This window comes from Vidua chalybeata, chromosome 9 (genome assembly GCF_026979565.1).
Source record: "Vidua chalybeata isolate OUT-0048 chromosome 9, bVidCha1 merged haplotype, whole genome shotgun sequence".
Lineage (NCBI taxonomy): Eukaryota > Metazoa > Chordata > Aves > Passeriformes > Viduidae > Vidua > Vidua chalybeata.
The window spans coordinates 4,626,458-4,763,540 of record NC_071538.1 but is presented as its reverse complement, the minus strand read 5'-3'; the positions used below and the strand labels follow the sequence as shown (position 1 = coordinate 4,763,540).

General features: G+C 41.4%; 2 protein-coding genes across 5 annotated transcripts; one reads left to right on the top strand and one right to left on the bottom strand.

Moving 5' to 3' along the window:
- Window positions 1-46,777: 46,777 nt before the first annotated feature.
- Window positions 46,778-57,693, top strand: LHX8 (LIM homeobox 8). The gene is made up of 8 exons (XM_053950517.1): window positions 46,778-46,858; window positions 47,087-47,239; window positions 49,994-50,115; window positions 51,540-51,760; window positions 52,379-52,482; window positions 55,017-55,112; window positions 56,196-56,379; window positions 57,110-57,693. The coding sequence occupies exons 1-8, from the start codon at window positions 46,778-46,780 to the stop codon at window positions 57,184-57,186; spliced, it is 1,038 nt and encodes a 345-aa protein (XP_053806492.1). The 3' UTR covers window positions 57,187-57,693.
- A 10,380-nt stretch (window positions 57,694-68,073) lies between these two features.
- SLC44A5 (solute carrier family 44 member 5) lies at window positions 68,074-130,244 on the bottom strand. 4 transcript variants are annotated; one of them, XM_053950371.1, is made up of 23 exons: window positions 130,124-130,244; window positions 129,826-129,903; window positions 102,238-102,286; window positions 100,747-100,820; window positions 98,788-98,872; window positions 94,749-94,833; window positions 91,522-91,650; window positions 90,681-90,741; window positions 88,928-89,051; window positions 87,962-88,045; window positions 85,335-85,447; window positions 84,777-84,908; window positions 81,927-82,026; window positions 79,024-79,116; window positions 78,003-78,090; window positions 76,097-76,359; window positions 74,935-75,029; window positions 74,455-74,558; window positions 73,147-73,220; window positions 71,723-71,793; window positions 70,549-70,637; window positions 69,847-69,931; window positions 68,074-68,270 (listed from the first exon to the last, which is right to left on the bottom strand). In XM_053950371.1, the coding sequence occupies exons 2-23, from the start codon at window positions 129,842-129,844 to the stop codon at window positions 68,158-68,160; spliced, it is 2,130 nt and encodes a 709-aa protein (XP_053806346.1). In that variant the 5' UTR covers window positions 129,845-129,903; window positions 130,124-130,244; the 3' UTR covers window positions 68,074-68,157. The 4 variants fall into 4 exon arrangements, with proteins under 4 accessions (XP_053806346.1, XP_053806345.1, XP_053806344.1 ...); XM_053950370.1 differs by having other exon boundaries at window positions 130,132-130,234; XM_053950369.1 differs by lacking the exon at window positions 130,124-130,244 and having other exon boundaries at window positions 129,826-130,113.
- Window positions 130,245-137,083: the final 6,839 nt, after the last annotated feature.

Genomic DNA, 137,083 nt, shown 5'->3' with positions numbered 1-137,083 from the left:
CTTGAATCATTGAAATAAGAGGTATTTTGATCACAAATGTCTGCTATTATCAAAACACCATCATGATTTCCACAGGATTAGAATGGATAACCCAGGTGAAGCTGTGCATAGGTATTCCCCAGCACAGGTCCCACCTGATTCTTTTTTTCTGCATCAAGTTTTATCTGTTTTTAAACACTTTGTTATTGAGAACAGCAGCACCAGGCAAAGTCCTTAGTCCTGTACAGGGCACCCTCACAGATGATGGCCAGAAGGAACATTGTCCAAGTCCTCTGTTTTGATATTTTCTCCCTAGAAAACCCTAGAATCACAGAATTGCTGTGGTTGGAATAACCTCTAAGATCAACTCTGTTGTGCTTGTGAAAATCACAATAGACTTGCAGAAGATGGAAAAAAAATATTCACAAAAATACTGAAATATTTACAGATGCAGTTCTCCCTGCTTGAACCAGGAAATAAATGGAGCTCAGGGTTCCATCAGGTACTTCCCATCAGGATAAACTATGGGTCCAATGGTTAATGTTTCTCTGCCTACTCCAGACAGTCCAGGCAGGATTGGGACAGCAAAGCACCAGCTCCATCCAACTGGGTGGCCCCTGGCCAGGAGAGAACGGCCAGGGTGGCTGCATTGAGGTGTCAGCTGGGCAGCAGGCTCTTGCTGCACCAGCACCCCAGCATCACCCATCCACCTGCATGGGTGGCCCTCATCCTTTCCTTTGGGAAGTTCCTAATGCAGAAGTTTCCCACTCTAGGGAGCTCATGCAGGAGCCCCTGGGCTGGGAACAATGCTCAGTGCACCACCGATTCCTGCATGAATCTCTGGGCAAAGGGAAGAGCCATTTCACCTTTCTGTGCTGCATGGCAACTTGTACACGTCAGAGTCCCATGGACAGAGGATCCCTCCAGACTTTTCTTTCTTACATATTTCCACTGTAAATTACTTCCCTTCCAGTATGAGATCAAGGAGAAAAGGGGTGGTGGAAGTAGGAGAGCAGTAGCAGGAAAAAAATATCTGACAAACAGCAACAGCTCCCCAACACCCCTTTAAAGTAATGACAATTTACCAAATGGTTGGGAAGTTGTTATAATTCCTTTTCCAAATTATTACTCACCCTTTAGATTAGAAATGAGGCCAGGGTTAGCAATCAGCCATAAATGGTAGGATTTCTGAAGTAGAAGCACTTGTCTGATTGTGAAGTGGAGGCCATTATTGCCTTGATTGAGTCTTTTTTTTCTAGTTTTTTTTTTTTTTTTTTAAGCTTGCTTGATTTGTGGCTGAGAGCACACATTCACCACAGTACTGGGTGCAATCAGAGTCTTCCCTGCTCTTTTTTGCTCAGCGATTTAGGGTCCACTACTTTGGCACAGCTGCCACCTTTTAGCCTCCATCAAGGAGAGATATTTTTAAGTGAACTGCATTTTGTGTTTGTCTTTTATTCTCCCATTGCCTTCCTCATGCTTTTTTTTTTTTTTTTTTTGCTTTTTTTTTTTTTTTTTTTTTTTTTTTGCTTTTTTTTTTTTTTTTTTAAGGGGGGATGGATATCTCTGAAAATATTGTGTGAACTTTAGTTCCAAGTATGAAGTTGAAAGAAGGTAGGTGAAGCTGGCTGGTTGTCATCTGGCTCTATGTACACATCAGATCTGCAGTTACATGAAAAATAGGGTTGAAATAATTTGCTCAAGGACTGAAGTAAGCCAGAAGCACTGATGGGTGATTGGGTGCTGGAGTTGAGTTTAGTTTGCCTGAAACTCTGAGTTTAGCCAAGAATTTGTATTTATACCATTTATTTCCAGAAGTTACCTGTTCTGCTAGCATACTGTATTTTAGAGCTCCTCCCAAGCTGTCTCTGGAGGTGTGAAGCACAGCTGAGGGGGCTTGTGCCCTGCAGACCCCAGGGTTCACCCTGGCCCCCCAGCCTGGTGGCAGCCAATGAAGCCTGTGCAGAAAAGGCAGCAAAGCAGCACCAGGGCCACCCTGCTCCAGTCCAACAGGGCCTGCCAGCACTTTGGACTCAGGAACACATCAGCACATCTGCAGGAAGCCACACACATAGACCTCTTTCCTTTAATTGCTACTGCTCTGAAATAGCTGAGTTTTGCCACGTAGTCCATTTGCAGGCAGGAACTATGTCAGCTAACTCAGTAACACACACTTCTATGGGCCACTGGCACATCCCTGCAACCATGGTGAATGGAAATGCACCAAACCCCAACTACAGTGGTGTGATAGGCCCTGGGAGCACAGGGGCCAGGCTGTGCCATGTAATGCCATGTAAATTGATGTAACATTTACCATGTAATGTGATGAGATGTGATGAGATGTGATGTGATGCTGCATTAGAAGGCTAGTCCTGCTGACTGTGTGCAAAAACAGGCAGTGGAAAAGTAACAGAACTAATATCTCTTTATGCTGGAAACTGCAAATGCAGCAGAACAGGTATTTAGTGCATGTCTGTAACTCACCTATTCCTCAGACATGTTTTTCAAAATGTCAGTTTGGAGGGTCTAGTGCATCACTAACATCAGCCATCAGCCACCAGCTCCTCTGGGTGGGACACAGAAGAAACTGCTCCAATAGGTTGTGTCCCTTTCTAAGAACAGCCCATTTGGAGCCAGAGAGGGGATGGGTGCCAAAATCATCCCCGAGGGGAAACTGGGGGCAGAGAGCAGCAGTGGTCACAGGGCCAGCTTGTCTCTGTCTTTGCAACATTCCCCCAGGATGTATCTGCTCATCTGACAAGAACCTTCCATCAACTGAAAAAATGTTATATTTCCAGGATGCAACACATTAGTTAAAGTTTCAGTCCAGTTGAAATCTTCAGGTAGATGCTGTGGTTATTTGTGTGGAACATCTAGTATTTTTCCAGGGATTTTTTTTTTTTCTAAATTTACATTTCAGGAGAGGTTCTGTTAAAAACATACATTGAAGAAGGTTGGCCAGTTGCTGTTACCCGTCAGCCCACTCAGAGATCTCTCCAGTTGTATTTTGTCAGCTTGGAGGAGTTTGCCAGTGGGGTGACTTGTCAGATCCACACGTCTTGTGTGTTGGCCAGTTTTATGAATTGAAGGGTGTTGCTCTGCAAGGACTATGGGAGCAAAAGGAAACAGTCCATTTTTCACATGTACCCCTTTTCCAAGATTATACCCCTCCTTTTCCTTACATCCAGCTGCTGTGGTTCCAGTCACCACAGTGGGCTGGCCAGCGCAGGACAGGCAAAATTCTCTTGGTCAGCCACGAGGTCCAGCACCAGGAAGGAATGTGTGTCTCACTTCCTCCCTGCAGCCTGACACTGAGCACGTTCGGGGTGCAGTGGTTCAGAGCTGTCACTAACCATTATCAGCTACATCTCCTGTGCTCCCCGGCAGCCCGCAGCGCAGAGACTCTGCTGCAGGGTGGTAGCCTGTCACCAGGGCTTGGAGGGAAAGGGATAACCATCTTGGTACAAACTTGACATCTATAAATTGATTACATAAGTGGGCAGTGGTGGTCCTTTCAAGTATGCTCCTTTTGTTTCAGCTTTACAGTAAAATTACCAGCAGCAGTTTACAATTAAGGGAAATAATAATAACTGCATATGCTTTCATCTGCACATACAATTACAATAAACTGCTTGCTTTAATAGGATTGTGAAAAATCTATGTTTGACCCCTACAAAAAAGTAAACATTCTTGTTCTGGATACTATATCATTATCACAACAAAGGGAAACTCCTGAAATCTGATGATTTAAACATCTGGAGAATGTTAATCACTTCAAAATGACGGATGTTTTTTATTTCAGCTTTTGACAGACACACTCCTTTCATAGATAGATGATTATTTACATAAATTACATCACCAATGTGAAAAAAAGGTCCAAAATAACTTCAAAGGATAAAGAGCTTAATTAAAAGGAGGCTTTTGCATTTCTTTTTTGTAGAACGCAGGAGAAATAGAAGAATTTGCAAAGGGAAAATGTAACGCCACCATTTAAAATGTTTTGCAGTTTGGCTGTTGGCTTTTCCCCTCTGTGCCTGGGCTATGGAAGTGCACTTTGGAGGGCTGAGGTGCAGTAACAGCGCTGCAAGAGTAGCTCACACTGCCCCTGCCCCAGGGAACAGGGCAGGTTGTGAGATGGGCAGGGGGCCGAGGGGCAGCTCAACTTCTCAAGCACTTTGCAAAGGCTCTGCAAAGGTTTTGGTTCCTCTCTGGCCAATACCTGCAGCTTCCACTGCTCTTTTACCACCAATTCCATACAATATAAGGCCACTGACTTCAGCAGAACTGTTCCTCACCAACTCAGATTTGTTTGGCTTCATGTTTATAAGTAAAATAAATAATATTAAATATATAACATATACATAATACGTTCTGTATAACATAACGTGTTCTATTTAACATAATGTGGTCTATTATAACATACAGATCTACAAAGAGCAGCACCGAGGTACTCATCAAGAGTGGGATTATGGGATCTGCATCCAATCCTTCAGTCCTGTGCCTCAATGTCACTCATCAGGAAGCAAATTCAGCATCCTCCCCCCTGCCGTTGCGGATGATGAGAACAGGCTCAGCTGCAAGCTTTTAGCTCCCAGCTACTTGTAAGACAACAATTTCGAAGAAGGTTGCAGGAATGAGTGAGAGGAGCATGCAGGCAAATCTCACAGTGTGACATCTGCAGAGACCCACGAGCACTTTGGTACAGCCAGGTAACGCTGTGTTTAACACAAGCACTCGGAAAGGCCACTGCACACTCAGTGTGGATCCAAAAGGATCCCTGTGCTGATCTACTTCACAGTCACTGCTCCAGCTGAATTCTGTCAGCTCCAGAAAGGCTGGAATTGGCCACACTGCAGCCCGACCCTGCTGGAGAGCCCTGGGCTGTGGGGGCTGAGCCACGCTGCCACCAGCCAGACCCATTGCAATTTGTCTGATCTGCTACAATTTCCTCCTACGCGCTGAGCTGATCCGCAAGCTGACCTTAGCCAATTTGTCTTCTTTCTGGCAGAAATGTCATCCAAAAGGAAGTTATTAAGTCAAGGAGGTAATTCTGCAAGAGCAGTCCACTGTATAAACAGAACTTGACCCAGGGTAATTTATTTCTGGTCCTGCACAAAGGTATGACCGATACGTTTCAGGATCTGAATATGCCAGTGAAGGCCAAAACGTAAGAATTTTAAACAATATCCGTGAGGAGTTTTCTCTAGTACTAGAAACTGAGAAACAAGTGTAAAACAGCTTTTAGAATCTGAAGAGATTTGGTATCTGTATTTAGGAGAATAAACATCTGCAGACAGTAGAGCTTGGCCTAGAGTTTTGCTAACCAACTTTTATTTCATTCCCTCCCTAATGTGTTAACCTGCATTGATGTCCCCCCACATTTAACAACATTACAAAGGGACCATTCACTGTCTTTTTTCTTTACTAACTTGATAGACTGCTTAAAAATCATTTTTAAAAGGAGGCAAAGAGTGGAAAAAAATACTAGTTAGTGCTCTCCAATGTTGAAAAAAAATATTTAGAATGCAGTTGGAGGCTGTCTTCCTTACTAATATTAAATTAATATTTTGCTTAGCCTATAGCAATTTCCTTACGAAAGTTCAGTTCTCAACACATCCATGAAAATCATCAGGCTTTCCTTACACTGGGTGCACACACAGACACCCAATGGCTGGTGGGAATCAGCTGCTCCCAGCCCCTGCAGTGGCCAGTCCTGCCCAGGCACAACCCCCTGGGTCCCTGCCAGGATTCCTCCATCCTGGGCAGGATGGCAGCCACAGCTCCACTCTGACATGCCATGGTCAGGACACCCTTCTAGGCTGGTTCTAGGAAAGAGCCCAGGGGTGTGAAGAGAAGAAAATCACCAAGCTGAGTCTGCAAAGAGCAGCTGGGAGCAGCCTCCAATTTGGGGCAGGAGGGCTGTTTTGCAGGCAGAAGACAGCTCACATCTTGTTTTTGGCAAAACTGCAGGCTATGCTGTCACAGTTTCAAGTATCAACAGAGTACTGGGGGCTAATGTCACAGTTCCTACATCATCAAACTTTTTCCTGGTGTGCAAAGGTATGAAATAGTTAATTGTATTTATGTTGAGAGAATGCACATGACTTCCCAAGCTATGAAAAGCAGTTCCCTTTCTTGCCTGGTATTTACACTTACATTAAATAGCTCACTTTCTAGAAATACCAGCATTTGAATTTTAAGGAACTTCACAGTATCAAATGTTTCCTTGATGGCTGCACCTGGACCCAGATGAGCTCATTGTATACAACTACAGCCCCACTCAAATGCACTGCCTGCTCTGTTTGTTTTCACCAGTGAAATATGATGTATGTCTCCAACAAACACCGAATCTGCTTTTTGTTCTTGCTCTTGTCACCCAAAAGGGATTTCACAAAATATTTTATTTGGTTATCACATAAAGTCATGTTATTTTCAGTGAGTTTCGTATCAGACATGCCTCAGATTCTTCCTACAGCTCATAGTACCTATCAGTTCTTCATACTATTATCATAATAATTGTTTGGAATTATCATAACTGTTATGTATGCAAAGAATAGAAAATTAAAGCAGCGCACAAATCAAATGGAAAAAATGCATTTTAAAAGACCAGATTTCAAATCTAAAATGACAGGCACAACAACACTACCTCTCTGTGGAAAAGATGTGGATTTTCACAGCTATGGATGAGGCACTCCAGAAGATTGTTCCTCCGTTTGCATTTTAATACAACCTTAAAATATTAAAATTAGAGGTGGATGAAATGTGCTCAGACAAATAATTTCAGTTCTATCTGTTTCAGAACACAAGCCCCTCTGTTCCCTTCCTGCTACCTCACTGTCAGCCGCAGACAAGGTGACAATGGTGTCACCCAGCCAGGGCCCAGGGTGTCCCAGGGAGTTTTACATCCTTCTCCAGCTGCAACACAGCCAGAGAACCCACTACTGCAGCACAGCTGGTGAGGAGGCCTGGGGGCCTAGGTTCTCCTGGCACCAGCTGGTACCAACTCTGGGCCTAGGTCAGAAAAACGATTAAGGGCAAAACCAAAGGAGGAAATTTCACAAACAAATATTTCTTTCTGTTCCAAACCTTAGTGATCTTTTGTCTGACAGTAACAAGGACGGTTCTGAATTCTTCTGCTGCATTAACAGCTTAAATACATGTGCCACAAACAAACAACACACAAACATGACACACCTGTCCAAGTTACCGAGTTACAGTCTTAAATCTGGAGCAAGACATGCTTCCAATGAATCAGTCTGGCATTGAAGTCAAAACACTCCTGCTTAGGTCAGTCTTTGAGCAAATTGAGGATAGAGGATGGTTTCCAGTGGGATACCAAGGTTTAGTAATTTGATGGAGAATGTACAATTAGACCAAGCAAAAGTAAACTGCAAGAAGAGTTTCCTGGGTGTATAAATAAACATACATACTAACACGAGCAGTTTTATCATGGCAAGTGCTGCAGGCAATGAACCATTGCACTGCCTCATTCCTGCCATAGGGAACACTGAGACCTCTAGGAATTTAACAAAACAAGCTCCTGATGAAAGTGCAAGTACAATAGAGTAAAACAGGTTTGTAATTGTATTTGAGGCCCCCAGCTTGAGAGAATTGATCTCTGTCTTTTGCTTTCCGGTAGATTCTCTGTGAGACTTAAATATATGCCCCATTTTACCTGTCTTTCCACAAGCAAATAACAGTTTCCCTTTTAACCTGAGCTTTAGCCTCAGACTGTGGCTGTAGCATGCCCAAAGCAGCGGGTAAAGCACCTGCTGATAACTCACAGTACCAAACACCTTTGCCTCACTCATTTCTCTTGCACTGCCCAATGGTTTGTGGAGGCACATCCAAAGCCAAGCCTCAGGCAGTTCTCTGCACCCATCAGCCACTGAAATTTGTCAAGGGGGTCTTCGAGGCAGTCTGAGCTGTTACAAAGCCTGCCCAAATAACAGCCTTGTTTGAGGGGGCTCAGCCTGTGCTGTGGGTCCCTGGTGCCAGCGCTGTGATGGAGCCCTGTGGCTGCCAGCTGTGCCCCTGGACACAGACCTGAGCATTTGTGTGCAGAACCAGCCCCAGAGAAACCTCCAGACAGATGCACAAATGCTGGGTTTGAGCTGCAAAGGCAGCTGATACTCAAACCAAACACTGCAATCCATTATTACTCACTGCAATCCATTATTACTCACTACAGATGGAAACAGTGTAAGCCTACACTTTTCACACCACATTTTGACTCAATACCAGCCAAAGACCAGAGCCAAAATTCTGTCAAGGCTCTGTTCTTTTCAGTTTTCATTCCTTGAGAAGGAATCTGAGGGAACAACATGGCTAGGACACCTCTAACCTAATTCGAAACTTATGCCCTCTTAGAAATGAATACAAGAGATACAGACAGTGAAAGGAAATGTCATCAAAATCCCAGGATTCCAACAGTCACAGAGATGTGAGCAATCCTCTGGTAACCCTATAGCTGCATCAAAAGCAGCCAGTGAGCCCCGGGCAGTATCGCCAAGATGATTACTCAGTTCCTCTTGAAAGTTTGCATCCAGCTTCATGTCTTACGTGCCCTGTGCTCCACATTCTGCAACGGGTAAAAGGAAACTAAGCCATGTGTTCCTGTTTTAATTACAAATCCAAACCTTTCAACTCATTCCTGGATGACTTAATCATGCTGGGAGACTGAGCAAAGCTGACAGGTGAATGTGAGTATAAGGAATACACAGTTGTTAATCTAAACCTTTCCTCTGCACTGGAGGACCACAGATTCCCACCACAACTGGCAGAAGTGAAACACTCAAGGACCCCAGGGAGGACTGGTGTGGTTGCAAGGCTTAGGTAGAAACTGCACAGCTCCCCATCTCTGGTATATTTTCCTTTGTAAAACCCCTAAGAAATGCAGTTGAGAGTAATTTTTCAGAAAATGAGTGGAAGCATGCCAAGGGACTGAGCAATTTACCCAAGGGCACACAGATGTCATGCCACAGCAGGGGACTGAAATTTAATGTCCAGAGTCTTTGGCTCCTTTGGCAAACACAAGTGTGCTCTCCACACCCAATCCGTGCCCACGGCCATGTGCCATACAGCAAGAACCAAGAGAATAGCAGAGGCAGGGGGTGTTAAATGTCACCTTCTAGCTGTAACCACACATGGTTCAGCATGGACTGCCCTCATGCCCAGCAGGGTATCATGATTAGTGAACAGAACTCCCTCTGAAACAGGACTATGGCAAGAAAAGCAAAAGGAGGTTTGACCTTGTTAGGGATTTTCCTTCCAACATCCATCACCACATACACCATAACACTCAGTATCCAATTGAGATCTCCTAGCAGACTGATGATGGAACATTCCAGGCCCTTCTCGGCCCTCAGGATGATAGCAGATGGCTCTGTACTTCACCACTTAGATGAAAGCCCATGGGTTCAGAAATATTTCATCTCTCTGCAGCATGTCTCAGCTTTTTCGTTACCAATGATGATTATTCAATAAAAGTTGTAACTGCAACTCCATATCCACAATATAAATCAGTTTTAACTGCACAGTCTAAATATGTGAGTGTTCTGGAAACCAATTGAAAACAGATAGGTTCCTGCTCACAGCTCCATGGCAGTGAAAACCATGACAAGCTGAGGAAGGTATGCTCAGAAAGGAAAATCTCACACCAGTGCTCATATGGAAATGATTTTTTCAAAACACTGTGGTATTACAAAACCAGCCCAATAAACAGCAAGGTCACAGTAGCATTGTTCATCATGGCATCTCCTGTAAAATTCAACTTATTCAGCATTTTTGATGGCCAAGACCCTATTTGCTCTTCAGTGTTAAAAGTTAACAGCTGAACAAAAGAATAGTCTTCATCACTACTAATAATTTCTAAAGGTTCTCAACTCAGGGATTAGGCAATACACTCTTGAGCGCTGGAACCTTACCTGTAATATAGTTGCCTACCTACCAACATGAGACATTGCACACTTGCTACTTATAGTAACAAAAAATAACAACTTTATTAGTTAACCGCAAGCCTGCCCGTGCTTAAGAGATCTTTGGAGAAAGCTCTCTGATACATGGTTTAAGTTTCCAGTTGCTCCGTGTGGAGTCAGGAGTTCGACTCAAGGGTTCTCATGGGTCCGTTTCAGCTCAGGATATTCCATAATTCTATGCACGTTGTTGGGCCAAGACCAAAGTACTCATGATAATATGTTCAAAAGTCATGTAAATGTGTCAATTTACAGATGTCTTCTTGAGAGCCTGTGTGGGCTGCACTGGATATGTCTGTGGCTGGAGAAAAAGCCATGATCAAACACACAGATTTAACTTAAGAGGCAGGAACAATTACACAAAAAAATCCTGAGTAAAGGCTAAATTTGGTCCACTTGGAGATTTCATAAATACAATGTAGTGATGAGCAAAGTTGCCAAAAAATAAGATGTCTCTACCCTGTCACCCAGCTCTGAGCAAGGGCTGACCACCTTTGAGTGGCTGGGAGGATCCAGGTGCTGGCTGGGCTTCCTGGCAGTCATCAGATGGACAGACAAGGGGGGACCAGCATTCTTCTGCTCAGGGTACTCTAGTTTCTTGCACCAGGGAAATCTTTCAGCTATTGCCATGCCAACCATTCTTTTGGCTTGCATACCCTTATACAAGACACTTTATCTGTTTTCAATGGTTCCTAATCCAGGAGAGGAATCAAACATGCACTTAAACACATACTGAAGTCCAATGGAAGCAACGAGAGAAGCTTAGGAATCAGTGCCAAAGCAAGGAGAATTATTTCAGTGGTTTGGGAAACAAAGTTGTGGTTTTGCTCTTCCTTCCCTTGCTCCGAGCTGTCTGCTCTCATCCCATCACCTGGCCACCCCCTGGGCTAGTGAGGTTATGTGCCACTGGCAGAAGAACGTGGCACCAAAACCCACCTCACGGTCCTTCACCAGCAGCACCACAGGTGTCACTCCAGTGCTTCACTGCGCTTTTCTCACAAAGCACATCAGCCCAGGAAGCCTTGAATGGTGCTCAAAAGTGCTCAGGGGCAAGGACCACATACTGCTTGAAGATTGGGGCCATATTATTCCCAGTGAATCTAACTTGCAAGAACCATTAACAGGATGAGAGGAGGTGACCTCAACTTGCACCACGGGAGATTTAGATTTGATATTAGGGAAAAAAATCTTCATGGAAAGGGTTGTAAAGCCCTGGCACAGCTGCCCAGGGCAATGGTGGCGTCACCATTCCTGTAAAAGTTCAAAAAGCATGTGGCTGTATTACTCAAGGACATGGTTTGATGGTGAACATGAGGTTGATGCTGGGTTGATAGCTGGACTTGATGATCTTAGAGGGTTTTTTCCAGCCCTAACAATTGTATAATTCTGTACTTGGAGTTTCTTCTCTGTTATTTGGAAAAAACATATTTTTACTATATTTTTCACTCGGACTGTCATGATGGTATCACACAGAGAGGGGTAAAAGGCAGTTCCAGGAGCAAGAGGGCTGGCTGTGTCTTGTGAGAAGGAGACAATCAGCTTCGTCTGTAGAAGAAGGAGGTAAAGTATTGCTGCTACCAAAAAAATCACAGGTGTGACTGAGCAGCAGGTTCTCGGAGAGGTCTGAGCAGCCATAGAACTGGCTACAGTAACAGTCTTTCACAGAGGTACTTGCACATCACAGACACAACCAGCAGAATTCAGCTCCTTACAGCCCTGCTGGTTCTGGATATGCATTTTTTCCTGAAATGTACCTCTCCCATCTAATTGCTTATCAAATAATTAGCCTAAATTTGGTATTTGAGTGGTTGCAGCTTTTTGGGGTGAATGAGAGTTTCTAACAGCTCATTCCTGTCCTCTCACTGACATGCATAATGAAACATGGGCGAAGAAAGGGAATAAGCCAAGGGCCTATAGCACTGGGGTGGGCCAGAGCTGAGCACCTCCAGAGACAAACCCCCACACTGCTGTGGACACTCAGGGATCAATCAGTTCTTCCCCATATGTTGTGGCAAACACTTACATGTCCCACAAAGGGGCTGTGTTCACTGATAAATACCAGATTGCCTCAACATGGCTGTTCTGGGACTTAAGTTTCTTGAAAAATGCAGCTTTTATTAAAGATATTTAAGCATTGTTTTCTTTGGTGTGAGTCATTGAACTGTATCATGTTCTGCCTTTGCATTTTGGATGATCAGTATGATGATACTGGGAAAAATATAATAATTTTGATTACCACAGGAAGAGCAAGGGCAACAAGTTCTGATCTTAAATTTCACAATACACATCTATTACTACTCCCATATTAACAAAGCAGAGCCCTGAACATGTTCATTTTTTACCCATGTTCCTTGGGAATGCTGGAATAGTTATTGTTCCATTCCAGATCTTAGATACTACAGCTCTGCAGTTTACCAGCTCAAGCCAAATTCATACTGACTTCAGGAAACTATTAGAATATATCAGCCAATTTTCCTCTAGCAAGAAGTAATCACTTGGGAACAGAAAGGATTAAACTCCATCTTCAATGGGGTCTAAGCAGTTTTTTAGGCACTTTCTCAAGAACACCACTCTGGAGAAGCCAAGATTCATAGTCAGTCTTGTAAAAGATTTTGCATCACCAGTAAAAGCCTTTGGAAGTGAACCAAGACTTTGCTGTCATTTAGTCAATGGAGCCAAGTCTTCGTCACCTGTGCAGCAGTGGGGGCAGCATTTGCCTCCAGCCACTCAGGGGAATCAGACACTGTGATTTTAGGGCACATCTACATCATACACAAAGGCAGTGCTCCAGGGTTCTAGTTCACATCAGAAATTATTCTGCCACAGTAATGTAGAGGCTTTATGCCAAAGATGCTGCAAAAATTACTTGGCTTTCTTTTCTGTTATGACTGCTGGCTAATTCCCAGGCAAAAGTAGGCACTGGACTGTAGACACACTACAGTCCACCTCCCTCCCCTCAAGAGCTGCCCAGAAGTCAGTTTTTACTTGGTGAAATTTCTATGAATTTCAAGGTCTTGTGCCTATGGCAAAGGTAAAAATCAGCCTATTAAGAATAAAAAAAGTGTTAGGTGTCAGAAATTATCAAGCAGACTTTCAGAGCCTCAGGTTGTGCTGAAGCATTTTCTTGTGATCTGTTAACAAATGTTGCATTCCCTGAGAACAAAGACTCTCCCTTTGGTTGCTAAATATAACTCAGACCTACAAAACCCATACAAAATACACTAAACCCAAAATAATAAAGCAGTAGGTTTGATTCCATTTCCATCCAGATTTTCAGAAATTTCTGTGGTCTGATGTCCAGCTGATAAGAGAGGACCATGACCATCTGTGTGAGAAGAATCTACTCCATGATGGGAAAACCAGGTGTAGCTAAGACAAGAACGAACCTCAGGACCATTATTCTGTTTTGCAGCACAGGTAACAACTTGCAGCTTACAGCAATACAAGACTTGTGTGCATCTCTGTCCCCAGCTGAGGCAGCTGTCAGAGGATTGCTGTGGGAACCTTCAGTCTTAGTTCCTTTATCTTGCATGTTTAGGTTTCAGAAGGTTTCAGGGCTTAAAAAGTCCTTGAAAAACTTGGCCATTGGTTTGTTTTTTGGCGGGTTTTTTATTTGGTTGTTGTTGTTGTTGTTGTTTTTGTTTTGGTTTGGTTTGTTTTTTTTTTTTTTTTTTCAGTTAGAAAATGGAGACTGAAATGGGGAAGAATCTGCCTGAAAAAAACCACAGTTATAGTTGTTCTTAATTATTATAAAAATATGAAGATATATAGAAGAGTTAGATTTCATATGGAAAATTACTAATTCTCTCTAGAATTTGATTACCTACAAAATACATCTCTGTGACAAAGCTTTACAAAGGAGTCCAATTAATTTCTACAGGATAAAATCACAAGAAATTCTCAATGGTTGGTTTCTAAACCATTTTTATTCTAAACTAATTTTTATTCCTAATACCTGCAATAAATTATTTTTACCACATTGTGAGTTACACAGACTGACCACAAAATGACCAAGCCACACTACTGGAATAAAACACTTTAAAGCTTACCATTCTTATGAAGTATTTTGATTATGTTATTCAATTGAACTTAAAGATAAAAAAAAAAAAAAAATCACAAGGGAAATTCTTGTGTGGTTCAAAGCCATATTCACCTTGTTTGAGCTTTTGTTTTTGTCTTGAGTTAAAGCTGTACTCATTAACTTGAAACAATACACTCAAATTTTCAACATATGTGAGTTGAATTTGACTCAATGTCCTGGCAGGATTCCTGGGAAGGTGTTACACAGTACCTTATTTTGCTTTCACAGATGTACAACTTAGAGCTCCAGAGATGATGCTGGTGCCTCTGAAATAGTCCAGATAAATTTAAATTTACATTAAAACACAAATACTAGGCTGCCACAGCCTTACAAAGGGTGTCCATACTGCCAGCATTTACACTGAAACCCCAGAGTAAACACTGGGATGTTCTTCTGTGATGAAGGAAGGTGCAAAAAGAAAGGACAAATGGGTCATCAATTACTAAATAAGATGTTGGATTTTCTTGAAGGTGCATGACTGTGCAAAGGCCATTTGTCAACAGGAGGGACTTTGCAAAAGCACCTTTCTTACCACCATGTAGTTTGAGTATCAACTTTGAAAGTCAACAGGGCATGGTGCACAGCCTCCGCCAGGGGGGAAAATTAATCCTCACAGTGTAACCTGATGTTCTGGACACCCCTCTGCCTCTCCAATTCCCAAACCACAAGACAGGATTACATTCCTGGCTCAGTGTTACCTTGGTCTCACACAGGTCACTGTCACAGAAGTGCTCACTAACAGCAGTGTCCAAAACAATCCCACAGTCCCCTGAATTTAAAGCAGATGATGATTTTTGAAGTGTTGTGACATCTCACAAAAGCAATTAATTGTTGTCAGCATTGGATATTCTATTGTATTCTCCAAACCTGGAAAAGAGCTCCAATAGTTTCGGTGAAAATTCACTGAAGTACACATCTGATGGCAGAGAAATGTAGTTTAAACACTGTTAACTGATCACACATCATTTGTGAGGATTTTAAGTGATAAGTCACACCTTGCTAAATGAAAGCCAACTTCTGCCAATAGCCATAAAGTATGATTGTGAAATTGTTTAGCAGATCCCAGTAGCTAAAAGGAGAAAAGCCAGCAAGGGCCAGAATCCCCCACAGACTCCCCTTGCAGGGCAGCAGCGGCTCAGGCTCCTCTGGCTCTGCTCTCCAGCCAGCGTTCCACCTCCACACTGTGCAACTCCACAGCAGCTGGCAGCACACACAGCACTGCTGTGCCAGCCTTGGGCCGGGGCACAGCACCCAGCAGCTGGAGCTGCACACACAAAGCCTCACTCCAAAACGCTCCTTTCAGATTTTGCTGACATGGTGAAAAACCACAATACAATGCAACACACTAAGGAAGCCAAAGGATGCATCTACAGAAAAGAGTCGCAAGATAATTTTCACTCATGGCAAAACTGAAGAAAATCCCAACTCCCACAATGCACATATCAGGTCCAGAAATAAATTTCTATCTCTGCGCACATGCTGTCTATACCTACATTGCCTGCCAAGTGGTTTTAGAGAAACGTTTATATAAAAAAAATGTGCTGATTCATCAACAGTAATTTTGTATGTAGGGGAAAAGGTCAGTTATGAGAAACTGACAGTTTCAACATCCAATCCAAAGTCCAATTTTAGAAGTTGATATTAACAGTTGCAACTTTTTATTCAAAATCACTCTTTTACTATGAAAAACTAATCATTTTTTCACAAATTAAAAAAATATAATATGAAACAAAAAAAAAAGAAATTCAGAACATAATATTTTAAAATATTCTAAGCAAGCAGTTGCAACTGACTCCTTTAATTTTTGTATTTTCAGATTTTCCTCACATCTTAATGGTACATGCAGTAATATGGACAGTGGTCTTAGGTCTTTTCTCATTATTTTTTTTCCTTCAGCATCCCTCTAAGTACTATCCATAGATGCCAGAGCTTCCTCTCAGTATGATTCACACCGATGCAGAAGGCTCACTTTGCAGGGAGTCAAGTCCAACACACTGAGGCAGCCGCAGCCCCATGAGTAACAAGTCTGAGGACCTGCTCTGATGAACATTTCTCATTACAGTGTTCCTTACTCACCCTCTGCTAATGCTTCATCACAGCGTGGCATGCCAGGGCAGCCTTCTGAAACCACCTTTGGCTCTAAAATTCATTTCGGAGCCTCTTTTACTCACCCCAAGTACTCACTTTGTTCATTTAGTTACAGCCACATGCCCACGATGATTAATGAATGCTGTCTCCTTTCTTGCTTTCCTCTACCATTTCTCTCCTCTCTGCAGGGAGCGTGGAGGGCCAGCCAGGCTCCCAGGAAGCCTCTCTGCCCTGGGGTGGCCCCTGCAGTGGCCGTGACCGCTGAGAGCTGGCAGCAGGGCTGAAAGGGGCTCCTTGCCACCGCGGTGGTCCCCGGGATGAGGGCGGGGGGCAGCCAGCCCCTGTGAGCCTCCCCATCAGCACAGCCTTTTGCTGCCCTTCGGGGCTCGCTAGGAGGGACACAGGCACCTCTGGGACCTTCAGAGCTGATTGCACAAAGTAATTTATAGCTCTGTAAAATTACACCGAGTTATTAAACGCTGTGTTGTGGGCGCTGTCCTGAGCCACCAGCAGCAGCAGCAACCCAAGGACAGAAGCCTAGACTAGACAACAATTTGCTGCTACATTTTAATAAAGAACTAACTCCTAATCAGCCTTTCCTGTAACTCCCAATTAAAACAACACCATGGAGGGTCCAACAGCATTCTCCAAAGTTTCTTTCTAAAATTTTATTTAAAACAAAACAAAAAAAGAAAGCTGCATGGGATATGTGTTGCAGGTCTCAGTTTTCAAGGCAATTAAATCCTTCTGTTTTAAAATCCCCAGTTTTTTTACTCAGCAGAGCAGAGAAAATCTCTTTGTTCATGGGGAAAGTGATGACTGGGATTTACTTATTTGTTCTCATTGTGACGCACCCCACTGCCAAAGCACTCCTCCCACCCTGACCACGCACCTGGAAAGGGCTCTCCCATGCTCCACACAGGGAAACATGCCCTTGGCTTCCCACAACCATCAGTACCAAATGTCAGAAAAAAACACGTGAAGGAATTAAACAAAGGCAGTACCATAGAAAGGGTCCCTAATACACAAGATAAGCTTTCACACTTTAACAAACATTTTACTTTCAAAGGACAGCAATCTGGGTAGCCCAGAACATTATGTAAGGGACATCGACAACAGAAGAATCATAAAGTTTAAAAGTCTCTCTTAATCAATGACAAATTTAGTACTTGTTGCTACAATTACAAAGATAATAGTTCCTTTATGTCAGTGCCTTTGGTTTTGCAGCTGTAAAATAGCTTTGAATTCAGCATTTCAAGTAACAGAAATTAATAGGAGGTCATTCCTACCAGAGAAATTTTAGGGGCCCATCCTCTCTAATCATCATTAAAAACTAAATCCACAGGAGAAGAGGCACTTTACTGATTGTCAAGTGGAAGCTATTATTCATTTGATGAAGCTCTTGGCACTGTGCCATTTATTCTGCTGTAGAGCCTGCTGGTTGCTCTACTTCATCTCATGCAATCAAGGTTGTTTCTGCCTGCCAAGAGTTATTTATAGAGTGGGGGAAAAAAATAGCAATATGTTCGCTTGCTCCAAAAACAAGTTTCAAACTTTCTAAGTGAACAACTGCCTCCCTTCTCCCTAGTGACATTCTTCTTTTTGACCTGCACTTGCACAAAAACAAAAGCACTTTCCTAGATTTCGTCTTTCTTGAAACATGAAAATAATTCCAATGCCATGGACATTTTCATTGAGAAATCATCTGATTTTCTCCAGTTAAGATTCTGCATAGCCACAGAGCTATGGCAGCAGGCAGCCAGCTGCCTCATGTGCCACCCCTTTCAGCCCGCCAGTGCCAAAGGGGACGTGCAGAAAGGAGCTTCTTTGAGGGTCACCTTCACTGGTGCAGCTCACCTGTGCCGACAGAGTAGGGAAATTTTGTTGGTGCTGGGGACACTTTTCCTGTCTTCACTATGCTGCCAGGTTGAGGAGCTAGCCAAGGCATTTCAGATGAGGGATGATGAATTTCTATCCCAAAGCTTGATTCTCCAGGTCCAGAGCATGTATAATCCTTAGACCCAGGCAGAGTGGGCTGCAGTGTTGTGGGAGGATTTTATATCCAGTTTGATGTGCAAATGACTGTAAATTCCTAAACAAAAGCTTACAGTCTGTTTTTTACCTCAAGGCCAGTTTAAATTAGGAATCTTGACATTCTGAAACTGAAATGTATAAAATCAGAAACAGTCTTTAAAGTGAATGTAGTAAACCACCGTTAGTGTTGAGTTTGTGCATAAAACTAGAACCAACCCTTTATGGGTTTTGTAGTTCTTAAGAGCAGCCCCAAGTAAAGCTCAGACTAAACATCTGAAAAGGGGAAAAAGTTGATTTCCTGCACAGTAAGACTAGAAGTCTCACAAATGTTTGGGAAGAAAAACTACCAAAGTGCAATTGGGTACTATTCAATTCTGATTTATTCATCTCAAAACAAACCATGGTCATCTCCACTCCAGAAAATATTGCTAACCCTCAATTTCCAGAGCTATTAACCAGTTTAATTTAAACAGACATGGTTATTTCAAGTTTACTCATTGCAATTCTGATGCCTTTGCTCACACAAAGTAGCACCCCATTCCATGGGTGTTTTCCCTGATATCACACAACCATTTCCTGAACTATCACTGGTATTCTATTCCACCTTAGGACTTCAAACATAATACACAAAGCAGAATGTCTGCACCTCTCCTTCCCCGCTAGACCCAACTGATAAAGTCCATACTAAAGTCTCTCTGGGACTATCATACTAAAGTCTGATTCAGGGATGTCTGGGTAACAGCAAAGGCAGGGCCAGGCGTGTGCAAACATCAAGGAATGCATGCAGCAGCTCTGCAGGTAATCACAGAATCATCTGGGTTGGAAAAGCTCTCCAAGACCACTGAGTCCAAGCGTTCCCCAGCACTACCAAGGCTGGTAACCCATGTCCCCAAATGCCACATCCACATGGCTTTTAAATTCCTCTGAGAATGCGGACTCCAAAACTGCCCATGGCTGACAAATTACTTGTTTGGTTTGCAAATTTTGTCTGGAGACTAACAAAGATGATTAAATTAGCCCTATTTCTAAGCTTTTATTATTGTTATCATGTTTTTATTAATCTCATAGACAAAAAAGCAGAAGTTCTATTTCAGATCATAATTTCCTAAATAAAGTACCAACCAAATACAAAAATTATATTTTCTGATGGGTTCTATTCCCTTCTTTCTGACCAAAATAAAATTTCTATAGTTTCGTGGATCATTAGTCAAACAGAATTCATAAGACATACAAAGAGCTACTTATATACAACTGCTATGGAGAGACTACCAGGAACTCCCTTCAGTAAAGAAAATGTTGAGCATTTGTTGGCCAGTTTCCTAGGGATTTTATACATAATAAGCAAAGTACATTAGGAGCTCTTGATTTAACAAAAAACCGTGAATTATGCATTAGTGTAAGGACAAGTATTGTAGGCAAAATTTCACAAGTATGCAAATTTTATGTAAAATATGGTTTACATATGGTGTAATACCCATCCCCCAAATAAAACATGGCATAATTTCAAGGAAGAATTTTCAGCACAGTAAGCTTGATCAAGAAAACACAGTTTTCTGAAACAACCAGCAAAGCTATTGTTAAAACTGAGATGTGAAAAAAAAAAAAAAAAAAAAAAAGATGCATAAATCACTGGAAAGTCATGTGTGCTTTGAGGATTATGCCTTAGAGCTGGTTTTCCCATTGGATGACATGCCAAACCCCAGACACCAAAATGGGTTATGCTGAAGAGCAAATACCAGTCATTAACTTTCCTGTGGTTTAATAATTACACCTCTTCCTGGGGATGTGATTAAACCACACACAGCATTAGAAAACAGAGGGAATTAAGTCAATATGCCTCAGAGCTGATGAGTAAGTGAATGTGTGGAGTCAAGAAAAAGCTGGATCAGATGGCTGGCTGTATGTATCCAAGGTCCATACAGCAGTGCAACACACGAATGCAATAAGAATAACATCATTACCAGATGTAGTTGTATTTCTCCCTCCGGAAGGAAAATGCAGCATTGCAATACAGATCAGCATGAGGAGCACCATGGTCAGCACAGACCTGACCCTCCACCATGAACCTTGGCTCTCCCAAAGGAAGGATGACTCCTTGACAAAACATTTTGGTCCACCATTTATTTCATCACTGATGCTGCGGGTTTATATCCCTTCCTGTAATACAGGGAAAAGCACCTGAAATGCCTGTCAGGGAACTGAAGCCCCTTAAATCATAAATACAATCAAACTGAAGCCTGTGGAAAGAAGCATTCAGCTCAAAGACAAACATTCCCATTCCATACATGCCTGGCCAAAGACAAACTGAGAGTCCAGACATTTGTGTTCTCTTCCCCTTCACCATGACTAGCACTGCAGTGTTGGAAACATTCCCAACCAACACAGTCCTACAGCATTGTGCCATGATCCATGTGGCACTGTGAGATGACAGCTACAGGAAACATCATTTCTGAAGAACTATGTTAAGCAAACACTCCCCCATTTCTCCATTTTTTAACTGGAGTAACTCCAGGAAATTCACTCTAGTTACATCTGGGTGGGAAGCAAGAAAGGGGGGAAAAACAGTTTCTGTGTTCCTGCCTCTGCCTGTAAGACAACACTGCACATCACACGGACTATGGGAAACTGGCACATACCAAAGCATCTACAAGGAAATAATAAACTCAAATTGCGACACTGGGAGGGAGAGTTTCCAGCCCTACCTTGATATGTCTCGCCCTCCCTGTATTTTTCCCAGCCCACTTGCTTTCCAACCCACCTCACCTTTGTGGCCGAAGACCAGTGTAGCAGCAGGGGAGGCTGGAGGAGGAAGGGCTATTCATTCTCCAGCAGCCCTTGGCTTACACTGGGCAGCTCCATCACATCCCCCAGGGAGAGCAGCTGGAGGTTATCAACCTGGTCTGGATCTGAACGAGTGACCAGGAAAGAAGACTTTGTCAAGACTTTGTTGAGCCAACCCAGTGCTTCTTAAGCTGAGCAGCAGCTCAGCTGCCAAGTGTTTGTGGACTCCAGTGAGTGAGATTATTAGTTTTTACCTTGTATTACTTTACATTCTCTGGAGAAGAGAGCATTTATAACAGCTGGCAGAATTTGATGCAAGCAATAAGAAATTCTAAAAACCTTCCTGCTTTATTAGACCCACAGTTAATAGATCATACATAATCTCTTCGGGTCAAGTGCAAATCTGTAAGCAGGGACAGCTCTTTTCCTGGTAACATGCCTTTGCCCACTGACCATGTTCTCTGACTGTGGAGTGGGAAGAGAACTTGTTCTAAAACCATCTGCAAGCAACAGGAACAAGCCAAAAAGGTTTGGCAAAGTTCAGAAGGATGCTGGCTGAGGAGGCTAAAGTAATTGGCTTTGATGGAGCAACATCAGGGACGAATTTAGGACTAAAGCATTTCAGTTGTGAGCAATTTTGGCTCCAATGTCACCATCTGGTTTTGGACAATTCTGTAACTGTACTGCTCAAGGCTATGCTCCTGGGAAGACCTGGCAGTTTTGTGCCAGAGCAGGGACCCATAGCTACCCAGATGCTGTTTGCAATCCCGGGTAGGGGGAAATAACAAAAGTGACAATGTTTTTATTTTTTGGAGTATTTTTCTTCAATAGTTTTGTGGTTCTCTGTGAAATATGCAAGAAGAAGGCATTGCATCTTTCAATTATTTGAGAAATCATTTTACACTCAGTGGTAACATCCCCAGAATTTAAGTGACTGTCCCCATGCAAACTTGCATTTCAACAGAGAAAAAAATGGAAGAAAGAAATTTCCCTCCCAAAATAACTTTGATCTCTCTTCACTTCCAAATCCATCCCTGAGTGACTACAGTAGATACTTGCCACTACCCCAATAAAGCCCCTTGTACCATCCTTTCTCAGAATTATTTCAGCTCAGACTGGCCCTGTACACATGAGCCATTGTGGCCAGGCCACTTGTGTGCAGCCTGTCCCCTTTAGCACCAGCACACGCACTCCTGGGGGAAGGAACTGCTGCACATCATCCCACGGCCCCTGCCTGCTGCTCCCAGCTTCTGCTGGGAGTCATCTTCTGCTCTCCCGACCACTGGAAACTACTGACTTCAAGACCACACTCCAGGAGAGGATATAAGGAGTGGATGAACGGGAGGTAACCCCTGTCCAAGATGATACTTCCCACCAGCTGGCACTGAAACACCAGAGCTGGCCAAATCACACCCGTGCAAAACACTCAAGGTCCCTGTTTATGGGACCTGTGAACAGGCTTGGGATCTCTTCAGTGTCTAGCAGAGGTTTTCTGCCTGTCTTATCTCTACTTACAAAGTTCCCCTATTATGAAAATATTCTGGTTTGTTGCAGATAGGAGCCCTGAAATCATAATATGGAAATGGAAGAAGATGCTGCCGGTGAAAGTGCTGGAGATATGCATTGTTTCATTGGCAGTAAGCTGAAATATTTTGGACCAGATGTATCTGATGCATAATTTATTTTAATTGTAGGGATTGCAGGAGTGAAATATCTCACATCCTCAGAGTCAGTGATGTGATATTTTATACTGCAAGAAGACCCAAAAGCACACTAGTTTATTTGATAGACTGGTCTATTATAAAAAAAGTTATAGAGATAATAAAAGTAAACACAAATTATAAATAGAAATTGAAAATAAATATCTCTTTGATAGAAAGGTGCTAAATACATAATTTTTAATGAAGATGCATGCCTCTGAAATTCCTCTGACCATTGAAGCAGAAATGCAATTTATCCCATCTTGATAGTCTAATCAGGAACCTTTAAAAAAACAACTATTTCACTGAATACAAGAGCCATTTCATAGTCCTTATTATCTAAATCATATGGATTTACAGCATAAGCAAGGGACCCAGGAAGGGTATGGAGCTCAAACACTTTGACTATAATGAGTGAGCTGATTCTGTATTTTCTTAATGTGAAAGAGAATGAAGAATTAAATTAAAGGTACATTTCATGTTCTGAGCTTCTTGCAAGAATCGGACTCTTTTAAAATTCAGTAGCTCTTTCCCTTGTCAGTGTCTCCTCTACCTGAACTTCCTCACTATTTGCTTTAATGTATTAAATCTATTCTCTAATCACAGGAAAGGAGACCACTCAAGTAACTGCAGTTTATTAGAGGATGTCACTTTAGCCAGCTATCACGCCACACTTCCACAGTCACACTTAAGCACATATATTGCACATACTCATTTTCTCCTGAGCTTTAAGGAAGTACACAGCATGTGTATGTGGGTACTCTCACTTTGAGCAAAACCACGTTATTCATACAGACCCACAAATGCTAAGCTTAAATGTTGACATTCACAAAGTTCTACTGTGAACCCTATTTTAAAAAACAGATTTATAATGTAATCTTTACAAGAAAGGATTTTTCTAGCAAATTCTGGGATTAGCCTAAAGGAAGTGTGAGACAATAAATTTTACCACTTTAATAAACATGTGATTCCCTGGGGAAATAAAAAAAAAAAAAAAAAGAGAGAGTTGTCATTGTGGTCTGCATGCCAGATTTTTTCTGTGCTTGTGCCCTGTTACTCCATCTCGCTGTTCCCGCTGTGTTTACTGGAATAAATGGGCAGCTTTTCTGCACCTCTCTGCAGCTGAATGCCGTGACTCCCGCTGGTTTCAGCAGCTCCCACAGGGGCAGCAGCCACAGGATCACCTGGGGAGAATACCAGGTGCTGCTTGGCAGGGACAGCTGAGCCCGAGGGGCTGTCCATAGGGTACCCCACACCCAGCCAGCACAGCCCAGGGCACACAGAGGAGCAAGCCCCCCAGCCCTCCCACTGGCACTGCCCAGTGCCAGGGCCAGATTGGGCAGCTGCCCCTGCCATGTGCTGTGGCTCAGCAGGTGCTGGGCCAGGGCTGAAAGCCAGGGTGGGCTCTGCCCCAGCAGCCCCTGCACACCAGACAGGGCTTGACAACAGCACAGGAACAGCTGCCACAGGCAGAGCCCCCAAGCACTGCACACTCCTGGTTCTCCTCACCTGCTTCCCTTTGATACAAGTGCACACAGGCTGGTTCCCTTGGAGTCAGGCAGAAGCTCAAGGATTCTTTTTTCCCCTCTGTAATTTCACCCACAGTTACCCAGGGAATCAGGTTGTATAAATATTGACAAAGAAATATATGTAACAAAAATATTTGTCATTTCTTCTTCACTCAGCACTGAAATTTTGCTTCAGGACATGAGGTGCCTGTTTCAGTGAATCTGCTCATTAGTAGACAAAACAAACAAGATTAGAAGATCTGTTTTTTAAACAGGATCAGTGATGCACGTCCTGATTTAGAAACCACTGACACCGAGGCCCAAGGAGTCCTTTAGCAGAACACAGTCCCTGCCCTGGGGGAGCAGGCAGTGCCCGGCTCCCTGCTCTGGGCAGCACTGCACTGGAGGAACTGACAGCTCTGCTGATTGAATGAAGCTTGGTGGGAGCTTATTGCAGCAGATGCTGGGCAATAAATGCATTCCTAAGTATCTTATTCTGACTATATTTAAGCAAAAAAAGCCATTTTTCCTGGCCTGTCCTTCCTAGGAGATTTCACACAGACTGGAGTACGAGTAAATATTGAAATGCACAACGGGATTCTCAGCATAGCACCAGAGTAGCACCATTCCCAATCCAGCCAGAAGAATTCCACTGCTAACAGTACAACATATCGAAGAAGCACAGTGCCCAAGTCAGAGTAACTGGAGCCCTAAGCAATATGTCAGCCTCAGCCCACAGCTGGCTGCAGCCAAAACGAGAACAGGTACAGCAGGAGAGCTGTGATCCCCAGCGCCTGCCGCTCCTTTCCCGTCAATGCCATTCCACGTTCACCAGGAACCTGGTGAACAGAGCTGGGAGCAGGCTGAGGCTCCTGTTCTTGACAGCCTCAAACAGCAGTTGGGTTTACTGAGTCAGTTTTGTACCATAAAGAAAATAAGGGGAACCATGCTGTATTTGTATGAGTGGCTCAATTCCTATGCCATCCAGGCAAAACAGGAGCCCATGTTATTTCTGTCATTAGTTATAATTAGAGAACTCTAATCAACCCCCTGCCTGCCTCAGTACTCAAGTATTTGAATCTGCAATTTTACTTGTGTTCTTCATTAAGCAGAGGGGAAAAAGGAAAAGAAATTCATTCATGAAATTTCCATCCATATCAAAGTCTTTTATTTTAGGATTTACTTCCAACTTACGTATCTTTAGACCTTTTAAACAGGAATACAGTCTCTTCCTCTACCATTCTCTTACACGTTATATCTTTGTAATGTCTATTAAAGAGCAGAGAATTTTCTTTCCTCTGTAGAAGTAAATATAGGAGTTCGATGCAGAGATGAAGAAGAAATATTAAGAGAACATAAAGATCTTTAAGACAACCAGAGGTATTTATTGCACATACTCTCTGGTGCAGAAGGGCAAAATTACTTAAAAATCTTCAGCATCTTAAGTCTCAGCTATTTCTAATAGACGGAGCTGATGACATAATTACTAGTGATTAAATTTTAACATTTATTAGTAAAGGATTTTAAAAGGCACAGGTTAGCAGCATCAAGCCCAGAGTGACATCTTCGCCAGGACTGCCCAGATGCCATGACATCAAATTTCACTTCCACCTACTCCACTGTTTTGACACTGGGTGTCATAGATTTCACAGGTTGATGGATTTCAGAGGTTCCTAAAGACCAGAGTGATAAATAATCATCCTTTTACTCCATCATAATCTTGCCAAAAAAGTACCATCTATGTGAGCTACATCAATCAAGGTTTCGTTTAAGCCACGTGTTTCTCTTTTTTCACAAACAGAACCACATGCTACTAAGAGACCAAGCCACCTGAGCCTGACACATCAACATTTGCAGGACATTGAGACAAGAGACTCACACAGCAGATTTCAGACATCAAGCTGATCAAGGGATGTAAAAGTAGATGAAAAACTACACAAAAAGTTCTGCTTTAGAAAAGACCACTCAACTGCTGACCGTGAGAGTCACCAGTCTGTAGCAAGACCTGCTAGCCAAATATGTGAGGGGAATACCTTTTTTTTTCCCCAGAAACCCAGGACAGTTTACTCAGAATTTGGCCTCAGACACAGCTAATTGCCTATATACTTTAAAGAACTAGTAGAATTTAATTAAAATTTCATGCTGCCTTGTGGAAAAGAAAATTCCTCTGAACCTAGAGTAGGCAGAAGCTCAGAGTAGAGCATATCCTAATAAATACCCATGTATAAAATACGTGGCCAAACTGCCAGCCCTGAAATCCCCCCAGCATGCTATGAACTCCAGCAGTGATCGGGCCAAGATTTACTGGGCACTTGGATTCAAGGAGCTCAGTGTTACCAAGGATGCCTCTGAGAACCTTTCCATACAGGCTTTCCAGACTGGAATCAGAAAGGGTGACACCACACATCATCAACAGCCTCACCCTCTTTCTGGAAAAAAATCTGCTGTGTTCACATCTAACCTGGGTCTGCACTTCCTTTACCTGAAGTTGCATGGCTTTGCTTAGCTATAGCCAGAGCCCAGATTCTTCCTCAAGATTCCCAAAAGCCTGTTCCATTTTGTAGGAAAGTGTCTCAGGTATCAAGCAGGTACAAATGTATGTGACCAAATGTATGTTTTTCAAAAGGCACCTGGTAGAACCTGAAATAGCAGGCAAAGAAAAATGTTTTCAGCATTGGCCATCTCCTGAATTTCACCCACACAGGAAATGGAAAATGTTCTCTCTGCAAAGTTAGTTGGGAGAAAATGAACCCAGATTTCAGCTCTGTTTTTTAACAAATCAGGCTAAACATCTGGGAAATCCACATCCCCTATAAGGACAAGGACAGTTTTAAACAGTACTTACATTTGTCAGAAATACTGAAAGCCTTAAGTTTACCCTTAAGGATAGACATTTCATTTTATTCACCCTGAAACAAAGGGATGATAAGAAGTACCACCCAAGTCAGGAATAAACACAAGTACACAAAGTCAGGATCATCTGAGAATCTTTAAAATGCGGATGGAGCTTGGAGACAGCCCACTTCAGAGACTAAATTTTAAACTTCTACTAAGTAAAAAAAAATGTTGTATGTTAGTGTTCAAATTTAAAGTGAATGGGTGCATACTGGTGTTTATGAGGATGCAATAAAGAAATGGTAGATTAGAGAAAAGGTTAATAAGGAATTATCTGATTACAAATGTAACTAATATAAAGAGTACATCAAAAGAAAATAGGAAACAATTCCAGTCTGTGACACATTTTGATTTAAAAACAACTGATTCCAGCAGGCAAACTCAACCTGATTCAGTTAATTACCAGAGGGGGGGAAAAAAAAGTTGTCTTTTCAGGAAATCCTTAGCATTACTGATTTACTGAAATTTGACAAAGGACTGATAATGAAACATTTGAAGAAGATGTTGTGGGGGGAGATTCAGCAGAGTTCAGGCCTCAGTAGTCTGGAACTAAGATCAAAAGTCTGCCTCCAAATACTGCTACTATCCTCAGTTTCCTAAAACTTGTGGAATTTATTGTGGCCTTAGATGCAGCAATGGAAAGAATATTTTCCTGTGTAAACATATTTGGACAGAGTTCAGAAAACTGCTGAACACAGGTTTTTCTGGGACTGGGCTTAAGGTTAAAGCCAAAGTCAAAAAATGTATTAAAAAACTTCCTTGTTTAATTCAAAACAGCCATGACACATGAGAGCAGAAAACAGTAATCCAAACAACATTATTAATGAAATAAAGTTGTATATTTGAAGACAGTGAAAATATACACTAGAGGGGAAAATACGCGTCACAACAGGGAGCTGTTCCGTAAAACAGTCCTTCAGAGAATTTCCCCTTGCTTTTCAGGTACTCTGTGTCTTTCATGCAAGAAAGAGACAAGCTCACCAAGTGTCAGAGCAGGCAGTGCTGTTCTGGACATACAGCATGGCCTGGGTAATCCATCGCAGGAAGGGAGTGTGGGAGTGCATGGAACTTCAGGCTGGAAATGCTGGACGGCAGAGTGGGGGCTGATGGCACATGCTTTCAAGCTCCTCCTAGCTTGCTAGTTCCAACAGCTTCCCTGAGAAACCATTTTCTGTAGCAAGGGAACGCTACTGACCAAGTAGAAACGCCACTTACCCATTCAAAACAATCTGCCTTTTTGTTGGGAACCATAAAAATAAGTGCAATGAGAAAAAAAGAAGGCAGTCACACATCACATCTGACACAAAGCCCTAATCCATCACCAGCAGTTGAGGTTTGGCTGCCTCCAACCTACAGCCACTTCTCACCATGGCATCTCAGGCTCCCACAGGCAGCACGGGGAGCTAGTGCCTTTCTGCACGGTGTACAGGTGCCAGGAGGTGCTCTGAGAATACCACCCGTGCCAGGAGGTGCTCAGAGCTGAAGCTGGGCCCTGCAGCCTGTTGGTGGCCCTGGCACTGCAGGGCGCGACTCCTCCCGGGGCCACACGGGGACAGGAGCAGCTGCATCTCCCCATGGACGACAGCACGGGAATCCACCCAGCTGGTATCGCACCGTGACCGCGCCTGCTGCAGAGAGGAGGGATGTGGCTACCAGACAGGGAAGGGATGAGGTTTTAGCTTTGGATCAGAGGAACCCTTTGCCACCTCCAGTTAGCCCCATGCTGCCAACTGCTCCTGCGTTCCTCAGCACTCGGACTGCCCGGATGATTGTGTCATGCGAGCAGCAGGCTGCACAGATGTCAGATGTCACGCTCTATCTGATGAAGAGGTCTCTGCCTCGGGCTGTTTATATATAACCTACCAGAATTTCCTGCTGCATGATGAAATAATTAGGGGGCCCTCATGCAGGGAACAATGTTGTGAGTAGGTTGCAAAGGCATTACACATACAAAAAGAAAATTCTAAGCATTTTCTTTATCTGTGATACAATCTTCTAGGACTCCTTATATACCAACTTGTATAATTCAACTTGTTTGTATTGTTTCTTTTAATGTTCTTCATACAGATGCTAAATGAAGGCTTCAAAAAGTTCAGCAGCGGTCTTTCCTTTATGCTCAGATTACACAGTGGGAATAACAGCATGAGAAAAACAGAAAAATGGAGATTTGTTTGTTTGTTTAAAATCAAGACTGCTTTTTGCATCTTAAATCGGTGAATTCTAAACTGCAGATAGCTTAATAGAAGCTGATCCTGTCATCAGACTCTCATTTTGTGGCTCTCTATTTTTTCTAATCTCTCTATTTTTTCTAATCAGTTTTAATTCACAACTGGTTTTATCCATAAAGAGATCACCTATATGCCCACAGATGCTCCATGTGCTGATTCATCTCAGCTCACTCGCCTCCCAGCTCACTAGACTGCAAAACCAGCTGGACCATATCCTCAGCTGCAGTCTGGATCAGCTTCCCTCTGATTGTCAAACTTTCAAGTAAAACTTAGGAATCTGAGGTTTTAAACCTCCTGTGTCCTAAACACGTCCAAGACAGTTGAGCTGGGCAATTCTGCTGTCTGGCAGCAGAGGAGAAACCAGCCCAGGAGGGAGGCTGGCATGGAGGTCTGTCCAGAAACACCCCCAAAGTGGAGACCCCTGCAGCACTCAGCCCTGCCAGGGCTGTGCCAGATCCCTCACCCTCTGCTCTGTGGACCAGAGCTCAGGTTGCCAGGAGCTGCTGGCAGTGAATGTGGCCAGCTGGACACACTGGGCCCTCTAAAACCTCCTGGGATCTCACAAACACAGTTTTAATGAGGTCGGCACATTAAGTTGGAAGTCATCTTAGGGGAGAAAGTTTGTTGAATATTTGGTGTTGGGGTAGGCTGCCCAGAGAGACTGTGAAGATACTCATTGTCATTTGTTTTGAGAGGACAAAAATATTAGGTAGATCTCATGGTTCGGATTAAGAAAATGAATTAATATCCATTTTTAGATTGGGTGTGTAACGCATAGTCAGCCACCTAGCCTGGATTTTGACTCTCTCGTCTGGGGGAAGCATGAATAAGTAATAAACGTCTCATTAAATGATCAAAAATATGTCCAGAGAGTTAATCAAAATGGGGTATTCTCAGAGAAGTGCAGTAGGAAACAAGGATATGCTGAAGAAATACCTAGACATGATAAACGAGTAAGTCAGATTTTTTTGTATATTCCTCACATCACAAATTAAATAATTTTGATTGGAAGGAACCTTAGAAGATGATCTCAGGACCTTGGTGCAGGGACACTTTGAAAGCAGATCAGGTTTGAATGTCTCCAAAGATGGCAGCAGCCACCGCATTGTTTTCCTGCACTGCTCAGTCTTTCCAACAGAGCATCTGGGTCAACCTCTGTGACCCACAGTTACACAAAATGTCAGCAATAAACAAAACAAGAGGTAAACACACATACTCATTAACAACTGGCATGAGCTGTTGACCAGCCAGCCCCTGTGTGAGGGAACCAGTGGGGCACACTGAGAGCACTTCAGCCTCTCAGCAAGTGGCTCTGGGGGGCTTGGCTGCTACCAAGATCAAACCACAGCAATCATGCTGGACCCCAGTGTAGAACAAACCAGGATGAGCCATGTCACCTTTTTACTTCTTACACACCCTCAAACAATGCATCAAGACATACCAAAAATCTTTTCAGAGTTTAGAATCAACCTATCTTCCAAATTGCTCAAACAGTTGCCATAAGTCTATCACATTTACTTTGCTTAAGTCAAATGACCCCAAATAATTGGAAATAGGATAACAGGTGACCAAAACATGTAGAAGAAGAGTTTTCAGTGTGGTGACCATCTATATTTTCATGGTTTGGAAAACTAGATCCATGCTTTTATTAGAACATGGCATGGAAAAGAAAATGACATTTCCCAAATAGCAAAAAGTATATATGTCACTGTTCCACAGATACATAATATAAATCAATTTCTAAATTATCATTGTCTTGCTATGTCTACTTAGCACCTCAGCTGTCTTCCTTTACCCATCTTCTTCTCTAAATGGATTCTGTCTTTCACTAAGCAATGGTTCAGGCACAATAAACAGATATTTGTCTGAGTGTGCTATCCCTACAGGTATCAGTTCACATTAACACTTCTAAGTTAGATTTGTATATAGCACAGCTTACAGCACTACCAAGGTAATCAATCTTAAAGGTTGAAATAAAACAACATTTCTTTGATCTTAGTTCCCCATTCAGCTCACTAATTAATAGCTTCATTAACTATATCAAGCAGATAGACACTCATTTTTTCACCACCATTAAAATTATACAAGTCCTGAACATCAGTGGAGGCTTGGGTGAGGGCACATGGGAGGTAGGAGTGCATCTCATCCCAAGAGCAGCAGCATTCTGCCTCCTCTGAACCAGACAGCAATGTATTCCACTGTGCTGCTATTCAGCCACTGCCAGCTCATTTTAAGTTCCTTATTCTCAGTGCACATTCAAGAAAGAATAAAAAGACCATAAGAGAAGGAAATTTTTGCTGCTCATGTATTTGAAGACTACAACCATAACAGACATCAAGCCACCTATCATCAAGGCCAGGACACCCTCGACAGCAGTCATTCCTCTCTGTAAGGGAAAATCAGCAATGATATGCGATGATGGAAGGCATTGCCTTCCTCAAGGGCCAATTTAGCACAGCAGGAGAAAAGTAGTTCAGGCAATATGCATCTCAAAGCAGAAAAAAAAATTAAGGCAGGAAGAGGAAGACTGGCTTTGGAAATGAGAGTAAGGGATGAAAGCAGTAGCACTAACTGTGGGAAGGATAACCATGACAAGGGCAGTGGATAAAGTGGAGAAAGTTTAGTCCTTGCAGTTTTATAGTGTATAGGATACCTGGACTGAGAAAAACGGGGCATCGCAAGCAGGGTTGGAGCCTAGACAAGTGCAAGTTTACAAGAACAGTTGTTTCTTTGTTCAGCTGCTTTTTACCAAAACGTAAAAAACCTTTAAGAAGCCAATACCTGCATGTCAGGTATCTTGCAGCAGACATGTCAGGTATCTTGCTGTGTCTCTCCCTGAGCACTGACTTCATCATTCAACTGTGAATGCCTTGCTAGGGTGAATAAAGAGGAACTGCTTCTGGCCCAGCACGTTTGTCCCCAAACCCAGCCCAGATGAGGCTGTCTCTCTGGTTGTCCATCCACCCTTCTGACCCATGTTTGGCACAACCTCTTCCACACAGGGCCACCTCTTTCTTGCCTAGGCAGAGCTCTGCATGGTGGTGCCCAGCTAACGAGAGCATGCTCACACCACACCACCCATGTATATCCACAGCACCACGTGCTGCTGGGGTGACACCGTGCTAGCAGACCCCAAATCTCTAGGACCCCAGGCAAGTCATTAATCTCCATATACCTCTGTTTCTGCCTCTATTAAATTTTACTGACTTACCTTACACAGCTGAGAAGAAAAATTATTAAATTCGCCTATTAAAAGTTCTGGAGAATTCCCTTCACTGCTGTCTGCTGCCAGAGCCATGGAAATGTATCCTAAACAATTTACAAGCCCTGTTAGTGCCTGTTATTTAAATAAAGTATTTGTTGAATGACCATTATCTTTTGACCTCTAATTTGTAACATCAAGTTACAACTTCTGCCTAAATGTGCATCGTAAACAAAAACTCAGTAGTGGTAGGGTAAAGGAACAACAAAGCCTTATACAAATTAAATATGATCATTTGAAGTTGATGTATGTAACACAAAATTTTTCACCTGTTGTGCTCTGTCCTTCAACCAAAAGATTTCATAAACTGAAAGTTTTTCCAAGTTTCTGTTGATTTAGGCAGTCCATTTGAAAATGGACTTCCACCTATCCTGTAGACAAAGGACACAAAACAGAGACAAGTCCATTTTTCCAGGCTCACAGGAAATTTTGTCTTGGTGGTCCCATATATTGAGGGGCAATACTGAAATGTTTTCAGTGTGAAGAGGACTCTAGGGCAAACATGAACTCCCTTGCTGTCTGTCCCCATGGGTTTTGTGATTGATTATATATATCTTCATCTTAATTTTAAGCTATTCTTAGTTTATTTCATTTGCAACATTTCTAAGCTTTTTCTGATAATCACTTTATTCCCCTGTCTTCATTTTGTTTGGCAACAGCTGAGCTGGCAGCAAGCCCAAAGCCTGGTAAATGACAAATCACTACCAGATGAAGCTGTTAGTTTTACACAGAGCATGTCCTCTAGCCATAGAATACTTTTGAGGCCTAATAAAAATTACCAAACTGACTGAGAAGCCAAGTTCAAGCTTTACATGAAGACCTGCCATTAATAAAAAAAACAGAATAATTCTCCAAGCAGTGAAACTAGTGATTGGGCTAATGAAGCCCCTGAAAAGCTGAAGAACCAGAAGCAGAGATAGAAATGCAAATCCTTAGCAGGGTCCCCAGGCAGGGTTTAGCACTTGCTGCCTCATAGGAACAGGAAAGACCCTCTGTTCCCCGGGAAAGTAGGCAGTCATAAACCAAAATGATCCACAAACTCGAATCCCCCTTCCATCCTCCATGTCCAAGTTGCAGCTTTGTGCCAGGTTACCTCCCTGCAGAGAGGCTCAGCGCTGAGCCAACACGGCCATAGAGAGCTCCCCAGCAATCCAGCACTTGGGCCAGAGGGGAAAGCGACACTGGACAGAATTACTGCTACTAATACATGACAAATCCTTCCCTGCAGACTGTATCCCCTCAGAGAGTCAGCAAAGTGGGCTGAAGTTAGGACTGGGAAACAGGATGTTTCTCCTGGGTACCTTTCAAGCAGGCCAACACTGCCTTTTTCCCAGGAGTCCTCCCTGCAGTCTTGTGAACCCAGCATTGAAGCCACAAGGCACAGAATGTGAATGCTTTCCTCCACCTTGTTTCATCCTTCCCACATGAAAGGACAGGACATCACTTTTTGTTATCCAGAATTATCAGACAAGAACTCAGGAAAGCCACCTTGCAGAAATACTTCCCTAGGTAGATGTTTTTAGTCAAGGGTTTGGCACTCCCAGTACCCTTACAGAGGATGTAGAGAGGATCATTTCTTACTCTAGTGGTATAGACAGAGAAGCCTGAATTTCTATGAGTAGTAATTTTGCTATAGAAGAAAAGTAGCTATAGAATGATACAATGGATGTAAACCAACACTGTTCTGAGTCACATAACATAGGCTGGACAGCACCTGGCTGTGGACATATCCAAAAGATGTAAAGTGAAGCCATTAGAGTCCTAAACACTCCTGAGGTGCACCATTCCCGTATTGTCATAATGGATGATATATCCATGCAATGAATGTTGCAAAGTAACATCAAAGGGGAGGGAAAATACTCAATTAAAAAGTGGTGTTTGGCTATAATCCTGTGTACCTGGATGTCACATGACAACACAAATTCCCTACAGCCTCTCCCCTGGGCTCCCATGGAGAAGGCTCCCATTGCACCCAACCGTAAAAACCATGGGGTTTTTACCTGCCCCCCAAGAACACAGGCCAGGGAACCCCAGGACTGCCACTGCAGAAAGCTGGAAGGTGAAGGTGAGAGTAACCTCAAAGGGTTAAGTCCAGACAATACTTTCCTGTCCTGGGGGCGTCAGACACAGTCTGGGAGAGGCCTGTCAGCCTTCATTGGCCACAGGTAATGGCATAGGGTAATTTCTCCTGATAATGTCACTGGAAGAGGAAATCCTGCAGACTAAACTCATTAAAGTCTGAGGGGAGCACTGTGAGGGGCTCTTTCTGCAGGAAGAAGGACTGTAGGCCGGGTTTGTCTGAGTGGGAGAGCATCTCTTTCATACGGTTGGAAAGCTCTCAGGGATTTCAAATACCCTTCCTTTGGCCTTAAAGTCCAAGTTTTCACTTTGAAGTCAAAAGCATCCTTCCTTTCAAAATGCAGCCCCCCAAGGGAAAACAAAAATTCCAAAGGGAGATGGTAGATTGGTGCTCAAGAGCCAGTAATTTAGAGGCATTTGAGCAACTGCCATTCATTTGCACTCTTATATCAAGCAAGCAAATAAATAAGACACTGTATTGCTGTAAGTACTTGCTCCAGAGGCTGTTAAGGCTTTGAATCAAGACTGATAATGTCTTGAGTTGCTGAAGGGCAGCATCATCTGCCAAAAACAAGCACTGTTATCCCTGCAAGGCACCTGAGGTACACACAGGATTTATCACCTAGCTCTCCCCTCCTCTGTGCTTCCTCAGGTCTGGAGTAAGTGCCTTGTGGCACAGGCAGGAGGGGGCACCACGACACAGGGCTGTCCATGGGGTGAGCAGCCACTGCCCACGGGGTACCCATGGCATGGGCAGCCCTGCCAGCCCTGCAGCCACCAGTTGTTTTGACCCCAACAGACTGCACACACTGGCTGTTCAACACTTTGGCCCACACCTGCTCTCTGTCCTTGAGGTGTTGACCTGCACACTGGCAACAGATTTGAGAAAATGTGAATTTCCTTCTCTCTCAGAAGAGAAGCACAGTGGGACAGCTTACCTACTCAGCTCAATGGAAGAATGCCCTTGATTTCAGAAGCAAGGCAGCCTGATCCCTGATCTTCTGTAGGAAAATATTTTGACAGTGTAACAGATGAAATTAGCTAAAGCTAGGACGACTGGCACTTAATCTGATAATCCCTCCAGAAGTAATTACCTTGAAAATATCTGATAAAATTTGTTCAGTGTGTGCCTCCGCTGTGGCAGTGCAGGCACAGCCCAGCAGGCAGGCAGCTCTGACCTGGCCGTGTGCCGAGGCAGCAATGCCTGGGGACAGTGTCCTGCTCACAGTCCTCTCCTGCATCAGCACAGCCATCCCATCCCTTCCTCCACAACACAGCTGGTTTCCACACCTCTTGAGAAACATGGGACTTGACACAGGCAAAATTCAGTTACATGGTTAGAGAACTTCAGCTTCATCTCAACACAAAAAAACAATTGTGACTTTCACCAGCACCAGTCAGAAAGTTTCTGATGTACAAGCACCTTAAAAATCAGCTTGCCACAAGAGAAACAATTTAGGGAAACAATACATCACTTCTACAGAATGTTAAGCTTTCTCCAGTATCCCATTTGCAGAGGAAGATATTACACCCCTGACTGCATCCGTGATTCTTCCAATGCTTTCCTAAAATAATTGTTTTTATTTGGGAACTTAAATGGAAGGAGGCATATATATGTAGTGCAGAATATATTTGAATCATCACTTCTATGCACTAAGCTGGTCTAATTATGTTTCCTTCTTCATTCCTGACCATGGACTTTAAAGCCTTTTGCATCAGATTCATGAGCTTGTGCTTTTGCCCAGATATTACCTTACACCTAAAATGAGTGAAAGAGGGTTGTAAACAGACAAATCCTACACCAATGTGACCCATGGGCACTCAGCACAGAAGGACAGTCCTTCAGGTGACCCCGAAGGAAGTGAGAGCTGTTCTCTCTGCTGGACCAAGCTGGAAGGAGCCTCCTGGCACTCCATGAGGTGCACTTGGCTAAAGGCTGACACAGACCCTGAAGAATGCATTTTGTGGGAGCAGATGACCTCAACTGAGCTTCAAAATTATGAACTTTTTGTAGGCAGAAGGTGTTTAACTGTTCTCTGAAAGTGAGACAAAGGAATATCTTGCCTCATCCCCTGTGAGAAAATGGGAGATGATGTGGCCAATGAAACCTCAAAGAGGCACTTGGAGAGCAGGCTGCCCTATCCTAACTACTCTCGGCATCAAAAGGCAACTGGTGCTTACACACAGTGAGTAAAAGCAAGTTCATTTGCCAAATCAAACTGGTGAAAACATACTTGGTTCTTAATTTTCTCTTATAGTGAAACCAGAGTTTGTACAGACCCTGAAAGACAGCAGAGCTAGAAAGAAGGGATGCTTCAGCTGCACCAAGCAGAACTCTTTAGTGATATGAACTTCAGAGAAAGGAGGACCCAGGAATATACTTAATATGATTTATTAAAATTGACCCGGAAAATAAATTCTATTTCTCTTACATACCTATTTTAAAACATGGGGTTTTTTTCTACTCAAATAAAACTGTTTCTGTATTTGAGGTCTTAATTATATAATTAGTAACAACAACAAATTAAAATGAATTTATCCCATTCTGATTTATTTTGCTTGCAGTGTTAAATAAGAGGTACACAAAACACAATTAACACAGTCCCCACTGACTCCAAGATAAATACTTCCACTGTTTCTTAGTATTTCTGGCTAAAAAGTTGCTCAACAATTTCAGGATTGTGCAAAGATGGCTACACAGAATCTACTACTTGGAATAATTACTGCAAGAAAACTTTAACTACAGCGTACAATATACAGACAGACATTAGCCTGAGGATGGGGAAGGTCTGACACTTGCTAAAATAAAGACAGGAATTGTTTGTAGATTTGCCCCTCATGTTGTGTACTGACATTTCTGCATACACCTCACCCCCAGGCAGCCTGCTTTGTTCTTTTTTAAGCACCCAGATAGAACCCAGACTTATGTCTCTAGCTAAGGCGTTGCACACGGCCAGGTAAAGTTCAGACACGTGGCCCACAGACCCCATTTGAGGGTCAAAGCACTCCCTCAGCTGACAGCAGGCACAGACAGTTGTGAGCGCTGCCGTGAGCAGAGGCTGTGCAGCGGGGCTGGGGTGCGGTGCCCGGCACTGCCGCAGCCAGGGCTGCTGGCTGCGCTCGCACGGGCTCTGCCGCAGGGCTGCAGCACCCGCGGGAATGCGCGAGAGGTGCGCACTTCCCCGGTGCAGCGGTGACGCCTGAGCTGCTGGCAACGTCACTGCACCGGAGGACAGACCCTCACATTTCTTCCCATCCCGTATACCGTATCATGGGCATGTGACAAGTAGAGGGCCAAGAGTTATTGGCCCTTTTGGGGTGTTCTAAATTAGCCCACCTGTGCACACACAGAGACAATCCCTACCTGCCCACGGATGTACACACGTCCCACCAATGCCCATTGACACTCATGGGGTAAGTCCTGGCACAGAAGCTGGTAACCCTGGCACAAATCAGAAAATAAATATAACATGAAGCAGATGATTTGTTGGATGGTCCAGCTGCTCTCCCACCACTTTGATGCAGCTTGTGGGTCCCCTGTCTCATCTCCTTTTTCTCCAAGAGGTGCCCAGACTTCTCCCCTGCATGGGTGGACAAACCTCTCCCCTGAAGATGGCAAATGTGTGACCCTGCACTCTTGAGCTGCTCCTAAAGTCTGATGAGAGCCAGAGCTTGCAACTGTGTGCAGCACAAATGAGAAGTTCAAGAAAGGGAATCAACATAGCTGTTGATTTTCAGGCAGCCTGAGCATCAGAGAGAAAGTGTTGTTCCCCTGGAATGCACCAAAAATACAACCAATGCTAACCACAAATTCTCCACATGGCAAAAAACAGCATAAATTAAACATTGCAGAGGAAGCTCTTAACTATTCCCAGGGCAGCAGGCAATGAGGAAGGTACCTCACCTGTCAGTTTGGCAAGCATATCAGTGAACTGTGTCCCTCAAGAAGTGTCATCATAGACCACACCAATTACCCTCTTACTGCAGTGATGAGTCCTAATTAGTGCCTCTGTCTGCTCCAGTAAATGTATTTGTAGTTAGATGGGCACTGCACATTTGACATTTTCATTTCTCTGCTGCACCAATCAACAATCTTAACCTACATTCACTATTCATTCAATATGGGAAGGAGTCCTTCACTACACCAACATCTTCTTTGGTCTTTAGATGTAATTGCTGTCTGGTCGGACTCCATTCTTCTTGTATATATCATCTAGTCACACATATCATAGCTGAATAGGACATTCATAGCCTCTAGCACTGAATAGAATCCATATGTTATTCTCTTGTACCCCTGCAGAGATTTAGCAGTCTGAAATACTTCCTATGGGATCATTCATATCCCATTTTACACCAACATTCAGACATAAAGCAGCATCATGAGAACATAGGGAACAGTCAAACATTAGTATGAAAATCCCCCAAAACACTGGTATGAACTGCAATGAAGATGGGATAAATGTAATTTCCATTTCTGAACTCTCTATGATTTTGTCTCACCAGAAAGTGCAGATTTCCACAGTAAAAGTAAAAATATAGCAAAAAAACATTGTAGACTATAACCAGTAAACAAGGCAGAGAGGGGCCATGTCTCCCACTTTGCTTGCAGCTGCCTAGGAGGCAAAACCAGACAGACCCTGATGACCTCACAGCTGCTGCTGTGACAAGCACAAAGCCGGCAGGCATTCAGAGTTGTCTTTCCACTTGCAAAAACCCTGGGCTCCACCTGACTGGGCTCCACACACTAGGACACTTTCAGTGGGCAGGAGCATGGCAATGTAAGGGCTTCACTTTTGTGGAAGTGACACAAAACACTGAGTATGGACCCATTGCATACTTTGTTTTGTAAATCTGCCTCTCAGTATCACCAGGGGCTGATTGAAGGGATGCGTTTGGATATTTATAATAGAGCAGTAGGCTCTATATTATAGTCTGTATAACCCTGGCGGTAAGTCAGTGTTTCACTGAATTCTAAGTTTTCTTTCATCCATCAAACTTTCTTTCCCTGAGAGTTGATGAAATACTTTTTCTCCTGCTCAAGCACCAGCATTCGGATTGGTACCAAGGAACAGCAAAACATTAAACAATTAAGTGCTGTTGTATGTAAACCTTTTTTCAGGTAATCAGCCAGAGATAACTCAACAAGTGTCCCTTGTATAAATTAAAACAAACAGTTGCTTTCAAAATTAGTGGTTCTTTCTGTTACTCTCTTGTCCTTCTGCAATCTCAAGCTAAGACAAACAGAAGCTTATCTTAGATGACCAGTAAAAAAGCTCATTTTCTGTCGACTTTTGTTGTGGAGTATAAAGAGAGCCTAGAGTGCATAATGAGAGCACAGCATCTCCTGGGCCCAAGAAATGTGATGAGTAGTTTTGTGTAGATCAGTGGGGTGAACAAGACTGTGTTGTTAACATGCTGCTTAAGTAATCAGCCTCTTCAGTTATACTTTTTTTTTTTTTTTTAACGTACGCTCCTTCAAAAGCAAAGACACGATAGCTGGGGTGCTGCTGACTGCAGCAGGAATAGGGCTGGATCCAGATTTCCATAATTATAACCAAGGTACGACAAAACAATGATTTTTCCTACAGCCACCATGTGCTCATAGATGAAAGAGGTATTTAAAACCCTGAGCAGTGTCTTTTCCTGTGTGAACATGTTAATTAAACTCAGAAAACAGCTCAAACCAAGAAGGTTGACAGATGTAGTTGTGTTAAACTTAATACAACATTTTCCCCATTTTGTCACCCGCCCAAAAGCACTGGAATGTTTTCAGGCACTAAACTCCATAAAAGATGTCTGAGCAAAAACATACACTATTCAGATACTTCATTCTCCTCCAGATCAGCATCACTCTGGCATCAGCTAAAATTTCCCCACTCAGTTCTGTGTCAGTCAAGAGTTAATGTTGTCATACCAGTTTAAAAATTATAAGCACCAAGAATAATAGGATTTCTACTTAGAACAGTGCACTTCTTGCTACTTAAAACCTGCAGCCTCTGCACTTTCCAAATAAATGTATTTTATTTCAGAGTATTACAGTAGCACTTTGTAAACACCAGTTACATAACTGTAAATCTTGATTTACTTGTAGGCACATGCAAACATTTCGTCAATTGTAACCTGTGGCCAGCAAACCAGAATCTTGTTTCTGGAGGCTCTCTGTGTTTTTCAAACCTGGTATGAATGAATCACCTTTCTTTCATTAGCTCCCTTTCCAATTTGCCCATTTACTAAGCCAAAGAGCTTAGCTCGCTAGTCCCAAATGTGCTCGATTTTTAATAGATATTTTCACTTTAATACAGACACTTAACACTGTATAAACACGCAGTCACAAATTGACTGGGGAAGAATTTGAAAGATGAATCTGCCCTGAAACTCTGTTTTTTCTCTGAAAAGCATTTGCTGTTCTGGGGGAAAGGGAGCTGTAATTTCTCACAATGGTGGCTGCCTGTGCCCCCTCGGCGGCGGCTGACACCCAGCAGCGTGCCTCGGAGCCCAAGGCAGCCTCCTCCGAGGGGACTTGCAGCCGGCGGCGCTGCCCGGCTACCACTCGTCTTGCCAAATCCCGGGCCGGCTCGAGTCCCTCCTCTCGGGGGCAATCGCCAGTGGGGCCAGGAGCAGGCTGCGGCAAGGTTCGTCCTCCCGGGCGCCGCGGCTGCCCGCCCTCTCTGCCCGGCACAGCCCAGGTGCCCATCGAGCTGCTCCCGCAACCGCGGCGGATCCCGGGCAGACGCGGCACTGCTCGCCGGGCGTTCTCCGCTGCCGGCCGTTGACTCTCGCCTCGGCTACCCCCTCTTCACATGTCATTCCCGTCATCTCTGTCCTTCCACCGCCGCAGCCCCGACTGCGATCGCGGCCCATGGGCCGGAGAAGGCTTGTACGAGCCCCGGGGCGGGGGCGGTGCGGGACGGGGGCCCTGTGAGCCCGAAGCGGCGCCGGCTGCTCACGGTGCCGGGCAGACCGCACGCCGCGGAGATCGCGCTCAGCTGGACACGCTGACCGCGCCGCCGTCGGGCGCGACCGCGGACCCACCGGGAAAGGGTTCCGCGGGGCAGCTAGGAGAGTACAGGGTTTCCACAATACCTGCGCGGGTCCCGGAGCAGCCTCCCCCCTTCCCCGGGCCGCGTAATGTCCTGCAGAGCAAGCTGCAGGACGAGCAGACGGGTGCTCACGGCTGTCGGTGGCACTGACCCCAGCCGGGTGCGGCTCCGGTGGAGAGGGCCTTGGAGCAGCTGGACAGCCTGCGGGGGCAGAGATAACTCCTAGGGAAGCTCTCCTGCTGCCGCACCCCTCGGGTGTTTCCCAAAGGCTGTCCAGGGAGTGGCTTCCAGCTGTGCCCTGTCCGTATGGAGGACAGCCGAAGGAGCCGAAAATTTTCCGAGCCTACTGCGGCCCCCGGGCCCCGGCCTCCCCTGCACAGGCTATCCCGCCTGACGGCCCGGGTCCCCTCCAGAGAGTGATTATTTATCGCATGAATAGAAGTGAAAGGAATAAGGCAGGCAGACACGATATCTTTCGGGTCCTCCAGCGTGGAGTTACCGTGCTCACCGATACCAGGACATCCTTACGATGTTGTGCCTGTGTATGTATAAACAACTCGCCATGGTTTCCAGTTTGTCTTTGCCTTCCATTACGTTAGGGGCAAAGTGCTCTTTTACATAATCTGATAGCTGCTCTAATTTCCTCTGTCCCCAGCACTTTCCCTAACTGAGTGACAGTGTGACACAATTAGCACAGATGCTTAAAAAGTCAACTTCTACATCAAGTGTTCACCGCGATTTCAGGAGCACAAAGATGCAACACTTGATTTGAACAGGCACGGCTTTCATCCAGATACTATGTTCAGAGTGCAGCGACCAAGAGTTGAAATAAATGAAGTTCCACACTGGTGTGTCGAAATTACTCCCTGCACTTCTGGTGCAGTGCAAGGGCCAGCGCTCTAAAAACAAGCAGTGCTGCATCTCACTGATTCCTTTCTTGCCATCTGCCTCCCCGTCCCAGCCCCCTCTTGAAGGGAAGGAAAAAAAATGCTAAAAAAAAAAAATGGAAATTGCATCAAATTCTTGGTCTTGGTAGGGGAACCCCAGACTCAGGAATCCAGTTAGGAAATAGAATTTTTTTCCCTTTGACTGATCTTGCCACTCACAACTAAGCAACACAGAGCTCTACACTAGAAGAGCCGTGAACAAAAGCTGTATGTCTGCAGACCTGAAAGATCCTAGACCCGCAATCCGGAGACAGACAGCCCGACCCAAGGAAAGTGCATTGCATTGATTTAGTAAACGAGTCACTGGTAAGAGACTGGGTTCATTTCCTTCCCGTTAAATCAGCCCAGAGTCAATTATTCAGGGCTAGTCCAAACCCTGCATCTTTTACCACTGGCTGGGATCAGTGGGAGTGCAAACTCACAGAGAGCAAGCCTGAGGGCGCTGGCTCGGTTCTTTCTTCCACAGCCCACAGAGGTTCCACAGCCCAAGACATGGCGATCTACAGATGAAAAACCTCTGGACACTTGCAGGTGTACAAACACCCAAGTAGTGCAGAGATGTTTGAGACAAGAGAGGGGAGCTTCCGGGGAAGTGAACCTTGTCCCGAGGGTGTCGGGCTTCCCTTTCTGAGCCGTCCCGCCTCTCCGAGCTCTTCTGCCAGCAGCTGCTGGGGGTACATGGGGTGGCGCTCCGCTGAGCGCTTCCCCGCGGTCCCCCCAGCCCTGCGACGCGCCCGTCCCGCCGGCAGGGCGGAGGGACCCGCCGGGCGGGCGCTGGGATGCGCGGCTCGGGCACCGACAGCGCCATGCCCAGCAGGACCGGCCAGGGCTGGGCACCCGGTTAACGTGGCCCTAGTCTCGGTGCCCATTTTTCGTAAGCTGACCACAGTGGCGGTATTCATTTCTTACAGAACTTGTTTTAGCGGGAGAACCGGTGTCGCTGAAGAAGACTCCAGAGAGAAGCACCCAGCCGCATGCACTTGCAGCACGGTGCAGTCTCCGATGAAGGAGTCCGTGTGCCAACACCCTCTCGTTAAAACAGCCCTAATTCTCCGCGTTCAATATTTTCTTCGTGCTGTAGCGTATCGTCAAATATTTAAGAGATCTTTCCTACGTGCTATGTGGTCAGCGCTCCCACCTATAAACATCTTGGTATAACTCTTGAGAGAGGGAAAGCAGAATCAGATACAGACCCCGTCGGAGGGTTCCGCTGGAGTCCCTCGCTCTTCTTCGCTCTCAGCCTCAGCAGGATCAGGCCAGGGCCACCCTGCCCACCGCCGGCAGTTTCCCCTTCCCTCCCGTCTCTGCCGAGACCGCGACGACCCGCCGAGGGGTCCTACCCGGCGCCCCAAAAGGGGACACATCCTTCCGATGTGCACAGAGACGGCAGTGGGAGAGCAGGGTGCGCAAGAGTCGGGAATTCTCTAGAGCCTGCGTGTCTGCCCGTTTCCATCTCTTCAGAAAACGATGCAGGAAATATTCACTAAAATATCGAGGGCGTGTAATTTAAGCGATGAAGTTTAGACTGGACTTCGGAGAGATGGGTGATAAAGGTGTACGGCCCAAAGTGTATCCCGGATAACTAAGCCCATATACTTCCCACGTCCACCCCGTACACGTTATCGCGTTTCTGACGGCTTCTCAGAAATAACGCCTCTCTCCAATTAGGTCGGCAAAACCGCTCACCTCTTGCGAAGCCCCTCCGGCCATAACAATAACCCAGATCTGCTGACGGACTGTTCTCTGGGCGCGTTTTCCTCCTGACTCCCCGAACCTCCCGGGGCGGCCGACCCAGCCTGCGACTCCGCGCAGCCATCGGAGAGGCCCTGGGTGAGCCCCGCCAAGCACCGCACCCCTGCAGCGCGTCCCCTGCCCCGCCTCCGTTGAGACCCTCGCACTGCGCGGAGCTGCCCCGAAGCCTCGGGGCGGGCGGAGAGACCGGGCGGCCAGTGCAGCCGCTCTCGCTCGTCACCTGGCGGAGCCGGCCCCGGACACGGTACGAAACATGGAGATCTCCCTCACGCTGGTTTTCCTCCAACACTGCAGTGTGAATTACCGCTGCTCGTTATCTCACGATCGCCGCGGGAAACAACGTGCAGATTGACTTTGTTGACTCCTACAGCTTTATTTCCAGAGAGAAAAGGCGCGTAGGAAGGGGGTTGTTCCATAGAAATCTAACCCGCAGCCCTTCTCGGAGCGCGCACCAACCTCATTAATTATCTCGTTGAAGGTGCAGGAAAAGCAAAGACGATTAACAACCCTGACAGTGCTCCCGGCCGTGCCCGATCCGCCGCGCCCGGGCTCACCACGGGTTCTCATCACGGTGGCCCGGCCCCGTCGCAACGCATCCCTCGGAGCCCCCCGCCAGGTGCTCATTCTCTGTCGTGCTACCTGCGACAGACGACAGTAGTGCTGTCGTGCCTCTGTCAGTCACGGATGGGGAGATTCGCGTGGGGGGCAGGATGGGGGCTCGGCAGGATCCGCGCTGGTCCTGCTCCGAGCCGAACGCTCCGCTCCACCCCGCCGCGACCTGCGGGGCCGCCCGAGCACTCGGCCGCTGGCGCCCCGACCTGCACTGCTGCGGACAGGGAGCAGAGCCCAAGGGGGACCCCTGCTGCGGGGGGGCCTAGAGCGCGGCGGCGAGGTGCGGTTACCGGACTCTCTGCGGGGCCGCAGCCCGTAGCCTGCGGGGCGGGTGCTCGGGCCGGATCGGGGGCCGCATTTAGGTCGGAGTTTGAGCGAGCACACCCCGGGTCCTCCGGGGAGACGCCAGATAGCCGGCTCCGGATCAGCACAGGTGTTGGTCAGGGCTGGGCCGGCGTTCTCCGTGCTCCCTACCGGCGCCCGGTGCTCTGGACGCCGGGCCGGGCGTCAGTCGCGCTGCGCCGAGCCACGTCACAGCCATCGCAAACCCCAAAGCCCTGCTTGCCTCGCTGAGGCAGCGGTGTCAGGGACACCGAGACTGGATGTCAGCGACATTCTGCCCACGGTTAGATCGGTTAAAACCGCTGGACAAACGAATAATTGACGGGACGTCCCGGCTTTACCGGGATTCGGCACAGCCGAGTTACGGTTCCGCAGGATCGGGTCCCGGGATTTGAAACAACGATCATCTTTTTTAGAGGGAGAACAGTACGGGGCTTTTCCTTCCATACAGCTCCTCAAACGCAGAATTCCCTTTTATCAAATCCATCATGTTTATAAAAGTAGGGGCAATTGTCTCAGGTCACTTTACTGAGGCTCAACAGCGCGTCCTGCATCCATGGTAAGGCGAGGCTGAACCGTAGAGGTGAGGGGAAATATGGAAACTAAACAACGAGTTTAATTAAAAGCAGCTGGCTGGTTAAACACGTGCCTAGAAACAGATACCCGGTTATTTATCTCACCTGCGAAGGACAAGCTACTGCTTTATTCTCCTCTAACGTTCCGAGAGCACCCCGGTGGTGCTTGGTGTGAGGGCACTCTGCGGGCAAAATTCGTGATCGTGGAGAAAGGGTGCCCGTAACTCCACGGAGAGACACCAGCTGGTTCTGCAGGTAGTGAGGGACAGTCGCCTCCGCACCCTCTGTTCGCGGTGGCACCGGGACACCGGTGTTAATCAGCCGCAGCTGTGGAAGCGCTCCTCCGGCTCTAAGCTCCCACAGCTCAGGTCCTTCTATTTTAGCTAAATGAGAAAGGTTTTATTACGGAAGGTGCAAGCAGGAGGTGAGGTAGTGAGATACATGGAGGAGCTGTGAGTTTAAGCTACAGGATTCGCTTGGGGTTTGGGATTTAGGAGTGTGAGAAAATCGCTCACACTGGCTCTCGCTTTCCTCCGTGTTTGTTTTCTTCGCTGACAGGGAGATGTAACTGGAACGTGTGCTTAGACTGGGGTGATGGGGGGAAGCTGTGGTAAAAGATTAAGAGAAGTGAGGGGGTTCTCAGGGGGGTTGTTTTTTGTTGTTGTTGTTGGGGGGTTCCGTGCCTCCTCCCCTAACTAAATCCGCACGGGCTCGCTAGTGGAGATAACGGCCCCGCCGCGCTGGAAGGCGGGTTCTGTGCAGGAGGTGAGGCCAGCGGGGCAGGTCCACCCACTTGAAAACAAAACTTTTTTCCTGCAGGCGCTGAGAGCAGAGACCGGCGCGGGGTCCCCGGAGCCGGCTCGCCGCCCGCCGGGGGCTGGTATGTGGTAGGGCAGGGCCATGTATTGGAAGAGTGACCCGATGTTCGTCTGCAGGCTGGAGGACAAGGACTTGCCCGCGCTCGGGGGCCCGGCGGAGAAGGTGCGCGGGCGGGGGGGGGGGCGGCGCGGCTCGGGCGCCTGGTGCGGCCCGGCGGGTCTGGTGGCCTCGGCCGTGGCGCTCCTGCCGGGTCTCGCGGACACCGCGGCCGCCACCAGGGTCCTGGTTGAGAGCTGGCGGGACCCACAGGCGTCGGCGGGCCAGACCGGGCCGGCGCGGAGCTCCTGGGCGTGGCGGGGCGCTGACCGTGGTCTCCCCGCGCTCCCGCAGGCCAGCCCCGCAGCAGCTGACGAGGACTCTTCCTCCGCTGCCCTGTCACCCTCCTCATCTCCGCGGTCCATGGCCTCAGGCTCGGGCTGCGCCCCCGGCAAATGCGTCTGCAGCAGCTGCGGCCTGGAGATTGTGGACAAGTACCTGCTCAAGGTAAGGGCGCCGATCCGGAGCCCCCTTCGTGTGGCAACTTCCCGCACCGCTGAAGCCGGAGGGCGGCCCGCTTAGGTAGAGCCTACCCGGGGCGCCGGTAGTGCCCGGAGAGCCTCGGGGAATTGGCCCCGGTGGGATCCGAGGGTACAGCCCTCCGGGTCGCCCTATTGCCACGGGTCAGCCTTCCCCTCCCCGGACGACGCGGAGCTGCCGCGGACAAGGGAGTGCGAAGTCCCAGCGCGCTTGTTCGCGGAGTTCGGGCCAGAGAGGGGACCCTAGCTGCTGTCGGTGTTTCGGGTGACGCTACTTGTGCTGGGCTGCGTGCTCCTGACGCACCGGGAGAAGTGGGGAAGCGAATGGGAACGGGGGGTCCCGACCGCGGTGACTCCTGCGCGCTCTCGGTTCGACGGCGCGACCTGCATTTTACTGAAGTAGGTCTGGGGGGGAACGTCGTAAGTCTCAAAGCCAAAACTGCCTCTTGAGAAATGGCATAAATTATTCCTGCAAAAGGAGATTAACTAACGTATTTGAAGGAAGCGAGCTGCGTGCGGGCAGAGCAGTTCTCTTGTCTTAGAAATCAGAACCGAGAAAGATAATTTAAAAACAAACAAACAAAACCAAGTGACTTTCAACATGAAGTATTACTGCGGGGGGAGGGGTGAGGGGGAAGTTTATTTGCCTTTCGTATTATAGCCGTTAAAATTATTCTGGGTCAGATTTTTGCCGTCTTTCCTTTCAAAAGTGAGAGTTACAATCATGACAGAAGTCAGTTGATTCCGTTAACCTTAAACAAAGTTGTTGTATAGTTGCAAAGTGATAGTGGGTGACACCCCTGGAAGCGCGTCTGTGGTGTTAATAAATAATCCAGTTAGGTCTTGGCTGAAGTGAGGAGGTTTAAGGAAAATGCCTGTGGGAGCTAGTGTTCACTTAAAATGGGGCTGGCACAGGAGCTGCCATGCATCCCTGGTTCGGGTGACCCTGTGCCCCTTGCAGTAGCCTGGGCTGGCACAATACAGGCAGGTGAACAAGGAACAAAACTGACTTGAACTCAATTTCAGTTCTTTTAGCTCCCGTGACGTTTTGGCAACTCACATATAGTTTACTGATCACTGCTATCTCCTATCTGAACAACCAGGATAACGGGACTTGGAGCGAAAGACCTCTAAGTTATTTAGTCTTGAGTTTAAATTAGCCGTTACTGCTTCTTGTGTAGGCAGAGAGGAATCGATGCTGGTATGCTACTGTACAACAGCAGCACACCTTTCAACTTCATCCCTGTCAGTTGACAAGTAAGAACACGGACAAATGACATTAAATGGGACAACCACGGAAGCTGCTGGTGTCCTGCTCTTTGAAAGAGCGTGGATCTCTGAAGAAGAGGTAGTTGGTTCTGAGTGGCTGGGATGTCAGCTCACATTGCACAGAGCTGCGTGCCGGGGCTTGGTGCGGACCTGGGGAGGCCCAGGGAGCCTTGGCACGGCTGCAGAGCACTGGCTGCAGGGCAGGTTCTGTCTGGCTCAGCACTGCTCCTCCATTCTGCGGCCTTTCTGAGAGATAGCTGGGAGGGTGAGTTTGGTGACAGCTATCAACTACTGTCAACAGTTTCATATATTGGGGTGTAAACTTGTCAGCATATGGGAAGGTGGCTGCCAACAAGGATAAGGGTTAGGAAAGCATTGGGCAAACTGCAATATTACAGCCTGAAGAACAACTGAAATGGGTGATCCCAGCATGGGTGTTGGAGTCCATGCCTTGCCTTCTCTGAGGTTTGTCTGGCCATGCTCTGATGAAAGGTATATTCCAGATTACCTCAAATCTGCTTTTCCATAGGGAATATATGGGCTGTTTGGTATGAGATGAGAAATTGGCTCAGCGGGGAAAAAAAAAATCTAAACTTAATCATTCTTTGGTTTTCAGAATTCCTCCTATACAGTATGGGATTATCCAGAGGGTTATTACTTAATTTTTGTGGTCACTGGGAGTCTTGGGTTGTCAAATGATTTATTTAGGTGATGCGCAATGTCTGCGCAATTAAGAGTTCCTTTTATAGGAAAGCAGAAATTAAAATAGTTGCTCTCATTTTATTTATGTGCCCCAAAATTATATGTAAGTTTTAAAAAATGCTGATTTCTACTGCATTCCATGACTATGTTTAGTTTTGCTATTGACATATTAAAGAAATATTGAACTTGCTATTAAAACACCTGCTGCTGTCTTGAAACTCGGATGCCATTCACCAGTTTTGCTTTAACAGAAATGTGACAAATGGAGGAGTGGTTCATGGTGTGTTTCTATTTGACAGACGTTTTTTCCCTTCAATACTTATGTTTTAAAATTTTAAATAACATTGCAACGTTTGTTTTTTGTTAGGCAGGAATTTATGCAGACTAGGAAATAAAGTGTGTAAGTTTGTTGCCTTCCCAAGGTCACATAAGGCCAAAACTTGCTCTCTTACTAATGCTATGAGAACAGAACTGGGCCCAAAACACCTGCATGGAACTTGTATCTCTTGCTTCCTCTTCTACTGCTTTTAATTACAAACCCATGAAAGTCTGAAGACTCAAATCAAACTAGTTTACCTTCAATATACATGCAGTTCTATAGGGAAAACGTTTTGCATTCAAGATAATTTTTCTGTGAATCATGGTGCATAAAACTTTCGATCATTTCCAGAGAAAAACAAAATTTGTAAATATAAAATGCAATATTGATAGTACAGGTACTGAGGGGTGGTTTTTTGTTGGGTTTTTACAGGTAAATGACCTCTGCTGGCATGTGCGCTGCCTCTCATGCAGCGTTTGCAGAACGTCCCTGGGAAGGCACACCAGCTGCTACATCAAAGATAAAGATATCTTCTGCAAACTTGATTATTTCAGGTATATCATCCAGGAATATAATTTATCAGATAACTTGTTATACTTGCTTGTTGCTTTTCACTTCAGCCATAACTGAAATTCACTTGAGGCTCTTTCCTTTTCACTTGCTAGATTTATTTTCAGCAGTTTAAACTCTAACTTTTCTTGAGGAGGGACTTGGGGAACTCTAAGTCTGTGTAATGTGATTGCCTGCTAAGTCTCCAATCTGCCCTTCCCCTGTTGCACATAGCTGCTGTATTTATACCATCACTTATTTGTGTATGCACCGAGGGGGGAAAAAATGTCAGAGTCCCTGCCACAGTGTGGTTGTAAAGAACCATCCTTGGATAATGCTGGCTGAGAATGTAATGCAAAATTGAGTTTATCTGTTTGGAGTAGTGCTTTACTGATGTGGGGCTTAAGGCATCACAAGGAGCTACATAATCAACCCAGAATAAATCCCATTATATTTAAAAGAAGCTTTCAGCAGTTATACCTTTCTGTGATCAGTTTGATTTAGAATGTGATTATTTCAAAATTATGGCTAATCTTGCAAGGGAGAATATTGTTTGTGTTGGCAATGCAGTATTCAGGATGCAAAGTCCTTGATCCAGAAAGCAGTAAAAATTGCTGCTGTCAATTTTGATGCGATTGCTAGTACTTCTCTAGTTAGATTGCTAGACTAAACTGTTTCTGGGATTCTCATCTGTGCAGTGAATAGATTGCATCCAGCTAGTCAAGTTTGACACAGAGTGGGAGGGGGCAAGCTGAATGCTGTAAACTTCTGAAAAAGCTAAATTTTGTGGGACTTGAAAAAAATTTTAGTCTGCAAAGACCTTTGGGACAAATTCTCATCTAAATAATCAACATACTTTCCTCTTCAAAGAGAAATTTTCTAGTGTAATAAGGCAGATTTTTTTAGTGAATTGAGGAAATAACCATGAAGATGCAGGTTTTCCCCTGTCTGCTGAAGATGCCGAAAGATTAGTAAAGGGGTAATCTAGCTAAATATGTTAGTTCAGACTACCGCTAGAGTAATGTGAAATACATTTGAAAAATTGGAAGAACTTTCTACAGTCTGCTATTTCCATCTTTCAGCTTTTGAAAAACAGGAAGAATTTTGAATAGTCTGCTGTTTCCATCTTTCAGCGTTTAAGAGTAATTATCTTTATCAAAGGAATGATGAGAAGCTATGAATTCATGTAGCAGTTAAAATGCTTCGGTTTTGCTCTTTGACTTCTGAAAATACCAACCTTTGTATTTCAGTATTGTCTTGCCTTAAGCTATCATATAGAAACTTGCTGATTTTCTTTTTCTGCAATGCCAACGCAGTCATGCCGTGGGCTTTAGCTGCGCTGCCACAACCCGGTCACCTCTAATTCTGCCGGAGCTTGGCTTTGCCCAAATTGGTGTCTAAGTTTCCCCAGTTGCCATTCTCATTGCAGGCGCTACGGCACCCGCTGCTCCCGCTGCGGGCGGCACATCCACTCCACCGACTGGGTGCGGCGGGCCAAAGGGAACGTGTACCACCTGGCGTGCTTTGCATGCTTCTCCTGCAAAAGACAGCTCTCGACTGGAGAGGAGTTTGCTTTGGTCGAGGAGAAAGTCCTTTGCAGAGTACATTACGACTGCATGTTGGACAATTTGAAAAGAGAAGTTGAAAATGGTAACATACTACTTGTGTTAAGAACTATGTTTATGGTTCACATTTAATGAAATTGTTGGGATTTACTTCATTTTCCATACTCAGAGATAATTGACTGTTTTACTAAGACTGGAAGCACAGGTACTTGGATCAAAGTAATGGTAAATTATTTCATGTTCAGGGCATTTTATTTGTTTTTTTTTGGTTTTGCTGTTTTGGTTTAGGTTGGTGGGGTTTTTTTGTTTTTTGGAGTTTGTTTGGTTTTGGGTTTTTGGGGTTTTTTTGTTTGTTTTTGTTTGTTTGTTTTGTTTTTTGGGTTTTTTTTGTTTTGTTTTTTTTTTGTTGTTGTTGTTTTTTTTAGTCTGTAGAACTTGTTTTGTTCCCTAAGGAAAAAAAATAACAGCATATCCTCTTGATAAAATAACATCTTAGATTTATTTCTTCCCTCACTTGCAAGGGAGTTGTTTAGGGCATAATGTGTTATGATGCTAGATCAATTGAATTTTGAATAGATTATGGTTTTTTTTAAGCTGAAATTCAGCTGGCCAACTGCTGCTGGTTATTGTTGGAGAGCAGTCTGACTTACAACATCATTGTGAATGTTTAGAAGGCAGTGTTGTTTTCTTTTTAATGTTCCAGGTAATGGGATTAGTGTGGAAGGAGCATTACTAACAGAACAAGATGTTAATCATCCAAAACCAGCAAAAAGAGCTCGGACCAGCTTCACAGCAGATCAACTCCAGGTAGAGACAGTGCTAAAACCTTGTGTAGCTCAGGTTAATTCAGCGTATGGGCGCTGAACCAATATAAAGTTTTATTCATACAGGGGGAAAGAAAAGCTTGAATGCTTTAAACTATTTCATAAACTATCAAGACACAGCATGTTTCTGGAAGTTTAACATGAAATAGTACTCTTCAGGCTCTTTATTTCCCTGGGGGAAGGTCATAATTCTGAAGAGTGGAAACAAAAAAGGTGCTTCTATTTAACTGAGCAATTAAATCTAATTAATCAGCCATTTAAACCACTAAGCATAATGAAAACAGAATATTTTTTTAGATTATATAATGTGAAAAGTACTAAAGATGGATACTGTATGTGATTTCAAGACATTAATAGGATTGAAGTGGGAATTGTTGTAGTGCCATTATCTCCCCTGCTTTCCAGGTTTCTTGTCTTTTTGTTGCCTTGACAAGAGTTAACTCCTATTGAGACAGTCCAGAGCTATTTCAAACTCTAGATAACCACTTAAATTAGCTTTCAAGGGAAAAACTCTAAGATAGCCCCACCCCAATGAAAGAGGGGATGGTGAGACAAGATTTAGAGGTTTTAACCTGTAGTGAGAAAGAAGCTGCGACTTTTTACCTAATCCTGGCTGTACATCCTTGCCTTCAGTTTAACAGGTCTGTTGAATTTCTGGTCACAATGTGAGTTGTTTTGTTGACCTGTCCTCTTATAGTGAAAGCAATTGAGAAACTCATCTTGAGATGTAATAACATGTGAGGTGTTAAAGTGGTGCTATAAAAATGGGCATGGAGCTGTTCAAAGCTTGGGTTCCTATTGTAGTCATGACTGGAGACAGGAAGTGGTGTTAATACAAAACAAGCACATAAGCAATAATCTAGCCAGGTGCACAGGGCAAGGGCTCTAGACACTGAGCTTGAACTTCAGCAAAAGGGAACTTTTTTCCCCGGCAGAAGCTGAAAGGGAGATAAGACCAGCCATTAGGATGGGAACTGTATTCAGGACTTCTTCCCAGCTGCAGTCATTGAAACGTCCATGTTCCCTTCTTTTCCTGTTTGAAATAGATTGTAACATTTTAAGATTGTAACATTTTAAAGTAGATTGTAACATACTTTAGCGGGTGTTTGAGGTGTTGTGGCATCCTGTTATTTAATGATACTTTCTATCTGCTGGCTGCACTTCTGTACCTATCCTTGGGGCTGCTGTAAGACTTTACTTCCAACGAGAGAAGCATTGGTGTAAGTGTGCTGTCAGAGTGGCAGCATGTAATTACCTCACAAAGTACTTGTAGAAAATAATGTTTTTTGATGGTTTTGTTCTTTAGCGCCTTCCAGGACCTAAAAGGGCTCCAAGAGAGCTGGAGAGGCAGTTTGGACAAGGGCCTGGAGTGACAGGACAAGGGGGAATGACTTCCACTACCAGAGGGCAGGGCTGGATGGGATACTGGGCAGGAATTGTTCCCTGGCAAGCTGGGCAGGCCCTGGCACTGGATGCCCAGAGCAGCTGTGGCTGCCCCTGGATCCCTGGCAGTGCCCAAGGCCAGGCTGGACACTGGGGCTGGGAGCAGCCTGGGACAGTGGGAGGTGTCCCTGCTCATGGCATAGGGTTGGAACAAGGTGAGCTCTTAAGGTTCTTTCCAACCCAAACCAGTCTGTGAGTCTATGAAAAATGACAAAAGTAAACTGTTTCTGAATGTGGAAAGAGGTAGTTTGAATCTTCAAAGATGAAGCAAGGCAAAGTTTGATGGGCCAAAAATCCAAAAACCAAAATAATGCTTTGAAATTGCTGAAGATACCCTGCAGAAATCCATTAAGCCCTACTTTCATAAACAGGGCAAATCCTTAAAACCTGTGAAAAGTCTTCAGGATGAAGGCCAAATTGACATTTACTTCCTCAAAAAAGGTGTAATTTATATCCTTAAGACAAGTGCTGACTTCAGTTTTCTGCCAAAAGATGAGTAACCAAACCACCAGAAAGGCCAGGTCAGCCACAGTGGAGCCTCTCTTTCTTGGTGAAAGGCAAAGGAAATACAGAGCATTCCTGCATCCTCCATGGAGATGACAAGATCAATTGCTCCATATAACATAGGATGCAGATAGTGATTGACAAGTTCAGAGTGGTGGATCATGGCTCATGCCTTTTTTATGCTGTGGTCTGCTGCTATAGGTGTTTGTTGAGCATATTTGAGTTGCTTTGCAGTGAATTTTCTCCTACAGTTCTTGTAATGCAATCTTGCAGAGGACTTCTACTGCCAAGCAGAACGGATTTCTCTAATTTCTGGTAACTGTCGCAGCTCACTCAAGCATAGCAAGGACTTGTACTTTGGCATTTTGTGGTTGGTTGGTTTTGTTTTTGTTTGGTTGGTTTTGTTTTGTTTGTTTGTTTGTTTCAATGTGTTGGGTACTCTTTAGAGGCTAGTGACCACAAAAAAAAAAGTTTCCTGAAGACAGGTGAGTAGTAGTACCTTAGTCTGAGAAGACTGTCTAATGTGGCTTTCAACACAAATGCTCCTGAAATCTTATCTTGCCTTTTCAGGTTATGCAAGCACAGTTTGCTCAGGACAACAATCCAGATGCACAAACACTTCAGAAACTGGCAGAAAGAACAGGCTTGAGCAGGCGTGTTATACAGGTAACAGTGTGAAGTTCCTTGACTCACAGTCTGGTACTCATCCATTGGAAATGCTCAGCCACAATTTTCTTTGAGGTTATTCTAACACAGAAAAAGAACCTAATGTCTTAATTTTGGACAACATCCTTAGTCAGGAATAGGTCTAGAACAAGCATCGTAATGTGGAAAACTTGCTGTATTCCTCTTGCACTTTGTGTAGAGGGATTAAGTCTTCTAAGAAGAAACTTCTTAGCCTAAACAGTATAGAAATTGGCATTAAGTTATTCCAAATACATATTTGACTGCAGTAGTCTGTTCTTAAGACCCGCACTCTTTTGGAAAGTGTCTGGTATGACATTAGAAGCAAGTGGATATCTGGTCATTTGTTCTAGAGAGCAGAGTTAAAATATATACCCATGACAACCAAAACTGAAACACAAACTTGGAATCCTTGCTTGAAGATGTCTCTCAGCAAACATATGGATGCATTTTTATATGTAAATGTGATTTTAAAATATAATACAAATTATATATTTATATGTTAATATAAATAAAAATAAATTTTGACCTGCCTTGGCTCATTCTAGCCTGGAAGATTGACAGAGTGTTTCTATAGAAGTGAGGAATCTGGCTGCTGAAATCAATCCTTAAAAAAAAAAAAAAAAAAAAGAAAAAAAAAGAAAAAGGAATCTTGTGTTCTTTTCCATGTGAAAAGGCCAAGTGGGTATTGTATGTGAAAGATGCTTTGCTGTCAGTAGTTCCAGGCAGGGAGAAGACTCTGTCTGAGATGTGCTGGGTGGTGTGGCCCAAGTAGAGCAGGGCTGCAGGTGATGCTGCTTGGCCTGGGGGCACACTGGCCCTGGGAGGTCCCAGCCCCTCACTGTGCCAGTCCTTGTCCTTGCTGGGCTGCTGGGTACTGAAGACTCATTCCTGACTTGACCACACTTGTATGTTTAGAATGGGTATTTCTCCATTTGGACTGTCAGCATTGTATCAAAGGCCAAATTAACTATGCAAACTCAGCTTAAGATAAGCTCCAAGGTTGTTGTTGTGCTAGTATTGAATGCAATCTATCAATGTGATGTACATTTCCCTCTTTTTCAGGTATGGTTTCAGAATTGCAGAGCACGCCATAAGAAACATGTTAGTCCTAATCATTCATCTACTGCTCCTGTCACAGCAGTTCAGCCCTCCAGGTTGTCCCCACCCATGTTAGAAGAAATGGCATACTCTGCATATGTACCCCAGGATGGGACTATGCTCACTGCTCTGCACAGCTACATGGATGGTAGGTATAACAGCTTTGCTGTTTTTCTCCTCATAAAAACATTATCAACTGTAGCAAGAACAGTTTACCAAGTTCTAATTAAAGAAAGCTAATGGATATACCAGTACTGTACTTGCTATCTGCACCTCATTAAGAAAGCAGTAGCCCTTCACTGCAGTAGCATGGCTGAAGATCTGAGTATGAAGACCACTATTTGTGCTTCTTCTAGACTATTAAAACAAGAATAAGAAATTAAATACTTATTTAAACATCTACTTCACATATTTTAATAATACTTAATTTTAATGAAAACTGTTTGCCACCTGCTCCCTGGCTTTTGTCCTATGGACTGTGAGTACGCTCAATCCAGCAAATTCTGAGAGCTTCAGCTTTCCTCTCAGTAACACACAACGGGAGGGAGGGGGAGAGCCTGGTGGTCAAAAGTGCTTCAGTCTTTGTTTGTCTTATAACCCAGCAAGTCAACAGCTTTGGCTCCTATTTGTGATTAGGAGGGACTGTGAAGGTTTTGGGAGAACCATGCTGAGCTGCATTTGTGGCCTGAGCTTGTTTTCCTCCAGAGCAGTGGTATTAAGGGTGGCCTGTGGGTGGGGGAAGGTAGATGCTGGGTTAGAAAAAACACAACATGCTGCAGGGTCGGGACAGTGAACTGTTGTTACCCAGTGGATTTACTGACTTTTAATCTTTTGCTACTTTCAATGAAGTTGACTGGTAAATGTTTCTGTTTTTGTAGCTCATTCACCTACAGCTCTTGGACTTCAGCCTTTGCTACCCCATTCAATGACACAACTGCCACTAAGTCATACCTAATTCCTTTTCATCAGGGATCTAAACTATTAAAGATGTAACCTTAAGTCATAGTGTATTGAAAATATCATTGGAAAGATATTAATGTTAACTTTTTATTTAACACCCAGAGCATTTTCAAGAAAATTTTTGCCCAGGTATGTACATCTATTTAGCCTGCAAGACACTTTTATGGATTCTGCATAAGTAACTATTACATTGTTTACAAGCCTTATTAAACACCTTTTTGTATTGTCTGGAAGTAGTCCGCTCTAGTTGTGTGTGTTAATTTATTTGTCATCAAAAGAGCACTTTGCCTAAAAGAAAGGACTGACAATTGTGCAAAATGTTTACAATTCTTTGTGAAATTGTAGTTTATCATTAGTTTGTATTTGTAAGTTATTGCTAAAAGTATTACCTGTATTTGAGTTGTATACAGCCTATATGTTAAAGCTTATTTCTGTGAGTTTACAAAAATAAATTTTGGTTGCAAATATTTTCAAAAATAACTGAATAAAGTTTCTGCTGTAGCATGCCAAGCAAAAATGTTGCTGTGTCTATGGCTGAACTGTGATCATTTGTCAAGTGCTAAAATTGAATCTTCAATTTTAAGAGAAGGTCCCTGGTATATTGAGGAACATTACACTGAAGTCCTTCAGGAGGGCTCATATCTATTTCCATTGATAGTAAAAATCATTTAATGGACTTATATGGGTCTTGAAACACTCCAAATATGTGCTATACAAGTGGGTACATGCAAAGCAGTGCTTTTCTGAGGATGCACACCTGGCAGAGAGGGAAACTGGGGACGTGTAGGACAGATTTTAAACTGTGTGCTTTGGCAAGTGGAGGACCTGAAGTCACATGTGCTTTAACATTTTGAATCTTTCTTACTTCAGCTTTTGTTTTTTTCCATGTTTTTATCTTGTGATTTTGTTAAGCAGGGCAATAAATAAGAGGCAATACTTGAACAGGCTGCTTTTTAAAAGTAAAATCTAGTTTGGCATTTTAACTGACCAATATCAAACTGCATATGAACAATGACTGGAATTCAGTCAAATGCACTGAAGTCTACTGTGTTTAGAGCTGTTAATGTGCTAAGACTTACTAGTAGAGCATGTTTAGGTACACTAATTTGATGCACAAAGGTTACTACAAATTCAACAGGTTTTTATTTTCAAAGACTAGTTTCCTTCAATGACTTAAGACAGTTAGATTCCTCCTTGCTCACTTAAACTTTATTTGCATCAGAGGAAACCATACTTTGGAATGGTCTATGTGTCCATATCCCTTTTTTTCCCTCTCCTAACTATGCATTAGTGTCTAGTCTGTGAAATTCCTTAATGGTGCTGGTCAAACCATTTAAATTTGGAAAAGGTAGTGTTCTCTGTTGATGACTTTTGTGAGTAGAACTTTGATGGCAAGCTCTGAATTAATAAAATTCTGTAAGTTACATGCTGGCACTGTTTTAAGTGCTGCTCATAGATGTCTGAGTTAATCTGAGTAGGCAAAGCAATCTCCAGCAATTTAAGACTTTTATTAGCCTGCCTTTTAAAAATATTTTTTTCACAAAACACTCAAGATGGAGGCTGTAGTGGAACTTGACTGACCTTACATTTTATTTGAGCATATATAACTTCTAAGTTGAATGCCCTGGGGAGAATACTGAATTCCAGATGCCATTTTCAGTACCTAAGCTAGCTCCATGTATCTGCATGCTACCAAAGTACATGTGTAGCAGTAGACAAACTACTTTTTGTTCATTTGTCTGATATGCTGAAGTTTTAGCAGTTAAATGCTAAATAATGTTAATTTAGATGTTAACATAAATTGGTAATTTGAAATGCAACTTGGGCTTTTGCACTGAACTCCTTTAAGGAAAAGTAACTATTCGGTCTTATTTGAAGACCTGAGTAGCTTCAGGTTGCCTGAAACAAAAGCAAGTTCAAGCTTATTTATGAAACACCTCTTTCTGTTCAGTCCCAAAGTCAGAACATGATTAAAATACATGGGGGAGCAGTTTTCCTGTTTCCCTATGAAAATGGGAAGCAGGAGCATTGATGTTTTGCTACTGTTGAGTGCATGAGCAGATATTTGCTTATTAAAAAACACGTGAGATATTTGTGGGTGGGGGTGGGAAAATGCAGACTGCATTGAAAACAGGAGACTGCAGCAGAGAATCTGGGCTTTGAGTCTTCCTTTGCCAGTGCCAGAGCTGTCAGCAGCTGGTGTTGGGCTGACGCAGTTTTTTTAAAATTCTGCCATACTGCAACAGAAACCAATCCCCTTTCTGAATGATGTAACAGCTGCCATCACAAACTGCACCAATGTTATTTCCCAAGTTAGTCTCATGGAAGAAAGTCTCCTGCTCCAAGTCTCCCCAAACCAAAGGTTATTACTAAAATAGGGAAAACTTAGGACAAGTAACAGTATACTAGTATATTAAAAAATTACACATTTTCTTATTTTAAAATTAGGCCATTGCATGTTTAAGATAGCTACTCCATTAAAAAAAAATCACACAGGGAAGAGTTTGAACTTTGTTTAGTATAAGTTAGCAGGTCATTCAAGTAAATTAATAATAAAAATATAATTTAAATACTATGTAAGCTGCAATACGCTGAACACAGGAATCAGTAACAGCCACTTTTTTTTTACTATTTAGAAACAATCAGCAGAAATACTAGCATTCCTGTAATATGGATACAGGCATTTAGCCAAAATATGATATTAAGATCAAAGAAGTGTATATCTATGTTATGCCTAGTTAAATGCATAAAAATGTTACCTTTCAACACGCACTTTGATCTTCAGTGTTTCTGCAGGAATTTGTACAGGTGACTGGGAGGGCTGGCATGCTCAGAAACACACTCCACTGATACATTCAAATATGCCAGTGCAGGTTTATCATAACATCAGTTTAGAAAGAGTTGCCCCTGCAATACAAGAGCCACTAATATAAAACTCACAAAGACTTTAACAACATTTTTTTAAACTCTGGTGACCCAGAACCACTACAGCTGACTGTTATACTTTGATTTGTTAATCTATTTTGGGCCATTGTTAGTGTTCTCAAAAAAGCAGCCCACTTGGGACTTTAAACATACCAATGTCATGACTGTTCAAATTGTTAGTATTTCTGCAAGAAAGTGGAACTTTGTAAACTAAAACAAACAAACAAACAATAAGTAAAATAAAAATTACAAAACCCTTATGACATTATCATGTGGAGCAAAATAAGTACAGACCCTTCTCCTGGGAGGACTGAGTCTTTTCCAAACTTAGCCTCTTTCATTAAAAGGCTAAAATTTAACTCTAAAATTAAAACAGATTGCCCAGAGAGCCCAGCCAAACCAACAGAAATGAGAACCTGGGACTTAATGAAATGAAAGTTGATTCACGACAGGAAATTGAGTTGGTCAGATGTGTTGAAAATGATGGCAACCAGAAACTACATTACGAAGCTTCATATAAAACAATCCTTCCCGTCTTTAAGCCATCTGCAGATGTGCGGATTTGCAAAGGAACATGCCAGGTTATTGCAGAAAATGCACCAAAAGCAACATTCATCTGCAAAGTCAAACCACAAAGATGGTACACATCAGACGCTGGCTGAGACAAAACCAGAAATATTTTCATCCCATATTTATGACCAGGGTTGACTGTAACAGGCCAGTTACATTCCCATTTCCTTCTTTAGCAGAAATTTCAGTCAGACTGTACCACTGCTGCACTGTTACTGTGGCCCAGAGTAACTGCAGCACAATGACAACTCGTGCTGCTAGAGCAGAGTGAGGCAGCCTCTTTTCCCCTCTTCCTGAGCAGCTGGCATCAGTGCCAGAGAGGGCACCTCCATGAGCAAGATGCTCAGAACATAGGTGCTTCCCAAAAGAAGCCTACTGACTGAAAATGAGTAGCCATGCTGCATTCATCAAGTGGTGACATGGGTCACTGGTCCACATTCCAGGGCTGCTGGGGAGACTTGCACCATATGACATTCCTCTTGGCTAACCAAAAAGAACAAACTGGGCAAAAGTAGGATCCCTAGAAAAGACTGGAGAGCAGACTGCTGGTGGATGAGAAAAAGCTCCAGGTAGGCTTTGAATTAATCTGGATGTGGATTAAAGTTTCTACGGCATGCGGCCAACATCAGATTTAAATGTAATGTGAATAGCAAGAAAACCCATAAAGAGATAAAAAAACCCATCAGTCTGAAAACAAATTTTAAAAGAGGCAAGAAAGCAATTTTGTTATTAAACCTGACATTTTCTGAAGGAAGACAACATAACAAATAGCTGCAGTGAGTTCCAACAGGCTGCATGTGTTTACAGGAGATACTGATGTTAGTTCAAAAAATAAAAATGTCCAGATTTTAATCAAGATAACAACATACATATGAGACACACAGTAAAGGTCCTCTACGCTCCAGAATCCCCTTAAAATAACTTCAATATTACAATCGTACCTTCCAGTGTCTGGGTACACTATATTAGATTCTGCAAGGCTATACATGATCACTTGAACTCAATATTCTTTAACCTACACAATGCTTTACTGCCATTGTTACTTTCTAGCATGAAAAAAAATTGAGCTTTACATCAATGCTTTACAGAACAAAATGCATGTAGGTTTTGTTTGCCAAATTTGCATTGTATTAAATGTTAAAAAGAAAAAAAAACCCAAAACAAACAAAAGGGAAACGAAAGTAAATACGCTTCCATGGAGATTTACCATAGAACAATAGTGTCTTTTACCTCTTCCAAGCAACTGTAATGTACCTCTTCCCATGTGGCATGGCCTCCGTCAGTCTAGCTGCTAACCTGGGCTAAGGGAACACCAATATTTTTCTAAAGATCACTTGTTCACCTTTCACTATCTAGTTTGGACTGAACTGGCCCACATCTAAACCTCCTAGGCTGTGTCATTCTCCTCTCCATCACAGAATATTCTGAGTTGGAAGGGATCTTCAAAGATCATCAAATCCAACTCTTAGGTGAAGAGCTCATACAGGGATCAAATCCACAATTTTGTCACAAGTTCCCTTTTCCAGCAGCTGCCTACCACCCCTTGTGGTACAGACTTGGGCTGAACAAGTACTGCTATTCATGGCCAGTGACTGGACAGCACAAACCAACCAGTGTCCCCACCAACTCTGATAGCATTTAACCCTTGTTAAAAAATAGCATCATACAATATAAGCCTCATACACACTCATTTTCCCTTAAATGAGATAGGCTGCAACTATGCGTGCACACAGTCTGTATGTGCATCTATTTGCTATTCAGCCACTGAATCCCAAATGTACAGCCATACCAGCTTTCTTTGCTAACTCAAAAACTTGCTTTGCTAATTCAAGTTCTCATTGCAGGGAATGCTGAATGCCAGAAGCAACTTCAGACAAGGCTCCCCACATATGGAATGACTTACAAGGCATACCTTAACCTTGAATCCAAATTCTTCCTTTTTCCTGACTCCAAATAATTGCTTCACTGCTATGTCTGCTGAAATCCATCCCCATCCCTGAAAAGCTTTTGCACAGGGTTTGGTGGTGGCCTTTTTCTTTTCCTGTCCTCCAGAAAAACATATGCAACAAGCCCTTGACCAGACTGGGAGTCATCTGCCACAGGTCATCTGCCTGTGATGCTCAGCCAACTCCTAGTGTACAATAAAGGTTTCTTCACTTGTCACAAAGACAGGGGGAAGCCTCCTAAACTTCAACAAAGGTTTCTGCTGAGTTCTATTCACCTTGCTTCATATAAGATCTCAATTCAGCTAAAACCCAGTATGGTTTATTATTACACTGTTTAAAAAAAATTTAATTAAAAAATGTAACAATCAGTCCTCCATACTTTATAAATAAACCCCAGAATTCCCCTCCAACTAGGAGCAGCGGCAGTGGCCCCTGCCGGGGCCTCCTCTGCTCCCGCATGCCCTCAGCACCAAACGCGCCCCGCACCCTGCGCCCCGCGGCACCAAACGCGCCCCGCGTCCCGCTCCGCCCCAGCGCAGCCGGAGCCGCCCCCGGCCCGCCCCGCACAGCCCCGCGTACAGCCCGGCGCGGTGCAGAAGCACTCCGGCTTGTATCGAAATCTTTATTAGAACAATCCCCAAGAACTGTAAAACGGTGAAGTAACAATAGAATTAAGCACTTCCGTTATCAAAGATGTTTAAACAACAGGATTCTATTTCTGCATAGCAGAAGCAACAGGATTTAGAGCTCAAATCATTGTGCTCGTGTTAATTCGGTTTTGACAAAACAATACAATCTTAAGAATCATATTAATGAAACCTACCTTTGATTTCTTAAACCTCAAAGAGCCATTTTTATGCCTTTAAAACTCATTATTTGGGACAAACGCATGTGGACATTTTGTAGCATAGAGTAACAGACAATTTTAATACTAATAGCACTAGTGTTACTTGAACATGAAGAAACACTCATTTTCTAATTGTTTACAGTGCAGTACAAATTACAAATTACCCAAAAATCATTGCCTGTATCAAAAGTTTAAAAATTTAGAACAATTTATAAAACAGTTCCAGAATAGGAAATTATCAGTCTTGAAATGGAGAAGGAACTTTATGCTTATAAACACACAAATAGGTGTATTACAGTAATATATATGTAATTTTTAGGTTTATTCCTTCTGTTGTAAGTAGCAAGAGCCCAGTTCTACCCACAGTTACACAGGTACAATACACATGATCATTGTAAACAGAAAGCAGAATAGGCCCTACTCAGAAGTCCACTATACCATAAATTAAAGCTATTTTAAAAATCTACTGTATAAAAATGGAACAGTCTTGCATTATTTTCATTTATTTGCAACACTATTGTCACGTTTTCTTCCAGACCACACCATCAACTTTCATAAACTGTCAACAGCAGCAGGGTGCTGCATCACACAGTGCAAACACATCTGACATCCTTACTACAGCTGATTTTTTGTTAGTCAGTTTGAAATAAAGTGTTGGTTTTCCTCTCTAGCCTTTTCTGTTTTGTAGCCTACATGGTATAAATGAATTTCAAAATGTAAGTCAGGTAAAGCAACAGCCAGTAAGGCACTTTGTCTGCAAGGATACAGCTGTCCAGGCTGAGCAACTGGTCAAAGGGAGACATTCTGGGTTACTCAAAAACAGTCCGTTTATTCTTCATAACCACTTCTCTGACAGCCCATTTGTGGAAGAACACTTACTGACAATTGAAGAATCAGCCTGACATTGCATCCACCAAAATATTTTTCCCGTTCTACAGCAGAACATGCAACAGTAAAATATTTCATTAAATACTAACATTTAAAAGAATATTCAGCATTCTTGGATCACCCAAGAATCATCTGCTGAATACTGTTTGGATAAAAAAACCCTCATCAGAAGAAATGATCCAATCTTCTTGTTTGTGTTTTGTTTCCTTTTTTTTTTTTTTTGTTTGGTTTGGTTTGTTTTGATGGTTTTGTATGTAAGTGTGTGTGTGTGGTGGTTTTTTGTGTTTTTTTTTTTTTTTTTTACAAAATTTGAAGGCTTGACATTAAAACTTTGGTATAAAACATGCAAATGAAAGCCATTCAGTAATATGCTTTAGGGAGATACAATGAATCCAAACCAAACTAAACAAACGTAATCACATGGATGTGATAGCAGGTATTTTCTACTGTCTTGGTTTCTACATTCTGCTTGTTTGTGATCTTGAGAATGTTTTTTTTTCTACTCATGTAAAAGGGCCTTTCTCCAGAAAGAAGAAAGCTTTTCCCAGGGAAAAGGTGCCTGGCATGACCCTGACTCACACCCCTGACCCTGGCAGGCCCTGGGCAGCTCAGAAGCCTGCTGGTTCTGGGCTCTCCCACACCCTGCCTCCATCAGCAGCACCAGCACAGCCCCAGTGCCACTGGCGGCACCGTGGGCACTGCATCACCAGCCCCAGTGGGCTCAGCAGCAAAGCACGTGGCAAATTTTATTGTGTTCCACTCTCTAAAGTAAAAAAAGGAATTTTTAATTTTATACTAAAGCAAGCAACAAAGTAAAAGTCCAAATCCAGAAATGTCAATATTAGTACCTCCTCTGTGGTGCACATCTGCAGACTCTGGCCCACAGGATTAATTAGGAACCATTATAACAAGATAGTCTTGAAACATCTTAGGTGAACCTTTCCCAAGTAAATATTTGCATTAATTTTGACTAATTATTAGCAATTTATTTCTAAAAAGCCAATTTTAATACTTAATAACTACTACTTACTGAATTTATTGATTACAAAATCTACGTGGTATTGCTTTGTATTTTCACAGTTCTCATAATTACATTGTAAGAAAATGGCTTTTAAATTTTCTTCTCAAAAATGATGATCAGTTACATTCTGAATACTTCCACAAAATAGTGAGAGGAGCAAATTTATACATATATATAATTTTTACTGTATATAAATAATAATACAATTTAAAACTTTCACTTTTAGAAATTCCTTTAGTAAATGCATAGGTTTGTTACAAAAGTTTTCTAATCAAATAACTGTATATTATTTCTATTATGTTTTATTCTTAGTAAACTCTGTGGTTACATTCATATGATAAAAAAGCAAGCTATATTCAGAAATATGTTTTTTCAATTGAGCTCCCAGTAAGACACTCAAGTCCAGTAGAAATATAGATTATGTAATACAGTTTCTTCAGCTGAAAATTAATCAGTAGTACTAAAAGAAAAAAAAAAAAGCTTTAGAACATGGATTGTAGTAAGACCAACAGCTTCTTTAATCACAGAATGGTTACACATACCCCCAAAAGTTACTGACTTAATTCTCAAAAAATATTAGAATCGGGGGGGGGGGGGGGGGGGTTGTGTAATCCATACCATGCACATAATGAGAAAGGAATGATGATGATGATGATGATGATGATGATGATGATGATGATGATGATGATGATGATGAAGAAGAAGAAGAAAAACTTCATCTCTCAGGAGTCCTTTTTCTCCCCAAAGGTGGGTTTCTTAGTCCTTTCTAAAAGTCAAGTTTCCTCTAGAGTATCTCAGGGGGGGTTACCAAAATCTAAAGGTGCCTATAATCAGTAGCTACATTTGAAATCATATGCCTTTATTTTACATTATTTGAGTCCTAAACTGAACCCCTCATTTTTGCTTCAGGGAAAAGGGCTCCAGCACACATTGGACCAAAGAGAAATCTTACAGTGATACTCCCACCTGCACCTCAGGTCACTGAATTTCAAGATCTTACCATGCCCACGACTGCAAAGGTGTGGATGGTGGTCGCTTGTGCATCAACATGAGCCTAGACCCATGGCATGAAGGACAGAATTACTGCCTTTACAGTGATCACAGACATCACAAACCAGAGCCGTAAGTTAGAGAGCAAAATTCCATTGGGATGTAGATGTTCAGTAAACTTTCCCCAGAAACTTGACTTCAAATCATCTGGAAAATAATTTGCACTTCTTTTTGTGACACCAATGGACATCTAGGGTTAGAAAAGTATTTCCAGGTGCTAAACTCCTGTCATAGAACTGGTAAATGTATGGCACATGCCACTCCTGGAAAGTGCTGGAATGACTTCTTCAGTGCACTGGAATCCATGAAAATTAGGGGCAAGCCTCCGTATGGCTGGGTCCTTGGCTCCCCCAGGAGACTAATAAATTAAAGTCTTTTTAGCTCCATCTTAGCTGTAAAAGACTTGATAAACTCTCCAGTGTTAAGACTTACTCCATCAGCAGAGCTGTTACTTAATGGCAGTGACAGTTCCACTACTGGGAGGGTCATAAACCACACCAAATGTTAATGTGCTTTGTACTAACGACTGGGCAAATTTAATAATCAAAAAGTAAACTAAATCTTTCAGAGCATCTCTCAGTAGTTGAATAATTAATCCTGTACCATGAGAAGATTTGAGTTCAGTGTCCTAGTACCTTACTGTGTGAGCCACTGGGAGCACGGAGACTTGGCAAAAGTGCAGCCCTGGCCCTCTGCACCTGCACAGTCATTCCAATGGCTTGGCAGGAGCCCTTCTAAGCTGGGAGGAGGCAATGGAACTCCTTGTGCACACACACAGAGCTTTCATTCAAGAAGACTTTCATTCAATGAAAAAAAGGACTGCATTTAGTTTCCCTTTCAGCGGAGCTCAACTTCCTCGTAATACAGAATGCAATCAGAGACTTGTCAGGGATAGGGGGATATTAACACGTGCATCTCTCTTAGACATCAGCTAAAAATTATACATTCACCATCTTGTACCAGATGAAACCTCATTTGTGTGAACCACAAATCACTTCAGCTGCAGTGGGACCATCTCTCAGTTATATAATCTTTTAAGCATAACTCCCAGAAAACTTCACTTTAAGCAGCATCAACTTAAGTATTTTCTGACTACCTTCTTCGGGATCTGCAGGGTACCATCATGTCTTAAAAGATGCAGTTGTGGATGTGATTAAAATATCACTACATTTTTCAGTGTAGGTAATCATTAATGCATGTATAATCACAGTTTAAATAGCTGTGAACCAGCTTGTACAAAAAAATACAATCATAGCACCATATTTACAAATTTAGTACCATCTCCTCATTTAACTAGAGTCTCAAACTATCTTTTTTATGGCTAATTAGGTTATACGTTAGTGCTTTCAAAAAATTGCCTGAATTTCTTTTACAAATATACACTTATAAGAAACATTACCAAAACTGCTGTCATCTAATGCAGCAACATGTATTACAAAAGTTATTAAAACATCATTATACACTTATAAAAGTTTCAAATTTACATTTTCCGTTTCATAGGCACTCTATAAACTAAAATGTGGCCTTGTTTTCACAGCAGTTAGTTTAAGCATTTAAACTAGTTAAATGTTACCAATGTTGCTCTTTTTTTTTTATATAAGCAAAAGGAAAAAAGAACCACCCATTAACCAGAAGCATAATTTACAGTTTTTACTTTTGCCTGCTTTATACACGTTTTGCTTAAAAGTGACACTTTTTGATGTTGAGGTTTAGCGTTCATTATCCTGCTGCCTTCTTAGGGCTTAGTTTCTTCTTCCCTAGAATTCGGTGGAGGCTAGCTGACATGAAGTAGGGTTTTGCTGTAGATCCATCATTTCTTTCCAGGTCTTCACCTGAATTTATACAGCAAAACCAGTCAAAAAAGGAAACAGCAGTACAACCATACACGAGAAACACAAACAGAATTGAAAAAAGGAGAGATCAATAGACCCAACATTAAAAGAAACCAAATCAAGATAATTTAGCTTTATTATTAAGTTGATGAAAGACATTATAAAATTTCTATTTTCTTAGACCACAAGACGTTTTACATCATGCAGAGACACAAACATCTTGCCATTTTTTAATGATAGCTATATATCCCTTTTATTCTCCAGATCTTTTTTTGGCAGTATAGGCAGAAATTTTCAGAAACTCTCATTCCTTTACTAACCCTGGAATTTTGGAAATCTCTTGCTAGAAAATGTGTCACAAAGACAGCCATGGAGTTAAGCACTTTCTAAAACAGGACCATTTTTCACTGCCTAAGACAAAGTTCATTTGAAAACCCGTTGCCATGCATTAATATTATTCTATCTGATCTATTGTTCATTACTTCATGGAAGCATGGGAAGCAGAACAGAATATGAATTTAAAACAACAAGGCATACATTACTTTTTTCCCTACAGAAATGTAGGAGTTGAATGTTACTAGTGCTATGTCTGCCTGTGATCATGTTTGCTTAGAACCAAAGTCCACAAAATTAGATAAATAGGATGCAGCTCTCAACTAAATACCAATTTTGAGGTTTCTAACTGATCTTGTTCCTGTGATTCTTTGGCAACCCAGTTTTTCAGAATCCCTGCTAACCTTAGTTTCTGTGGAAGTGAGGTTAAAGTGAGTGTTTAAAGAATCAGTATTATCATGTTTACCTCACTTCAGTAATCCATAGTGCATATTTATGAAAGATCAAGCCTATGACTATTTCCCTTAGTATTATCAAATAATTTTCAAATTGCAAGAACAATCACTACCATGTAACTAACTTCTACTTGTGTCCTGCCACATGGCAACATACTTGGACCTACCAGAATGGCTTTCATTATAGAAAAATACAGCACATGGAAGGTACATGCTAAGGACATCTGCTTCTTATAATCATATCCTAATTCAAGAACAGATTTCTTTTGTGATTTTAGTATTCTCTGACTGGACAGCCTGAACAGTAGTCCCTTTGACAGGGCCTATGATTGTGTGCCATTGGCAGTCCAAGGGACAGTTAGCTTCAAGTGGTATTTCATAGAATCTTTGAGGTAATTCAGCATAATACTTTGTTCAGGGTTATTACACTGAAAACAAAGTACCACCTATATACCAAAGAATATATTTGTTACTGTCAAGACGCTTAAGCAAATCAATGCTGTACAGGGCTCTTCACAAAGCACCCAGAAGCAAACCTAATAAAATCTAAGGAACATCTGAAAAACAAAAGCCAGATATTTCCATAAATCATAAAGCTACCTTACACTTCTTAAAGTAATTAAATTTGAATACTAAAGCATGGAAGACTGTATCACAGAACCAATATGAAAAGAGGAAGCTGCTAATTTTTCATACAGTTTGCTAGTATGTCACCAGACTTCTGTAAGGAATAGATCAGGTGACTTTCTACTCCTCTTTCCATGACTTGCAGGTATTACTGTACTTACAAAAGCAGAGGAAAAGCGTGTCGACACACATTGCATAGACGCTGAAGAACCCGTGTGCAACTAGGTAGGAGCCAATGATGACCGTCTACAAAAAACAAACCACAAAAAAACCCTCAAATTCCTTTCAGCATCACTGTGGTAGTATTAACACAGATCAGAAGCCTAGTCTGAAGTCTGAATTTAGAAGAATTTAACGTCAGGTCTTTATTTCTACCGAAGGTTGCTACTGCTGTGGATGGGGATCACAAGTTCAAAACACTGCATCCTAACACGTAGTAGCTTCTAGTTTTCCAGCTGGAAATAGCTCCAAACTGGAGCTGTTATTTCAACCTCTGAGGAGAATATATGCCAAGAATATTCTGAACTCCCTCAAGAACCACTCAGCCTAGAGATGTTCTGAAGTTTAAGGGGGGGGCTACAAAAGGAGAGAGAGATGCATTGCAAGTCCCTTCCATTAGAAGCCATATTGTCATCAGTGTCTTGCTGTCTGGGAAGTCTAATTTTTCTGAAAATTCAGAGTCACTGCAGTGCCACTTCTGCCTGAAGGATCTCAAGGACTGGAGTGCAGCAGCTCAGTCCTCACTTGAGTGGATACTATGCCACTGAGATGCTGACCAAAGAAGCTGTCACCAGACCATGGCCTGAGTAGTCTGAGCACCTCGAACTGCCCCAAGCATTCAGGAAATTAAATGGTTGCCTTACCAACAATGGTACCCAGTAGTAATTTAGCATTGGCACTTCCTGTGCAAAGACTGGTATTCTCTGTGTGAAGAAAAAGAATGCAAGAACACCTGCAAGAAGTACAGGCAATTAGTGATTCCCATGCTAGCTCTGATTTCCCAGGATCTAAAGAATGGATAAGACAGACAACAGATTTAAGGCTGGTTTCAATAAAAGTTTGTAAACAATACATTCTTCAATACTAATTATCTAACAGAAGAGATATGTAAATTATCAATTACCATAAAGATATTAATGGGCCCAGAAAGACTTTAATGAGTTGTTTTGTTTCACCATTCTACTGAATTTAACAGCAAAATTAATAAATTATGTAATTCTACAGTGATGACAAAATACTTTATATCAGCTCTTGGTACTAGTTTTACTTTTGATTAAAATGTAATTAATTAGTTAACTTTGAAAGTATACAGAATGCAAAATATGGTTATTTGTAAAATATTATTTTGAAACTGCTGCAACAATTTGGAAAAACCACAACAGAACACGGCCAACCTGAATTTCTGAAAGTGCTTCATTTAAAAAATAGAAAAACGCTTTTCTGTCACAGAAAACCATGAATAGTCTACTTGATAAATACTCTACTGAATAATCTACTTGATATCTACTGATAACAAAGAAAACCCTATAAGGATGCTAGAAATACCCTATTTCTTTTACTATAGCTTATAGATATAAGGAGCTCAAATACAGCAGAGCTTCAGGTCCATTCCTGCAGACCTGTACCGCCACATTTGTAGGCAATTGTCTGTTACCAGGTGAATCTCTTTTGCAATTTTGTTCAGTTCTTACAAAAGGAGAACTGACTGCGTCTGACTTATTGGACATGAATTTGGTTTGATTCAGCTGTGATGCTATGGCTGCAGAAGTCCTTGCACCAGACACACATTCAAGAGCTGTAAAAGCAATTATGGAAAAGATACTGTCAAGACAAACCAGGTGCTGGGCAGGGGGGAGAAAGGAAAAAAAAAAAAAAGGTTTTAGATCAATCTAGCAAATCCTAGAAACACAGAAACAGATTTCCAAATAGTCAGACCAATGAGAACCTCCAGCTGCTAACAAAGCACAAATATGGCAGGTATGCTTGTGGGTACCAGAAAACAGAGCATATAATTTAGAAAACAAACAACCATCTTACCTACACCACCAGCAACAAGGATTTTCCCCAAAAATAGAAGGAAGTCTGTAACTTTGTCCAGAACTGCAACCCTGTTTAGCAAAGGACAAATGAGACATAATCATCACAAACCAGACATTTGTATTCTTTCTCCTTAAATCTGTGGATAATTGTAAAACATGACCAGAAGCTGTCTTCTGCTGTTTTTACAGGCTGACAACACAGCACCACAGACGAGCAGTGCTGAGATGAGTGTTGCTAGAGTGTAATCTCGGCAGGGAAAAAAGCACTGAGCCTTTGTTGGGCAAGGCCTTAATGTAGCAATGCTGCTACAAGACTGACATGAAGACTGTTTATTCCTCAAGCTGGTTTTAAAAAAAATCAACCAGCCCAAAACTTCAAAATATTTTTATTTCAGCCTTACTTCTAGGGGCACAGATAAGCCAGGCCAGAACAGGAGAAGTACACATCAAAACAAAAAGCCGTATTTATGTAGATTGCTGGTAGGCCTCCTTTTCATTTGGTCCTATCTGGCTATCTTTCATGACTCTTTTCTATTGCACAGGCATTACTCAGTATGGACATCACTGTCCTCATATTAGTGCAGGGTAACACAGTGAAGATATTCCATCTCCCAACTCCAGTCCTTTCCTCTTCTTTCTTAAGCGTCATTTCCACTTTCCTCTTTCAGTCTTCGTCTCCATTTCCCTCCTCCTCCAGTCCTTCACTTAATGTTTTAAACCACCTAACCAGTTTTACTGAGTCTCTTGCTTGGTGATTGGATTGTGTCCTATTGCATCAATATGGTCTGCTCCTAAGTTATTCTCCCATTATGTTTTGATGTTACAGTAGCAAAGGAGGAGCCAGGAGCAATGAAGGAAAGTACTGATGAGAACAGGGAGTTTGGCGACATGCTCGGTAGTGGAGAAAAGGGCCAGGAAGTTTCCAAGCATCAGAGGACATCTGGTTATGTTAAAGACAATATTTTTGAAAGTATTCCGTCTTTTTTACTTCCACTCTCTGACACCTCATAAGATTTCTGAATGAATCTGAAGACTTAGGTTTTTCTGCTTTCCCTTTCTCAGACGAAGTGGACCAAAGCTCAAAAAACAAACATATGGCAGATGATGAGCACCCCATTCCCATGTATCTGCAGATCTCCTCTCAGGGGCTCCACTTGTTTCTTGAGGCATTATTACAATGTACTGAGTACTTAGGAATTTAAAGGACCAATCACAAAAAAACCATGTGATTGCATCAACCCTGCACAGGTTACTATACTGGCCAGCCTGCTGTTACACAGAGTGTAAGAAATGAGGGCCACGTTTGAGGACAGAAGCAGCACTCAGTATTTGGAGAAGATATGGGAGAGGAAGGAATTGTGCCCACAGAGTGCAATAGTAAGAACTCCTGACATTTCCAAGGACTGGGAGATAGTCCCTTACCTCACCACATTCCGCATGAGCAAAAAGAATGCTTCCTTTGCCGAGGTGCAGAAGTTTTTACCATATATGGCAATCTGTAAAAATAATAGTGGCTGTTAAGTAATTTAAATAATTAGGATACCTTCTCATATGCCAGGATCTATCTGCATGTAATGCATAGTTCTCCCTGATATATGGCCTTGAAACTCAGATGAACATAAAATACTTTCCTCAGTCACGTCCTACTTCTCAATGTTTCCCATCAGCTGGGACATAATATTATCCATCTTTCCCCTTCAAATCACCTGGTGATGAGCATGTCACCCCTTGTGATCTCACAGGTAGTAGACTAAGTACTTAGTTTGCCAAGCAGAGCAAAAAAGGTACTTGTTGAGGGGTTCTTCTCCCTTTGCTAGTTAACTAAACTAGATTTATAGTCAGTGGAAAAGAATAGGCACTTGTAGAGCTGAAGTGAGCTGACCCCTGTGTTTACCTCCTTGGACGTAATGCTGTTTTCCCTGAAGAAGAAATCTGCATAAAGTAAAGCAGCTACAGTTATTCAGGAACAAAACTACTTCTTCCTGGAATAGTGCCCACCAGGGTAAGATATACTAGAACAGCTCTCAGCTCAGACAGTTTATGAATGTAAAGAAGATTGTCAAAAACGCTTCCTCTGGCAAAAATTTGAAACATCAACTGCATCAACACAGGTTGTAATGGACCCACTACAGCCACCTCCTTTGAGACAAGAAGTGTGACTGTACCATTCAATCACTGAAATTGTTTCAAGCCAGAACAAGCTAGGCTGAAATCTGTGTATGTTAATTTATGTGAAGATTTCAAACTTCTCTTATCTGGAAGCTAAGAAGGTTTATTTGAGAGAAATATCACAACTTCTGCTAGTAGAATTTGTGCTTTTAACTTCCAGGTGGAAATACAATCATCACATGCCTTCTGACCTCCTTATTCAAATATTGCCTCCAAACAGAAATGTCATCAACATGCAATATGAAATAAGCTAATATTCCTGTTGAAATCAAGATATCAATTACTGACTTACAGGGGAAGTTAACCAGTTATTCCATCCCTTCCCACTTATTTTGGGGGTGAGGGTGTTGGACAAAGACAGGAAAAAAAAAGAGGTTGAAATTAGAAGGAAAAAAAAAAATCTTACTTTTTCATAGTAGAACCACATGCATGTACTGAAAACGCCCATAAATCACATAATTATCAGCAGATTCAAGTCCTGCTGGCTTCTGATGAACTAGTAGTGTCTACAATATTTTAATGTCCTAGATAGGGGAGACAACATGGAGATATGGCACATACCATGATGTAGGCATTTCTGTTTATAAATTTTAAGAATTTTTCCAAACACCAGAAACAGCACTTGAGGCAGCAGAGTAGGAATCTAGTGAAGGAGTTCTGAGTACCTGAAAAGAACAAGAGAGAGTACATCATACATAGAACTCACAAACAGTCTTCAGAATGTAGAAAGCTATTCAGAAGAAGACTTTAAATTGTGACATTATTTTTTTTATTTCTAGGTATGGACTCTTTCTCTCAACCAAATTTAACTCACTAGCTTTCAATTAGATCAGACTCATATCCCATCTGAACTTTGCAATAGGTTCCCAAGAACATAAACTCAGCTTGAGTAAATAAACACAAATTTACTGGCTTCAAAAGAAACTACAAGGGATAATGTGGAATTAGTCTCTTTTCCTTGCTAAAAAACAGCTTGGGAAAGTAAGGAAGTAATTTAGCAAGGAAGGTCTTAACAACTTAGGGCAAATTAATAAATCTCACCTTTCAGTTTGTGATCCAGGTACTCCAGTATTACTCTAATAAGCTGGACAATTGCAAGAATTAAGGCTCCAAATGCCAGCGAACCTGTATGGTATCTAAAAACAAAATATATGACTGTTACATCACATGTATGCCTATGTACATGGATATATGTATGCATATATGTATATATGTATACAAATAAAATCAGAAGGGAAGGAAGGTCCATTACTGGGAATTACATAAAACGAATGGACCTTCATCCCAGTCCACCATAGATGAACAGGATGGAGCCATTGGCGCTGTTGGTGTTTGTGAGTGCTGTGCCTGTCTCTTAATCTGTGTACACGTGTTCCGTACATGCATTTCATGTGTGTGTCTACTGGGAGTACCTGCTCAGCATTACAATTGGCTGGACCTAGGGGCAGGGAGCTGCAGCAGCCCTGGTGCTGTAGGGCTACAGGATACAGCCTTCCCCTAATAACTATATCTTCCCAGTTGTGCTGGTTGGATGGACTAGAGTTAGTTTTTTTCTTAGTAGCTTGTGCTATGCTATGTTTTGGATTTCTGACCAGGACAATTGTGATAACACACCCATGTTTTTTAGCCATTGTTGAGCAGCACTTGCACAGCACCAAGACCTGCTCTGCTTCTCACGCTGCCCCACTGATAAGCAGGTTGGGGGTGCATGAGGAGGTGGGAGGAAACATGGGCAGGACAACTGACGCCAAATGACCCCAGGGATACTTCACTCCATATTGTGCTGTGCTCGGCAGTAACAGCCAAGGTGGAAGGAGGGGTAAGAGGGGAGCATTTGGAGTTTGTCTTTCCAAGACACTGTTATACAGGAAGAAGCCCTGATATACTGGGGATGGCTGAACACGTGCCTGCCTGTGGGAAATGGGGAATTAATACCTTGCTTTGCTTTGCTTGTGCATGCAGCTTTCTTTTACCTATTAAACTGTCTTCATCTAAACCCATGTGCTTTTGCATTTTCACCCTTCAGATTCTCTCCTCCACCCCACTGTGGGGAAGCAAGCAGGCGGCTGTGGCGGGGACTTGACTGCCACCGAGATTAAACCATAATGCTGACTAATCATTTTCTTATGATATTCTAAGATTGGCTTCCCTAGATGGAAAAAGAGCACTTGTCAGATACATCACTTCCAGCTCGCAGTCTTACCGTATTGCTCGTCCAAATGAAGAGAAGAGCGGCCACAGTGGAATATCAGCTGGTTTTCGATAGGCCCAGTAATAAGAGGCAAAGGCACCAGCAAGGGTACACTGACCCAGAGCAATTGCAAAGTTCACCAGCCAGAGAAAGACAAAGGCATTGGCTAACTGGAAGATGAAGATGTACTTATGGTACAGGCTTTCTCCTCCATAAAAAGCAAAAGTACACTGAGCACCTGGGCACAATTTAGTCACATTGGTTGTGTTAAAAGTCTAAATAGAAAGAAAAATAAACAACACAATCATAAGCAATGAATTCTATATACATAGCCTCTGAAGTTTAGCAGGTTAATACTAATAACATAACTCTGCTTGATGTTCCATTACCTCATTCAAAACTGCAGCACTACGTAACCTGTTTTTATATTTAAGGATTCATATCAAGGATTTATGCAGTCTTCTGCAAAGACTTAACTTCAAACTAGTTTGACTTAACTTCAAACAGGGCTGTTCACCACCTCCCTGAAATTTGAATAAATGAAATTTGAATTTCAGGAATCTACTTTTAAGATATATAAATGCTTTGTTAAAGAAAATATGTTCAAATAAAACAAAAAAAAAAAGAATTACTTGGAAACTAGAGGCCAAATCAGATGTTCAGGTAAATCGCCATGGTTGAAACAAAAAATGGAGCTATACAATTTAACAGAAACTGTGGATGTGGTCACAGCTTATGTATTTCAGACTATTAAAAAAGGGAGCAATCTTAACACTGAATTACTTTTCCCTATTTCTAGTATTCACATCATGTATTTTCTTGGTTTGGACATGAAATGAAACCAGATCAGGTCTAATTCCTTTATTTTGTAGTGTTTAGACATCAGCAGGGTATGCATCAGCACTATAATACAATGAAATTTAATGCATCAGTCTCTGCTCATTGCCTCTTGTCCCACTGCTGTGCCCCCAGAGCAGAGCCTGGCTCATGCTCTGATGCTCCCTGCACACAGGGACAGCCAGGGCTGAGGGCCCCTCTCAGCTGGGGCTCCTCTTCAGGCTGAGCAGCCCCAGCTCCCTCAGCCCTTCCTGGACACCAAGATGCTCCAGGCCCTTGCTCAGCTCCAGGAGCTCGTGTCCCTGCTGTGCTGAGGATCCAGAGCTGGACACAGCACCAAGTGGTGCCTCCACGGCTGGGTGCAGGGGCAGGATCACTCCCTGACCTGCTGGGAATGCTCTTTCTGAAGCACCTCTTGCCCCCCAGGACAAACTGCTGGCTCAGGGACAGCTTGTTGCCCACCAGAATCCCCAGGTCCTTCTCCACAGAGCTGCCCTCCAGCAGGTCACCTGCAGCCTGTGTTGGTATAAAGGGTTATTCTTCCTCTGGTGCACAACATTTGATAAATATTTCTAGCTTTTTAAAAATCCTTAAATTCAAACCCACAGCCAAGTAAAAAATTTTGACTGAAGGCAAAATTAAAAAAAAACCAAGACAAATATTTTTGGAGCTTCATAAAGGTAATTACTGTGCCATAAGAAACTAAGCTTCTTCTTCAAATCATGGCTAATCCCTGAGCAGCTTTGAGGAGCAGCTTTCAAAGTTTACCACTACCTTTGGAAGACCAAAAAACAGACTCCTCACAAATTCAAGAACATCTTTCCTATAAAATTTTATTTTTGTCTCTTCCTTTCTCACCCTGTAAATTTGAATGCTAACATTTACAGGATAGTTTAGCAGAAAAACTAGTTTATATCTGTAAAATAAAAGGTGTTACATGAACATTAGGTAATATTTTCAGATTTAACATGGGGACTCATTACTTAAAATATGCACATTTTTTACTAGAAGTGCATTTAATAGTGATTAAGAAATGCAGTTACTATAGCTTTCAGGATAGGTAAATATTTGTTACACTTACCTCTGGGTCACAAGTCAGGTTTGCATACTTGCACAGTGTTTGATTAGCCATTACTTTATACACAGGTTCTCCTGATGTGGCCAGAAAACTGAATGAAATATTTTAAGGAGGAATCACAGAACTGTGGTTTCTGAGCAACTTAGGATTCTGCAGTGGGTAACCACTAGCTCTAAAGAACTTGTGTAGGTAACAGAAAAACTGCTCTTGCTCTGCAGAGATATAGCTGAAGGGTTGACAGACAAAACCAAGTACTCTCACTACTTAGAGAACTACTGCAAACTCATACCTGGAGCTGTAATAACCCCTGACCAGAATGGGCAGGGGGTGTAACATTGAAAAGCATCCCCATCTCTCCTCCATATCTATCTTTGACAAGGAAGATTATGCAATAGTTCTTGTATTTTGGCAAAAATAGATACAGAGCATAAGGATGAATTAACACTGCCCTGAAAGCAACAACTGACCCTCTTTGCATATGAAATAACAGCTGTCTTTTGATCAGCACTTTTCCCCTTTTTTAATCCTTACCAAACCTTTGCTGTTGAGGAACAAACAGTGATTGCTGATAGGCAATTCAGAAGAGATAGTGTGCTGTATATTCTCTCACTCCTTTCTCATATTTTTCTGAACAAAACACATACAGAACCCATTCCACCTCCAGTTAACTAAGAAACCATTAACAACAGGCCTATGGAGCACAGAGCACATTAAAGACCATATTCACTCTTTGCTGAGGGCCCTTTTCACCCCCTAGAGTCAACCTTATGCAGCACACAAGGCTTTGTATGATCCCCCTGCCTTGGTCTGAATTTTAGTCCAGATTTTTTTAAATTCTAATAAAATCACTGTCTGGTTTGTGCATCACATATAGATGTGCAGTGTGGAAGACCACATCAGAAGAATAAGTGCTAAGTGACCAAATAGCCCTCTTAATATTGGTTTAATTAATGTGAAATAGAAAACTATCTAGCCTTGCAGGCCAGAAGACTTGCTCCAGATAGGTACACAGACAGAAGGATACACAGCTGTCACAGCCCAGTAGGAAATACAAATTGCAATGAGTAAGAAGGTGATGATTGGGTAGAACAGTGTAGACATTATATAGCCGATTGCCCTATAAAAGAAACAAAATATATCAATAAGCTGTAACAATTCCAGAAACTAGCTTTTTATCAGTCCTCTTCTAGCAATTTTACTTTGACAACTTTGCTGACACTCACAGCATAACCTAGTACTGGGATCTCAGAATACTGCAGGAATTTTTTTCTTATGTTTTCAAACCTTGATTTTATAATTTCTACCACTCCACTTTTATCAATGGTACTAGAGTGAACTTTATCCATTTGCCATGTTCCAGCCTGTCTTCTACTTTCTCCTTCTTCATTACTGCTTCAGAGATCTATCTCTTTCCAGGCCATTAACTGATTTCCATTACATCTTCTTGCCGACTGCTGCAGACATTACCATTTATGTCCTTATCCCACTCTGCTCATCCTGTGTTCTTCCTTCACTCCTACAAACCTGAAACTACCTTATTCTATTTTGCATTTTACAACTCTGTTCCCAGCAACTTTCCTGCATTAAGTGCTAGCTATGTAGGGGCAGAGACAGTCAACTTGTCTTTGCAATGCCAGGACAGACTGACACCTTCCTGCCACTATGTGACTTTCCTTGCACGTGTTGTATGTAAGTGGTGCTCACCTATGACTAATGGAAGGCAAAACAAATAATTGCCTTTTCCTGTTGACAGCTTAGAGAGCTTCTTTTAATATCAAGGCATATGTAGACTGATATTCTTCTGCTAATTCCAGTGACCAGAATGTGACTAGTGGCAGGAACTTGAGCATGCTAGCTCCCACCCTGCCAGGGACTCATTCTGTGGAAGTGGGAGTTGATACCAACCCTCTTGGTAAACCTGGTGCTATCCCAGAAGTGAACATCTCCAGATGGGTATCTCACTGGATGTGAATTCAGCAAGCATGTGATTTGTTCACTGAAACTTAAATCTTTATCACAAGCCTTTTTGTCTAGCACTATTTCCTACAGTATTTCTCCTATGATTTAGGGCACCTCTGATGCTATTTGTTTTATAGGATGCAGTTTCCAGACAGCAAAAGGAGAAAAATTTACTCAGTTTCTAAAGGTAAAGTACTAAATGCTGGGGAGAATGCAAGGAAACTGTCATGTGCAATCCAGAGGTTTTGAGCCAAACATCAATTTCTGTCTGAGCCCGGAGACAAAAAGTCCATTGTGAGTCACACAGGAGGACACAGCCTTATAGTGTCTGAGAAATAATCACAACAAATTAGCTATGTTCAGCAGTTATTGGTAGGCCTCCCAGTTACCATTAAGACCATGCCCTATTATTTCAAAACACTGAATAACAACTGTTGTTTCTAATTATGTATTTCAAGTCAATTATTGGCACTATAACTGTAATATTTTTGAAAATGTAGCTAAAAGGTATTGAAAAAGATAATTTGATTTCCAATCATTAGCACCTTATTTTTTATCTTCCTAAATACATGACCTGGTCTGTTAGGTTTATAGAAATTACTACAGTGTTTCATCTCACCTATTATGCATGACAGCAAAAAGTTCACCTTCAAGTGACTTTTCCATGCTGCTGGAAAACTACAGAATGTTATTACTAATCAGCAAGAAGTTTATGAATTTTCTAAAATCCTTCCACCTGTCAAAGTTGTGAACAAAGGTTTTGAAGAATGTTAAAAGTGTTCCTGGATTTTAATGAATGGGAATTAAAGAGCATCATTTAGTGCTGCCTAAATTAATTGCTATGCTCTAAATACACAGTGGCATAAGACAGGAAACAGATACCTGGCTAAATGCAGAACTTCAGAATTTCTTAATCTCATGATACAAATCCCAAATTGTGATTCCTGGGAACCACAGTGGCAATAAAGATGGCAGGAAACCACAAGCAAGTGCATATAGATGAACTCAGAGCTAACACTATGTGCTCTGAGAACACAGGCTTGCTTTCAGGACCCATGAGACCATAGCCTATTTGCAATGAAACCCAAGGGCCTGACATTTTAAGTCCATTTAGCCTTTATAATATTCCCAATTTAAAAAATCCAAACTCCAAAACAAAACAAAAACAAACAAACAAACAAACAAAAAACCCCAACAACAGCAAAAAAAAAAAAAAAAACAACAAACCAAAAAACCAAAAAACAACAAAAAAAAAAACCCCACAAAAACCCAAACAAAACCAAAAAAATACCACTAAGTGTTCGAAATGTGTATAACTGGAAGCACTGTGAACAAAGTTTATGTAGACTCTCATATCCTGCTTTGCTTTATTCTTTACTCAGAGCTAAAAAGACACATCTTAGACTGCACCCTCTTACAATGTCTGGTCACAGAAATCTCTTTTTCTCTCTGCAGATTTATGCCTGTCCACACAGAAGTTTGATTGGACCCAGCAGAATCTCCTAGTCTTTCCTAAATAGAAGCCATAGCCAAAACAACACCAATCCTCTACCACTAGTATATGACTCCAGGGACAATCCAATGACAGAGAAAAGTTGGCACTTACAGGTCCCAGGCTCCTATGAACACTAGACCACACTTAGGTTTTCTGCTGAGACACCTTCTTTGCACTAAAGGTATGTGGTAACATTAACAGTGTATGTATTCTTAAGGCAAGAAGCAGAAAGATAAGAAATACCTTACTTTAAAACAGAAAACTGTATTAAGCACAATCTCATCAAAAGGTAACTGATATTCCTTGAATGCATCCTATTAATTCCTTGTTGAACCTGTTTCGTTCAACAAATGCAATGTTGCATTTTAAACCCCAATTTTCTGCCCTTGGTAGTGCAAGATGGAGTTCAAGAAGAGTATACTCTAGAGATCATTTAATAAAATTCAACATATATTAAAATCAGACAAACATACCTACTACCTTCCTTCAACAGTGCAATAGCAATCCGAATCCGATTTCTTAGGAAGATCAGCATCAGTATGATTATGACCTCAACACCACAAAGTATTATCACTGTAAATAAGCAAATAAAGAAATTAGATTTATCAAGAACCAAACCAATATGCTGCTTCTGTAATTTTTTCCTTGTAATTTGAACTATTGCTCATGAACTCTGTAAAATTCTCTGCTTGAGCAGTTCTTTCTCCAACTGCACCTGCCAAACTTCAATCCCATTTCATAGGTTTTTAAGTCCCATTGAAAAATTCTATATGCAGCGAGTTAGTCAGAATGTGTATGACCCTGATATTTATATTTTTAACAGAAAAATGGAACATATAATTCTCAGAAAAAGGTAAAAATTTAATTCAGTGTGACTGCAGTATCTAGCCTTAGATACAGCTCATCCTTTACAAATTGTACTTTCTATAAACAAGAATTTTGCTCATAATACAAGCATTTGTTCATGCTATACTGTTGCTCATTTGTAGTACTTAGATAATAAAAAATAAGAGATTAAGAGTCAAGTTTTTCATGGAGAGCGCATTTTTCTGATCAACATTGTTCTAAAATGTTGATGTACTAAAATCAAAAGATTTGTCTGAGTATTAACCTGGCATGAGCTCCTTTTACCTCATTTGAGTTAAAAGGAAAAAAAAAAAAGAGAGACACTAAGATAGCACCATCCTGGTCAAATTACTTTCCCCTTCCAGCTGTGTTGCTGGAATCATGCTCTGATATTAGAGAGCTGAGAGCTCTTAGTTATAAGCAATATTTGAATCATAACTCTGATTTCAGTAGAGTCTCCATCGGTCTGCTTTCTATTTGTGTTGGTTCAAAACCTACTTCTGCAGTAGAAAGTAAGAAAATTCTGGGAACTTCACCTAGAGAAGACCGAGTCTTTAATGCCTGAAGCACACATCCTCCAACTATGAGACATATCCATATATTTTTGGTGCTTCAGATCATTAGACAACACTTAAACCAGCCCAATAGGGGACAGGTTGTTGTACGTAGCAGGACCTGTGTCCTCCAGATGAAACCAAGAAATTCTGTGGAGGGACAGGAAGACAGAAGGGACAGTACCCTTAAGTATCTGATAACTTATATGAAGGTTTGCAAAGGTAGATGAGTTTTGGCTTTAGGTCCCACAGCTTAGACATAGTCTCAGAATGTCAGACCCAATAGTCACAGATGATGTTGAATTGCAATCCCAAATATTACCTCTGGCAACAGAACTGCAGGTGGCAAGTGACTGCTGTGGTGCTAAGAGCCACAAACCTTGTCCAGAACAAAGTTTTTGTTAAATACATTTCAATGCCATTCTCCCATGAATGAATATATAAACAGGTTTCTTTAAAGTTGGTCTCATTCCAATTTGACTCTGTTATATTAATGTACTTGTTCAAAACATTGTGAAAAAGGCAAGTGATGTAAGTACATGATGAGTTCTAGACTAGGACTCTGACTATGATGTCTTCAAGGATATGTAACTATTTACTTTGCTGGGTGATTTTGGAAAAGCAATTTAATTCCTGAGTACCGCAATTTACTCTTGTGAAAGTGACATCAAACTCTAGGTAAACTATACACTGGCTGCTAAGAATCAGGCAGGGGAAGCGCCTGAAGAGTTACAGGAAAAAAACGCATAATGAAGTCCTAATATTCTCTAGGGATAGCACACTAAAAAGCTCTGATTCAACAATATATATAGAAGATGCCTCATAAGCTCAGTGATTCAACACAGAAGTAAATGAAGACATAAAGAAGAGATAGGAGATTTAAGCAGTAAGCTACTCTTCTATTAATTTAGCTACCAATAGGGAGAGGCAGTGTTTTTGGTTATGACCCATTCATCATCAGTTAAAATCTGTGTGTCTTCCAACAGGGCAGTAAGGAGTGCAAGTAATATTCGACAGTTATTTCTTCTCTCTTCTGCTCCTCCTTTCTTGGGGGGGAACGTGTATGCTGCAGGTGGTCTTGTTCCAGTAGGATTTTGTTTAAAATGGTTCATTCCACAGTCTTAGATCATACTCCAAGAAAATTCAGTGACATAAGTGTAAACTGACAGGAGACCTCACTGTGGTCTAAAACATCCTCACAAGGGCAACTAGAAGGGCAGGTACCGATCCCTTCATTCTCATGACCAGTGACAGGACTTGAGGGAACAGCTGGAGCTGGGTTGGGGCATTTAGGTGGGAGATCAGGAAAAGGTTCTTCCCCAAGAGTCAGGCACTGAACAGGCTCCCCAGGGAATAGTCATGGCACCAAGGCTACCAGAGCTCAAGGAACATTTGGCCAATACTCTCAGGCAGAGGTGGGATTGATGGAGTGTCCTGTGCAGGGCCAGGAGCTGGACTTGATCATAGGTCTCTTCCAACTCAGCATATTTTATGATTCTAAGACACAAAGCAGTGTAGCTATTAATATGACTTATTAATCTCATTTCTGGGGCTCTCAAAGAGGGAGAAAAAATAATCTGAGAGACAAAAGTACCCTTCCTCATGCAACTTCATCATGATGAACTTAATTATTGCCTTCTGCTTTCCCCATGATGAAGACTGAACATACAGGAAGTAGAATGCTCATAACGAAAGATTTTTTCATTCTTATCACTAGTATGATTGCATTATCTCCCCTTACAAATATACTAGTCTCCTTAAAAAAAAGCATATTTTTACACAGTACAGAGAAAGGGAATTCTGCTTTCTTCTCTGAGCAACATGTGTAGAGGAGGAGATTTAACAAGGCAGAAAGTGTATTAAGACACTGACTGATTTTCCTGAATATCCATTAACAGATACCAAATGTAAAAGGGCACTTACTAAATGCTAACCATGTTTGCCTCAGTTGCAGGTACACTTTGAAGTCTGTCTGGAATCCAATATCATAAACAGTGAGGTCAGATCCAGGTATTCCTTTAAGATGATCATACTCCCAGTAACAATGCCAGATGCCTTTTAAAAAACAATCAATAAAATAGGAGTGTGTCTGAAGAGTGCAAAGACAAATTTAAAAAAAAAATCTTACAAGCCAAATGTTTTGCTTTTGTATAAGCCTGTCAGGTAAGCAAAACCCAAAAATGCGTCACTGTGAGACTAGCCAATTATGATATTATATATATGGGAAAGAAATATCAGTACAAGCGATTACAGACTAAGCATACTGTGCATAGGTAATGCAGGTTACTACATCTGCTGTTAAGTATTAGCACAGCTGGATTCTTAACTGCATTTTGCTGCCATTTATGCCCTTCTCACTTAATTGTGTCTAAAACTAGGCATTAATTCACTCAATTGTACCATTTAATTGAAGTAACTACTGATTTTCCAGACTTAAGCAGTAAGAAAAAATAGTCTCAGAGGCTGAAAAATTACACCTACCATAACCTATAATTCCAATCACACCAAAGATGAAAATCCAGAAGAGAACACCAGCTGTGAACCTCAGTAACACAAGGAACAGCAGACTCAGCAACATTGCAATGAACAGTCCACTAGAAAATGAAGAAACAGAAATACAGGGAAAATGAGTGTAAGAATCTATTCACTTTCTTACATTCCTGTTACTCCAAATGAGGGTCGCTTTATCTCATTATGAAATCTTCGTTATGAAATACACTCTCATGGCTGTTATCTGCCATTACAAACAAACAGCTTATATATGATGATCTCACCGGGCAGAGCCTGAAATGTTTATGTGTACTATGTTCTCAGGCTGGTTGAATGGGATTAATATAATGCCTTTTTTATCACGTACACCAGCTGATAAACTCACCACCTTTTTCAGGCCACAGTCTAATCTACGGTACAGAAAGTTAAACTGGAGGAATACCTATGTGTGGGGAAGTTGCTGGTTTACGTCCTCCACAGAAAATCCCTGCTTGCAAAGAAACAATGTTAGTAAACAACATTCTAGGAGCTTCCTAGGAGAAAAAAAATAATTAAATTTAGGAGGAAAACCATCAGGAAGTTAGGAGGACATAATTTCTACTCATCACTGCTTCTACTAATCAGAAGAGGAAATGATCAGGGCACTATGATGCATAGAAAGAAACTGTTAAGAGCCTTTCTATGGAGTCCCTAGGAAAGACATCTACAGTGCCTTCTCTTCATCAAGACAATAATGTAATGTAATGTAATGTTTGTTTTCATTTCACTCCTAGAAAGCAAGTCAGAAAGGAAAAAAATATTGCAAAACGCTTTTTCACTCCACAAGGCTTTCTAAACAATTATGAAGAAAGCAATATGAATATTAATCCCATCAAACAAATATCCACTTCAGGTACTTCAAAGAACATTTCATGTTTCATTATTTTTAGTAGGTGTTACATGCAAATTTTGTATTAGTACAGACTCAAAAAATTTAAACCCCCTTTTTGCCTGTGTTCAGTAACTTGCCTTCTGAATGTTTCCAGCGTATTTAGCCAATAACCAAAGCTATATAATGGGGCAGCCTGATCATAACAAAATCACATCAGCTCATTTAGTTAAACCTTCGTAAGTTTGCCTTAAGTCCTACCTATTTAATGGCTTCCTAGCCTGATGTACTTTCCCTTTCTGAATGATTTACTGAAATTTGGAATGTATTCCTCAAGAAAAGTTGTAGTTTTGGAGCTCCATCTTGAAAGCAGTAAATTACCTTTATCTAAAGTTATCTTTAGTTATACATGAGTCCTAGTAACACCAAAACTGAGTACACAGTAGCAACTGTCTTCAACAGACTAGTTCCCTTAAACTGAGGCTTGAAGCAGTAGTTCTTCTGGGGTATGCTAAAAAGACTACAGCAATTCCATATTTAAATTTTAATCCAGCCTCCCTTCAGTGTCAAGCCTTCACTGTCAAAAACTTCACCCAAACTCTGACACTTAAATATATTTGTCCAGAAATCATTTGATCTATGCTATCATTTGGTGAAATGTGTGAAGACTTCCTTACAAAAAAATACCATAGCTGAAATGTGGAAACTTGCTTCAATAGTTAAAATTTCTGTTCTTTAGAACAGAATGGTCAGCTCTCTGTCCAGTGTGTTCAACAGTATCTTCTTTGAAAGAATCTGTACCACAAGCCTGATTTCAATAAGAGATAGAGAGACCCAAGCTTGCTGAATATCTGTGAGTTTCCTGCTACTAAATATTTTGAGTATCGGACTATGAGAAAGCTGTCTTTCCACCAGTGACTGAACACCTTTAAAAGCTGACAACATGTGTTTCTGAACTGACTAAATCTCCACATTATTATCTAAAGTATGTATTAAATGCCGTGGATTTGCATTCAGGATTGACTAATGTATGCTTAATATGTGCATGTTAAAGGTTCTCACCTGGCGACGACTACTGTTGCTGTTTAAATAGATCAACACACTGGTCCATCAAAACCAATATTAATGGGCTAGGAATTCACAAATACTTACATATTTGCTTCAGCAAAGTAGCTACTTCTCTTGTTTCAGTGCTGCATTATAATTAATTGGTGAATAATTAATACTAATTGCAAGATCAAGTTAATACTGTTCAATACTTTTTGTTCTTGATGTTGCTTTACCCGCTGCACTGGATTAAAGAATTTATATTAAACTTAGGGATTATAATGGGTTTAACTGTATATTGCTTGTAGAAATTTAGAAACTATCTGTTTTATATATGTACTAGTGACACTTGGCAACTGCAACTGGTTTGAAAGTCACTTAATTAAGATTTTTCAGTTTTGGAATTGCTACACACATGGGTGCTGCAACAGAACACTGCTCCTCCTGATTTTCTGACTGGCAGGACATTAAAAAGCTATTCCAGATCAACTGACACTCTATGTATGTATGCTGTACTATCTTTACCTCATCCACAGAACCATAACAACCTTATTATCATGTGTGATGAAAGGAAATTACAGTTCCTCGTGGAGTTTTAAAGTAGAATATGTACCAAATACATACACAATCTAATTTTTTTTTAATTTCCTGCACATTCCAAAATGAGTTTGGAAACACTAAAAGTACCAAAAAACCACCTTACATTAAAATCCAATACCAAGAAATGGCATAGTCTTCAAAAATTTTCATTCCAACTGATCTTGCATCCAGGACATTATTGATGCCACTAAGAAAAGAAAAATCAAAGAAACGGTTGCTTCAGGTAGAAAAAGAGAATTTATTTAAACAACAAATATGATCAGTGAAAGAATTTGAAATATCTTTGGCAATGATAAGAGTATACTACAATTTTTCAGCCCCAGTTCTGTCACCAAGTCAACATCAATCACAGTTACAGCAAAGAAAAAATCTGCATAAGAATGTCTCTGCAAGTCCTGAAAAAAATTAATTAAAAGGCTTTATTGTCAGAATTGCTTATTATGTCACAAGACAAGTGTATACTATCAATATCTGCAATGTACCAAGGGACAAACAGTAGTGACTCTAGAACTGCTAATAGCATAGAACCAGAAAACAGGCCAGTGAAGCAACTTTGTGGAACTGTTTTTCTATCCTGCAGAATGCTTGCCCATATAATTGTTTCCTGAAGAATAGCCCAATACATTAATTTTTACCAGGAGCACCTGCTCAGATGAGGTGAGATGCCCAAAGTACTAGGCCAGCCCATGGTAGTGGGAAGGTCATCACAGAACAGCATAGCCGAGGCCATTCCTGGCTGGCCAGAGTCCTGCAGCACGAGGATTGCAGTTTGAACCTCATGTAACTTTCCTCGCAAAACTTATTTTTGCTAAAAACAAGAATTATTTCAGCAAACTATTGAGACCATCAGACTTAAGCTTTTTGCACTTTTTGCTCCTTTCTGCACACCACAGTGTTGGATTTCTTTAATGGAACTTGGGAAGTGCTCAGGCACAGAGAGACCATTTACTACCAAGTCTTGCTTAGGTACCCTCAGTCATTTGCTACAACAGATTCTGATTTTTTTCCATTACTAAATTATTGTGAAATCTCAGAATCCAACAAACACTGAAAAAAGGGTAAAACCTACTTTGCAGCTTCCCTGAGATCAGTTACATTTCTTGTTTTCCCTCTTCCATCTTTGAATGTAGTCTGATTTGCCACAGTCAATACACCATTCTTCGTAGAGAAGTCTGGGAAGCATCTCTTCAGAACTATTCAAAATATCAAAACAAAGCCTGCATATTACATTTCATGTCAAGCTCTGCTTTTATCATGTTTGTTTTGCAAGATATTTAAATAATTTCAGATTCACAGTCCACTGTATTTCAACTGATTATCTAGCAATATGTTGACTTTGACAAATCTTGGAAGAGCCATTGCATTCAAGATTATGATTTTTATGCTCTGAGGCTTTTTGTCTAAGCTCAGGCAGGGTGGGATCATAGATTTCAACTGGAGATTCTAGGTCCTACCAAATAACAACAGTACTATATGTAGGAGTTTAAGAATTTGTAATAAATGTGGAACTTACTCTCTGTCAGTATCTGGGCAGCTTATAAAAACTGCAGCTTCTCAAATATGCCGTTTTATGGTAATAATCAGACCAGCCCCCAGGGACAGATTCAACTTTACTGGTCATGAATCATATTAGCCCCAAAACAATATATAACAACAAGTGTCATTTTCCTTATATGTCAGATGAGCTCCAGTACCAGCCACTATCACTAGATATTCTTGGAGATTAAGCAATGGAAAAAAGACAGAAACAACTGGTTAGAGAGAGGGGAGAGGAGATTATAAAAAAGTGAGAAAAGGAGACGTCTGCATACTCATTTACTCTGCCCAGTTCTTTGCTGCAAAACATCCTTGGTTTCATTCCAAAGAGAAGAGCATGTGAGTCCTTCAGAGGTGTACTTCTCATAACCATTTAGTGTTTTCCTTACCAGACTCCAACAAATGCTGATGCAAGGGCTCAATATTCAGTCTGATGTATCTCCCCCAGCAATTACTCTGACTAAATGATTAAGCAACATATCTTAACATATCTTTTTCTCCCTCTGTAATCTTTGCCCATTGATGTAATCTAAAACAATATAAGAGCTTCGTTGCAAATTATTTTATGTCTTTTGGGTCAGTACTCCAGTTTTCATATAAATTCAAATTATGTTTTAAAAATTTAATCCATATCTTCTCCTTTTAATGACCTGCTCCTGGTTTACATGATCCCTACTTTAAAGTATGGCAAAAATAAACAGCAATTTCTTATTCCGTAAGATTCTGGGTCAATCCTACACATAGCAGTTGAGATGAGCAGCTGAGATGAGCTCTGATGATCAGTTGGTTATCTACTCAGAAACACCTGATGACCATAGTTTTTGCCCCTGAATTCCTCCGTATGTCCTGCATAACCAGCATTGCACTGAAAAGAGAGGTGCATTGTAACTGGGCTGAAGTATCATTTGAACTTCAACACCTGGCCCTATGATCCTTCCAACATTAGTAGAATTTTCTTTATGCCAATGGCATCGTTCCCTCTTGTTTTGGAAGGCACAATTTCAGTTGAAGAGCTTTTGCTATCAGTGATGATTCAAGAGCAAGAAAGAGCTCAGCTTGACCTGATCACATGCTGAATATTCCTGGATGACTGTTAGAAAAAATATCAATAAATATTTGTATTTTCAAATTGAATTGATTTACATTTTAAAACTGAATGGATGTGAATGTCAGATAACAAACAGCTCCTAGTGATGATGCTGCAAAACACATTTTGGACTGGAGTTGTGCTTTAATATGAATGGTCACAATCTACTAAGATGTGTATAAGAAGTAGAACCACTCACAAGGCCTGCTTGGAATGATCATCGAAGGACAATCTTCATCACGTAGGACTTGAGCAACAGACTAAAAAGGGGAAAAATAGAAATGCTGAATAATGGTATAACAGTGTAACAAGTGTTGCTGTTTTTCACCCAGTCTGAGGGAATGCTCCAAACTGGGCTTTGTAGCCTCCTCCCCAGATTTCACTGGTGGAGCTGCAAGATACATGTATATCTAAGTGAGAATCCAAACTGTCATTGTGATTTGGAAAAAGACTATTCTTTTATTTTCTTGTGGCATAAAAGAAAAGACCTTTGGATCAGCATCTAAGCCAGAACTGACTGGACAATTGTTCCTTGCCTACCCTTCGCCTTTTCTCTTAAAGAAAAGTAAGAATTTAACCCAATCAATACAGCTGAGTTGCAAGATGTTTTAAAGATGGGAGAAGTAATGCAGTACATTTGAGTGCAAAATCAGTTACATGAAGGATAGATTAATTTTCTCAGCTAACTTTCCAAGTAGCTATAGATGACTTAGGAGCCTTAAGAATTGATTTGAGACACTCCACTCTACTGCTGTGCGGTACTTAAGTCCTAAAGGACACTGCTTGTCACAGTACTGCAACTACATGAGTAGCTGCAGGTAGTCTTTTAAGCTAACAGCAATCATTTGAAGAGTGGCGGTTTAGTGTGCATTCAAGACCTTCAGCCTGGATTAAACAACTTTCAAATCACATAAATGGGACATCTCCTTATATGCTGAAATTAGAATAATTAAAATCTTTGATGCAGCTCAGTAAAATCATGCATATTAAATACTGCTTGAAGAAAAAAAGTACTTTATCATCTACAGATACATACACACCTTGCGAGGATTGTTAAAACCAGGTTTGCAGAATTGTCTGAAGTAATTCCACTGATCTGGTCTATATCTGTAGGAAGCCTGAACATCAATGTAGGTTGCAAACCTGTCTGGGCACTTTGAGACACAAAGCTGCAAGAAAAGAAAAAAGTCAGTAAAGACACACTCTGGGTGGGGAAGAGTAAGGAAAGTCGGTGTAATGAAACAGCAATAAAAATGCCACTGCCTTCACTAATGTTTACTGCAGGATTCAGAAAAGATATGTTGTCCTTTTGTTTCCCTAAATGAATACTTCTAGAATTCTTTGATAGAAAACACTTTCAAAGTGTGCTTTCCTCATATCTGGCATATCAAGCCCCTCTCTGTATCTTCTTAGGTACTACACATTCTGATAGGCAAGAAGAGCTTTCAGTCTTTTGAAAAGAGTATTTTTTTGGGTGGCAAGAGAAAACCGCTCAGGTCCTCCTCTACATCTATCAGCAGCAGTATATATGAGCAAGGTAGTGTGACAGTTACTTCCACAGGATATATGCAATTTCTTTCTACTACCTGTATAAGGAGAACTTTATTTAAAGAAAGTTTCACTAAAATCCAAAGTCTCAGGTACTGTTGTTCCATCCTTCTACACAACCTCTTCAGTCGATTACATCTCTACAAATATTGTCAAGTTAGGTGTAAATCACTCAAAATTGACTTTTAACTGTAGACTAAGAATAGAGTTACAAATCCAGGGGATGCCTATGTCAAGAATGATGCCCACATGACTCAAGGTACAGCTGTTATAAGCTGGATTTATATGAGAAATCAGGTGAGGACTAGGGTTTATTGAAAGCATCCATTGAGAAGTTGTGATTTAGATTTAAGATACGGGGAAGTGGCTGCCCCATAAACAGACTCTGAAGGTTCTGCTGGTCCCTGGAATCACTAAGGACAGACATTCTGACTCCTCAGCGTTAAGACTGTGAGGTAGTTTGAATTCCATCTTTATAGCAAGTTCAGCCTTTTCTAGAAGGCAGTTTGTTTGCAAAGCTGTGCTATCTAAACACCCTTTGCAAAGCTCTGCTGTCCAAGTACCAGAGAAACATCATGCACAAAAACTGTCTTTCATGTCAAGGGCATTCCATCATAAATAATGCAATGAAAAGAGTTTTGGGAAGAGGCCTTGTACTAATCCTTAGAACGTGGCAGATACTGCAAGAGGGTCTTTCTATATGAGTATTTCAGTCCTACAGACTACCCACAGGTGAAGGAAGGGAAGGGAAAAAGGAAGGAAGTTGTGGAAGGAAGGAAGGGGCGGAATGAAGTTGCAGAAGGAAGGAAGTAAGTGGCGGAAGGGAGAAAAGGAGAAAGGGAGAAAGAGAGAGAGAAGAAAGAAAGGAGGAAAGGGAAGGAAAGGGAAGGAAAGGGAAGGAAAGGGAAGGGAAAGGGAAGGGAAAGGGAAGGGAAGGGAAGGGAAGGGAAGGGAAGGGAAGGGAAGGGAAGGGAAGGAAGGGAAGGGAAGGGAAGGAAGGGAAGGGAAGGGAAGGAAGGGAAGGGAAGGAAGGGAAGGGAAGGGAAGGGAAGGGAAGGGAAGGGAAGGGAAGGGAAGGGAAGGGAAGGGAAGGAAGGGAAGGGAAGGGAAGGAAGGGAAGGGAAGGAAAGGAAAGGAAAGGAAAGGAAAGGAAAGGAAAGGAAAGGAAAGGAAAGGAAAGGAAAGGAAAGGAAAGGAAAGGAAAGGAAAGGAAAGGAAAAAGGAAAGGAAAGGAAAGGAAAGGAAAGGAAAGAAAGGAAAGGAAAGGAAAGGAAAAAGGAAAGGAAAGGAAAGGAAAGGAAAGGAAAGGAAAGGAAAGGAAGGAAAGGAAAGGAAAGGAAAAGGAAAGGAAAGGAAAGGAAAGGAAAGGAAAGGAAAGGAGGAAGGAAGAAAGGAAGAAAGGAAGAAAGGAAGAAAGGAAGAAAGGAAGAAAGGAAGAAAGGAAGAAAGGAAGAAAGGAAGAAAAGTTTTGTCCTTGCTGGGGCAACAGGGGACTAACAGGTACACACTTTATTATAAACTGTTTGCTTTCTATGAAACAGGCAGTGAAATGTGCTGTCTATGGACCCAATGGACTGTAATAACAGCTTTCAAATCCTGTCTTAGTCAAGAACTGAAGCTCTGCTCATGTTAGTTCTTGGGGGTTCTTTCTCCTGCCATTTATATGTACAGGTCAGGAATGAAGGACCCTGTTTGCAGTTCAAAAGAGGAATGATAAAAAAAACTTTCTTCATCATTTTTCAAAAAGACCAGTAATTTAATCATCCGCAGTAACAAACAGCATTCAAAAAAACAGCATTCTTAGTTTTGGAGTTGTTGCATATTTGAAAATGAACAAAATAACTACTCTGCTCCCAAAAACTTTCCTTCAACAACTATTTCACCCTATTTGATTCATGGCCATTGCCAACTTGACCACAGCACCAGTCAAATCCCACACAATGACTTCATATTTCGGAACAGACTGAACTGTTCTAGCAAAAGAGTCTAAAGACTGCAGGGTAACAGAGTCAATGTCTGCCTGTGGACAGATGGGGATTCCTGAAGCAAATCTGCAGCTGATGGAGCAAGTTTTCATTCTGACAGCAATTAGTCAATGTTAAGAGGGTTCTTGCTCTTTCTTGTTGGAGATTTCCATGATTTATGCTCAGGAAAATTGTCTTGTAAGAAAGATCAGGAGGTTAATCTTAACCCAAACAAATGCAGTGACTGGGTTTATTTCACAACTTCCTGAGGAGCCACAGCACAACAAACGGAGTAAAAATTGTGACATAAGGCAAGAACAAGCTTTCAAAATCTTTGGTTTTCAAAGAGCCACAGGCTCTAATCACACCCAGATACTCCTGTCACTGGCAATATGCACATTTTCTTGAACATGTCCAGCTTTGAAAACTTTAGGTCTAAATCAATATTTTCTACATGCACTGAATACTACTGGATAGCTGCCTGTGATGAATTCATAAATAAAAAATTGTTGTATTCAAGTCAGTGGACTTTTTTTGTCTACTCTTATCCAAAATATACAATCTCGTCCATTTCCATTTCATTTTTTCCAACTGTCATACACTACAGAGAGTGTGCTTACTACAAGTCATTTATAGAACAACCATGTTGTATTTTAAAGTGAATGAATAAAAATTTCTAAATCCAAACATGTATCATTTTTAAGCATCATGACTAAGATGCAGGGAAAATATTTTATCTCTACATTTTCACTCACCTGTGTTGTAGGGCACTGTAGGTTTATTAACACTACGGGGCTGGCACATTTCAGAATATTGAAGTAAAACAAAATGGTCTTGTTCCTGTGGAAATGGATATAAGATAACTATCATCATAAATATAGGTGCTTATACATTCTACCATTCCAAAATTTGTAGCACACATTGATATTTAAATTATTACTATTATTACTATTACTGTGAACATCCATACTGCAAACACAAGACAAAAAAATATCCCAAACAGACCTTGAATGTTCCACATCAAGACATCTATGAAAACAGAAGTATTTTCTCTAAAGAATGATAATTTTGACAAGCTTTTCTCTGCAGCATGATTTTAAGCTGAAACAATCCATGTAGCTGTAGTCCTGCCTTGAGAGGGTGAGGTTTGTAAAATAACCCTGCAAAAATATCATAGTCTCTGTGCCACCAACATCCTGTGTATGAAGTGCATGCAAACTCACCACCAGCAAATGCTTCACTGTAAAAGCTGCCTAGTTTTTGTTGATCAGAAGGTGGCACCAAAATCAATCTGAAGCTTTTTATGGTTGGAAACCAAAAGCAGTTGTCCAGAAAACAGAATATAATAGCATTTTCTAATAACACTGACAAGATTCCCCTTGATATAAATAAGGGTCAGTCTGTCCATCCCATATATTTGACATTTACTGGAATTCGGAGCTTTCTGGCAGCTGTCACTTAAGTCTGGATTTGTTGGAAACTTAGGACCCCAAGGTCTCTTGATTTTAAGACTTGGATTTTGAAGACAGCAACACGTGCTATTAGTCTTCACTATGTCAGAAAACTATCCGATAGCTCTAGTGAAGAGAATACGGCAGTAGACCTGCCCTTTTTAAACAAGACTTCAAAGCCAGCTAGTCAGGGTTATGCTGTGTCCCTGCATATGCACCCCAAGAAATGGTGCATATGCCCCACTGTGGACTATGGGGCTACCAAGGGCTACCAAGTTGATCAGAGAGATGGAGCACCTCTCCCATGAGGAATGGCTGAGAGAATTGGGATTGTTCAGCCTGGAGAAGAGAAGACTTCAGGGGTGTCCTAACTGTGGCTTTCCCTGAAGGGAGCCTACAAAATCTTTAACCTGAAGGGAGTCTACAAAAAATATAGAGTTGCTAATTACAAGGGCCTTGAGAGATAGGACAACAGGGAATGCTTCCCACTGACAGAGAGTAGGTTCATATGGAATATTGGAAAGAAATTCTTGGCTGTGAGGGTGGTGAGGCCCTGCACAAGTTGCCCAGAGCAGCTATGGCTGCTCCATCCCTGGAAGTCTTCAAGGTCAGGCTGAACAGGGCAACCTGGTCTAGTGGAAGGTGTCCCTGGCCATGGATTGAGGGTTGGAATGAGATGAGCTTTAAAGTCCCTTCCAACTCAGGCTATTCCATGCTTCTGTGATGTGCAAGAGACTCCACAAAGCAGTATTTGAGCCCCCACTGACCTTCACCATGGCAATGCAGCACAGTGGGATCTCTGTCTTGTGAGCAGGATGGCAGTATTAACATTGAAGGGTGCTTGGGCTAACAAGGCTGCCCCTCTTCTATCTGTCCTGCTTCTACATCTCATTGTATCCCCCAGTCTGGAACATATCCTCTGTTCTCCCACCAGCATGTGACTCCCACCAATTGCTGAATAGGGCTATGCCATCAAGGCCATTATATAGCACCACTTATAAGACCATTATATAAGACCATTATATAGCACTGTGGAGTTTGCACATTCAAACTCCATTTAAGACTGGGATTAACTCAACTGTCTAACATTTTTTACAAGTTTACCTTTTTTTCCATTGAGGTATATTCTACTATGCACTGTTTAAGAAAAGATGCATCCTGGCAAAACTAATTCACCACCATTAGTTACTCTTTCTTTAAATTAGTAGAATACCATTTTGGACTGAAATGTCATCATTCTTCAACAGTTTCTTGATGGTATTTATGATCTGTGAGCTGCTCAAAACCACTAATGAATTCATTTTTTATTCTTAGCCCACTTGCTGGTATTGACAACAGAAAAGAAATTTTAAATATATACGTAACACATGAAAACACCCACTGAGAATTAGGTCTGTATTCTGTATAATGAAACTGTGTTGTATTCCATTAGTACATTATGCTCTGTAGAATGCAAAACAAATTCAGAGATTACACATCAACTAATGGACAGATTAAAAAAAGACATTAAGAGGTATAACAGAGACTTTCATGATGATACAAAAAGAATTTATTTGACTGCACGGCATTCATTGGAGTTCAAATGGGTAGAATTTTTGCACAAGCTGTGAGTGTTGGCTTTGTTTCTAACATGCCTTTTCTACTCCTCAGTGAGATTGCTGAAAATACTTGTTACAAGGACAAGATTCAAAACATGAAGACTGTGATTACTTTCCAAGAAAAATGTCTCAGACTAAACCCTTGGGGACTTCAGAACACCACAGCTCTGGGTTAGTCTTTCACACTGCTTACTTTCAGAGAATCTGAAAAACAATGGTATTGACAACTGCCTCACAAGCACATCCTCAGCCCCACTCCAGGGACTAGAGGGACTCTTTCAGAGGGGTATCCTGGCCTTCTGCCATAAACACTCTTGCTTTTCTAGTAGGTTGTATTATGTGTCTTCTGATTTATATTTTTATAAGAATCTCCTCAATGTACCAAATAAATGCCAAAATGCAGTCTCAGCAGCTGTATTATTTTCCAGCAATCCTATATTGGGAGGGTCATTTGTAAATACAAACTGAAAGCCACAGTGTAAGAAATAACTAAAGGAAAGACTCAAGTAAGAAAAATAAAATGGAATAGGAGTGAATGGTAAGAATCAGAGAGAAACATGTGACTCCACATCATACAGGATACTGAAGCTGTGTGTCTGAGACTCCCACAGTCATTTGTCCACTACTTCCTACTGGCAACAGAGGGGGCAAGGACAAATTGACAGCGAGGCGGGGAGCAGAGAAGTGGTGCAGTGAGGGAAACGCACACATCACTACAACTTTCTCCTCCTTGTTTTTCCTCTTCAGGAAGTTTGACTCTCCAACAATTGCTGTGAAGAATAGTCTGAGGGAGGAACAGGTTTTCTTTCACTAGCCTGTTTCCCCTGTAAAAAAAACTTGGGAGGATATATAGCCCTAGCTCTACTTCTGTTCCAGTCTCTTATTTCCTGCTCCTCCCCTTCTGAACTGCCCTTTGGACAGTGGCTTCCTCATTTTTTTTTCCACAGAAAACTAAATGGAGAAAAAAAGAAACAGCAAAGAGTTGTTATCAAACACTATCATAGCATCCACATTCTTGACAGTGACAAAGGCATAAAGCATGCCTAAAACTTACCTTTCGAAAGGAAGACGGTGAGTGAAAAAGAAAACATAGATGCGACATCTTTCTTCCCTGAGCGACTACTTTCATGTGTAAGTACTCTGTTGGTATCAACTAACTAATTTAACTCTTACAATTCAAAATCTAAAATGACTGAAAACCAGAGACAAGTAAATAGAGCCATTTGGCTCTATTTACCTCCTTTTTATGCAAGGAGGATGTGGTTACAACTGCCAGTCTCCCGGACTACTCACTCTCCTCTCTTCTGGCACAGGAAAAAAAACCAAGAGCCTTTCACTACAGACTTTTCTGTTATTTGGTGTATGTTGAGAAAAACTATAGACCAGGCTACAATGCCTTAAGACTTCTCTTATCCCAAGGTGGATGAAGAATTACTCAACAGGTTATGAATTACCCAAACTTTGGCAGCTAGAAGATGTGCCAGCTAGTCACTCTCTATGCAACTGCTGACACAATCTTTAAGTTATATTGATACCTTACGAAAAATATTCTCTAAATGACACAAACAAGTGCATTACAGTAATAATTTGGATCTAGATTTGAACTGGGGAACTAATACATTTCTGAACTTTATTTGGAATAAATACAGTAAGAGTGTTACTGTCTCTTAGACAGAGATTTGAAACCTCAAGTCTTATTCACAGTGCATGAGTAAAAAAGGTACGTGAATGGATTTAGTACTCACTCATTGAGGGTATCTCTCTGACCACAGAACTGCCCATAGCTGTCAGTTGGATAAATCACTTTCCTGGGGTCCCCGTGCACCCAAGCTGCAAAATACACAATACTACTTAAGATATTAGTCAAGTGTTCACAGTTAACGATTAAAATCAGCTAGCATGAAAATGTATAACTTCTAAAGTACCATTTTATACTTTGTAGATCAACACTGAAGAGTACTGATTAGTAGATTTCCTAATGAAATACTAAATTGCAAAGCACAGTTAGTTGTACTAAGATATGGATTAAACTGTAAGAAAGCAATCCAACGCTCCAAGTCCCTTCCAGCCCGACCTTGAACACTTCCAGGGATGGGGCAGCCACAGCTTCTCTGGGCAACCAGGGCCAGGGCCTCACCACCCTCACAGGAAAAAATTTCTTCCTTATCTCTAACCTATCTCTGCCCTCTGTCAGTTTAGAAGCCATTTCCCCATGTCCCATCACTCCTGTCCTTGTGCAAAGTCCCTCTCCATCTCTCTTGGAGACCATTTAGGCACTGGAAGGAGCTCTAAAGTCTCTCGGAGCCTTCCCTTCTCCACACTGAGCAACCCCAACTTGTCAGCCTGCCTCCATAGCAGAGGTGCTCCAGTCTTCAGAGCACTTCTCTGTTGCATCCCAGGTTTGGGTTCAGGCAGAGCCGCACTTCTCTGGACTCGCTCCAAAATGTCAATGTCCTTCCCGTGCTGGGGGCCACAGAGCTGGATGCAGGAGTGCAGATGGGGTCTGACAAGTGCAGAGCAGAGCGGCAGAATCCCCTCCTTTGACCTGCTGACCACACTTCTTTCAACACAGCCCAGGATACATTTGGCTTTCTGGGCTGCAAGTGTACATGGCTGGCTCATGCCCAAACCTCATCAATCCATGTTGCCAATTCCTTCTCCTCAGGGCTGCTCTCAACTCAAATTGTTTTTCTCTAACTTCTGCTGCCTGAAATTTTCCATCACATTTACTTTATGATCGCGAACTTATCAAACTGTGCCATTTTTTTGAACACACTTAATTCTGAGGGTTTTTTTTAATCAGTAAACACATGGCTTTGAACTTCTCCCTAATTACCTGCAGAAAAGCAGCTCTTCAGAGAAAGACCTTGGGGCCCTGGGGGACAACAAGCTTTCCCTGAGCCAGCAGTTTATCCTCAGGGCCAAGAGGCTGATGGGATCCTGGGGTGATTCAGGAAGAGCATTTCCAGCAGGTCAGGGAGGGATCCTGCCCCTCTTCTTAGTCCTGTGAGGCACCTCTGGAGTGCTGTGTCCCACTCTGGGCTCACCAGGACAAGAGGAACATGGAGCTCTTGGAGCAGGGTCAGCGGAGGCTGTGGAGCTGATCAAGGACCTGGAGCATCTCTGTGCCCAGGAAAGGCTGAGGGAACTGAGGATGTTCAGCCTGGAGAGGAGCTCCAGCTGAGAGGGGTCCTCAGCCCTGTCTGTCAGCATCTGTCTGTCAGGGAGGGGGCAGAGCATGAACCAGGCTCTGCTCCAGAGCCCAGCAATGGCATCAGAGCAATGGGCAGGGACTGAGCCCAGGAAGTTCCACCTGAACACGAGGAAGAATTTCTTCCCTGTGCAGTGATTGTGCACCTGAACAGATTGCCCAGACAGGGTGTGGAGTCTCCTTCACAGGGGATATTCCAGAACCATCTGGACACAATCCTGTGCCATATGATCTGAGATGACCCTTCTGAGCAAGGATGTTGGACCAGATGACCCACTGCGGTCACTTCCAGCCTTACCCAGTCTGTGATTCTGTGAATTACAACAGATACCGAATGTTAATTAATTATTTGCTTCTATGAAAGGCATTACTTACTGATTGGAAAGCTTTGCACTAATATGAGCAAAAAGGACATTTCAGTCTAAAATTCTAACATTCACAAAGCTGCTTCCCCTCTATATGAAAAGGCATTACTATACCTCTATTTACTTACCCACAACTCCTAATGCAATGTAACCCAGAATGACAACTATGAAGATCACACAGCAAATAATGTCTGTGCAGTGCCTAGGGGCAAGAAGAAACACTTTTTAAAAATAAGGTGTTTAATATGACCCTTCAAAACCACTGATTGTCATATGGTATTTTAACATCTAAGTAAGATATCTGCACCAGCACTTTGCAGAAGTTTTAGTCACAAACTCATGTTTGAGGTGTACGGTCCTGTTTTTGCAGCAAGACCAGCAAATAAATGTGTATGCTTTTTTCACTGTAGACAATGGAACATATTGAGGAACAGATTTAAATATTGTTGAAACAAGTAATACCTTACAACACTGAACCCATGAGATCGTTTATCATACAAGCGATCATATAAGTGGCAAGACATACTACAGGACATCTGCCTCAGAAATCATTTTTAGCATCTGCCATTCTTTTGTTTTCCAATCTATGTTTCCTCTTACAGAGAAACATTTTTAACATAAAAGAGATAAAGGGAGCAGATTTTTTAAAGAGCTGGAGAACTTGAAGTGTGTTTCCAAGTGTGGACACTTCTATAGAGGAGAACAGCTTTATCATCTCACTGAAATAAACTTTTGGTGAGGCCAAGGTGGTACAGGATCCAGGGTCAATATGACAGTAACCTAAGATAGGACAACTACTCAAAATTGAAGCAATGCTAAAACAATTTTCCCAGCCTCCACTCAGAAGCAGTTCTGACACCATTCAAGCTTGGCTTGATACACTGGCAATATCATAAAGATACTTCACAAATTAGGATGAACTCCCTAAACAAGTATTTCTATTTATTTCTAAAATTATTAGCTTTCAGAGCGGAAGAACCACATCTTGCATAGACAAGGATGTGTGTGTGTTCAAATGATGTAGTATGACAAGTCTGCAGTGTTCTTCTCTGTCATAAATTTTCTCCTGAGAAAGGTAAAACTGAAATAACTCATGATTCTCTAATTTGTTCTTCTCAGTAAGAGCAGCAAATGCTGGTTTAGAACTTAGCTCTCTACATCTGGAAAAACACTGAAAAATTGCCCATTATTAAAAGTTGGACTTGATGATCTTGGAGGTATTTTTCAACCTTAATGATTCTATGATTTCCTTAGATGCTTTCTGAGCAATTTCACTCTGCTTGTAAACTAATGAACCTTCTAAGTGGTCACATGTTTTCATCTGCATTTCATAAAACTAAGTGAAGTCAAGCCAGATTGTTCTGGTAGGAGGCTCTGTCACAAAGAGGTGTATCAGAATCACTGCACGTTAGACGGCGAACACTAGCCACTGCAAGGCACACACAATTGGCATTCAAACTAAAAGGACTTAAGAGAACACAGCTTAATGCTCCCTAGTAATCATCTATCCTCAAGGGTAGTAAAGACAGTGGTCTGGTTTTAGAAGACTTGCAGAATCAAATTTACAAGTTTTGCTAACAAAAGAATTTTTAAGACTTTAACAGAGTTAGGATATTTACCTGTTATGAATAGGTCCTCTGAACTTCGGGTCAAACTTCCTTGGTTCACCTGCATTTAAAATAAAACAGTATAAAAGCATGCCCTTATTTAAAATAAAACCTGTCCAGAGGGGGGTGTTAACACCAACCTTTGAAAAGCATCTTCCATGTATTAATATTTAATCAGTTTTGTTAAAATCATTTCATATGGGCAATACCAGTAATTCACCAATAAAATTACCTAGGTTTTGTATATAAGAGATTAAAGCTTTTTCCATTCTAACTTAAAAATATTGAGGGCCTCACATTTACAATGCAATAAATTAACTTTAATGTACATCCTATGACTACGTCTATGCACAGGTTTATGATGTATTTGAGAGACAAGGATTATGCCTCCCAGTCACAGGCTAAGTGTGTCTGACAGCGAGTAAATGAATCAACCTTTCTGCAGTTACAGGTTATGCACTTCTGATTTTTCTTCCGAATCACAGACTGCTAAAGGGTTACAAGGGACCTTAAATATAATCTAGTCCCAACACCTCCTGCCATGTGCAGAGACACCTCCTCCCAGACCAGGCTGCTCAGAGCCCCATCCAACCTGCCCTTGAACACGGCAAGGGTTGGGGCATCCACAGCCTCCATGGGCAATCTGTTTTTCATGTGGCTATCCTGGTTAGCACAGTTCCAACTGATTTACTCTACACATAAAAAAAACGATATTAAAAACCTAACAAATACTAACCCACCAACCTGTGCTTCTAGTGGACCTGAATAAGAGAAATTAAAGTATGCTCTCACTTGGTAAAGAGTAATAAAAAAATATGGTCCAATTAAAATTTTTAAGTTTCTGTTACTGTATGAAGAGAAACAAGCAGCTTTTCATTCAGCAGACCAGAATTTGGATTTTTCCTTTTGAAGTTAGCTATTCAGCTTTAGGGGACTTTTTCTTTACAAAATTCAATGATTATGAAGATTTACTGAACAAAACTCTGTGCAATGAAAAATTACTCCTTCATTCAAATGCCAAAGCTACAATACAAATTACTCCTTCAGAGTGCTTTTCCACTGCTTTCTTAAGGATCTCCTCCTATGAATATCCCTAGTATTACATGGTACTACCAGCCAAAATTTCCTCCCCTGGGAGGCCCAAAGAAAAATACTTATTTTTGTAAATTAGAGAACAATTCAGCAACTTCTCAGAAGCAGATTTTGCTTATTAACTACATGCCAGACTTTGTTCTTGGTTTGTATCAGAAAAACCTTATCAAAATACACACACACACACACCAGTACAATAAACACAGCAGTTAATAAAATCCTATTTGCCCTTCATCTGAGGTATTCAGATCCACCTTAGCAAGCTCCAACAAAATTATCTTAATACAGAAAAGACCAAAAAATTAAAACTTTAGAGAAGAGATGTATGACAGCAATGCTGGTGAGTGGAAGAAACTACTCTGATACATGGTCAGGAAAGCAAATGTACCATACACAATACCTAATGTTGGGCCAACACCTGTATATTGAATGAACCTTTTTGAACAGAAATTTCTACTACAAAGTAATTTTTCACCAGAGCAAAACCATATGTAACATCACACCCTATAGAGAAGTTCTAGCCTTAAGGCACACTGAAGTTGAACTTCTGTTCTTTGCTCATACAGGACCTGTTGAGCACATGAGGACAGCCACACCAGATCACACAAAAAAATCCACCGAACCCACACCCCGAATCTTATAAGGCACCATATGTGAGGAGGAATGCCACACCAAGCCAAACACTGTAGTATTTCCCCAACACTGATGTTACAGACACTTGCAACTGCATTTTTCTTAACTAGAAGTACTGACTTTGCATTTAATAGCTGTGAGTGAACTTCTTTTTCATTCATTGAAAAATTGAGATTCAAGGAATCTCTATTTACCTTACATATACTTTAACAATTTGCAATGCTCTACATCACAGAGTATTACAAGTTAATCACAAACATTGAAGTGCTACCTCCTTTTATCTATTTTAAGCTTGCAATCAATCAGTTTATTACTATACTGTGTAACATGGCAGCATGTTATGCTAACAAAAATGTTACAAATTATTATACTCAAATGTACTAGTCTGCTCAAATGTTTCTTGTACATAAGCTTATATTCCTTTTCTTACCCTTTACAGTGCTACTACAGATCACTAGAAAAGGAGGGACCAGAATGGCACAGGATATTCACCACGTATATTGGACATGATTTATATAATCCTATAATGACTCTTTCTATCTGACTTCAGTCCATTCCTAACAATTCTAACAGTCTACTTGCTTTTATGGGCAAACATTTTTACTGAGTCACCCATTAAGGTACCAAGTTCTCACTCTTGAATTTTAGTAGTTAGCTCAATCCCACTACTGGAGGAGTCTATTCTCCAAAGCTATTCAATGTTCGCCTTAAAAATTAGAGCAATCAAGTAGAATGAACACTTTGAAACTGTGCAGGCGACAAGTATTAAAATACTTCTGGAGATAGAAGTATTTATCAAAAAGGATTTTGATAAACAACACTTCAAAGTGATTTTTGTAAAGTAACAAAAGTTGTAAAGACAAACTCTATTCAGGAATCCATACAGAACAACTGATTTCAAAAACACTGTTGAGAAGAATCCTAAAGGATTACAGCACACTACAAAGAGAGAATGAATCAGTCAAGCAATGTCTCCAAAAAAAGCACCACTCTTTCAAGACGTACGAGCATGATTGAAAAAGTCACTGTTCCTTGTGCTTGGGAACACGTGAGGCCTCAAATGAATAACTATTTTTAGATCATGGCACTAGAATTTCAGAAGATACAAATAAACTGGAGAGAGTAGAGGGACTTATTAAAAAGAAGATACTAGGAGGTTTACAGAAAGCAATAAATGAATGCAACTTCAATGCCTGTGATTAAGCAAAGGAGCACAAAATAACAGTCTTCAATCACCATACAAAATTTACAACAATCAGTAGTTCTGTTTCCTCTACCAGTTAGATAAACTAACCTCATTTGCAGCAAGGATGGTTTAGAGTAGGCATTAGGAAATCTTTCACGACACAATTATATACTGAAACACACACTGGAATTTTCATCACAGTTTTTAAGAAAGGATTATACAAATATCATTTGGGAAGAGAACAGGAATACGTAACATCTCAGCACACAGACAGCCAAATGGATCTAATAAATAAGAGGATAAAAACAAAGCACTACAGAAAGGGAGCTCTAATTCAAATGGAGACTCTCATCTCCAACAAGCCAGAAGACAGATGCTGTGAAATAGAAGTAACTGCCACTAACAGCTGTAAAATTATTGCAGTACTGCAAACTCCTTCCAAGAACATGGCTCAAACTACCTCCTCTGACACTGAGCTCTTGGTATAAATTCATTACAGAATATGGTAAGAAACAGTAACAACATTTGAAGTTCAAAATACACTAGAATTCACTGTCAGTAGTAGTCTGGATCCCTGGAACACTCATTACAGCTGATCACAACTCGTTAAAGCTGATCAGTTTCATGGAACAACAGAAAAAAAATGCCATTTGTTTAATCTAATTTTTCTAACTTAATTCTAAACTAAATTCAAATTCTCTACTTTATTACTACTATTCTTTAAAAATTCAGAAGATTTTTTGGGGGATGAGGTGGGAATTATTTATGTTTCTAGTATCTACATTGCTCCTGGTAAAAGCAAACCACTTCCCCAGCTATAAAAGTCCAAATATATTTAGAAAGCAAATTCCAAGCTTTAGGAGTTTGGTAGGCATAAGGAAGAAAGCAGTGGTGAGGGGGGACTTACACCTTTCGCTAAGATTAAAAACTGGTATTATATTTGTTCTTTGCAGATGAGACAGATCTATTTTACAGGCTGCCTTATAATACAAAACTTACCAGAAATAACTCACAAGGTATTTACAAATTCTGACTCCAAACAGCATATGAAGTTAATTGTTACACTTTATCACTGTAATAATTTTAAAAAGCAACTCTAAATTACTTACCTAAATTAAAAATCGACAATATACACATATAAAACTTACCTTTGATGTGCAATTGAAATATAGTAGCAAATGACATGCAGGAAAAAATCAGAATATTTCTAATAATTGAAGAAGTTACAGGAAACCATTTGAGTCTGCATTCAAGCTCATTTAAGTCAATTGAAATAACACAGTTGAAATACGTGAGATTTAGATCAGGTGTTTTGAATTGTTCTAAGAAAGCAAGTAAATTACCATGTTTTCCATAGTAGTTTTCTTCATCTTTATCCATGTTACTATACTGGATCAGTTGAGTAAGCTGTTTGTGCAAGATACCAACTGTGTACTTCTGTGTTGCTAGCTAGCACACTTTCCCCAGCAAGCAAAGATACACAAAAATACTATTTACTATTTAAATAGATTTTAAAAATAAAGCTGATTGTCAAGGACTTCTCCAACCAGAACAGAAATTCACAAAGTAGGCAGTCCTTTCTCTGAATAGAAAGTTATCACTCAGTGCCTTGTCCACCTACCCAAGACTTGTACCCAAGTCTGTACAAAGAGGAATGACTCTTATCAGCTTGTATTAACCTACACTGCACATGCAGAAAAGGAAACAGCTGCACCTGAATACCATTAGTAAAATAAGCATATGGAAGTCAATATAACCGAAAAAAAATCCTGATGATTTGCTAACTGAAAATAAGGTAAAACACTCTTGGCTACATTTCTGTAGCTTGTACTACTGTGACAGTAAATAGTCTTTACATGCAACAGATGGCCACATCTTTCCTCCTCTATACATATGACTAGCACCCCAAAGTTCAAGTTATGTAAGTCTAAAATGTAAACTGTTTGCTGTATACTGCATTTCCAATCTTGTCAAGTGGAAATCTATCTGTAGAAGTAGTCATCATTTACTAAATTATTTCTTACTAGAATGTACTTTTTGTATTTCTGTACAGCACAAAACTGCAGAACAGAAGAGGTAACACTAGAAGGTCTCAGCATTTTTACATTGATACTGCAATGTTTTTATAGTGAAACGAAGTACAAAGCATTACACTCAGTATGTGAATCTGAAAGCCTGAGGCAATCTGTCCTTTGAAGCCACAAAGGAACAGAATCTACATGTGGTGATCCTGACCAGAATGAAATTTCCATTCTCTGTGGAATATGATTAAAACACCAATTGTAGAAATTTGCAATGGGAAATGTGTACACTTGTATATGCACTCCTACGATAATGTACAAGACACAGCTGAACTACAGGCTGGAATGACAAAAACAACACTTTTAAGTCAGCCCTGTCACTGCATAGTACACAATGACAAATAAGAATAATCTCATATGACATTTAACCAATGATGCCTGTGATATGAAGCCAAAGCCCATTTTGTTATTACAGAACTTAGCAGCAATGTTCTAATGTATACCAAAATAGATATTTAGTATAACTAGCATCAGGCAACCAAAGTAAAAGTAACACATTGAAGATGTAGACTGATCTGCAAAATATTAACTGTTGACTGAACCCTGGTACTTAACTACCTCCCAAGACCTCCTGTCATTCTTAGGCACATAGGAAAAAAAAAGAAATGCAGTGAGGGCAAATGACTGATTTTACTGTGCTCCCATTCAACTTTGCACCTCTGTGAAAGGCTGCTTCACTAAATCTCAATATCGTAAAGGAACAAAAGGCACTGAACAGAGAGTGCTAAGCAAAAATGCACACTAACTAATATGCATTTGGTCAGCAATATATTACTCAACTCCAATAAAAGGCTACTTCTGGTTTGATAACTATTCGTTTCTTCAGGTTTCTTCCCTGGTGTTTGGTCAACAATTACACGTGCCAGTGACTAGAATAGGTACAGCTTTTTAAGATAATAATGTCTTTATTAGCAAGCCGTTGGATCTGCATGTGTAGGCGCTGCTCCCCTCTACTGGAGCACATCAGTCAGTTCAAGTAATTCAAAATATTGCTAGAAAAGGCCTCAGCAACAGTAAGGCCTCCGTGTACTCAAGCTGCTAATTGAACGCTCAAAGATGCAAGTGCACAAGACAACAAATTAGGCTGCTAACAAATGCACGGGATGTAGTAGAATTGAAAGAGGTTCATCCCAGTTATGTTCCTCTAAAAAAATCACATTAAGATTTTGATGCTTCTCCCATCGGTTCTCAGTAGGATTATAAAAAAATCCCAACACAAGTTCCTGCAAAACTGACCTATCCCTTTCAAGAAGCAGAAACTTCTTGAACGTATATAAAAGCCTAGAATTTTCAAGGTTTACAGTCTCAATTTTGCAAAGAATCCAAATTAATATTTGAAATGTACTGCTGTTTAGTGGTAGTCAATTTAATTATACTTAGAAGATTTTTTAAGGCAAACTTAAGGTACATTTTAAGCTGCATGCAATATTCCTTATGCAGACACAGCCTAATAATCCTAGTAATGTAAAATAATACATTATTACTGTAAGACACACATGTGTTGAAGCAGTCTAATAAGTCAAAAGGTTGACATTAATACAAAAACAACTCTTTCAGTAAATCTTGTACCTGGTTTACTGGCATACTGGGGCTTTTTTCCTCTTTGAAAGATTCAGGTATAACATTTCTTATAATATTATGTGTTGCATATAGGTAAAACCTTATAAAATAAGGGCCTTGTTACCCTTGTAAAATCATGGCTCAGGCCTGCTACTTCACCTAAGAAAAAAAGGACTATGGGAAAGTGACTCAGCTGAATTGGAGGTAGAAAAACAAGTTCTACAACCATTATGTGTTCACGTCATGGTTAATAGTGATTGGTTGGATTATGTTTGTTATGTTTTAAAACCATGTAACTGATAATGGGCTAAGTGCTTAAAAAGGCCTGTTTTTTGCAATAAAGCGACTCTCCTTTGCACCTGCCTGGAGACTCTGCATTGCTTTGCTTCATACAATCATGCACACATAAATTGCAACTATCATAAAAACACACATATGATCCCTCTCCTGTGTATTAAATCATACTAAATAGTAGCTGCCTTTGAAATATCTTTTAGGTGCCAGGATAAGTTTCTGGAGTGCCATTATACTACTGATACTGACTCATGACTTGCAAAAAATGGAAGGGTGAGGAGGGAAAAGGAGTGGTAGATGAGATAAACAAGTCACCTGATCACTTATGTGTCCTTTTCTTTACAAAGCTGCAAAGACAGAGATCTCAACATGCAATTCAGTTTCCACCTACACTTAGTCCAAATTTCAAAAGTGACTGTCGCGGACTTACAGGGAAGCTGAGGGCATTCAGCACTGCTCACAAACTAAGTGCCACTGCTGCAAGTCTTACCAAAGGACAGAATAAAGGAATAGGGGGTAAAAAACACAACACAGTGAAAGGCAAGGGTTTAAGGTTTCAAGCAGACCAAACTACTATGTACTATTTAGTTTTACCCATCATTCAGACTCCTTTGTTTCCAAGAAGTCCAGCGCATGTGCACAACATAAAGAGAATTGTCCAGGAATCCTGAGGTCAGTGACAGTTCAGTGGAGGAGGCTGACCATTTTTCTACTGTGGTTAAAAAACAAAGCACTAAATCAAACTCTAAGAATAAAATTATTATCATTGCAGTCTCCTAATTAGCCATGTAGCTGAAAAAGTATGATGTATTCCATGTCATAGCCACACAACAAAGTGAATGACAACACATCATACTCCCAGATGACTATCTGTCCAAAGATTGTGCAATACTTTTTCCTTATGGTGACTGTACAATTAATATGCTGTCCATGTTCACTTAACATTAGGAAAAAACATCACCAGCATGATATAATCTCATGCCGAAGGTCCACATCTAACATTCTCCTAATATTAGTGACAGCACAGGCTATTAGGCTGGTATTGAAATATACCAGTTGTCAAACAATTACCCTCAGAAAGGGAACTGAAAATGTATGCAGTTAATGTATTACAAGCAAATTATTAATGAACTGCAATTCTGCCATGCGATCAAAAACACCAATAGCTAGTGGAAGTCTTACAGTTTTCTGAACAACAAACAAAATATTCCCAGCAGTTTGGGTCACATATTATGGTGGGTCACATATTATGGGTCACTTCATTATGGTCGCCATTTCAATGTGCTTATCAGCTGTTCCCCCAGTTTCTTCTTTGGAGCTGAAATTGTTCTTTTTTTCCCCAGCTTCCATTTCTTATTCTTGTTCTGGGGCTAATGCAGCAACAAGTTTCATGGAATATCCAAGCAAAGACACAGCTACCAAGATACTTCTGAAATGGTATGACATGTGGGAAGAGTAGTTCTCTGCAAACTCAACTATTCGGCAAGACTTTTTTTTTTCTAAGTGAGGTTGGGCCCAGGAGACTGGATGAATTCTAGAACAAAGCAAGTTCTGTCTGTTAGTTATGTTTGATGTAACTGTTTTGTTAAATATTTCCTTTTCCCCACGCTTTGATGAATTAATCCAGCTAGAAAGGACTCTTGGTCTTGGAACACACTCTCATGCTTTAGAAAAAATAGCACCTAAAATACAGTCTTGACGATGCTTTACCCAGAAAAAGGAGTGTTTTGAAATAATCAGATGTTTCCTACCAAGGATCAGAAAATGCCAGTTTTCTGTTTCTAGTCTGCTTTACTCCAGCTGATCTAGAATGACAGATGACAGCTAACAATATTTTCTCCTAGCAGAGTCTCTAACCCCAAATGCTTTATACCACCACACATCATTGCAACCTTTTCTAGTTATTCTTATGCAATAAAATGCTGCATGCAGATACCATACCAAGATCTTTTCTATAAATCATTGAAATAGCACTGTTATAATCTCAGAGGGAGGGTGTTAACTCCAGCATCTACCATTTATAATCACAACACAGCACTGTTGCTACTAGGAAAAGAAGTGCAACTATACACATTTTTTTACATATAAAAATGCCAGGTGGATGAAACAAGAGCTGGATTATTCTGGACTTTGTGTACACCATCTATCTGCCACTATTTTATTTGTACAAATGCATTCAATTACTTTGGAAGCAAGAGAACAGTCAGACTCACAACCTTATGAATAAACTAGTGTCTAATTCACAAAAGCCACGTTGAAACTGCAGTAATCAGAGCCTTGACCGCAATGCATAATTTTGAAGATGTCTTTCTCTGTATACCAGGCCTTTTCTAATAGCTGTGTATTTAACCAAGAACAGTCAATGGTTGCCTGTTGCCTGTATTTGTTTAATGAGCTTTTATTTGTTTTCTTTATTGTTTTTATTTGTTTAATAAACCTAAAAAAAATTTTTTTTGAAAGCTAGATATCAAAATCCTAATATAACGTTAGTAAAATGTCCAATATAAAATGAACATAGCTATCACGTCTCAAATTGTTCCATAATTCCAAAATTTTCCAGTCCGTATTACTGACACAATTCTCAGAATGCTAAGATAAGGTTCTATCCCCTCCTCCCTGCACAGCCTTTTTAAACATTTAAAAATGCAGCTTGTGTCTTGAAGACAATGAATTGTCAGGTGTCCAAATTTTGAAGACAATTACCTTTGTTTTATCTCCCCTTATGGTTCTTCATGTCTTGGGGACTCTCTGCCAGTGTGCACTACCCTGTTACTGATGTAGTACGGATGTATGACACTTCCACTTCAGCAGGAAGTGCCTGCTGAGCACATTCAGAAACTGGCAAATTCACTTTTACAATTAGGACTTTTAAGAAGAACTGTATTCCTGTAGGTAAACATAGGAATTTGAACATAATTTTTACACAATTACAGAATGCACTGAGTTGGAAGGGACCCTCAAAGATCATCGAGTCCAACACCCCGTCCTACATAGCACCATCCTCAAGAGCCACAACATGTGCCCGAGAGTATTGTCCAAATGTCTCTTGAACTCTGTCAGGCTTGGTGCTGTGAACCTTTTCCTAATACCCACCCTAAATCTCCCCTAACATGACTTCAGGCCATTCCGTCAGGTCCTGTCACCGGGCACCAGAGAGAAGAGATCAGTGTCTGTCCCTCCTCTTCCCCACATGAAGAAGTTGTAGATTGCAATGAAATCTCCCCTCACTCTCCTCTTCTTCCGGCTGAACAGACCAAGTGACCTCAGTGGCCCTTCATACGGCTTCCCCTCAAGGCCCTTCACCATCTCTGATGCCCTTCTTTGGATGATCTCTAAGAGCTTAATATCTTTCTCATATTGTGGTGACCAAAACACACAATACTCAAGGTGAAGCCGACCGGGTGCAGAGCAGAGTGGTACAATCCCTTCCCTTGCTCAGCTGGGGATGCTGGGCCTGATGTGCCCCAGGCACAGTCGGAGCCCTGGCCCCAGGGCACTGCTGGCTCATACTCCAGCTTTCTGTCAACCACAATCCCAGGATGCTCTCCACAGCACTGCTTTCCAGCATCTCATTCCCCAGTCTGTCTCTACATCCAGGGCTGCCCATTCCAGGTGCAGAATCTGGCACTTGCCCTTGTCAAAATTCATATGGCTGGTGATTGCCCAGTCCTCTAGCTTGTCTTCTGGTTTTTCATTAAACAACAAAAAAAACCCATCTCTACTATTACAAAATTAAATTAGTCTGGTACCAAAATTAAATGGAAAGTGTAAAATAAACAAGATAACCTTTTGCTCCAGAACAAGTTATGATATATTGTTAAGGGTAAAGCAGACTATCAATAGCCTTTCACAATTCATTTTTGGGGCTGACATAATTTATACCACTAAACCTTTAGCACGAGGTTCAAATTCCACAAAAATTTTACATCCTGTGGACTCTGACCTTTGACAATTATTATCATTTTCTGCAAGATGGACTCTTAGTCCTACATAATTAATTACTACAAAATGCAGACAATTCATAGATTTGTCACTATTTTCCATTAAGAACTAAAAACATATAAGAATTTTAAATTGTCTTTTATTTCCTATTGATTTGTATACTAAGAAGTATTTACTAGAAAAAAACTATTACAACCTATTTAGAACCTTCCATTTAAAACTTAAATTTAAAACTTCTTTTAGATGCAAATAGAATACTGGAAGTGGCATTACTTTTTCCTTATACTGAAGTAGAAGTATTTGAGTAAGAGCTTTGTAGCATAGGTCAGTTCAAAACCAGAAAAATTAAATTAGAGTATTCTGTAAAAGAAGTATATACATCAAGTTCTGCTTTTAAAAATAACATTAAGAAGTTACAGTATTTTTAAAAAACATTGTAAGCCAGATATCCTGATTCGCTCAAGACAAACTACTGTCTCTCACACTTTGTTTTTCAATAGAATATAAAAATATTCAGTCCCAGTCTTTTATTCTGAGAGAAAAGGGGCCACAAATTTATGGTCTTACAAAGTAGCACGAAGTCTCTGGTAAAACTGTCTCTACAATTAAATACACAGCTTTCAGAAACTCTTAGTCCTATGGTCTATGAGAATCTGGCATGGGAACTGCACCCAGCTATGATGGATGATTACTAGAGAAGACAGAAAACCATTCAGAAAATATCCCTATATAGCTTGGAGAATTAGTAAAATTTTAATCAGTTTCTTTAACAAGTCCCTGGATGCCATTATTGTATGACAAGCTGCTGCAACACGTCTTCTGTGGGTGTCGCCACCATTCTCCTCGCATTCCATATCTGAAATAAAACCATTCTTTTGCTTAGAGAGATTGAAAAACTGGAAGCAGAGCAAGACATTTTCTGCCCTAGTTCAGCTCTACGCCTCAGGCATCCCCTTTTGGTGCACATCTGAGTGAGAAAGTGCTAATACCAAGCCCTGTGAGCTCTCTGTTTTACCCCAGGCCGGGGCTCACACGGCCACGGGACGTCCCCCGTTAGCCGTCCCTGGAGAGGCTCCAGTGCAGCGCCGAGCAGGCCTCAGTCAGGGCCGATCCTCAGCCGCAGCTCGGCCGTGCCCTCGCCAGGCACGGCCCAGGCCGCTTCGCGCTCCTGCCCGAGGCCACGGAGCCGCCCGGCCCTCTTCAGCCCACGCGGCTGCTCGACTGCTCTGCCCGCAGCACCGACCCAGCCTCAGCTCTGCCCGCAGTACCGGCCCAGCCTCAGCCCTGCCCGCAGCACCGGCCCAGCCTCAGCCCTGCCCGCAGCACCGGCCCAGCCTCAGCTCTGCCCGCAGCACCGGCCCGGCCTCAGCCCTGCCCGTAGCACCGGCCCGACTCAGCTCTGCCCGCAGCACCGACCGAGCCTCAGCTCTGCCCGCAGCACCGGCCCGGCCTCAGCCCTGCCCGTAGCACCGGCCCGACTCAGCTCTGCCCGCAGCACCGACCCAGCCTCAGCTCTGCCCCGGGCTCGCTCGGGCGTTGCTGAGCACCGTACAACTGGCCCTGCCCGCCAGCCCGATCCCGGCACTGGTCTGGTGGCCCAGCTGCCAAGGCAAACCTTGATCTGGCAGCAGGATGGTTACATATAGAGTGACTAATTAATTTTTGTTAAAGAACAATGAAGCAGCAGTTCAAGCATATTTAACATCAGTAAAACATTTTCCCGCGAAAGAATATTCACCACAACAGCTGAAGGATTGTTTCACCCAAACATTCCTGAATACCAATAGATGATGCCTGCAGAGCAGTGTCTGGTAAATTACACTACATAAAGCTGGACAATTTAACATATGACATGTTGATAGTTCAAGGCATTTCCAAAGCTAGAAAATGTCTTATTTTGCCTTTACAAAGGGCATTCTTTGAAACAAGCACCCACTGTTGCCCTGATTTTTAAAAGTGTTAAGTTTGCTTTTATAGTTCTTTTGAAAGTTTTAAAGTTCTCATAAAACTTCTTTAACCTTCTGATAATGTTTACATATTTCTACTAGATTTCTCTATTTACACTGTTCATGTGAATAATGATTGTTTTGCATTCTTCTTTGTAGGAGGAGAAAATTAATAGACTGGTAGTTTGACCAGTGTAGTTGGAGACGTGGCAATTTCATCCTCCAATCCACTGTCACTTTTAGAATTCTATGTATTGTGAAATCAGAAATAAAATTCACTCTTTTTCTCTCTTGAACTCACCAAGCTTCTGTGTACTCATTTCGTGTCCAATAGCAACACACCCACAGTTTCACTGAAAGTCCCACTGCCCAAATGTGTGACCAACTTTTGCACTTGGTTACTAGTATTCAGTATGATACTAGAATACAGAAATAAAACCATTGAGATGGGGATTTAGTGAGTCATGACTATTGCTGTTTTAACAGAGGTTAAAATTTATGTTTATTTAACATTGTACATAAAATACATTATTATGAATGCCTGTCTTTCTGTACAGTCTCTGTACAGCATACTGTCTGGTATAATGAACAAAGCACCAGCTCTCCCTGGCTCTTTCTGAACCATTACATATGCAGTGACAATTAAGAGTTTGTAAGGCTATGTTAATTAGATGCAATATTTTAACAGGCAGGCACATTTTCATTTATTTTACCTTCATTTCTGAGACTTCTGCCACTTACTGTAGGATGTGCTCTGTAGTCTTAGCAGTGTTAACAATGGCTCTGTGTCTGGAACAGTAAATATATTCTCCAAATTATAATACAGGCAGATGCAATTTAATAATATATTTCAGCAAATACAGTTGCTTAGTAAGGGTCAGAAGTCACCCTTTTTTCCAAGTTCTTTCACCTATTAATAAAAACAGACTTCTACTGTATTCTTTATTTTGTCTTCATAAAAGAAAATACTCTGGAATCAAAAGCATGACTTTACACAAAGCCTACTGTGTTCTTAAATAAAAGAAGAGGACTGTGACTACTGATGTTTTCTGTTTCTATAGGCTTCTAAAGGAACAACGTATTATGCTAAGTTGGTTTGCATCCTTTGAGCCAGGTTCGATTCCTAGGACTGTTATCAAATAAATAATCCACTATTAGTTACAGGTTTTTATTCCTCAAAGGAACTTGTTGGCATTTCCAACATACACAATTAATGAGAGATTGTTACACAATAATGCAGAAAACAATGTCTCCATATATTTCATTATGAGGTGTTACAACAAAGAAATTATTATTTGAATGGTGATCTGAAAACTGTTTGAATAATTTTGGATGGACTAAGTCTGGAAAATTTCACATTAGCTAGATATCTGTAAAAACTGATACACAGTGATTCCTAAACCTGTACACAAACTGACTTGCAATGCTACTGTACCAAGCACTGTGCATTATGAGAAAAGTCTTTCTAGGAAACAACCCATTTCTTGCAGAAGCAGGTGTCAAGTTAGTGTCTAAAGCACAGAACTTGCTCAGGAGCAATCAAATAAAGGGACTGCTGCATACTAAATCTGCTTTCTATACCTGAATAAAAGCACTAATTAAATATCTCAGTGAGCAGTAGCATTTGTCTAGTCTCCTCTGAAATGGTGTCATTTACACTGCACCATCGCCCATTAAAACAAAATCAGCTCTTCATGTCCCCTAAAACATTTTGCCAGTCAAGAATCAATCTGTTTGGAAGCCTGTCACAGAAAATAACCGTGAACAGTGAAATCAACATTCCAACAGTATTGTAAATTATAAGGTAACCAGAAACTAATTTGAAAAAAAGAGAGATGTTTTGTAGAAACAATCCTGTGTTGTAATAAAAGGAAATGTCAAAAAAAAGACTGTTTATGTTACAAGAAGAAAAATACTCATTTTGATATACATTCCTTTCCTGCATATAATTCAGCATTATGAATTTGAAAGTTGAGATTCTAAATCTTGCAAGTCTTTTTTCACTTGCTCAGTTAAAGACAGGTATCTGTATGGGTTCCACAGGAAAGAGCCCAGGTTAAGTCTTTCCTGTAAGTTGAATGAGACTTGAACTAGTCTGAAATAATAGTTCAGAAACTCCATCTTTCTCTACTGCTTCTAAATTGTATCTTCTCATTTGTTTTTTTATAAGACAGATGGAGTTCTTAAAGAGCAACCTAAATTTGTGTGGCAATTACTACAGAATTCCAAGAAAAGCTGCAAACATATGCATTAAAAATAGCAAGAAATTTTGAATTTCTCTCATGCTTTAAGCAGCAGACCTCATGCTAGAGAAACTGATGTCAAAGGTAAGTATCAGAAGTTTTTTGACTGCCCTTTTACTATATTCTGGAAGGTTTTCTCTACTCTAGTAACCCAGGTTGGACTCGCCTAAGGTGAAGAGAGTGACCTATAAACTGAAATAGGGGCATAAAAAAAAAGGAAAAGAAGCAGACGTATGGTATTCTATTACAAGCAAACCACATGGACAGTAATTTAAAAGTTGAGATCACTGTCAGTAAGCCAAGAGGAAAACAGGACTGGTTGAGAGACACACTTGCCTGGTGGGAGAAGCTTGGCTTCCAATCTCAGAGTACTGATTTTATGTTAAAAAGCTCTCAGAAAACAAAACAAACAAATAAAAAAAAACAAAACAAAACAAAACAACAAAACCGACAAAAACCCAAACAAACAAAAAAACCAACAATCAGGTAAGCAAGGGAAACAGGAACAAGATGATGCAGAAGGGTAAACTGAAGAACAATCTGTAGCATAAGTGCAGGAGAGTTTATAAGACTGATCAGGTATCCAGGAATAGCAGCAAATTATCCATATGTCCTTCACTGAAGACAAGCCCACCACAAGTTGTATTTAGTAGGCAATCTAAAAGCATGAAGTTAAAATTGGACTTTGGTTATCCAGACAGCTGCAAAATTGAATAAACTATTCAAAAAAATCAAATTCTGAATCAAAATTTTGACTCTAAAGCACAGCAATTTTGTAATTAAGAAGCGTGAACTGAAAGAAGTTCAAATCCTAGCATGTTTTCAAGATACAATTCATATTATAACTTACAAAGAGTTGTTTCTTGAATCTTAACCATCAGCAATAATTTCTTTTAATGCACCTAAACATTTTCTAGTTAACAGTACATGCCCATCCATTGAATCCATTAAAGTCAAACTATAACTGTAGTAAACTGTGCATAAATGAGAATTTGATAGTCACAATAAGTTATTACTTACTGATTTTGATTTCTGGATAATACATTAATGAAATTATTCCTGAATGCTAACAACAAAGACAGAACCCTAAAGATAATGAGCGTGTACTGGTAAAATGCAGAATGAGATGACAGTACATATATATCCTGAATGCTTTAGGAAATGCAATAAGGAACCTGACCGAAAGAAAATTACCTGAAACACAACCATGTATTTTCCTATTATTAATAGACAAAATGAAGGTTAACAAATGGTTTTCTTCTTGGAGTACCTTTTGTGAGAGATCTCAATCACTAAATCTAATCAAAACTTCTATAAACACTGAAAGCATTAATATAGATTAAATGGGACAAGTTGGGAATACTAGGACACAGAAGACTGACTTTCTAGTCTCACATGCCAGAAGGTTGTTCCAAATTGCTATTCTATTCTAGGGATGGAAGCCAATGCTTTTCAATCCCAGGCTTTTTTTGACATACCAATAATTATTCTCAGTCTCTCTTCCTGCTTCACTACAGGCTAGGAAAAGAAGTAAAAAAATGCTTGACTTGTGGATTACTGTCCTAAAAATCTGAAAATTAAATCAGTTTGCCAGTGACTCTATAGTCTTGCAAAGCACTTTTAACTATGTGTTTGCTGATTATTTTATGCCAAGACATGGTCCCTGTTTCCCTCACTGTGATTTGGATACCTGCCCTGCTAAGGCCTACTTTGTTAAGTAACTTGTGCTGGAACACTGAAGCAGCTATGTGTCTTCACAGAACATATAAAAGCCATCATTCAGACTTTAAAAAAAAAAGATGGCAGTGGCCACTCTTCAAATACTTCCCACCCACTTGAGAATTCAAACAAAAAAACTGTCCCACAGTGCACATTCCATCCTACTGGTATTTCCAGAATAGAAGTGTTTCAATGGTTTGGCACAGTGCATCACCAGGAATAGCATTCAAGCCAACCAGAGCTTGCATTAGGTATTTAGACCTATTATTTCTGGGATATTCTGACATTTTGTCACAGTATCAATACAATTACATTTTCAATTGCTTTGAATGCTATTGGGAAATGGTCCTGAAGCATGAACAACTTCTCACACATTCTGCAAGTCTCCCATCTTGAGCAACACACAAGTATTAAAACCTAACAAACAAGAGGCTTCCTTTACCAAATAAAGGTAAGGCATTTCCTCATCTTTTTCTAATGTGATAGTACATGGCAGCATTCTTCTTCCCTCAGTACTTCCCAAGGAAGATTTTCTCATGGCCAAAATATTTCTTTTATTATAGATTCAGCACATTAACTCAGCAGAAGATTTGGAAAAGATTTGCAAACAAGTTTCAGCTGTATAGAAAATCTGCTGAAAAGTACTTTCTACCTAGTTCTATGAAAGCTGCAAAACAAATGAACAAAATCACCTCCAACAACTTCTTGATCAATGTTTATCACTACTGAGGTGGTGCCAAAGAAAATGGCAGGTTTCCTTCAGGGGTCCGTCATGCATTACAGAGGATTCACAGCTGCAAGTCAAGTACAAACTCCTCCTGAGAGAAATCTTGTGTTCTAAATAAGATTCTGTTTTGGCAATCTGCAATTACCTTTAAAAAAAAAAAAGTTCTAGTGGTGAAATACACTGCAAATATAACACAGAAAAAAACTTCAGATTCCTTGGTTTTTGCTCATATTTCTTTTGATGTAGAACTGAAACCAACAGAGTGAGAATAGGAGGGAAAAATCATAAAATTTCTCTAAAACAGAAGACAACAATGAAGAATCATGTGATAAACTAAAACTGTATTTTGTAACAAGACAGATTGATAGAACAGAGAGAAAGACAGACAATAATGAAAGACAAAGCAGATACTCCAGATGCCAGATGCATAGATGATGTCAAAATTGATGCCTGTAATGACAACAGCTATAGTGCAAGAACTTGACATCTATACTAATAATTTGCATAAACTTTCTTTACCCTTGGATGGATGCAACCTCACAATTATTTAGAAGCATCTGCATTAGTAACATTAGCAGCATTTGGTTGAGGGATTGTGTCAAATGGTCAGGAGGAAGCTGTGAGTAACCTCTATGTAACTTACCACAGCTTTTGTAGTGCAGCCAAAGCAGCAGAGAAAGACAACAGAATATGTAGCTGTCATCAAACATAAACATAGCCCACAAAAATATAAGCACATAATTTAATCTTCTAATAAAATATTTAGCTTTCATCTATCTTTGAAAAAGAAAAGGTAAGGACATGGGTGAAAAGTAAACCAATCCCAGCTTATTCCATTTACTTCCCTGTAAGTGGAAATCATGTACAAGACCACAGCAAGGGAAAAGCAAACACATGTGGCTTTGCCCTTTATTACACTAATCATGACTGGTATCAAAGTTAAAATGCCCTAACATTATCAGGAAAACATGTTTTAAGATAGTGCCCAGCTATCCCAAGGGTTTGCAAGTGCTCATCAGGTCTGCGTGAGATGATGAGCAGACAGGCCAAGACAGTGAAAGCTTGTTTGAAAGGTCAAAAAAAGCACAGCTACACAGACTACAGTCCTACCCTTCCACATGTGCTCCAGAAAGGCTCTTGGGGTCACACAGTGAGAACAGAAGCAACTTCCTTTTTCAGTTTCATTCTGAGGCTTCAGTTTCATATGCAGGCTACAAGCAGAACGTTACCCATAAACAAGAGAATCTTTCCAAATGCAGAGCAGCAGTCTGTATTAAGGACCACTGTCATTCAGTTGCCTTCGTTTGGTTGGGCAACTACAACTTATTATTTTAAAGGCGAAATCAATACAGGCAAATTCAATACTTTAAAGCAAATTCATTGCAGGGTGCCTTTTAAAGATAATCTTTGGTACAGACATAAAACTATGATACTTTGCCTTAAAGTATAACAGAAAATTGTTAGAGACAACACACAGCGCCAGCCTATTAGGACTACTCAAATCTAACTAACTTTAATTCCCATGTTGAGTGCAATATTATCATTAACTGGTCCACTAACTGATCTGACCCAACAGCTTAAAACAAGTCAAAAAACAGGTGACCCAAAATACATTAATTGACCATTCACATCCCCCAGGAGTCACTCTATGGGGAAAAAAATAAACACTTCCCCACACTGTTCCTTTACCATGCCATTCTTTCTTACTGTATTTTTCTTATACTTTTGAGGGAGACAGAACATAAATAAACAACATGTGTAGGTTTTCTCATATATCTTATTTTGGCAGTGGTTACAGTGTACATAACAGGGAAGAGTCTTGGAAAAAAGCTTTTGGCAGTTGAGGGATTTATTTTTTTCTGCTTGCAGAGCCACATTTCCAGGTGTACTACACAACTTCATTGACTGTCATTGGCTCAGAATTCTAGTGCACTTGTTTATTTGTTTTCCATCTCCACTTACAGATTCACTTGATTTGGGGTTACTTTCACTTTGTTAAGAAACTTTCACTGATCTCTCTTCCTATTCTGCTTGTCAGCATCCCAAACCACTCATTCACTAGCTACAGATTTTTGATTCCCTCAGTTGAAAGGAAAACCTTTCATTATAAAAGGATTGGAAGAAAGAGCCAAGTTTCCAGTAGCTGAGCTCTCTTTATTATCCTCTCTACAATTCCAAAATAAGCTTCCAGACAGCAGCCAAGATGGTTGTTTTCCCTCAGACTGAAGACCAAATGTTGGCTAACCTTAAGCTTGTGGACTGGTGTTACATGGCTCTTGCCACAACACTTAAGTCATTTGTGAAAAGCCTATCAGCATAAGTTAGAAAGGATCTGCTCTGCATGAACTGCATAACTAGAAATACTATATAATGTAACATTATGTTACTTGCTTTCCAAATGAAATTATGTATTCCTAGTTATAATAATTCTGTTAGCAATATATGTGTACATATTATATACATATTTACTTAAATACATATATATATGTACGTGTGAAAGAACTGTATTATCTCACAAATCCTACACAAACCTTTAAATTACTTATGGGGGAAAATATTATAAGAGTTCAAGAGTACTGGTCATAGGGCACATCACTTCCCTGTTTATAGCAGTTGCTTACATGCTAGCACAGATATTGCATTGTACTGAAACCAACAAAAAGGCACATTCACAGATACAGCTTATTGCCTTTTGTCTGACAGAATAAAGCAACACAGCATAGGAATTATTTATCATTCTGCCGGGGGGTGGGTGGAATCTAAAAATAAATACTGAATTTTGCTACTCTTAGCTAGTTTTTAGCAACCTGATCATATCCAAGAAATTATGACTCTTATAGAAAAATATAAATGATGAAAAAACACAGTTAATTTTAATGTAATATCCACTACAAATAATCTTATATAATAAATACCAGAGTTATTACTCAGCATATGCATTTATTTCAAAGTACACTGATTATAAAGGACACTTATTCAGCTACCAAATTTCACAGCACATCAGCTTGTACCAGTCTAGATGATCTGCATGCAATACTCACTTTCTTCTATATACAATCAGCTGTGCAGAAGAGATAATTATGTGGTATCCCAGCCCACTCATGTTAGAGCTCCTCTTTCTGGTGAAACACACTCCTAAAGTACAAATGGGTTCCCACTCTTACCACATCAGAAGTACAAACTAAACCATATATTCTAACAGATATCTACTGGTTTAAAGGAGGTACAAGCATGGGACTTCCTGCTGAAGAAGTAACCCACCAAACATCTTTTGGGAACCTTAATCAGTGGTCCTCTTTAGGAGGAGGGTTGCTTTAGGCAAAACTTCCTTTTCTTGGCAGATGTCAGAGGTCAATCAAAGGCATCATTCCAGGTTTTAGTAAAACAGAAGACCTTTGACCTCAAAGTGACTGCTTAACAGAGTACCTTCAAAGAGTACAGTCACTTGTGCAGTTCTCTTCAGCACAATCTAGGAGGGAAAGGATGATTTCATTTATGTAGAATGAAGCTGGAAAAACGCAAATATCCCTTAGTTAGAAGGAAGAGTCAGATATATCCCATCTCTGCCCGTGAAGTTGCCCATAATTTATACGGGCATGTGGACAGCACTGAATTTCTACATCAGCAGTAGACTCTGTGGGGTTATCCCACAAGCCAGAGAGATTCCCTCCTGGCTACTTTTATTTCTGGGTGCTTATAGCATCCCAGCTGCTGCAAAGTGCCACAGCAGATTAATGTGATAAAAACTCTTGATGCTTCATGTGGATTGCAGCTCTATTATTTGGAATGGCAGGTATGAAGCTATTTATATCTATACCTGGAGTGAAGTGAATTACAGAGACTGGAATTCCAGTATCATAAAAGCTTGGTACCAACAAATTTAGACTGACAATATGAAAAGGAAAAAAAAAAAGCAGAAGCATTCATATAAAGTTTAGGTTGCACAGGTCTTTTGTCCAAAATTATACTCAGTCACTGTTGGGATCTGTTGCCTACATCCACTTAACTCTAACAGTCACCAGGCATTTATTTCCTGTCATTCTAGCAAAAATAAAACACAGGTTTATTATAATTTTTTTTTTCCCCACAGTTACTTATTAGACTTGTCACCACTTTCCCACACCATCTTCATGGACTTTGAGTTCTGTGTATCACACCACCTCCCAAGTAAGTGCTCACAGAAAATAAAGTTGAAAAGAACTTTGAAAGGTTCTTCTGTTAGTTTTCTTCCAGGATTTCTTGGGTACTTCTTCACTGTTTCCTTAACCTCTGACTGAAACACCTTCTTCAAAGTCCCAGATGATTCAGTACACGTTCCACATATGGAAATCTAAACATCCAGGTTCACTTATATGTTGTACAGCACACAGCCATCACATTTTCCTTACCTTCACTGTAACAAAGTAAGGTTGTTAACAAATTTGGGTATTTATCTTCCCTGTATTAAACAAATCAGAGTATTATTTCATAAAACACACCTTGTTCCTAACCTAACAGGAAAGCTCTTATGTTTATGTGCTTTAATAGTCCTAAGTTAACGTAATTTACACTATTCTGCTAGATGCCTCTGTATTATTTTATTAGATTATTATACAATAATATTATGTCAGACTCCCTGACATAATATCCAGATGCTAAGGAATCACATTAGCAGATTTTGTAAAGCTGACTGCCTCTGAGCCAGATACTAGCAACAGGAAACGCAACTAAATACAGTTAAGCAGCTGTGAATGTGACGTGCCTTTACACTTCAGGAGTGAATGCAGAGCAAACAGATTTTCTCATATCCAAGTGAAGATCAGTTACCGAATTTACTAAATCACCTCCACATTTCTGTGTTTAACTGCAATGGCATTTTTTCTTCTCTCCAGATGATTATGGCCAATTTATTTTATTTTTGCTTATTACATAACAGTAACAACTAATTAACCTGTGCAGAATGAGATATTTATGACTCGAATATAAGGATACAGTGTAGAGAAATACAGGCCTAGTAGAACAGGAAAGACTTTGAAAAGCAGAGATGCAAGATTGGATGATAATACACTATACAGGCTTGGGATGGTAGTAGAATTTCCCCTCAACTGTGTATTAGCATCCTGCTTTTTAAAAGATATAACCAAGTTTAATTAGTCAACAAGAAGTCTAGCTTATTAGAGTCTTTCTAGATAATGTCCAGTGACAGTTATACATAACCCACTCAATATTGTATAACTATGTGTAACAGTTCCAATAATCTCCTTACTTAGAGGTGTTCTGATTGTACTGTCCTTGTTCATGGCTGAGCCAATACCTTACTACCAAGAATGGCTCTGCTTACGTCAATAAACTAAAAGATGTACAACACTCAAGTGCTAAAGGATAACAAATGCAGAACCTGGATACTTTCAGATACTCTATAATCTTAACTGGACTTGAAAATGCAGTAATTAATTTGGCTCAAGAAATAGAAAAAAGTGCTAGACCACTAGGTGAGGAAAAATTGTATTACCTAATTCCTACCAGTTTCATTGCCTATTCACTTACTGACCAGACCATATCTGGTATGGAGTACTTTTCATATTTTCACAGAACCACAAAATGCTTTGGGTTGGAAGGGACCTTAAAGCTCATCTCATTCCAGCCCTGTGCCATGGGAATGGACACCTTCCACTCAACCAGGTTACTCAGAGTCCCCTTCAACCTGGCCTTAGACATTTCTGGGGATGGCGCAGGCACAGCTTCTCTGGGCAACCTGTTTCAGCACCTAATCACCCTTGGGATAAAAAATTTCTTCCTTACGTCCAACCAAAATCCTCTTTCAGTTAAAAACCATTGCCTCTTGTCCTGTCAATAGAAATCTTGGGGGGAAAAAAAAGGGGAAAAAAAAAAGAGAGGTTAAAAATATATATAATAAAATCTTTCTCCATCTTTCTCACAGATCCCCTTTATATATATCAAAAAGCTGAACAATCTCAACTCTTTCAGCCTTTCCTCATAGAGAGGTGCTCCAGCCTGTTAACCATCTTTGAGGCCCTCCTATGGACCTGCTCCAAGATCCCTGCCTTGCTTGTGTTGGGAATGCTGGAGACAGATGCAGTACCTTCAGGTGGGATCTCACCAGAATGGAGTAGAGGGGCAGAATTACCTCCCTCAACCTGGTGTACTTTTTTTCATGCAGCCCAGGACACAATTGGCTTTCTGGGTTGCAGATGCACATTGTCAATCCACAGCCAAGTTTTCATCCACCAGTATCCCAAGTCCTTTTCCTGCAGCATTGCTCTCAAACCATTTATGCCCCAGCTTGTGCTGATAATGGAGATCACCTGACCCAGGTGTAGGACCTTCCACTTGGCCTTGCTTGGCTTCAAGCAGCTTGTGGATCTTCAAGCCTGTCATGCCCCCTCCCCATGATGGCATCCCTTCCTTTTAGTGTAGCAAATGAACCACTCACCTTGGTGTCATCTGCAGCTGTGCAGACCTGACCAAAATAAACTTGACCTCGTTTATTTTGGTGATGTACATAATGAATAGCACTGGTTTCAGCACGAACACCACTCATTACTGGTTCTCACTTGGATACTGAACTATTGACTGTAACTCTTGGGACAAGGATGTTGTGGAGGACACTACCACAGAACCAGACAAAAAAGCAGCATGGAAGCAGCATGCTGAGAGAGAAAGTTTTCAGTCAAAAAGACCTGTCTGCAGTAAAAAACAACAGGGAACATATTATGAAGTGTTTAAAACTCTTAAAATTCTGCCCAGCCTCCCAAGTTTATTCCACAGTGAATCATTTTATGTAAAACTAGGATGCTGGCAAAATCAGGTATGTCTGAAGCTCTGTTAACTAGGCTCAGCAGATCTACTCAAAGAGTAAATGATTTATCCCACCTAAAACATGCACAGCAAAGCCTAGATGAAGTGGACCAAACTTACACCAGAGAAGAAAGGTATAAGCCATCTGAATCTGCACTTCACTACTTCCCACACTTCTGAGTATATTAAAATATTAATAAAGTGTTAAAACTAGTTTCATTTTTTATATGAACCTACCCCACTGGTATGAAATTTGAACCTCAGAAGGCAAAATGAATTACATTCAAGGATTTACCAGCAGTAACTAGGGAAGCTTTATCTGCAGTAGCATCACAGCCAATAGCTTCCACATAGTACAGCACTGCTGTGGCTAAATAGCCTATTCTCCTCAGTTTGAGGATGCCCTTCCTGCATGCTACACATACACAACTGGAGAAAATTAAGAATGGTAAATGCAGGCCAAGTGACAAGAATGATATCTTGATAGTGTCACAGTTCCTCAAAAGCTGTCCCAAGTGAAACAGAACTTCCCCAGCTTGGGAACATAAAAAATAGAATTCTTCTTAGGAGAAATCTAACATGATCACTTCACAGCAGTAACTAGGAAATCACAATTATAAACTCATGTTTTGTTTGCATCCATTACTTGCAAAAAAAATAATGGGTAAGTAGTTCTTCCTAGAGAAGATCTAAAAACATAGATATAAAAAAGCTAGATGAATTTGAGTTGGAAATAATAAATTGGGCCTTCTCAATGTTTCTTAAAATAGTGAAAAATTTTTTTGTTAAAGATGTCATCATCTCCTTTGGCCTTCAGTGTCCATTTGTAAGGTAAAACTGAACTGCAGTTCACTGCTACAGGAAATTGTTTATAGGACAATCATTCATTCTACAATGAAGTAAAAAATAATTTCAACAGTCACATGACAGCATTTAATATTGCAGTCACATGAAAGAAAAGTACTGCTTCCCTTAAAAACTAAAACTCCACTCCTAAACCATGCACTTGACTAATCTCTTCTAAAGAATCAGACTGATGACACAAGTTAAAAAGCTTTGAGAAGTATTTCCCTTTGTAATTTATAAATGCTGTGAGGAATCCTTGAGATTCCAAGGAAAGAAGTTTAGGACATCTATTCCTCTGAAAAATATACCTGCAGGCTAATAAGTAACTAGCTGCAGACAAGACAATAAAGTCAAGAGAATAACTATTACAGCAACCTAATTTAAAAGGAAAACTATAGTATATATGCTCAATTTGAAAATGCTGCACTTTCTGTTTTATAAATCCTTAACATTATGACTCAAACAAGGGAAAGAATGATGCTTCCCAACACAAGAGTAGATTTCTGCTAATGTAGTAACACAATAAACATTTCCACTATTAATATCCATACATGTAAATGAACTAAAATGAAGTAAACACACTAATGAAACAGTTCAAATAGCAAAATTTTTACAATTCTTCAGAATGCTGCCTTCTTCCCTAAAGGTGAATAAAAAGATTCACCCTTTTTTACCCATGTAACATGCTTTGAAAATGAAGTTTAAAAGATTACTGTATTATGACAGTAAAACACTAGGTATCACTCAACATGACTTTACTAGAGAGTTCTTGCTTACAAATGGCAAATGAGGAAGCATACATAGCACTTACTGAACTCTATTCAAACCTATTTTTCCCTTCCTGAATACTGTGTTCCCACTCTTCTTCCAGAATAATACTTCCACTCTTTCTGCCATTAGCGCTGAGTATCTATGATCCTAGGCCTACACTCTCTCTGCAGTAATCTGCAAAACCATTTGAATTCCACAGAAGTAGAAAAAGGTTCTCTCAGAAGTTAAATTATTTCAGGCTCACCAATTTTTATTTCACCTTAGCTTGTGGCTTGTCTTCCCACCCTAAAGGTTTATTTTTTTCCCCCCTTTACCCCTTTCGAAAGAAGCCAAGCCATGGATTTTCATTTAGTCAGATCAAGGTTCAGACCATGGCAGTGAATTAAAAACCAGATTTTTCCAAGGTGTAAACATGTCACACGGCATGCCTGTGGTATCGAGGCAAAGGCTGCTTTACCAAGCCACGTTTACGTTTTTGCATAACTCGGCTCATTGCTGGAGGCCTTCGGGGCTCCTGGAGCAGCAGACCAGTCCTAAGGGGGTTTGCTCATTCTGCACATTTGTTTCGCCACGGAAATATCGCGCACACTGGAAGAGGAAATCAGCTTTGTAGCAACACCTTCAAACAGGCTAAGCAGCTTTGCAAACCCCGTGTCCCCCATCGCAAATACATCGCCTTCCAAGGAGCAATTAAAGCAGAGCCTAAACACCCAGATGAAGTTCTGCCCCCGGTGACCTTCCCGCGGCGCCGGTTAGCAGGACCAGCGGGAAGCTCCCGGGGCACGCACCGCGACCACCGGCAGCCCGCAGGTACCATCGGCAGCCCGCAGGTACCACCGCTCGCCGGGCTCCGCCCCCGCACACCGCTCCGGGCACCCCACGGCCCCCGGCCCCGCACAGCGCTTCAGGCATCCCACAGTCGGGTCGGCCCGGCCCGGCCCGGCCCGGCCCGGCGTGCGCACCTGCCGCCCGGCCCCTCTCTGCTCCAGAGAGCGGACAAAGCGGCCACAACGCACCTGCTCCCGCGGCGAGGGCGGCGGCGGAAGCTCCAGGTCTGCCCGCCCCCATCTCTGCGCCCACCGCTCTTTCCCTGAACCGATCGCCCTGCTTTGCTCCAGGCCGAGCCAGGTGCTCCGGCGTCCAGGGGTCTACCTCCGACACGGGGGACCCCGCGGCCACCGCGCCCCCACATTCGCCAAGGGAAACAAACTCCGTCTGCCTCTGGCCGCCGCTGTCCGGCCGGGCGGATCCGCGCTGTAAACAGGCCGGAGGGCAGTACAGGCGCCGGCCGCCCCCGCCCCAGCACCGGCGCTCGCCCCGCCGTGCCCCGCGCTCACCGTAGAGATGTGCGGAGGCTTCGCCCTTCCTCGCCATCGTCTCCCGGTGCCCTCCGCGCCGGCACTGCCGGGGCACAGCCAGGGGCCCGGCGCCTCCCCCTGCCGCTCAGCGCGTTCTTTGTTGCCGTGAAGGCATGAGAGGCGGCGGCGGCCGGGCAGTCTCCCGCTCCGCTCTGCCGCGGCCGCCAGCAGCACCGCCCGCACCCCACGCCCACCCTCCCGTCCCGCCGGCTCCGCGGCGACGCCTGCGCCGACCCGCGGGGGCGGTGCCGGTGCCCGGGTCGCGAGGAGGGGGGTGCGGGCGGAGCGGCCGTGCCGAGGGCCGGCGAGAGGTGCCGGGACGGGTCGCGTGTCGCCAACTTCGCTTGGGCCGGCGGCAACTTCGGCATCCGGGGAAAGCGGGGCCGGACCCGGCGGGGCCGTACCTGGCAGGGTGGTTTCCATCCTCCCGCACCAACCGCCGCTGGCCGCCGCCGGGTGCGCTGCCTGTCCGTGTCTGTGCCCTGCGCAGAGCCCGGAGGTGTTGCCGCTGGTGGGAAGCGGCCGGCCGGCCCTGGAGCCGTTCGCAGCTGCCCGGGCCCCGCCGGGAAGCACCTCCCTTGGCGGAGCTGTCCGTGCCGCCCGTGCTGAGCGGCGGGCCGGCCGGGCCGCCCTCGGGCAGCGGTCTCGTGCCCAGCAGACGGCACGGGCTCCCGCGGCTGGAGGAGGACGAAGCCTTCTTACGTGCTCACCGACAGCCGTCCCTCTGTCCCCAACGGGGAAAGTGTGTTGGTCCTGGGTTGGGGCATTTTCATGATGCAGTCAAAAAACACCCTCAGAAATACGCATTTCTGGTTATAAACTTTCCTTCAGTTGACATCCTCCTCCATGCGTTTTATCTGAATGGGACAAAGGCCACTTACGAGCTATTAGTCTGATCGCTGAGATTCTTTTACAGTCGTGACAGCACAAATCATCACAATAGCAAAAGACCACTATACATAGATGTCACAATGCTATTAGTCTGTTGTCACTAAGTCCAAGACACAGAGTATTTTATAAGAGAAAACATTTTGAAATGACAGAAGTGCACCTATCAGCCATTGCTTATATTTTCAGACGTGAGCTTTGGAGGAAAAGTTACTTTCCAAGGCTTGCAAATAAAGGTACCCTTTCAAAAATTGGCTTAAGACCTCAAAAGCACATGGTTCATTTATTTATGAGTAAATTAATGTCCATAGATCATGGAAGTTGTTGCTCTGCTTGCATGGAAATGTAAATCAATCATCTGTGCATTAGTGAGGTTACGTGCCTCTTACGTACATGATCTGTGCATCATCAGGTCTTGTAGAGGTAGCTGCCTCGGCTAGTTTCAAGAAAACTAAATCAGGCATATTTATGACCTTATGAAACCCCCTAGAGGTCTCAATTCAAGCCAGCTGCTCCAATAATTACTGAATTTCACATATGTAGTTTTGTCTGCTAGTAGTGGAAATACTGGGGGGAGTCATTCCTCCTCCCCTCCCCCTCCCCAACATATTAAATTGTTAGAATTTATACTTTTAAATATTATATTTTCAAATGAGTACTTGCTTCCTTCAGTCATCCCATTTTATCAGAGTATTACCTGGGCAGAGGTTTATGATTCTGTGCACTGCTCGTTGTCTACAAATTTAATGAGAGTTCCTTCTTAACCTTGTCTCCCTATCCTCTAGGCCACTTACCTAGCCTAGCTATCCAAGATGCCTGTCTGTGTTCCAGGAAATGGACCCGAAGTAAATACCTGATGTGGAAAAGGGTTGACGTACTTTGCTATCTAAGAAGAAATTCTTATTTCATCTCAGTGATGTTGACTAGGAAAACAACTCAGACAATCTCACCTGCAGAAGATCTGCTTGTGTCAAAGACTGAGTCAAACATGAGAAAAGCAGCTAGGACTGCTTTGTAAGAAGGAAGGAAGTGTATTAATGTCTTCTGGCTCATTCTGATAAGGCATGGCAACCTAAAGGTAGCAGGGCATGACCGGATTTGATAGTCAGAGCCTAAGTAGCAGGCTTGAGGAAGCTTCAGTTATTATTCTACAGCTCAGTGTTCTTCTGTTCCCCTTGTGCAGATGAATGTATCTATATCTATAGCTGTATTGGTTTGGCATGGCCCCATGGATGCCTGGCATTGGGCCAGTGTCAAACCACAACAATAGCCTGCCTTCAAGAATGAATATTGGAATCTCAACAATAAAAAACATAGGTAATACAGGTAGTATAGCCTGTTCTACAAATAAATATGTAAGATATATATGTATCACGTATTATATATTGCATATATATATATAAAATATATACCATCTAGAGCATATATATATAATTCAGAGCAAAATATATATAGTACAGAGCATATACAATGTCTATATTGTGTTTATACTATACAGTTTATATAGTATTTATATCCTCCAGGAGAAGTAACTTTTTACTTGATTCTGACTACCAGAACCAAGGAACAACTTAAAACTACACTAAATAAAGAGAAAACTTGCTAAAAAGAATACAAAATGTTAGAATAGTGCTAAAAACTACAAGACAGCTATTCAGATAGATAGAAGGCTATGTAAGGAGACCACTTTGAGACAGAGCAGATCATCTTTGTATATTCATGTTTCTCTGAAGGGCCTGAGATATGGCAGAAGGAAGTCACCAGGACTAGATGGAATGAAAAGGGCAGTAGCTACTAAGAAGGAGGACTATTCCTATATTCCTATAACCTATCAAAATAGGGAACAATTGTGTTCAAGTGAGTAAATTATAAAGGATCACAAAATTTGGCACGTTAAGTGTGAAAGAACAGTAAGGCAGGCCATAAAAGAGTTTGACCATTAATTTGCAAAAAAGTATGGATGCCAAAAAGAATTTTTTGTCTAAAGGCCAAGAGGAGGAAGGGAATATGCAGAGTTAATAGCATATTTTCCCTAAGTCTTCTATGCACATATAGACTTGAAGGTGATAAGCATTTTCACAATTTTTGAAAATAATTTAGATGAAAATCCATAAAACTGCTGACCTTCCCTCTGAATGTTGCAAATACTGAAAACTACAATAATGGAGACAGATTTGGAATATGTGATATACTGGAAAGTATAATTTTTGTAAAGAGAAGTCAAGGCTCAGAGAACTACTGAAGACTTCCCAAGGAGCCAGAAGACATGAAAATGAGGGCATACAGCTAATTTTCAAGTTATTTGGATTTCTGAAAACATTCCACAAGGCTCCTCACGAAAAACATTTTAAATAAAATAAGCCACCATGGAGGGAACAGTTCTTTTATGGCTAAAAATTGTTAAAGGGTGCTAGAATGCATTTGTTAAAGGGTGTTAGCTGCATTTCTTGCAGCTCCGGGACCCTTCCTGTCCTTCCCCGCCATTGGAGCCCATGCTGGTGCCTGGGGACACAGGGTCCCTGCCAGGCAGAGTGACGTGGCTGCTACTGCCTTCCTGTTTGTGGTGCACAGTCTTCAACAGCACCTACATGCAGGACTCACCCTCAGCTCCAGCACAGAGCACAGGCAACCGTGTCCTCTCCTCCTCTTGGACTGGCAGAGACAAAAGGTCACTAGTGCAGGCACACACAAGACTCCCTGGATGCCCAAGCACATGCCCAAGCAGATTCACCCGGTACCCCTGGCCAGATCCCAGCCTCCTTACCTGCCTATTTCCAGGTTGGTCCAGCTTGATGCTTGCTGCAAACATATTGCACTCACATATCCCACAGACACTCCACACTCACAGGTTGCCATGGATGACAGGATGGATCCCTGCCTGTCCGATGACCCGATGTCTCCTACCCATTGGCAAGTCCAGCTTGAAGTTTGCCAGGAAATGAGAAATGCATACCCACTATGGGGAAGATAGTGGCATCCTCAGCATCCAGCATCATGCACACAAGCTGTGACATGTGGTCACGCTCCAGCTACTGGTGCTGGACCCCTCACTGACCTCACCCACAGCAGTCTCTCCCAGTAGAAGATTTTCAGGACATGCACTCACTGTACCCACCTCAGCAGCTGGCAGCTAAGACCTCCAACCGCTCCAGCAGCAGATACTGAGACCTCCCTAACACCAGCAACACCAGTGGGCATCTTACATTCCCAAATCTAACCTTGGTACCAAATCTACTCACAGAGGTGCCTCAGTAGTTGCCACTTCATCCTTATAACACACATACACATGGGAGAGAGAGACTGGGCTCAGTCAGACAAGTGTACCTACTGCCCTTTTTAACATTGACTGGTCCATTTTTAATGGTCTATTCTTTATTTTCTCCTCTGTTCCTCCAGATGCCCTTCCCCTGCACATTCCTTCTTTAGTCTGAATAGCTCCACAGATCCATTTCCAACATTATGGACCCTCACATTTGCATCTTATCAGGTGCAAAGTCCCAGTTTGCCTGCAGGTTATTGAGAGGCAGTTTGTTTCTTGTGTTTGTCACTGTTATCTTTGACTGTCAAGTATGTGTCTCCATATTTTGTTTATGGCTTTCCACCTTTTCTTGTTATCTCACTTGACAAGACCTTTGATCAGATAATCGTACTGAAATAAACATTCCTCATCAGTTAGTATGGCTGTCTGATTTGTGTGTCATCTCTGACTCCCTTACCATTTGTCAGTCAGGTCTCTGTCTTTCATGTTCTTGTTTATGGCTTCCTCCATTTCTGCACTGAAAAGGTTAATGACCAGATATCCTTAAAGAAGCACACATTTTCCTTCCACATAACCTTATGAAAAATATTTTATTTTTAAAATCTGAAGACTAATCAAAAATTTTTTTAATTGGTGGGGCCACCCATAGACTCTCAAAGGCTTGTATATTGGGACTCTTGTTCCAGATATTCATCAAAGATTTTAAAAAGGAGAGGAATACTGAAGTGGGAAAATTTGATGCCAATAGTTATGGGGCTGAAAGAATTTCAGATAAGCTCAGAACAAATAAAACGTAAAATGGCACAGACAAGGGGTGCAGAGAAGTAAGTACATATCAACTCATCTATGAGTTGACCATTACAGCCCACATCCTGTTGATAGCCAGATAGATAATATATGAAAATTTTCACTTTGGTGTTCAGAGGAATTAAAAAAAAAAAAAAAAAAAAAAAAAAAAAAAAAAGGGTAACAGAAAATCATACAAAAAGACCACAGAAGTTATACTGTTATCTTTTTGCAAGAACATGAGCAACTTCAGAATTCTGATTCTTTGACACAAAGCTAAGACATTGCAGAAAGTACTCAAAGATGATTATTCAGCTCAGAAAAGAAATTGCTCTCTGGATATCAACACATTTTTTAATCAAATCTTAGACTCAAAGAGGATGACTACCTCAAAGATGTTATGTTTGAATGTGCCTGTTTGAATTCAAGTAGTAGGGACCACAAATGAATTTATCAGATGTCTGATTAAGAAGAAGCAACCTGAAGTGGTTCTTCATACTGTAGAAACTAAGCTGTGGTTCCCAACACATTCAAAAAGCAAACAGTCAAGTTAATGGAAGACACATCTATGAAGCATTATTAGACACAAAGGCATCACCTCCAGCTCAGGAAACATATAAACTGAAAAAAATTTGGACAGTAGAAAAAATTTATTTTAAAAATTTATAAAAATAATCACTACATTATTGGTAAATGACCTGGAACCATTTCTTGACCATTCTTCATTGCACTACCATAAAGTGGATGCTATGCCAAATGGATATTTAGTCTGACCTAGTACAAGTCTTGTTACTTCCATGGCAAAATGAGCTTCAGCTATGCATGTTGTAAAGGGCCTCATTATTTATCACATGAATGTTAGATGAAAATCTCAATCACCACCTTCTTGTGCTCGTATTCTCAATCCCAGTATTCTTCTTCCAGAAACTCCAACCCAAGATGTCTCCCCTGTACTTTTGCACTGCATGTGCCTCAATAGGGCTATTATCTCAGCTAGTGTTTCTAAACTCTACCTTATACAATTCAACAACAAGCCACAGCTATAATCATTATTGAATTCTGTCTTTATTACGCAGGCATAAGTTCTGTCAGCTGTTATAGAAACTGAACTCCTGTGATTTAAGGCACGTTTTGCTTCGTGTTTTGTCATTTGCTGCACTTACTAAAAATAAGTATACGTGTCTTACTATAAAATTAGTGTCTACATTTGTATCAATACACATTTACATGGTTAGGTTCTTGTATACTATTAAATGTTAGCATTGGTATGGTCTTGCAGACACACAAATGGAGTTTTACAATATAAATGGACACCCACCATAGTGTCACGGTGGTGCTTACGTGGTACCTCACCTTTAGTCAGCTTGGGCTGGCAGTTGTAACTTCATTGTTCTGGGCTCTAAGTTTCAAGTGTTAAATTCATTTGAGAGAGGTATGTTCACTACAACTGGACTTTTATTAATATCTGATTCTACAAGCAGAAATGTACCAAACAATATATCTTGAGGATTTTTAGGCTACTAAAGTGCCAGCTGCAGCATGTTTAGTGCAAAAATGTCCTAGATGCTTCCTTTACACATGGCTAGGCCTACCTCTCTTTCTTAATGATCAACCTGTTTTTGTATTTCATGCAAGCAAAAGCCATGCTTGTCTAACTAAGCACTTGTTCCTTAAAGCAGTTAATCCTGAAAAGTCTCACCATACTTTAAAAAAAATTAGGACAGGAGATTTTTACACTGAGGTGTGGTTCAAAAATTATCTTCTCAGGTGTCTACTGACTTTCTGTTTCTTCAGAAAGTCAATAGAGAGCAAAATTATTACAGGATGCCACTGATTGTTTTTTATTTTTTCTCAAGCTCTGTACATCTGTCCCTTTTCTTTCCTTACAGTTCATGTTTGATAGTCACATAAATGTAACCCAGTGTGGTTTGACAACATTAAGGAAAAATATTTGGTGTGTTTGTATACAGTAGTTAAATAAAAAACTTTCAAGACTTAGAGCAGCTATGGCTTTGTGATTAAATAAGACTGAAAATTTGACATTAAGTACTGTTTGTGATATCCAGGAATTAAACAATCTAAAAGTATACTTGAAAATATTTTAATTCAAGAATCACATTATCTTGATTTTAGATAATTTAGAGTTTTCCATAGAGATGCTTTCCTTTTATTTTTTTTTCCAAATAAATTTATTGTTTTAAAAACCATGAAAAAGCTGGGAAAAAAAAACCTAACCACCCACCCTGGGCCACCCAACTAAATCCCAAGACAAACTAAATAAATCACAAGAGCTTGCAACAGAAATTTAGAAAAAAATGTTGGGTTTAAGATGTTTTAAGTTACTATTGTATCAGGAATCAAAGAAAAGCAAAACAGGTCATAATTCTACTAAGAAGAAGCTGCCATACTTGTTGCATTGCACTACATCAAAAATTATTCTGCTTTAGAGATCATGAATTCAGGACCTACACACTAAATTTTACTGTTTGTTTAGTGCAGTAACTTCAGTAACTCTTAATACATAAATCACTGCAGAAAATTTCATTTGCTTTCCATTTCTAAAACAAAAGTTAATTAACAAATGGTAAAATCCTGTTTGTTGTTAACAATTTAAAAAACTCCAAACCTGTAAAACACTTTAAATGGAACACAAAATGCAGACTTTGAGTGCTGGTATTTTAAAGCCCCACTGCAGCTTTACATTCCAATGGTATGCTGTACTTGAAACA

Excerpts from the sequence above, each read along its gene's own strand:
- LHX8 (XM_053950517.1), top strand. The coding sequence starts at position 46,778 with ATGTATTGGAAGAGTGACCCGATGTTCGTCTGCAGGCTGGAGGACAAG. Across the intron at positions 47,240-49,993 it reads TGGACAAGTACCTGCTCAAG|GTAAATGACCTCTGCTGGCA; the intron begins GTAAGGGCGCCG and ends GGGTTTTTACAG. Across the intron at positions 55,113-56,195 it reads TGAGCAGGCGTGTTATACAG|GTATGGTTTCAGAATTGCAG; the intron begins GTAACAGTGTGA and ends CCTCTTTTTCAG.
- SLC44A5 (XM_053950368.1), bottom strand. The coding sequence starts at position 129,437 with ATGGCGAGGAAGGGCGAAGCCTCCGCACATCTCTACG. Across the intron at positions 82,027-84,776 it reads GCAAACATGGTTAGCATTTA|TGATAATACTTTGTGGTGTT; the intron begins GTAAGTGCCCTT and ends GCTTATTTACAG. Across the intron at positions 73,221-74,454 it reads ACAGAAATGCCTACATCATG|ATTGCCATATATGGTAAAAA; the intron begins GTATGTGCCATA and ends TTATTTTTACAG.